A 144,179-nucleotide genomic window follows, 5' to 3' on the forward strand; every position below is an offset into this window, starting at 1 on the left:
ACTAAAGACGCCCGGAAGCCAGGTTAACAATATCATCTGAAAATTGTGCCGTAAAAGAAACGCCCAAAACAGTTTTTATCCCAAAATACATGTTTATCTACTTTATTCCTCCAATTTCTTTGTTTGTGTACAATAAACACAATAAAATAGTTATTCATTAACACTGCAGCAAATACACAACCGACTGAAAGCCTGTCTAGTGTCTAAATAAAGTTTAGCACGGTCCCCTTGATGGTTTTTAAATGCTTTGTCTTTTGAACACGAGGAGCTTGGGTTTCAGATCATCAGCTTGTCAACCTCGTATTCAGGGAGCGAGACGTGACTACATGTCCGTACAGTAGAATTTCCACGAAGATCATAAATTTCGTAAAAGGTTGCAGTTGGAACTCTACAAAAATTAATTTTGTGCGTACGTGATCTACTACAGCAGGCAATGTGATTGCGGTTTTGTCTTACAAATCACATTCAATAATTCAGTTTAATGTAACTTAATGTGAATAAATTACACTGCAGTATTTTTGAGGCGATTTCTGGGAGCCAACATACCTTTTTTCTTCTATGTAATAACGTTGTAAAGAACTAAAGACACCGATTTAATTTCCCCTACTAACTAACCAAAACCGACACAGACAACAGTCAACGAACTGGGTAAGTTCACAATCGCACTTGAATTGACTTTGCAGACTGTACGCGAAGGCCGGGTAGCCTACACAGTTAATTGTTTCGAAGTAGACTTTATAGTTTATCATGATGACATCATGACTGGTATGACATGAGAAGGTTCGTGGAGGATGGAGACGATATCCGATATTATCAGAACGTACCCGAGTGACGATACCTAGTCCTACTTGTTGTTTGTTTAGAAGAATTCCTTATTTTTAGGTAGTTATTGTTTGTTTTTGAGTGGGGCTTTTTTAGTATGTTTAAAACACGCCCATGGACGGATGCTTGACTATGTTTATTTTACTTTCATTGTTTGTCTTATTATAATACTATTAATACAAAGAAGTTTAAATCAAATAGTCACGTATATATTTATAAGTATTTTTATAATGAATCTTTATTTGTCTTACTATACTAATTTACTTTTAAAAGTTTTAAGTTTAAAACCAGGTAACTATTTCAAATTTTACTTTTGCCTTTTTAAGTTATGTTAAAATATTTTATTTTTTGGTGGGCAAATTGTTAGGCTAACAACATACAATTACAATGATTTACAATTCAACAATCCATCAATCGACCCTTCCAACACCAAAGGAGATAATTGCGATAATGTAAACCTCCTCCCGATGACTAACTCTGTCTTCGTCGTCAGGAGGAGGGTTACGTTATCGCAACTACAAAGGAGAATGAAACATGAATCTTGATACTTTATAATGAAAATTTAGTTTGGAATATTTTACAGTGGATTATATAACAAGTGTCGTGGCCGAGCGGTTAAGAGCACCGAATTCAAACTCTGGTGTTTCTGATCAGCAGAGTGTGGGTTCGAATCCCCAGCCGTGACACTTAACCATTGCTTCGTCCTTCGGATGGGACGTAAAGCCGTTGGTCCCATGTGTTGTGTAACGCATGTAAAAGAACCCAGTGCACTTATCGAAAAGAGAAGGGGTTCGCCCCGGTGTTCCTGGTAGCACCGTAGCACCTTGTAAACCCTTATAAGGTGCTAAATAATTGGGTCTCAGAATTCATCACTGCAATAACCTATCTTTCTGAAAGTTTGTATATACTCAGCGCCTTGAGTACCTTGTTTGGTAGATACGTGCGCTATATAAGACTTCGGTATTATTATTATTATTATTATTATTATTGTTAGTGAATATGAAATGTCAAAAAGTATTTTATAATTATAACTGAAAGAATAAAAAGAAAACTTGATGAGCAATTTTTAGTGGAGTGTAATCAAACTGCATACATTTTGTTTCAGGTCCTGGATCCCTTCCCAACCAGACACTGAGCCAGCGTTGCAGACATGAAGTACTACACCACCAAAGAGCTGTTTAAAAACACATGGGACCATGTAGCTTCTGCATTATGGCAGAGATACCCTAATCCATACAGGTACTTATATATAGGGCCTTCAGAAAGGGTGGAAGGACAAGACTTAGGGGCGGGAAGACTGTTGGGGGGAGGGGAAGACAAATGTTGGCCTGATTGTTGGTGGAGTACAGATCGGACATAAAAGTGCTATCATAAACAAAACTTGGAGAATTTAAAGTGCTAAAGACAAGCCCACTGGAACTCAATTGATGCGGGGGAACTAGACATATTGTGTACTCCATGTTACTTGGCATTCTTCGCTTACACAGCTGGCGCAGAACTTCGAGATTTGCACAGTAAGCGGAGAATGATTAGTGATCTTAAGCGCATTATTCGGCGGTAAGCAGAGCCATGACATTGAGCCCAGGTGTGCTCACTGCTTAGACCTCTCATCATTTTCTGCATTTGTTTTTGTATTACCTTTAATGTCATTCCGTTGAGTTGGTCTGTCAGAAACGATGAAACTGCAACGTCATCAGTATCATTAATATTCCCTGTTAATATTTCGACTTTTGGCAACCGCACGATGTACGTCATTGTCAACCCACTGTGACCATTAGACAGTGTCAATGATGTCTTAATAGATTTCTCCTAAACTATTCATCATTTAGTTCAAAAATAATGCTATCAGATTGCCCACACAGGCATCAACATACTGTAAACATCTAATGTTCCACCACCCACACAGCAATTTTACCATTTTTGCTGGGTTATGTGAATACTTCCGAATCTGATCAACATCTGGTAGAGAAGTCAATGAAGAAATTTCAGTTTTAGACGTGGGAGGAAAGCCCATATTAAAACCCACGCAGTCAAGTTGGGACTGAAAACAGAGAAGTCAATGAAGAAATTTAAGTTTTAGACGTGGGAAGAAAGCCCCTATTAAAACCCACACAGTCAGGTAGGGACTGAAAACCCAATTCACATGCAAGGCTCCAGTCTGGACTCGAATTAGGGTCCATAGCGGTTAAAGGCATGGAGAGTGTTCACTGAGCCAACCTGATTGTGACTTATGAATGAATGTGTTTAAGATATATTTCTTTTTTTTTAATTGGCTAAGTGAGCTATGCAGACTCAAGATTTAATAACAATAGAAATCTATCCACTATGGAAAAGTAGTAGTCTCGTCAGATTTGCTACCTTCAATCCAGGTAGTTTAATAAGCAGGACAGTTCTTTTCAGGACCACGTAATCTCCCAAAGTAAAGTAGGGTGTGACCATAAACTGAATAGACGCCAATATCTCGCCATTCAATGCCTCACAACCTACAATAGTTGTAATAAAGAATATTTTCAAACTTGTATTTTTATTTATTTCCTTTTGTTACAGTAAGCATGTGTTAACTGAAGATGTCATCAGCAGAGTCGTAAAGGGAACGGAGCTGGTGACGAAACGTCTTATGACGAAGACAAACCGTATGCCCAAGTGGGGGAATTTGATCTTCGGACACAACAACCATCATGTCTGCGTCGTTGAAGAATCACTGGTCGACCCAGTCAGAAAAACCTTCACAATATATACCAGAAATATAGGATACACAAAATTTATGGTACGTGGTATGAATTATGACATTATATTTTATACATTTTTTACTTATCAAATGCTATGAAGTGTGTTTTTATATTTACCCATGCTTGACGTCACACGCGGCGACTGTGCCACGCTCATCATTTTGGTGGTCAATAGGTGTCGTCAGGTGAATTGGGTCAATATCAGAATACATAGCATAATTTTTTGCTCATTTGAATGATTTTGAGAGCATTCTGTGAAGATTACCAGGACTCCTAATTTACACTGGAGCGAGATTTTAGCATCGAGCCAGTTAAAATCATGACCTGACGAATCAGGTGGCATTGTGTTATCCTTTGAACAATAACATGACTATTTTCAATTTCTCACTATGATTGACATGACTATTTTCAATTTCTCACTATGATTGACATGACTATTTTCAATTTCTCACTGTGATTGACATGACTATTTTTAATTTCTCACTATGATTGACATGACTATTTTCAAATGTTGATTTTGAATCTGATAGATGTATTTCTTTTTTGTTGAGTATTGAGGTTTGCACACCTGTACGACTTTGTGCTTGTGACGGTTTATAATGATAAATTGAGTTTTTTCTGATTTTGATTCTGATTTTGATTTCATGATCCAGGTGTCTGCTGCAGTCTTCTGGCATTCCCCCATATTCAAACTGTTCTTTATAAAATTGTTGTAACAAACCTTGATGCAATCATTTGACTTATGCTACTTGTATATTGCATTTGATATGATTAATCTTCTATTATATTTTGATGATTCACCATCTTTGTGAATTTGATCTTTATCATTTCTTTACTTTTGTGTAACTGATTGTTTTCAATTGATGTTAACTGTTAACTTTTTTTGGAAGCAGTGTACAAAACTGTGCATTTTATTGTCCTGTTTTTTTTGACAGATTTGTGATATCTTGTGTTGTTTGGATTTAAAGTACATGTACAGTGTACATGTACACACTGTCACACTGGGCAACTTTAGACCACTGGCCCCTGTCTATTAGACTCAAGATTCTAAATATTTACTGTCATGAAAAAAAGCATGACGTTTCTTTTTCTTTGCGTACAAGGGGAATAAATAAATACAAGTAAGGGCACAAAGAATAATGTACAAGAATGGAAATTAAAAAATGTATGCACTTAGTTAGCGCTTAGAGACTTTCTTGTTTCAGGTGGTAGGCCTATGTGTTTACTTGAATTACCATATTATTTTAACCAAGCTATTTAGCTTCTGTTTCTTTTTTTCATAACTTTCTTGTTATTTTCTATGCAAAGGTATAATTGGCTTTTAAATATTGTTTTGAATATTATAGTTTTACTGTGTCTAGACACTTAGAATTGTTTGAGTTGTTACAATGTTTGATCAGTTTACTTCTATTTGAAATAATCTATTGATGTAGTGCCATGAGTAATGTATTTTAGAATGTGCGCTTTATAAATCAATATTTTATTATTATAACAGGCTTGCACTTTATAAATCCAATATTATTATTATTATAACAAGCTTGCACTTTATAAATCCAATATTATTATTATTATATCAGGCTTACACTTTATAAATCCAATATTATTATTATTATAACAGGCTTGCACTTTATAAATCCAATATTATTATTATTATATCAGGCTTACGTTTTATAAATCCAATATTATTATTATTATATCAGGCTTACGTTTTATAAATCCATATATTATTGATATTATAATATCAACCAAAGCATGTTGTAATGAGTGTTAGTTTGATTGTATAATTGTTACAGGTTGTTTCAGAGAAGCTAATCTATCGTCCAGCCGAGGATAACGAGAGTTGGACTGAGGTAGAGAAACATTCCTGGGTAGATTCCAGCATCACAGGGTTCATCACCGCCATACAACACTTCGGTATCGAGAGGTATAAATCCAACCATGTCAAAGCTTCAAAGGGGCTGAGGCACATCTTAGCCCAGATGTATATACCAGAGAAGGTCTCTACTGAAGGCATTCCAGCTGGGATGGCTAGACTTCGAGATAACGCAAAGGCTAAGGCTAAGGGAATAGCTGATAAGACAAGACCCATAATCCAATAGTCAGCATTGCGGGTACAAGTAAGTGGTTGAAGGTGCAATCTCTATTTACAAACTTTGTGGTGGGGTGATCTGTAAGCCCGCTTCTTACTTCGTGCGAATGCAAATGCGATATGAATTTTCATGTCACAAATTTGCAGCAAAAACAGGGCTGGGACGATAAAATTCGCAGGAAGTATGAATTGGGCTTCATCCTAAGTCTGAATGAGGCTTTTACACCCATCTACCAGGCATAACTGTTGGCCAATCACGTGCCTTCTGTTGACCCTGGTGAGGGTGCTTTTTTACCCTGATTATGTGGAGAGGTTTACATTACACAAATCAAAGCTCACTGAAACATTGAGCGTACATCGCTTAAAGGAATGACTGCTTTTGGGCGGGATATATTTTGAATTTTGAACAGTAAAGACTTATGGGCCACTATTACCTCATATGAAATGAACTGTCTTTGAATACAGGTATTAGCTACATGTGTAGATATAATGTATTTAAGAACGTCTGCATCCATAAAACTCTTAATTTTATATATTTCAGATCCATGATATTCCAACCTATCATCAAAAGGAGGTCACTTGTCAGGCCTTGCGCTTAAGCTTTTTGTATAGTAGCCCACCAGGCAGGGTGAACTGTGCATTCTACTTGACCCAAGCAGTGTTAGTAGACCAGGTTTTTAAGAATGTATTAATTGTTGGAAAGGTTCAAAGGTCAAATGTAGTAACATTTATACTCTCAAAAATAATTTAACACATTTTTAAAATGTACTATTTACATCTGAAAAGGAAGATATTATTTGCAGCGTTCTAAACAATTAAGTTGCAGAGATTTGAGGAGACCCTAGATTATAGGGCAAGTTAAGAAGTGGTGTTTACTAGCCCATGGCAGGTTTTACCATATGCCTGGCGAGTGGTTAGCCCTGGATTTGTTGATACTAGGTGGCAGCAGACTAAAGCTTTGTTCAAATTGATGGCTTCAGCTGAGGTTATTGCTGGATTGCAGAAAAGTCCATGTTTTCAACACTGCTGCTGTTCACAGTCTTAGCTAAAGTCGCTTGATGATTTGGACATGGTCATTTTGAATGTAGAGTGTCATGGCTGAGTGGTTAAGAGCATCGATTTCAAGTTCTGGTGCTAATTCACCAGAGTGTGGGTTCAAACCTCGATCTTGACACCGTCCTTGAGCAAGATACTTTACTATAATTGCTTCTCTTCACCCAGGGGTATAAATGGGTACCTGCGAGGGTAGAGGTTGATATTGTGAATGAAAAAGCCTTTGGAGCGATATAAACTGTTGCCAGGTTGTATATTCCCAAGGGAGCTGAGAAGCACTTAAAAAGGGATGTTATTGGCCCTATGACCAGGGCACTAATGTAAAGCGCATTGATACGGTTATTGTGAAATGCGCTATATAAGAATTGTTATTAATTAATTCGATCAATAGGAAATGTGTCTGCTGCCACCTAGAGTTGTGAAGTTTTCTATTGAAAGGAGGAATAGGTGAGTTGTTATTTTGTAATGGATTCAGTCGTTATTGGAAAGAGAAACGGGAGGTTGCCTATAATGCTGAACTGGACCCAATTTCATCAAGCTATGTAGCAGAATGAGTACACTTGTAAAGGTTATCTAGCCAGTGGTGAGTGGTAACTCATTTGTGCTAAGCGGCACTGTGCTTAGCATGTGTTAAATTGATTAAGAGATGCTATAATAATAATAACAATAATATGAACACTTAAAGTGCGCCGGTATCCACCACAAGTGATGCTCATGGCGCAAGGAAGAAACACAAAATTAATGAAAAGCAGCTGTGAAAATGTGGGTTTTGCTGTTTCAAAGCACTGCTTCAGCACAAAAAGTAGCTAAGCACAAAACAAATATTCTAAACAGAATAAGGTGACCAGCCAGAGTACCATTATCCCATTTACCATTTGCTTTTAATTTTTGCCATGCAGAGTTATTTTGTTTAAATCATTGTTTTGATGCAGCTCTATGGGCTGTGTCCCCGCTAGCGTACATAGCCCCCCCCCCCCAAATTGTGTTTCTTGGCGCCATGTACATATGTGCAAAACCCTATATAAGTCTGTAGCAATCTAGCATTTATAGTCTCCAATAAAACTTTCCTTCCCTTTGATTATAATTCATAATTAGCATTTTTTCCGTCACAGAAGTGCTGCAAAAGAACTCAGAGATTTTGAGTATAAATTATTGTAAATATTAAATGATAATTACATATTATTGTATTATATCAAAAAGTGTCCGATAGCGTGGTTTAACAAGGAAATATGATTGTCATATAACAACGACTGGGTCCAACAAAAATGGTCATTCTTTATATGTTGGTTTTGTAAGATAAATCTAAGGAAGATCTGTAAGCTTTAGAACTATTCAGGAAACAATTTTCTACTAGTTGTTATTTTGTTGCTCATCCAGTGAAGGTTGGTTAAAGTTATGATAAATTGTTTTTTGGGGTGGAGCAGTCTTTCTCAAAGAAACTTGGCGTTGTATCCTTTTGAGATAGCTCAATCAAATTAGATGCTAATTTTTGTCTCAAGAAAACAAATACAGTGGTGTATACCGATGGATGAAAAGCACTTGGCATGCCTGTGAACTATGTCCTGGTTGGACTGGGAGTGGTCTGTTTCGAGGTTTGTTTTTAACAAATCATTTTTTTTTAATTCTTTATAAACCCCTGAAGAAGCATTATTTGTCACATTTATCGAGCCAAATGAAAGCTCTTGTATGCTGCAATTGGGCACAACTTTTTGAAATTAAACTTCGATTATTAAACGGAAATAAGTTTTTTCTTCTCATTTTGTATTGTCAGTGGCATCGTTTTATTTTGTTTACAACAGTTTGAAAATCTGTATTTGTTGCAGTTTTATTTAGTTGTTGGTTCTCAAATACGGAAGCAAGGAGCCAACTTCAAGGCAATGAAAGAACTGTGTTTGTCTACAACATGAAGAAATTATGCCCATAGTGGCTGTAATACCTATGTGGGAAATGTGTTAGTAAACATTTAAGGTCGTTGGTTGAACCCGGACCTATCGGAGCACCATGGTTTAGGGCATGGTTAACATGTTCTGAAGTTATAAAGCTTCTCTTAATCGTAGCTGCAGTCGGTTTGTAAATAACCTGATTTTTGTGTAATCAAGAAAATACAATTTGCTTTTATCAGCGATCTCTACCTGAATTTTCAGCTGCATTATCTTGAGATGAACTTTTCACATTAGGGGCCTATGCTTTTTTCTGGACCCCCCCCCCCAAAAAAAAAAAAAAAAAAAAACCCACAACAAAACAAAACAAAACAAAACAAAACGACCTCAACGAAGCGTAAACAAAGCCCTAGCAACAAAAAACAAACAAACAAATAAACAAACAAACAAACAAACAAACACCCCGGAAAACAACACCCTGACAAACAAACAAAGACCCCAACCCAAGAAACAAAGAAACGCCCGACAAAACTTGGAAACTTTGCTCTGACTATAACATGCAATGTTGACTACTGCTGACCCATTTTGGGGCGTGGTTGTCCGCCTAATAAGAGGAGGGGCTTTCTACGTCATTGTTTGACCCTTCCGACCGTGATTAACGACCAGCCATTGTCCAACATGTTTTCCCACAAATCTTTGCAAATTGTGTCTGCCTAGCTTAATACTTTACTTTGTAGTTTTGTTTTTATCGCATACTTGTTAAAAAAGTGAAACCAGTAAAACAGGTTTAGAATTCTTTCATTGGACATTGCAGCTTGTTGACTGTGTGTAAGTTCTAAAGGAATTTGAGTTTGCTAAAGTGCAAGGGATTAGTTCCAGTCAACGCACCAATGATATGAAGGACAATTTTAGAAAACTTTATTGAGGGCAAACTTTATGTTTGATCCCAAAAGACGCCTACTTAATACTGGGATTGATACCTTTTTGTCCGATGTTGTCCTCACTTTTATGTCGGAATTTATTGGAGCGAAAGTGCAACTTCCACACAATAAAAACGGGGCCAGGGCAAGCGTGAGGGCCTGTGAGGGTTGGGGGGGGGGGGGGCGGGCCGGGCTGAATTCAATAGAGACAGTAAGTTAAAAGTTTGCTTTGAATATAATTCCATTTCATTTATTCTTGCTTTGGAAGTCTTTGGCACCATTAAGTTTGTTATTATGGTACCTCCTGCAAATACGATTAGGTCATTGTTTTCATTAGTAAGACATTGCCTCATAAAAATTTCAACTATTTTTGTTCGTAATGAGAAGTGACTAATTAGTACATCATCGCGTGCAGAAGGGTGTACTTTTGAAAAACAAACAATCAAACAAACGTAACTGGATCTGGGGTATGAATTAATCCATCTTCCATTTTCAGAGAAATGTTTTCGTGAAACTGTGCCAATCATTATAAAAAACAGACTTCAAACCAATTCACTCTGGCTATTTGTTCCAGTACATTAAGTCGGTTGACGAGAACACTCACAAAGTAATTGCCAACTATTTTGAAGATATTTTCATTTATAACAGATTAATCGTTGGCATCTTTTTACGGGGGCGGACTAAGATGACGCACGTGACTAATGATGACTTGGGCATATGAATGCGCATAAGCAGGTATCGAGACATGTTTCGGCAAATGTTAACCAAATCATGACAGTCATTTATGTTTGTTTTAAAGACACTATACACCTTTGGAAATTGTCAATGAACTGTGTTCTCACTTGGTGTATCCAAACAAATTAACAAACCTGTTAAAATTTCAACTCAGTTGGTCGTCGAAATTGTGAGGAGAATAACGGTGAAAAAAACCCACCATTGTCATACAAGTTCGCTCGAATTTAATTCGAATATTTTAGTGAGAAACTACTTCTTTCTCGAAAGCTGCGTTACTTCAGAGGGAGCTGTTTCTCACAATGTTTGATACTAACTATCAACGGCTCTCCATTACTTGTTACCAAGAACCATCTTATACTAACCGTGGACCTCTCCCTGAAATATGGACCCCATTGTTCCCTATCTTTATAGGTCCACGGTTTAAATGTGTATACCTAATCCACAAGACCACACTTAAGTATCGAAATACTAATTTCTCAAACATTGTCTTACGATTCCCAAGAAAATTGTGAGAACATTCAATTGTGAATAGATTCTCTTCTTGGAGATTGCCTGGAACTGGTTGCATATAAATTGCCTCGTGTCACACGACTCTGATACTGAAATTACAATTGTGTAAATTGCATCCGTTTGCAATAACAGCTGCCGGCAAAATGGCTGAAAATCGTATCGTGTAAATTGTTTAATATTCACAAGAATAAAAAGTTGGTTTGTGGAAGAGCGAAGAAGAGTCAGGATCATGTTCGGTTTTGTTTCAAAAGAGGGCGGTATAACAGTCGTCAAGAAGGAGCGATTGTGTAACTACCTCCCAAGGGCATGTCATTGACACTGTTTATTTCAAAGAATGTATACCTGTCAATGTGATGTATAAATGTGTGATTTATTTTTGTTTAGAATCCTTGGTTTTCCGTCATGTGACAGGGTAGGAAACTGTGCGAACTTGAGCTATATTTAGACAAAAATGATGAATTGTGCATAGGTTGAATAATTCATTCATACTCTCTAGTTAATGATCGGTCCGGCTGAGCGGGGCTACCTAATGGACCCGTCGGCGCTCCCCACCGCTGCGCTTGGCCGGCCAAGCGATAAGCAGATAGGCTAGCATTTTTTCTTCTTTGGTAAATGGAAAAAATAAGCCTTTATGTTCGAACATTTTCACTTTACTGTCAACGTATGGTGCATAATAAAGCATTAAAGAATGAGTCTGGTGTAGCTATTCAAAGCTAGATTAGGCGCTGTATTCATTCGGTATGTGGCTAACAACTAGTAACAGTTTGACTACATTGATCTTCAATGGGATTCGAATGTGAAGACAAATGTACAATCTCACTAGACCACCGCATGGCGTAAAGCATTCACTGTGATCCTCTCACAAATAATGGCTGATTGTTGTTCATTTCTATCATTAAACAAATGGTCATTTCAAAAGTTCGTCACAGGAGTGATTATACACTTCATAACCCACCCCGAAATATCAATGTTTTGAAAAACCCAAAACAAACAAGAATCTTTTTATTGTCACAAATATCCGTCAAAAACCGTACCACTAGAAGCCAGGCAGGAAGCCAGACAGACAGACAGACAGACAGACAGAGAGACAGAAAGACAGACAGTGCTACTGTTAGGGAAAACAATTTGATCGACTGTATACTTTCGTTAATTGACGCACTTTTATTACATGCACTATACTTCCAATAAATAAGATCCCTTGCGACTATTAAACTGAATTTACAATCATTCATAATACTTTTATAAATTGTCCATTTAAAAGTAAGGAACTATAATAAGTAGGAAATTGACTACGTCGATTTCAAGGTTACGCTTCGAAATTAATTGAAACTGTTATTCCCTTCTTCTTGATAGTTATTGTATACACTCTTTGTGAAAGAAAAATTCAGTGATAGCTATAATATAGTAATATATACAAGTTTAAATATGATACAAAACTTATGGCATCATTTATAAAAACAAAAGATATACAATTACGCAATTATCACAACATTATAAGTAAGTAATGTCCCCCAGTCTATCAAAGTAACTATACGAACGAATTAAAAACAAGGGGAAACTTAAGATGACAATTTTTCAACTTCGATGACCACATAAGGTATGTCATTCAAACCATCGGAGACATTGATTATGTACTTACTATGCATAACAATGTTTTGCATGCTCGTTTGTGAACTAACAATAAAGAATACTGATTCTAGATAAACAAGGTGCCAGACTATTTTGCTCTTCCAGCCTCGATGGGGCTATGGTCCTTTCCAAACCACGGCTTCGGTTTTGGATTCGGCTTCAGGCTCCGTCACTCCGTCAAGCTAGCCTGAGCCGAATTTGGAGCCGAAGCCGAGGTTTCGGAATGGCCATAGTTGATTTTAAGGGAATGTATACGTTTAGTAATAAAACCTTCTCGGTTAGAACTAGGCCTACGGCAGCTTTCGATTCTGTAAAGCATTTTGATAATCATTTCTCTTCGAAGTATTGTGGTTCGAAAAAAGATATTCGTTGTTATCCCTAAAAATTTGAATTTGAGAACGTTACTGTCAGAAACGTGAATACAAATCAAGGATTCATTTTCATGCGTGGACTAAACCGCTCTAGATTTCCGGTGATGTATCAAAAGAACTTTGACATTTTGAAGTGAAATTTTCACAAGTTACTATTATTGTATGTCTTTATTTAGAATCGAACGGTTTCAACAACCAAATGTATTCATTCCCTTTAAATACAAGACGAACAAAATGGCACACCTGTAATAAATTATGTCCACCATACCGCTAAAACAAATACAATTTCTACATGTACCGATATCTCTTTAGACGCATAACTTACGTACGTATCAACTTTCGAGACACTAAAGATACAGTGATTAAAAACAAACAATTTTTTTTTTTACAAGTTAAATACAAATAAAAGTACAACAGAAGAGAAGAAAAAAGGAAAAAGAAAAGCAGCAAAATTTAAAACAGCAATGCATACAACTTAAGATTAATTGCAAACAAACAAACAAACAAACAAACAAACAAACAAACAAACAAACAAACAAACAAACAAACAAACAAACAAACAAACAAACAAACAAACAAACAAACAAACAAAACAATCAAACACTCCAAAACACCAACAAACAAACAAACATAGACAAAGATGTAAACAATGCTGTGCTTGCCCTAATTTAGGACAACAAAATGAGAGTTGATGATGTATGTACACTAAACACTCGAAATAATTACACTTTTTAAAAGTATGTACATCATACACCCGTAATACTAGTTAGGATTTGTGTTTACGTCTAAATTATGAGGAATTTAAAAAATCAATTCCCTCAGGTGTAATATCCAGAGGAAATCGTATTATTGGTTGTATAGTTAAGGTAAAAATATCACAGGAAACGATGACAGTAAAGTAAGTTTGGTATTGGCAGAGGTTTGTACATACAGAGAATGTATACGTGTTAGTTCGATATTGGACATTGGGCATTCACATATAGGTTTGCACATACAGAGAATGTATACGTGTTAGTTCGATATTGGACATTAAACATTCACATATAGGTTTGCACATACAGAGAATGTATACGTGTTAGTTCGATATTGGACATTAAACATTCACATATAGGTTTGTACATACAGAGAATGTATACGTGTTAGTTCGATATTGGACATTAAACATTCACATATAGGTTTGTACAACAGTGTCCAATCTCCAAATGGGATACATTCACCTCTATGCCAAACGTACGTGAATGTCCAATAACGAAATAGAAACATTGATATTGCTCTAAAAAGAGCGTTGCAAATATCTATTGAAATATTTACTGTACAAACCTATATACGTGAATGCCCAATGCCCAATGTCGGAATAGCAAAGTGGACATTCGCTGTACACACCTATATGAATGTTCAGTGTATAATATCAAACTAACTTTGTCACCAGGAATCGAGTTTATTTATACACACTTCGGAAGCGTACACAAGAATTGGCACAAGTCTAAATCTTGGCTATGTGTTTTAGTTTACGGTTTGGTGTTTTAGATGTAGAATGTTGACATGTTCGACGTCGAGGGGCAGAGAATGGTATGCAGTGAAATGCTTTCTAAAAACACCGTGTCCTAAAAAAAGGAAGACAGGTCGTCATCACCTGCACTGCGCCAGATACTGCCCCGGGCAAGGTTGCCCCAAAGTAACAATAACTGAACACCGTCCTCTCTCGCTCTACCAGCCTCTCCCCTACCCTCTAAACGCGCAAGATATTCCCACTAAGTGCTTTGTCATGATGTTACCTGACAGACATCGCCAATTGCAAAGCAATTTGTAGAAGATGCTTCGGGGGCAGGAGTGGATGTGTTTACCGTCAGCTGTGGGTTTGGTGAAAGCGGGTCCCGCTCAAATAAGAAGACTGAGCTTTGTTTAGGAACCGGTAAACGGCCTGCGTTAAAAGTACAATCAACTTTATCAAACACTTTTAGATGTAGTCTACTTTCAATACAGACTTTCTTCAAGTCTCTGTGAAGTTAAACCATAGTGGGTCCTTTTCTCGATGGTTTCTTGAATGGGCGAAACATCTTCTTCAGTTACTATTTTGTAGACCTTCGAACTGACAGTTGTTTTGTAACTGTCTTTGTCCCCAGCACTCAATCCTCTTTGATTTTAAACATCTCAGTTTTCCATAAATATTATTAATAGTCATGGTTGGTAGTGCCTTGTGCTCAGTTGTTCAAATGAACTTACAGTACTCAAAACCACAAATCCGTTAGGGTGGTGGGCGGGGCGGGGCTTGGCGGGAGGTGGGGTTAATGACCTGAAGCCTCGTTCCATCCAGTCTGGAACATGACATGTCTGTAAAGAGAATATTCCAGATGATACCTTTATATTTAGTAGAATAAGTGGTATGGTTATCCTCAAGGGTCTACCGAATGAGGCTTCCAATCGGGGTATACGTATATCCTATTACGGGTAGTTCGGTTGACCGTGACCCTTTAAGCTCCTGATGATTTAAGCATTTCTGGTTTAATTGTGTGCACGTAAATTCCTCTTGAGTCTTTAAATAATGTTCCCGCCTCTAGACGATCAATGACACCCGCAGCTTGTGGCGATCATTCCGTTGAATTCCTTGAGGACCACGTTGTTCAAATCGTCCAGATACAACACGTGGATGCTCTCCAGTGTAGCCGGAACGCAGCACGGATTGGGCAGCCGTCGATTGTTCCGGGATGACCCCGTCTGCATGTGAAGAATCGCCTGGACAGTGGCGTGGTTGGTGGCGTTGAAGTTGGGGTCCAGGGGGAAGGGACAGTTCCCCTCACAGAAATTGGCCCAATATCCTGAAATAAACAAAAGAAAATGAAACATGAGATATGTGTGCCACAACAGCACAGTGTTAAGAACATGAGTTTTTGTTTCTCCACAAAATAATACACCTTTACTCCCAAGCACCTCCTCTCACTCATTCACTGTATCTGGCGCAGTTTAGGACATCAATGAATATAACTCCCCAGGTCATTACACTTTATAGAAATGGCTTGATTAGTCATTCGAGGATTGATTAATTTGACCTAAATTGACCCATTGTCTCCGATGGCATGTAATATGGGAATCTCCCTCTCCCGACCCCTTTCTTTTCTTTCCTTTTCCATCGCTCTTCATTCTTTGGTAAAATGCGATTTATAAATGTCCCGTTGGTTATTTATTGGTGTAAGGCTTAAAATAACAAATTATACTGTTTATTATCGTTTTTAATAATACTTGGGTCTTGTGATAAAGTGATGCCTCAACTGATCGTTTTCCCCAAGTAAAGAGTGATGGGATATAACATATTTTGACAACTTCTTCATTTTTTTCTCTGCTCAACTGTTTTGGTCAAATTTGTCAACGCAATAGCTTCATAGTGTCGTGCAAAACAGATCACGGGCAAGACGGCTGCATATGCAATCGGTTTAGTCAAATTATTTGTAACTTTCAAAAAGAAAGCCTCACCCTATCAAGGAATACTTTGTGGAATAAACCTAAATACACCTCTTGCCCACAAAACACCGGCGTGGGTTTCTCTGTTTGTCCTTAAATACTTAAAGCATTCTGCTGACAGTGTTATGGCGTAACGCGAGCCGTAGCCAAGTTTAAGCAAATATCTGCAGGTTGTGTAAGGATAGTGTAACAATAAACTTGACAATGCCTGAAAAATAAACTACATTGTGCTTTTTTCCATCCCTATAAGCATGCCAAGTTTGTGTTACACATACAGCAATATTCAAACATCTTCGGGGGAAATAAAGAAACGAGGTGGTGTCATAATCGTTCCTGTGACTGTGTGGTCCACTGGCCGAGTTGTTTTGAGTTCCAGCACCCCGACCGAAAAAAGCTTCATGATTTTACTCCTGCGGTGCCTCCCCGACACCTGTCTCGCTAACTCCACATCCACATGATGTCGGATCGGTTAACGGTTTGTGTCTCAAGCCGGGCTTACATACCCCAAGATGTACCCTTGTGCGGGCGGGCGGCGTCCCCGACCCCTCGGGGGCTACTGCACCGAGTTAACGGCCCTCTGCGTGGTGCAGAGACCGGGATGGCACGCTCCGTTCTACACGACACGTTTTAAAATCCACAGAGCCATCAGTCACCCCCAGGCACCCAATTTCAAACACGGAAGTAAGTTTTTACAACATTAAAAAAAAGTTGTGGAAGTTTGATCAGGGTGGGTGCTCGCGGGACGCCATGTCAATGCACGGTGCTGTCATTTTTCTTTTTGGAAGTCTCTCGACCCCAGTTCGACTGGGGTACGTTTGGACGGTGTGGAGAAATCCGAGTCCGTGAGAGATGTTCAGCGGGGTCCTGGCCAGACGGGTAGTGGGTCCTGCTGAGGCTAGCGACGGTACACTAAGTGGGCCTCAGGTGCCGCACAGGTGGGCTTAAGTGTCAACATCATCCTCCGAGGCTGATGTGTTCCAGTTCTGAAGGTGTCGTTTTCCGGAATCGCAATTTTGAAAAGTGATCTAACCCCTAAAATAACGACATTAATATTTCTTGATGTTCTACCTGCCATGACATTCGATTGGAAAGTTCATGGTCGTTTTTTGAAGATTAAGGATTACCCTAGGTAACTCAATGACCGTGACCAAGTATGGAGCTCAACATGTTTGTAGTTTTTCTTACACAACAAGATCAATATTACTTTAACTTAAACTCTACTTCATTCAGATTTTAATATCGACTGGTGTTTGGCAACGCAGTGAACATTCTCGAATATCACAGTTAAATCTTGACCACACAGTCGGGTCATTTCAGATAAATCAAGATTGGTGTGTATCAAAATGCGATAATATCATATTTATTGGTCGTTTGTTTAGAAGGTGCGCGCTTTGGGGCGATATTCGCATTTCGGCCCCGTTTGCTACAAGTTTTTACAACGCCGTGACGTCATGCACGGAGTGCCTGGCTACAATAGCCCTTCTCCTCATCGAAACACACGTAATGACCCTTGCTTGTGGTAAATTTTACACAATAACTCCACATTTATTGACCCTAATTTGACTCACCAGCCCACCTAAATCGACGAGTTTTTTTTAAATTTAAAATGACTAGCAATGTTCAGGAAGTAACCTTACTTTAAACCTACCTTAGAAAAGAAAAAACAAGCAAGTGTTATGCTCGCCCTACCGATACCCAAACCGCAGCATTCTCTCAACAAATTCCAAAAATTTGGACAAATATTTTGGAAAGATTATTATTAATTTCATCCCAGATGGCTTCGCGACTTGGGGTTAATGCGGCCTAATAGGCAAATTCCCCAACAGGTGTTGCAAAAAGGAAGTGACACTGTAGTTATACTCCAATGAAAACAGAGAAACGAGGGTCTACCTGGTTGAAACTAAATCATGGGGAGCTCTAAACTTGGGTTGTGGGTCTGGATGTTATCTTTGGATTTATCCCCCAATAATACACGATGTAATGAATATGTAACAAGAACGGTGACTGACCTATACAGGTTACAAGATATGAGACTGTGCAAATCTTGTCAACGATTTGGTTTCAATCACACGTTAAAGTGATGTATGTTTTGTTTTGAAACGAAGTTGTGTGTTCAGATACGTGAGACACGGATGAGATTTACCAAAATGTGGAAATTCCTAAAGAAATGTGTCATTTCATAGAGCTGCTTACTCAGAAAATATTGCTTAAAAGTTTTCTTCTGAGCAGAAGTGAGCAGGATACCATTCACAAGATGTACTTGTGTCATGGTAGTTTGGGTGGTAACCTTATTCTGGTAAGCGCAATATTGTAATGCTTAGGTAGGCTACGTTTCGTGCAAAAGCGGCTCAATGAAATTGGGGTTTAGTTTCCTCCATATTGAAGTCTCGGAGCCTCCCAGATGTTATATTTCAAGAGGTTCACAGACCCTGTTGTGCATCACCAGAAACATAAACTATTTATAAGTCAACAATGAGGATTAGTCTCTTTCCCCTTTAAGTGGCTGCTTCATTTATTTCAAGACATTTTGAAGGCTCAAGGAGATTTGTCGGAAATCCTGAAATCATGAACAATCTTAAGAAATCGAGAGTCTGCTGAGAGGATTTACTTTGGTTTGCGAGGCATATGAGAGGCTTGCTTGATACATAATCGGAAAAAAAACATGTAATTCGATGATCCGAAATCGCATTTTTTAAGACCGTTATTTTGTTATTGTCAAATTTTAAATTGTGCAACGAATTCTGTGAATGGCAATGTCAAGTGTAGTGGACCAATGATCTTTTTTTCCATTCTCTTGCCATTTTGCTATCTGGGCTGGAACTTTCCAAATCTGTAAAGTTTAAGAAATATTCAAATGAAACGTTCACTTTCTTCTTCGGGTAAAAAAGGTTCATTGATGAGGGCACCAGACTGTAGTCACTATTCATCGTACAAGTAAAGCTAGGCCAATTAAGTCTTTTCATCTGCCGCGGCGATTCCAAATTTAATTAAAATAAAAAATATGTAACGCCAGGTTAAAAACAATTATGAAAAGCATGGATTAGCGAGTCAGTGGAAAAAGGCTGGCAGTAAAATTACGCCTGGCAATATCGCAAGAGTTCGCCCATTCTTTTAAAAACATGAAACGGGTTGACAAAAGGGAGGAGCGGTGAAATATTATATTATGACTTCCTGCATAAACAAAATGAATGTGAAATATAACAAGAAAGTGGAAATTAGTGCAAACATTAAATTTGTAAGTTTTCTAGTATTCCAGACTTGGTGGCTATGTTGCACCTAGCTTGGTAGGCAGTGACCTATACAACAAAGTGCATACCTATTACAAAGCAACGAAGGGGTTAACCGCAAGCGACCATAATTACGGGACTTTGTGTCGCTCCATATATTTTAAAGCACAAAATGAGGATACAAATTATGGCTGAACTTGGGTTACTAGACAATGGTGTCAAACACTGTACACTATACTTGCTCGACTGGTTCTTTGCCTAAAGTTTCTTTCTCTTGGCATATCAAGTTATCAGGCAACGTATTCTGCTATACGCACAACAGCTTTCTGATATTTGGACCGCCTTTTAAAAATCCATTAAAAGTATTTAGCTAAACACTATTGCTACGCGGGTCACTTTAATCTAATTTGGAAACAAGAATAATGTATGACCTATCTAATATTAAATGAAGTTTGATATACAATCCCATATAACCATTTTACTCTTTTATACAACTTGAATTCTCATTTATATAAAAAGAAATCAAAAATCTAAATAAATATATTCCTAAATAGAGATGATTGATACGGTAATCATGTAAACACGATGACTACAACTTTTCAGTCAAAGTTTGACAACAACAGTTTGTGTCAGTTAGCAAATTGTGTAACTTTATAATTGAAAGTGTTACAACGTTGTGCAAACAACCATACAAAGCGTACACAAATAACTTCCGGTGGTAAGTTCATCTAAGGGTCATCCTAAAGGTCAAAGGTCGCCACCATTTGAGTAGTACCTTTAAAGGTTCTGTGCCACCGGTTATGATTTGCAACCTTGATACAATTCAGCTTTTTAAAGCCTACTGTTGTTCTATTTTTGTCAACATAATATTCTTGACGAAACGAGGTTGTCACGTCGGATGAAGGACTGGTGCGGTTTTTTTTTGCTACTTGAAAAGGAGTGCACAATATTGGCAAGAGTTTAAATAAATTCTGACAGATTTGCACATAATTTACGTGATAGAAAGGTGGTCATAGTAGAAAACTTCCCTTGAAATATTTTTGCATGGAGCGCTATTCCTTTTGGAGAAATAATTAAAACGTTTTGATTTGAACTTGTGAGTAAAAACCCCAAGATATTTGAAAACAGCGGGAGCGGATATAACGTTTAAAAAAACTATTTCCACGTGACTCTGCTGATGACCGATTGAACTGAAGCTTTCACATATTGTTTATTTTATGAATATGTTTGGTCATAAGGTGTGGACACTGCTGGGTGACCTACTCGATAATTATATTGTCCGCAGCTTTAAGCGAGAAAACATTTAAGGCTAGCAAATTTAAATTTTACAAAAGCATGAACTTCAACAAAATAACTCAATGAAATACTTTCATATATCGGTTGCAAACAAAAGCGTATCTTGGCTGCAGTGTAAATGGAAAGCTATCATGTATTATTCTTAAGGCATCTGCTCAGCTCAAGTTTTTATAGTAATGGCTATTTTTTTATTGACGCATCTATGTCAGGATGATTTAAAATGGTTGCCACTGGCGTCAGTTTGCTTGAGATACTAATGGCATTTGGCAGAAATGCTTGGTTTGTTTTCCCACATGTATAACCCTAATCCAGAAGTCAGTACTAATAATAACTTATTTATTTAGAAGCTACTTCAATTCAAACTCTTATTTATACGACAAGCTCGCAATTAATATTGTTTTTATCCACTTCAACGTTGGCAATTTTACTTTTATTGCAGCAATTTTCAAGTTGACATCGACAGTAGTAATTAACTTTAATGAGCATGGTATTCCGATTGTTTGACGTTGAACTAAATTTTAAAAATTAATCTAAATAATGGCTTTTAGTTTTTTTATTTCAAGGTTTGTGGACTGTTCAGAAAAAGTATAAAAAAATTAGTTTCGGTAATTATGTCTGGCAATTGCAAAAGTAATTCATGGATGGAAATGTTTTCTAATCACAAACATTACTTTATGAATGTGACTCTGCTTTAACGGAACTAATTATTCGGAGAAACATATCCTCTGAAAAATTAATATTTTAGAATCACAAATGATAGCTTATCTGAAATAGTGAAGTCGCATGGGTTGATGAAACAGAGTTATTTACAGTTGGACTAAAATCTGCAAAACATACTGCTTAACAAATATCTTCTGCTAAGCACAAATTGAGTACAATATGTCACTAGTCACGAATATAAACAAGTAAATTATGAAACTGGGTCAGGGCGGCAGTTGGCGGATTCTTTAAAAACAGGGCCCATCATGGAGCTGTTTAAGCAGAAAAGTTTGCCTGAATATTACAGTTAATATGCCGAAAATAGACGCAGACGAAGGGGGTACGGTAGAATGGCTGGTAACCTTATTATGGACAGCACTATAGTTTTGTGCTTAGTTCATGTTTGTGCTTAATCAACTCTGAAATTGGTACCATGGGCAGGGTCCAGTTTAACGAAGCTATTATATTAAGCGATAGTTTTAGCACGGATAAAGCTTGTTTATATAGCAGAAACATGTCAGCAAAAATCCCATGAAATGTATAATCGTTTACCACGTGTTCCCTGCTACTTCTTGCTTTAGTAAGAAACTTTGCTAAGCACTGTTCGCTACTTTACAGCTTTGTGCAATTGGACACTGCACTCACCTTATTCTAATAATTTAGTTGTAGAGGTGAAGGCAACAATATTTATTTAACATTTATTTACTTAATTGATTTATTATTATATTATTTTGGAGGTACAGTCCTTGACTGTGGCCTTACAAACACGGACATGCATGTAGTGTTACCAGGTCACTCAAGTTCGAAGTCCCACAGGCGAGGGACATAAAGAAGTGAGACCCACATTAACCGTGCCCATACCCAAAGGCTTAGAGGTCCCAACACTTATATTTCGGCCTCCTTGGATTCTAAATAAAGTCGGCATACAAGATTATTAGACTGGAAAAACACCATAAGACAGAAATACCGTCCAAAGTGTTTGAGTATAATCGTACAATCATGACAACATTATGTCATAAAATGAACTCGTTTAAATTTCAGATTAGAAAAATGCCAGTTTGGATCGCGATGATGATGCATCTCTCCATAGGCCAACACAATATACAATGGGTCATATGGCGTCACAGATATCTAGACTTCACTCAGTCGACGGGCCATTTATAAATATCTCTTTACAATTACTGAAAAATAAAAACCCGTTTGAGTTTATAACACGTGAAAACTTCATTTCAGAAGGTTGTCGCGTTTTAGAGACATCGCCAAAAATCGAGCGAATAACGCCATGCGGGAAAATAATCCCATAGGAATACACAATCTGACAGACTTTTCACAGATTCAAATTTGGGTACACAAAAACTTGTATCTTTTTACATAACCCACATTATTTTGAATGTTAATGTTTCTCAAATTGTTTTATACTAAACCGAAAGCTGCTTATGGCTTCTAACCATAGGTTTTTGTTGCCAGTAATTGTTGCTGTATAAAGCGTTGTGGTACCTTTTCTGTCTAAGAACGCTTCATTATGTTTATATTTATAAGAGTGACTGAGTGACTACCAAACGAATACCTTCCCTTTAAACCCAAATCGCATCATCATGTAAAACCACACACAGAGTTATCCAATATCCATAGCGGTCGGTACTAAATAAACTGCGTGGAAGGGAGGCCGCCCCGACTAAATCATAGTCCCTGGGGTGTATACATTGTGTGTTTGTGGTGTTCACCAACACATCAATACGATTTGCATCAAAACTGACATTTTGCTCAAGTCAACGTCATTGCAACTGTTCGCTTTAAGTAGACCTAAAAGACCCCAAACAAATTCTACTCCAGGCAAAAAGTGCGTAAAAGGTTATTTCATTGGCTCTGTTTGTGTGGCTCTCACAGGTAATTACATTCGATTTACATTTCAACGGAAATTTGCTTGAAATTTGTAAATTGTTACTTATACTGGGTTATTAGTGATTTATCTTTTCAACCTCGTTTCTGTGATGGTAAAGTCGTACCCTGTAGAGGTTGGCACTGCTTACCGTGATAAACAAATTAAATCCTCTCGTATCATTGCCAGGGGTTCAGCAATAAATGTACCTGGCATACCTATAAGACTTGGTCACTCTCTAAAGCCATGTCACACTAGGCTATTTATAGGCAACCAACCCCAGGCCCGGTCTCCAAAAAAGAACATTCATTCACATCTCAGTTTATTTTGTTAGCATTTTAGGGCAGAATTCTGACCCAGTTTAAGCGAACAAAATGCAACATCGATGATCTTAAAGGCATTACACAGAATTGGTAAAAGATAACATTGTTTAATCTTAATCGTAAAGTTTCTGATTATGAAGTTCATGTGTGAATTATATCCATCTGAAATGAACTCATATTCGAGAAAACTGTATCTAAAACCATAAAGCGGCTGATTTTACTTCGTGTGTTGGCAAGCTGAAAATTGTGCATGATTATTCACTATTTACACAAGAAATTAAGCCAACATGTTCACAGGTTTGTTATTTCACGTGTATAGGTTGATCACACAAAACATAAACACTGCCTGCAACTATTTTGTCAGCTATACCAATACTTAATGTCAATGTATACCAATGTTGTATACATGAAATACCTATGACAACATTTAAGTCATATTCGTGTGTCTTGAAATCGCCGATTCTAATGGCTTGTCCGAGAGGTGCGTCTTCTACCGTACATCACACACACACACGCACACACACTGAAAAAGCCATAGTTACGCCACTGGCTTACCCTAACTAATGACTTTTGAGTGGGTAGCGTGTTCGATTACAAGGTTTTGTGAAAGAAAATAAAAATATTGTCAAATATGATTTTACCAAACTGTTCTGGTTTGCCTATGTATGGCTCACACGTCTGTGTGAGGCAGATTTGTGTATGTCTCCTTTTTTCAAAATCGCCTTTTGGTCATTTACATCGGTGCGCAGGAAAGATGAGTTCTAAAGGCAACAAAAGGCCGGCATTTTTCAGGGGCTGTTGATAAAGTTTCTATTATACCCTTAATAGTAATTTATGATCATATAAATGCCATTTACTGCACCCGTCACTATAAAGCGAGATGCGTTCATGCAGACAGCGAGGTGGCATTGCTTTCTAAACAATCGGGTATCGAGTCAGTGGCCTCCGTCGACGGCCCAACGATGCGTACCAACGACAAATCCTTCGGCGGCAAAAAGTTAAAAGCCAAGTTGTGTAAAACAGCGTTTTCACAACAGCTACTGTGGTTCTTTTTAGAACCAGTGTTGGCCTATCATGTCAATGGCATTGTGAACAATCACAGCAGAACGGTGCCAGTTTGCCGGAATCGAGTGGTCTCCCACAATTTCGGCTGGGCCACCATGGCTGCGAACGGGTACGGCCGTGCCTACAGTTCTGCCCTGTATGCTTCGTTTCTTAAATGGCAAGGGCACAAAGTCATGTTCTCATGGGTAAAGGGCATATTAACATGAGGAAATTGTTCTACTAGATTATTTCCATAAGGCATTGACCAGGGTCATAGCTGCAATTCTCATTCGTTTCCTTCGTGAAGTGTCAGGCCTGACAGTAACCCATTCCCCAAAAGGACAATGTCAGATAACGTCTCTACCAGGGAAAGTTTTAACCAGTATACACTCTAAAAACTCCCAGTTCAAAATAGGGTGTTGTGTCCCATGAGGCCTAAATATCGAATATTGACCTCCTTACAGTATCGAGTTGCCGTGGAACAGTGATACGCGATACCAGCGGTTCTCCCAGTATCGATACCAGTTTACGTACAGATACCGAAGACTGTTAATCGATGTTATGGTTGCACGCAGGAGGAGGAGGGGGTCAGGTCGGGTCATTGAGCCCCTTGGTGACGAGCTCATTTCTTATTCCACACAGTGACAGGTGTGTGCATTGTGACGATGATTGACACTCATAGCTAACTGCTTGATCAAGTGGTTGTCTTCAATCACAGTCAAGAAGAGACATTAGTAGAAATACCGCGTAGCAAACAGTTCAAGAAATTGAACTCTCAATATATAAATCAACGATCTAATATACCAGATCAGTTTGAATACATATTGAATAGCCAACAATTAACAGTTACATCAATGATGTGTTTGCGGTCTGCCATTATTACCAAATCTGGTTACCGTTTAACCATAACAACTATAATGGGTATTAAAGCTGTCTCGATTATAGATGAGGATCTAACCAAGTTATCCGACGGGTCAACAAACCAGAAACCACTTCGTATGATGGATACGCGGAGGTTATGGTCAAATGATATATCAGTTTCTCATACAACCCACATGCAATGAAACAGAAGAACTATCAGACAAAGTTAGTAAATACTTGGAAGCGGCAGCGTTGCGATTGTGACAAATGGCGCTTGTCAGTCACCATCAAAAGTTACGCCAGAAATCACACCAGCACCACACAGTGCTATATACAGTAATTCTGAGCAGTTGAAGTATTCGTTACCCAAGCTCTATATTTCTAACCTCACAACGGCACACAGCTTTACAAAAGTATAAACATCAGTACCAAACATACTATTGAAAGTTGTTGGTAACTTTTCACCCTTTTGTTCGAAACAAATATTATTCCCATTAGCTCAGCAGTTTTGAACTTATACAACAACCATGTATAACAATGTCCCATCAGATCATTGAATTGGTAAACTTGACTTGATTGGCATGACCTTTAAAGACAAGTTATTATCCTCTCTGGAAGACCAATGGCATTTGATTCTTTGTTATGCCCGCTCCGCCCATCATTTTTAGAATACCATCTTGCAGCAAAATCTACACCAATCCTTCACTGTCACAACTCTATCTATATTGCATGAGTACACCAGTTGGTTTTTCACAGTGCTTGAAGCTAAATGCTAATGACCCTAGTTTATACCTAAACTAGGGGCTGTATCCTTTAACACCTACAACTAGACTCATAAACACAATAGAAAGTACAAGCGAAGCTAATATCAACCAGTTTTACGGCCCAGGGGGGAAAAGGCCCACAAAATAATGATAAATTGAGTGTCGACACCACAGCATCTATCCTGGATTTTTGGCAACGGTTAATTACTCATGTTGTCAGGTTGAGTTTTTGAAGCAAAATACCTATCCAATAGGTGTATGATCTCGACATACCATGCCGCAGAAAAGATTCCACTTTTTTTACGGGAACTGTTCAGGTATCGGCATAGACACTTTTCCCCCTGAGGCTACGCGGCTTTCGCTTTGAATAAACCAACAGTAAATCTTGGCATTCGCTTTTGTCCTGGGTGGATGTCACACAATATCGGGAAGGCTATTCGGTGCGGACTACAACGCCTAATCCACCACTTTACTTTACTACTAAATTGTTATTTTTTCGGCATGCAAACCCCAAACCACATGGATAATGCTGAGCGCCCCAGGCGCTTGTACAAGCACCCGTTTTAAGTGTTTCCAGCTATTCTCTCATTTTCTACATTCAGACGTAACCATATTGAATTCTGGTGCGTTTGCCATGTATACATGATGGTAAACCAACTGCTAACTAGAGACCAGGGTGGATTTCACCAAGAGTAAAGACTAGTCGAATATCTCGAGTAAGGTGTTTAATAACTCCCAGGACTAGTCCTAAGTTAGGACTATCTTTATGAACAGACCCAAGGTTACACAAGCTGCTAAAAGTGACAATTTGCTTGATGAAAGTTTGTGACTAGACGTGTATTCCTTATATGAAGTATTGTTTGCACAACCATGCTAAAATTAAGCAAGGAAACTCTGCTAAATTACTGTCGGGTGAAAATGGCTAAAACGGGATTTAAAAAAGGGTTACTGCAGTATAACTCACGGTATCCGAGCGGCAATGGCGAGTTGAACAACTTACAATGTGATCTTATTGCTAAAATGTTGAGAACTCACAGCCTTAAATAAAATAATATTCACTTTTGGTTCTTTCAAGAAATCTTTGTCTGAGAGAATCAAGATGAAACTAAGATTCACAAGTTTTATAGACGTCACTGAACTTACCATTAGGCGCTATTACCCAATCGCTCCAGCCGATATTATGAAAATCTACATAATAATCGTAGAGTTGGCATTTAGTCCTTCCTCTGTTTGTCATCCGTGAGGAGGCCCTCCTCTTACGTCGCCGATTCGAGTGTTCTGCACCAGTCGCTTGAGGGCTCTTTCCAAGTGTAAGCCCGCCCTCCTTGCCGCCATTACTGGGCACTTTTTTATCCATCCCCGAGAGTAGTTGGCTACCCGCCGTTGGGACCGATGTTCCCGGTAGCGTTATATCACTCGCTAAAACGTTTTTGTCGTCTAGGAACAAGACGAGCAACGGCCTGTGGTCCTTGTGCTTGGGGCGTGGCCTCTTGGCAAACGCTATGGTTCCTTTAGGGAGTTCTGGCTCGCTCTTGATGCGAATCTCGAAGAGTTTATCTGAGAGGATATGCTGAGCCTCTACATCACCACTCTCAAAGGCACTAGTGACACTGAATTGTACCCATCCTGAGTAGGACGAGTTGACCATTTTACGGTCCACCAATGTCCTGGTCATCGTCGGGTGGCCGTGCTTGCTGAGTTTGTAGATCTCACACGTCACTTGTTGTGGGATATTGTCGGTGTGTCCGTCGGGGTATCTGGGTTTCTGTTTGTAGAGGTGTAGCTCGGCTGCTAGCACCGTCTCCCGGTCCAGAACACTCCTTGTGTCGAAGAGGTATTTGTTCCGAGATGAAATAGTTCCTGTTGCGAAGAGGACATAAAATATGGATTAGAGGAGTCACAGAAAGAACACAAATCTGATACAGAAATAGACCTTTATCATGAGCCACCCATCATGTGCTCCTCCCACCATTTAAATAAGTGTAACCGAAACGAGGCTTAGAGGGCAACTAGTCTGGTCCATGTTTGTGTAGAACCAGTATGCAATATGAATATTGATATGGCACAGATCCAGGGGACTTGACAAATGGCAGTGCCATCATGATAGTACCCCAACAGTTTAGTCTTTCGTAATTAACTTATTCGTTATATTTACTTATTTGATCTTGATGTACGTTTTACTGCTTCTTCGTCTGTCAGACCAGCCAATTGCTAGGTCGCTGTAAACAGATTTTTAAATAAATAATAATAAAGTGGCGATGGATTTACTCTTTTTCTCCACTGTCTTAGCTCTCGGGCTCAGAGTCCTCTAAACCCTGCAGCTTTTGTTAACAGTGGTTTCTCTTTACCACCACCCACCCCCGCCCCCGCACCCACCCACCTTGTTCCTGTCCACCCTAACACGCTTCCAACAGATAACACCTCCCTGAAACAGATAATTTATTTATCAAAAATACATTCAAGAGCCTTTCTGTTTGTTCAATTTCAAGTCTAGACACATTTTATGACGTTTGGTGAATTTTACCCGAGTACTATACCACATTTAAAAAAATGCTGTTTTTACGGGTGAACCAACGAGTCAGTCGACTTCATAGGCGGGGAGTGGAACACGATTGACGGTTGCCTGTGGCTGCTGAAGTAATACTCACAAGCCGCTCAGCCCGGAAACCATTTTCACAAAACTGCATTTAATCAAACTTTGTTCTATTTTATGAAACTAAATGTTGTATGTGATGCGCGTTTAAAGGTCTCGTCACACACGGACATTTTTACAGGCAACTTTACGCATTAATGTAGTGGTCTAGCCACAGCCGCTGCCACAGCCCTAGGCAAGCCATAGCCGCTTGTTTGGAAACTGCCAAAATGTTTCTTCCTACTTGTCATGAATACTGGCTTTACTAAACCTGCCCCAGGTAGAACTTTACCGTCAATTACTGTTGTCATTCTTACTTTGGTGAGGCAACCAATTTTGTCATATTCACGCCTCAGTTGCTCGAGACAACAAACACAGGTGGATTAAACCAACAAACTAGCAGCTGATTGGCAGCTTTCAAGTCATTGCGAGTCTGGATACACATTCACTGCCTACATATATACAGATTTCCATGGTAAGGGTTAGGATTAATGTGTGTTGTCAATGTTTCTGCAGGAGAGTAATAACATTGTAAAGATTATGTTCTGGAATGTCACTTTTTAGGAGGGAATGACATTTTTACTAAAAAACTAAGACATTGTACGACAGGGTTTATGAATGGAATAGGAGGACATCAAAACCAGGGCAAATTGTCTCAATAAAACTCTTCGGGCCATGTCACACGAGCCATAGATAACCAGTTCCAGGTAATCTACATGAAAGAAAGGCATTCACATTTGAATGTTCACGTAATTTTCTTGTTACTCGTAAGACATTGTTTGACAAATGTGAATGTGCTACCAAAGTGGGCCTGTAGCATGCACTGCTTGTTTACCTGTAAACATTGTCTCGTGTAAAAAAGCCCTTGCAGTGGATCCGCATAAGTAGGATGGCACACCACAGTGTAACCATATGGCTGGATAACAAGTTGTGTCGAGAAGAACTATGAAGAGTTATAAGTTCGATAGAGGAATCCCAAAATGTGGAAAAACACGTAGAACCCCCCCCCCCCCCCCCCCCCCCAAAAAAAAAAAAAAAAAAAACTCAAATGAGGGCGGGGAGGGGGGGTGGGGGTTGGCCGAAGAGGATTCAGAATCTACGTCCATAAAGACCATCATAAGTTCACAGATCATTATGAAACATTGGACGTGGTAACTCCACGTTCTAGGTCGGCTCTACGGACGCTATGCGTCCTTATTCGGCACTACACGTAACTTGCCTTCGGGGTGAAATAACCGCACAATACATGTTACTGTTTGTTGATGTATTTCAGACACATACAGGGAACGTTTTTAGAATGAAACTAAGAAACTCTTCACACCTTTTTATGGTTTATAACCCTTTCAATATTACTACTATTGCGCCGTGCATCGTTTCGTGCTGTGAGTTTTTTGGAGCAATGCAAGCGAAATTTAATCACAAAAAAACTTATATAAAAATGATTTTGGTAGAAAAATCAAGAGCCTTTCGCAAATAACTTTAAGTTAAAATTATTTTTTTAAAGGAAATTTTTGTATCAGAGTTATTACCAGTAATTATAATAATATATTTGTTTTGTATGTGTTGTTATACAAACAACTGGACAAAAGAAAGTGTCATGTTTTACTGCGATTTTTTCCCGCGATCGCACAGGCAGTATCGTAATACAACATGCACAGCCCTGCATATTGTAACCTTTACAGAGTTTTTTTGAAAAGGCTGACATATTTTGGGCTGAGTGATGATCTGGTGTGGTTTGGATGTAAGGGTAAATGAACTGGGTGTCCTTGCTACCCAGTACAGAGGAAAGAGGGCAGAACCAGCACCCAATGTTACCCCTCCGCCAATCAACCGGAGTATACTGCCCTGGGGCACTTGGCTCTTCCCCCGACCAAAACAAACACAGCATTTTCGAAGCCATGGATTCAGCTTTGAATTCCTGCCTAGGCTTCGCCAGCAAGTTTGAAATCATGCGTTTTTGAAAACACCACAATTTTGTGTGTGAGTAATACGGTCTGGACCCCCCCTCCAATTTCACCCTTTTCGTGGCAAGGGAAAATACAGTAACCTAGAAGAAATATATCAGAGTTAAATGTCAATCAATACACAAGAGCTATAATAAAGGAAGGTGGTGGGCTTTCGTAGCAACAACTACTTCAACAACAACAACAACAACAACAACAACAACAACAACAACAACAACAACAACAACAACAACAACAACAACAACAACAACAACAACTACTACTAGCTACGGGATAATCTCGGTGGTCAAGTTGGTAAGACACTGCTCTAGAAATGAGGTTGGTGTTCAAATCCCACCCAAGTACTTTGATATTTCTTTCACAGAACTCGAGAAGTACTGAGTATACAGTGCTAGCACACATCGGTGTATATGGGTTAAACCAAAATGAAAATGACATATTATGCAAACAACGATCTTCATCAATAACAAAATACTATAATATTTTTTATAACATCACTAAACACACACAGAACCCTACAGCGGAAACTCGTGTTTTAGGTGCAGATACATTATAATAAAAAAGAAACCGACTGTCCCACTACTCTAAAAGAACCCACATTGGATAAAATAGAGCACGTTCCCGTTAGCCACATGCTCCCAAATTCCATCCATCCATTCATAAACACACATGTTCCATTTGTTGTGCAACGCAGTGTGCTTGTTGGACTTGGAGGAAAGACAGCCGAGAGTACACCTGGGGCCAGTGAGGCCAAACCCTTCCTTGTGTAATGCACGGATCATCCCTCTACGCTCGTTGACAGAAGCTCAGGTGAACGACAACTGTTGTATATCGGTGCCTTCGGGTTACTGGGGTGGGGGGGGGGGTTTGGATGTGAACTTTGAAAGAAAACAATAACAAGTGTTCTATTTGGAGAACTAGAATGTAGGAATAATGCGGTTATCCTTCAAGATACAGATTTACTCTTTGCTGTTGGGGTGGATTCAAGATTGAAAGCTTCTATCATAGTTCTACCAGTCAGTGTGTAGTGTAGTCTGGTCTGTCGGGAATAGACTCCTTTTGCGACTGAGAAAGCAGGTCTACGAGTCCTTATCATAGCCTAAAGAGATGGTCCAATTCTGCATGTATTGCTCATTTTTTAACACTCGACGTTTTCAAGACAAAAACGATTGCGATTTTTAAATCAGAATTTGGCAAAATGGAGTTCTGAATTGTTTGATAACCGGCATTTTCATGGGAAGTAATACTTAGCCCAGTGAGAGATACATACAGTGTACTTAAGTATAACTAGTTGAAGCAATGGAGGCCTTGATGTGTCTGCGTTACATGTCTACGTTTGAGATTACTGTCACATAAGAATGAAGCCTCAGGGGAGACAAAAAGGAAATGAAAACAAGGAAAGAAAGCAAATAAAGGGAATTTGAAAAACAGTTAATTAAGATAAATGGTCCAGCTGTGACTGGACAGATACCTAACATGGCAACGTAACATAACAACGTGTTATACTATTCTTTCCATGACAGTTTCTTGAACAAATAGAAGAAGTAGAAGTTTCTTATCGTGAGTTCTGAACAAAGGTGAGAACGAACAGTGACGTGTACGACGACTCGAAGACGAGAAATGTCATTTATATCCGACAATGGCGTGGACATGTCATTTATCTCTGACAATGACATGTACATAATCCCCTACACAGCGTGAGATGTAATCACAGCAAGGTGTCACACTGTGTCATTAAATAGACACGATTAATGGGAACAGTCGTAGGACCATCACCCCCTGGAAAGACAATGTCAAATCAACAAGATATACCATTAGATATACCGTGGATATAGAATATTTCTCGATGAATATATAGTGGTTCCTCTCCAGGACGAGAACTGAAGTATATTATTATCTGTGACCAAACATTTTGTTCTTAAACCCTTCTTCTGATTTGAGATGTGCTTTTCAGAAAGGTTCGCGAAACCCCCCGTTACGTCACTACTTGTGTCATTTGTACAAGCTCCATTATAGAGTTTAGAAACCTCTCACAAATGACGTCAAATATTGGGGACTTTCTTTATGGAGAAGTGTAGAAAGTTTTCATAAACCGTGAGGTTTAGGCCTATGTTTTTAAAAATAAAAAAAATGAGACGCGTCAAGTTAACAAAATTACCATTAAAATGATAAACAATCTCATTATAAACAAGTGTCAATAACATTCACGTTAACAACAATTCGCTCAAGTAGTTGTTTAAGGATGTATTTTAAGACACAGCGAAGGGGATTCAGATATAGTAAGTATTCAAATGTTCATCATAAACTTGCTCTCCAACTAATCAGCCTCTTGATATATGTCAGTATAGGAAGTCCTCAACCTTGTTCAACAGGATGACGGAATTAAACAAATAATAAATTGTCTTAAATGAGTGTTCACAACATGTTAAAAAATAACAAACCAGCTAACCGCTACGCGCAGTTTATAAAAGAAGTATGTCAAACCACAATGACACACGTTGACTGGAAAGTTTGTTTAGCAGAAAGACTATTCAAATGAAGAATAATTGCATCAGCTTCTGAGAAAACAAAGCAACTTATTTGTATCTATCTATGTGTATATGATTTTTTATATGCTAAAGAAGTTCTTGCGTCTGCCTTTAGAACAACAATTTCTTCATATCACTGACATAGACCCTTTTCGCAAATACCCATTGCGCAAGCGCTATCTGTTGAATGAGGTGCATGCTGGTCTAGATAGAGATCAAACTTGATCGCGAGCAAGACCAGCATGCAACTCATGCAACTCATAAAGTGCGCGTACCGATTATTGCAATATAAAGGTCAATGCAATAATGATTGAAATTGATTTCGAAAAGGGAATGAAGTTCTTCAATTTGTAAACGGTTCATTTAAATTGAACCGTTTGAGTAACATGTGTTTATCTTTTCAATCATGTCCGTTTATACCACCAAAGATGAACATGTGATGTTGTTTCAATTTGGTGATATTCTGAAGGTCGTTGCAGGTAACAGCAGACAAAACCAGGAGTTAAAAATAGACAAGAGTGAGATAACTTTCCACGTGACGAGTTGCGTGCTATTGTAGGTAGACAGCAATTACCATCGTTGTATGAGAATAGGTCCCACTATAAACTCACACAGTTCATGAAAATACTTATGCAAAAAAACCATTTCGGTCATTACCCAGCTCGCAGCTGTGATGTTCATAAGGAGTAATGACAACAACAGCTTATGTTGATGTTTATGTGACTGATTGATCACCCTGTTTTCATTCCAAAATCAGTAATACTTCCATTTGTGTTATATATATAACAAATGGAAATATATATAAATATATGCATTGATCAGCAAACCAACAAAATTTACTGCTTGATATGATTAAAAAGACACCTTCAAATATCAACCCATGGAATAAATAGGGCCCTCAAAATGCACAAACTCTATCATGCTTTAAGGTGCACTGGTATTATTGGTGGCATCATTTAAAATTGAGCCAAATGTCGTCTGTACGACAACATACATAATCAAATTAAACTTCTTTTGTCTAATTAATTATGCACCACTGAATGTCAATCTCTTATAGCTTTGATAATGAAAGTGAAATGTGAACCCAAACTGGGAAGGTAGTTGGTTATAAACGCAGACCGCAGGAAGTTTGACACCCTAGGATTTATCCAACGTCTGGCTTGTATATTTATTTTGAAAACCAAATGTCCTTGACAAAATGACACGAACCCCAGTGGGCTTGTAAAGTCGCTAACCTAAACACAGGCAGCCACTTTTACAAGTAAGAATTTGAAGTTCATTGTCACAGGTTGGGTTTATTCAGCTAAGTCGAGGTTATACCCAGCCAACAAAACGCATTATGAAGTTAGCGAATACTCTATTGTTCATGTCACAGATGGGTTGAGAAAAAGTAAATACTTTGTATTTTGTACATTGTCAAGCCGTCAGGAATCGATGACTTGGGAGAACCCAAAGGCCCAACCTGGTTGCTATTGTCCCATCACGAAACAACCGGTCACCTGCTGCTGGTACATATCCCGACCAGTGTTCTTCCAACAGTCAACTTCTAACTCGAAATAAACAGTAGGCCATACCGCAATCATGTCATATTTATCTTCTCACTACCAAAGTTGACAGTAGGCTTTTTTGACGGGCAAATAATTTTGCTTTATTTTCTAATTCTATTCATTGAGATGTGTATACACAAATAAGTGGTGATGTTGATTCTGTGGGGGTGAACATGTTTTCAATGTTTCCTTTGAGTTGCTATGACGACGAATTGCAGCTGGCAAGCACGTGGTTAGTGATTTTTTCCCCCGCAATTTTTAAAGCAACTCAGGCCTCTTTGTGATGGCAATTTCCCAGAAATATATTTTTGGTATTGTTGATCTTAAAGGGTGTGCCAATCGACAATATAAATGTTCCAGATTTATACATAACTTTTACATGGTAGTGTTGGGAAAACTTCCCTTGAAAAATGTTGTGCTTGAAATGATAAAGCTTTCGAGAAATGAGTCGAATCATAACGTTCTTGAAGACAGTGAAAACATGCATTGGCGTTTATTACTATTTTCTCGTTACGACAATCACAGAGTGATCTCAAACTTCAAGTGTTTTAAAGGCAATGGACACCTTGGGTAATTATCAAAGACCAGTCTTCTCACTTAGTGTATCTCAACATATGCACAAAATAACAACCATGTGAACATTTGAGCTTAGTTGGTCGTCGAAGTTGCGAGAGAATCATGGAAGAAAAAACGCCCTTGTTGCATAAGTTGTGTGCTTTCAGATGCTTGATTTCGAGACCTGTTCTGTTGTACTCGACAGCAAACAAATGTAAATTTATTCTATTTCTTTTAATATGTTTTGTTTCTTGGTCCTACTCTATAGTCAACCGTCTGAAACGACTGATATAAATACATACATCTTTGGAAGTATCTAAAAATGAATTGAACAATACGATACGCAGTCCCTTTTTACATCAACTTGTCATAATATGTTATCTCATCGAATATTCAACATTTTGATATTTCTATATTTTACCGAGTACTGAAATACATAGAATACTTCTTGCGAAATTCTTGAGCAGTTCACGGGGGTTGTTGAATACCAAAAGCGTGTTTAAACGTTTAACATTATAAAGTATGGGTTTCAACTTGCCACTAAGAGTCGTAAGGGTTCAACACAGACAGACAAAATGTTCAATTGACAAGAAGTGATGGATGGTCAATTTAACATACGTCACGCAAATTTGTTTCGTTTTCAGCAATTTTAAGTAATTTAAAAACAAGTTTTGTCGCTGTCATGTTGATGTTTTTCTCTTGGAATCACTCTAAACAAAAAACCCAGACTATAGGGCCTTATTGAAGGAAATATATACAGCGTAATGTGATGTTTATCTTAATAGGATTGGGCATATTGCCTTGCTTGTTCCCTGTGTGACAATAACTAATTACAAACACTATCGATCACTCAGCAGAAAGGTTCCAGACTATTTGCTTTCCCCCATTCAGTGTCGACTTGGTCACCATATTGTTTTGAACGGATGTAAAGATCAAACTGGGGGCACCATTTTTCACGTCTGCGCAAAGCCCGCTTCGCTCTTCGCATCATTGCAATCATTTGTTGAAAACAAAAACCTTGAATGATGGTGAATATCACGTGACCGATCTGACAGATCATGGTTTCTAATCCCCAGGGGTCTTGTAAAATTCGGTCAAAAGTGACGTCATGATACGCTCAATAACAACTTGTTCAGCGACTCAGATGATCACATTAAACTTTTAAGCTTAATCTTATAAGGGATTTGGCGAAATGTATTTAAATCACCATCTCAATATTCATCTCGAAAACCCCAAATCTTCTTTTTGAAGAGAATTAACAACAGTCAAGGACCTTGAGAACAAATTCTAATAAATATTTAACTTATTAGAACTTCCACATTATACGTATGCTCCTTAAAAAGAAGAGAAAAGAACCTGTCTGGAATGTCATCTCTAATTAAAACATGATCTAATCAAACCGTAGAAAACATTACTTATTTCGGGGTCGGTTCAGATCCACTCCTCGACAGTTTGTTATTATTTTCAAACTAGTTTTCTTCCCCTGAACATATTTTCAGATCTTGAATTGACCATACTTCATGTTTTATTTCGATTATAAAGTATTTAAGATTGTCCAATATTGAAACAGTTAAAGGCTTAACCAGTATGTTTAGACTCAGAGTAAGTCTACAAAACATAACTCGAGAACCACTTCATGGGCTCAAGAGGTCTTGAGTCGTCTTCAGGCTTTCTTTAAAGCTTGTAAACTTTACTAGAAGTTGTGTGTTGTACACAAGTCGGCAACAAGAGAAAACAAACATGCTTGAATACACCGCTTTTACTTAACAAGCCCCAGAGTGGTTAGCTTGAACAGTGAGATGGAATTAAGGAACAGAACTTAAGCCCTCGTCCTGTGGGAAGATGAGTAAATAGTAGAGCGGATCTCGGCAAAGAAAAGAAGTTTTTGGGGGCTTGTGAGTTGAACATAATTGATGAGTATCCAGGAGAATGGACTATTTCACAATAATCCACCAAGGGATTCGTTACAGAATTAGGATTAAATTTACTTTTTTGAAATGAGATGTGAGAAAACAGTTTCCGAGTCACTCTTTAACACGTTGTTTCGAAATCTGGGCATAACAAATTAACCCCAAAATGTGTTTATTTTATATCAACAAAACACGCGGTACGAACTATTCACTCGTCGCCCATGTTCCTCTGTGGGCTGTTTATTGGTAGGAGAAAATTGCCCAAAAGAGAACCCGAAAATGGGGTTAGACTCACCTTTTTCGTTGAAGGATCTGACAGTATTGGCTCTAGGGGAGGCAGCTGGTTGCCGTAAAGATGAAGAACTACCGGTTGACTCGAGTTGATGGTAAAGATTTAGCATGAACGCTGGTGGGGCTGCAATTGCTGTGCGATTAGGTCTCGGTACAGTCTTCAACCCAAACGCGTCTAACAACCGCGCTATCTCCGCCGGTTCCTGACCGGGATACTGAGCCGCAACGAGGAGCCTCTTTCCAGATGTTTTCCTCTCCTTTGACTGGCGGTGTCTTCTCCCCACATCCGGGATGCGTCTATCAAGAGGAGATGCTCTAATAATGAAGGACAGAAGACAGAGAAGAAGAAGGAGGCAAGAGGAGCTAACCTTCCTCGCAGTTACAACCGCAGGTCTCATGACGCGTCTATGAGGGGCACACCTGTCCCTGTATTTTTAGCGTGCGGAGAACCCGACTGAATTTTTTGTTTAAAACACTGGGCGAGGGGTCACGGCGTCGTGGCCGCCCAAACAGTTGGATAAACGATGAACGACCTACTACAGATCGCTCTCCTAAACTTAATACCGACAAAGGGAAAAGTTGCACTGGTGTCGCTATGAAACAGTCGTGGTGAAGAACGAAAACGTGATATCTGCTGTTTAAAACTCATCTCCTTCATCTAAGGTAGGCGCACATAGCGACTGACGGTAGGATCACACGCGATGAACGAGTCCCTCTGGTATACCTGTTGTGAAGAGATTTGATGACTGTGTGGTTATCATCCACTGACGATACACTGTGTATTAAAAGGTTGGTCCTGGCACGGTTGACTCCGGAGTTTAAACTGTACGGTACATCGAGCAGGCGATGATTACTAGTCTCGCCCGTTCTTAAGTCGGAAAATGTGGTAGCGCGGCTGTGGCTGCTGAGTGTATACCAAGCATAGCAATGAATAATGTCATTAATCACGCGAGCAGTCAAAGCGTGTCATTTCTGTCTCCTTCTATACACACTCACGTACAATGTCGGGTAGTCTGAGCGTGGGGCTGTCCTCCCACGGATAGCACAGTGCCGCTGACTGAAAACATATAAACTATATGCCGTGTTCAACACGGTTCATCACGGGAGCATGCTGAGCTTGGGTCCAGGTTATAAAAAAAGAAAAAAGAGACGAACTCTGCAAACGCCGCGAGCGAAGTTTTTCACCGCATGCTTTGACGCCCAACCTCCACTGTCGTAACGCGTGACGTGCCGCCACAATAAATGCACACCGCTCTCAGATATATAACTAACTTCGTTGTTTCGTGACCAATAAAACAATTTAATTAATCATGAAAAATCTTGATCCCTTTTCCTCTCTCCCCGTACCTATCCAGCTTGCGCCATACCAGTGATGTGTGGCAACTTTGAATGACACTTAAAATGCCTTAACCAAGAGCAATTTAAGAATCACTCAAAGTGAAAAAAACCAGCGGCGGCGACAAGATGTTCCACAATAGGAAACTAAAGAGATCCTGAATAGAAACTGCTCAGCTAAACATGGGCATAAAGAACACCGCCAATCATTAGCTTGTTCTCCCAAATCGCATAAGAGACATTTCAATTTAGAAGCAACAGATTACAACCGAATAGGAGGATAGGATCCCCCTCTGTTGTTCAAAAGCCTCGCATAATACACCCTTTGAAAAGTCCAGCCTCTCCTGGCTCCAGTCATGTGGGGTCCTAGTGAGGTCAAAGGTTACGGGGAGAGGTGGGTGGGTGTGTACAGACAGTGAAGGATTTCTTGAATTGTGTGATTTGTGTTGCCGTGTGTCGCTAAAAACACCTCCTTCCATGGTAATGGCCTTTTTTCATGGTGACTGTATTATACACAAACATGTAACCCCCTAACAGGAATCTGGAAATATCTCCGTCAGTGGTCATACAGGATGACCACGAGATAAGTGACCATTTAGTCTTTTTTAATGATCTTCACTTTCAATAGGACGATTATCACCAGCGTAGTTGAATCAACTTATCAGGCCGTTGCTGGTGCCGATCGAGGCCGGCTGGCGACACGGACTGACCGCCTATGGTGACTCCCTGCCCGGCAGCCCCCTAAAAAAGAACAGCGCCAATCCCCCTTTTCTCTTAAAGAAAGCCCCGCCTAATCCAGTCGTGTAGTCAGACAATTGAAGGATTCAAACAAAACGACAATCAAGTGCCTTGTGGCAATTAAGAGATGACTGCTACTGAATTGAAGTTTGCTTTATAAAAATAGTGTTAGTCTAACAAACAATTAACAAGTACTCGCTCAAAGACTAGTGATCTCATGTGGTATTAAGCCTAATCGATGACAAGAGATACACCATCCAGAAATAATTATGTGCAAGAGAAACAGCAAGTCATCTTCAAATTATTGCCCAAGGAATTAGAAGATGAAACAATATCCAAGGTTTAACCATCTTGAGATGTGGTTTGATTATTATGAAAAGGACCATGGCATTGATAATCTCTCATATTTGCCTACAAACCAGGTTCACGGGAGAGATCGATCAACGAAATCTATTGATCAATTTAGTGACGTCACAAATATTTTGACAACATTTTGATAAGTGTTTTCTAGTGATGCAGAAGCATTGGCACACAACTTGGGTATCATGAGATACATTATAGCAAGTCACCTCCATGGAACATGCTGGAACTGTGGATGTTGGTTTTGAAAACATTTCCCTCAAATCTCTTAAATGTTGCTGCTTGGTATTGCTTCTTATCTTTCAAGGCTTGGTTATAATATACAACCAGCGAAACATACAACCTGCCATTTTGGCACTTAAGGTCAAACTTTGTTACACAAAATAGCGGACAGTGACCTGTCATGCAATGACATAAAATCATACAAGGGATGTTATATAAGGGATATTAATAATTATATTCTATTTTAAAAGTAGAAACTTTCAAACCATATTTATTTTTAAACGAACGCTTTTTGAAGGCCAAAGCACCAAAAAACCATTGACAACGTGCCCTTCAATGCCCAGTCTCGACAAACTATTCAGAGCCCGAGTTTATGTTTAGGAACAATCTTCACCCCCCTTCTTAAGCGTCGTCAGTCCACCCCCAAAGAGGGTAACCTGGTGAACTTTTCACCTGTGACTTACGGATGCAGGTCGTTTGAAGTCTAAAGGAAGTTACTAAAAACTTCAGTCTTGTCTTTCTCTTTTTTGCTTTGCATCTTTTGACTCCTACAAATTTTAATAAGAGCACCTTTTTCGTTTAAATATTTATTTAAAATAAACTGATTCAAAAATGAACAAAGAAAAGTGATATTTAGTGAGTTTGTTTTGTTCCTATTGTTGCAAGGATTGGAATGAAAGAAGTGGCTAGATTTTAGAAACTGCGACGGCTCAGGTAAAAACAAAATCTGGTGATAAATTTATGTTTACAGGGATCGTAAAAATGTGTTATGGTTCCCGATAAATTGCAGAAAAGGATCAGAAGACCCGAAAGGATTACTGAACGTTTTTACGAACCATTTGCAGTTTTGGCGGTGATAAAAGAGACGCATTTGATGTGGTTACAAGGATGAAAAGTTCATTTTGGGTTGTAAATAGTTTTCTTTTCAAGTACTGGCTACGACACTCTCATTGCTAAAACGGAGCACAAAACGTAAACAGTCTGTATTCTTACATAATGCGCGAAGCTTCGTGACTTTTTAGTGCTGGGTGGAAATTTAACTCGGTATAGCTCTCTCAATTCAAAAAATAAAAATGCCAATGGCTTATTTTTCAATCCTTGTTTATTTCAGTCTTTCAGTCCCATTCAATTTGACTTTTTATGGTCTGTCCTGCCTTTGTAGTCGTACTTTTAAACTCTTATATTAGAAAGAAAGAAAGAAACCAACAACAGAAACCTTCTTTTCATCTCAGATTTATTTTCTGAGATGTTTCCTGTTTCAGTTTTAGAATTTTAGTGTTATTTGTCAGTAGACATTTTAAAATTTAGTGCTTTCTCTTCACTGTTTTTCCTTCTGTGCAAACGGGATAAATAAATCATTCATTTCTCAAAATGTTTTTGAAAGAGCCCGTGCAGTAAGGAATGGCGTTAATAAGGATGGGTGGGGCACAAAGGTTGCCTTCTTATAAATGTTACGTGTCATCCGTTTTTGAGTTAAAACAACCACCGGCATAATTTCTTTTTCAAATCTTCTTGTTTGTTTATTTTTTTAAATTTCCATTCATACTATTATATATACAGATAAACAATACTTAATATGATCAATACAAAATGTTTAATAATATATGATTTCGTTTCATTAAAGTCTCCGAAAAAAAATTGTGCCCCTATTGTGCCCTAATCGAAACTGTTCCATACATCTTTTGTTTCTAATGTGAATAATTAGCGATTAAAAAACAAAAAAGTTTATTAAAACTTCCCGTTGTGTGATTTTTGGCCCATCTTCATTAGAAATGCTTCGAGCTCACAGTAAAGATCGACTCGAGTAGTGTGAGGTTTTTAAAATTCAACTCTGCTATTGAAGAAATGGCTTAATGAGTAGGTGAATTAAAACAATAAACCACTCCAATGCCAGAATTTTTAAATATTACGTCCATAAAAATTTACCCCCCAAAAAGAGAGAACATTTTGCATTCTTCGGTTTGGTTTTGAGGAATGATGTTTCCAGCACGAACTGTCACTTGCAATAAAACATACCAGTCCTGTTATTCCAATCTTCTCCATTGAATTGACTGATGTGTGACCTTAAATTGACTCAATGGCAGCATATCGAGATGGGAGTAGGCTCCTGAACTTTTGGGCGGCACTTTAGGGTGCCACTTGTCGTCTGCCTTCTCAAAGTTTGTTCAACCGGCTAAGAAGATCGCTTCTCTTGCCCTTTGTATTAAGCATTATTTGATCAAACCCATTACTTTCACAGTCACTCTGATTATTAAGTCAAGCATCTTCAATACAAAACATAAAACCCAATTCTTTGACGGAGGGTTTTGCAATTTTATTTACATCCCAACAACTTGTCACTATTATAGGAATTACAAGCAAGATAAATATAAGTATTCTTTGGACACAGCGCGACACCCTTTAGAGCATGTTTGATTGAACAACGAGTACCAAACCACTTGAAAAGATGTCAACAGGGGAGAAAATACCAACGACTGAGCGAGAAGCCAGAGTAATGATACCGGTGACTTCGCCCCAGTGAACGGCTTCAATGCCCGCAGCTTAAGGCCGATGAAATCACACTGTGCTGGAATTTCAATACAACATCCCGGGAGACTTTTGCCTCTCAACCATCCAGCGAGGGGCAGGTTGAGGAGACCATCACCCCTTCACAACTACCACCCACAACTTGTTCAATTGATGAAACCGGTGGTCGTATAGCCTACTTTACAATAACGGGTTAAGATTATCCCTATATTGTTAACCCGGAGTAGAATCTGTCTCAAGCACGACCGCCATTCATCTCGGGGGCGTCCGACCCGATTCCGGCCCCTCTTGTCTCAACGGCTAAGTTGTCTCACTGTTGGAGTTTACATAGTTAATAGTCCGGAGCCCCGGAGCAAAGGGGTTCCGTACCAAAGGAAAAGATTAGTGACTTTACGGCTAGGATGTTGTTTAACAAGCGCCGCTACAATACTGGGTTTGTGAAAGGTTAAACAATTTCAATGGGATCGGGAAGAAACATGCTGACTTAAGGTCTTTACGGATTGGGGAAGCTTTCCCTATACCGTTATTATTGGCTACCACATAGTTGCAACATTTGTTTAAGGCTTAAAGAAGAAGTCTTTAACATTAGCCCGATTCTGAAACAAGTATAGGGCCTACGCGTGTATGGATATCCTAGGATACTCTCTGTTGCGTCAGCGTGACATCTTACAATTTCAAAATCCATTAACAACTATTTGTTAAACATTACCAAACATCTAAATAAAGAGCCGTCGTGTGATGATGACGTCAGTATGAATACGTTTAGAGGTGTATTATTTAGGGAATCGATTAGTTTCCATATCAGTCGCTAGGAGGTTCGCGACCCATCGAGAGTCGATGGTTCTGTTCTTGAGTATTGTAGCTGGTTTTCAGTAGGTAGTTTCTGACCAGTCTGTTACTCTCATATCTGTATTGCACAGCGGCAATTTGGTGCTTAAAGAACGTTTCATACAACTCATACTCGGCAGTCTTCTTCCTTTTCTCTTCTTCTTCTTCCTCTGCAGTTGGTGGTGTTGTACTTCCAGTTGGTTGTACCTTTGCAAAGAGATTCCCCCAGTCCAATAACCCATCAAGTCCGGCCCAGAGGGCTGCACCCAGGGTGTCTTTGGGCGTCTCTGCCCTCCATGTTATCCCACGCTCTTCGGCACAACTCTTTGCATAGTTTATGACAAGCTTCTGTATGTGAGCTTTCCTGGCCTTGGTCATGCCAGTTTCTGTCCCAGAGGAATCTACCACTTTATCGGTATGCTGTTCTTTACCAGGAGGATGACGAACGGTGCTCCAGGCAGAAGCAAAGGCACCAAAGAAGCCTTTCTGGTTCGTAGGTCTTGATGAGATCATAGCTGGTGACGTTGCAGTGACGTCATCTCGCTGTGATGAGTTTTGGCTGGAGGTTGAGTGATGAGCTACTTTGACAAACTTTCTCTCTCTCATCCCAGCCCGGTCCACTGTCGAGTACAAGTCTACAACTTGCAGAACGAAAACTCCGAAGAATGGCAGGCAAGGTTGTGATCTCATGGACTTCTCGACGGCCATTTTGTATTGATCATTCTTCCCATCGTCCGTCATCAGGGTGACGAGCTCTTCCCATAGTTCAAACTCATAGGAAAACTCCTCCTCGAAAGCCTTCCAAGTATTTTTGAGACGATAAATGGGTAGCACCTTCATCCCGCACAAGACTGCCTTCAAACTGTGGAAGTTCTGCATCAAACGGCACCTCTCAGCAACCTCGACGAATCTAGCCATCGTGGCCGCCCGTTCCCCGACCGTCTTAAGGAGCAATATCTCGGTAGAGACGAGACCCACGACACGCTCGAAGAACTTGATAAACTTGGATGTGTGAGGGGCCCGAGAATGCTTGTCTCCTTTGAGCCATTGACAGTCAACTAACTCTGCTTCCCGTACACGAACGAACAAGCTTGAGTCGATCAGAGCGAGTTCAATAGCAAGTAGCTCTGGGGGAATGTCTTTGATACTGGTTATACCCCGACTTCTAATGCTGGATCCTGTGCTTCCACCCCTGTGTTCTCTAGATATATTCACTTTCTTTATTGTGTTTAGAATTCCCTTAGAGTGATTTTTGTTTTCCTTTTGACATCCAGCACCCTTGTCTTCTCTACTTTTCTGTACCCGTTTGCGAAGATGGAGTTTGTGTTTGAAACATTCAGCCAAGCTCTTCCTTCTCTTCCCATGAGAATGGTTCTTCGCAACACTGTTGCCCTCTACTTCCTTTCTCGCACCCATTGCTATCCCATCATGCCCGGCGACAACAAACTCCAAATCTTGTGCCGTCTCACGAGATCTCGTGATCTCCTCCTGAAGTCTCGTCTGCTCTGGAGACAGCAGCATCACGTGACCGTTGATCACGTGGGGCTTCTTGTTATCGTCTTCATTGAGAAGGTCCATGTAGACGAGAGAGGTTCGATGGGCATCAGCTGCCGCCTTGTGCAGGTCGTCCAAGAAGCTGGCCTCTCCTTCTAAGATGTCAGGTAGAGAGCATCGATGGTAGATGGTTTCTTTCTCCTGAACAGTAGGAAAGAAGATACTCTCCCTGTGAAGAAGACAGAGAAAAGTGTTGTTACAAATACATCACCTCAAAGAGGACACACAGTTGTGGTGAAGACTTTTCAATTTTATTGAAATGATTTGGGGTTGAACAAAGAAACCTTGTGGTTTATACTGATTTATTCATTTGTAGTGGAAATGCACAACCACTTCATGTTTGCAAACATTGCTTCATCAACTTCAGATGAAAAAGATTGTAAGATAATTCAATTTCGTATTAATCTATGATTACGTTAAGTTTGTTTCTGTATTGTTCTGTCTAGATCTAAAGTTAACTTCTAAATTGAACTGATGAACCCTTGTAATTGTATATGCCAAAATTAACTTAAATTCTTTACTTTACGCATACTTAAAAAAGAGAAGAAAAAAACGAAACACCGAAACTTGTTTTATTATGTATTTCTTCGAGTAATACTTATAATATTTTCTGGATTTATGTGACTTGCACGAAAGCGCCTTACGGTCGTGGGAATATATTTACCCATTCAGCAAACCATGCTGCTAAAGGGGACCGCCCAAAATATGATGACCAATTAAAACGTTTAAAAGTCAATAGCAAAAGTATAATGGCTGAAAAGACAAAGGAGTGCTCCTTTGGTCAAATCAGTTTTGAAAAACATCCATTCTTTGAAAAATGTAATAAGACTTTATGGAAATATGTAATAAAATATTTACGGGCATCTAAAAAGGAAAACATAAAAGTTCAAGCATGTAGCTTTATTGATGGAAAGCTTTCACGGGCTTTATTGGGAGATTTCTAAACTGGCCATGAGCCACATAGAGAGGGCGTTTCGATGAAACTTTGTGTGAACTTTTCCTCTTGCCAGATTTCCGCTGCTTTATAAAAGTTACATAAAACATATAAGTTTAGAACTACACAGTCAACTCCCGTAACAAGAGCACTGAGACTGAACAGGAGCAACGTTATAAGAGATAAACAAAACAAAGAAACGCAAAGCAAAAATAAGATTCGGGACTTCAAAATGTACTTTTTATAAGCGGAACGTCTTTATAACAGGAATGTTGTTTTAAGAGGACAGCAAAACAAAGAAACGCAAAGTAGAAAATGAGATTCATGACTAAGCTTTAAATAACCCTTTTCTCCTCAGAATTCGTGGAAATTCTTGTTTGTTCAGAGTGTTTGTTTTCTTCTTTGACATGGAGCTCTTATTTTTGTTGATTCATTGTGGGACCAAATCGTGTGACCCTGTTTGTTTTTTCCAGAAATAGATCAACAAAATACGACCAAACTAAAGCTAGAAGAGCAGAATAATTGTCTGACGTACGCACGGCTACTTTTTGGCTACAAAACCAAACCTAAACGATTAAATTACCTTTGAGATGGGCTTTTCTATGGTCTAAAACTTGTGAAAATCCAACAATTTTTAGGGGGATTTGACCGTTCTTGTTTCTATGTCTTTTTGACAGCTCCGTGAACAAAAAACCCGTTTGAGCAACCCTGAGTTTCCCGATTTTGCCGATCATTTCAAAAGCAACTTGGCGGGGAGGGGGGGGGGGGGGGGGGATCTCCTGCCACACCGTTAGTGCAAGGTATGACATGGCACTTCGGAATAAAACATAACGACTGCTTTTAAAGTGTCATTCATGGTTTAAGCATCCTAACGTCTTCTTTATCTTTAGAATAAGGTGTACTTGGATTTTACTCACCCATTTGTTTTGCAAATAGCAGGGGTCTTAAGCTGGTCAACAGCAGTCATTGACGCCACAGGGCGCCACCTTCCGACATGTCCGTGTCCATGAGCTTCCATGTTGAACTTCTGGAACAGGTCACCAACGCAAAGGAGCAGTTTCTGGTTGATTTCACGTGACACTGGATGCTTCCAATCCACACCTGAATCTCCAAGTAAACTACCAAGGCTCTCAATGTCTAGTAGGCTGGAATAGGCATCGGTGCTGCTGTTACTTGCTTGTTGGACAGCGGGAAGAGAGTGGGGTTCACCCCAGACGAGTGAAGAGGTGTGATCCATCTTTTGGGTGCCGGTTGAAAGTCCGTGTCCATCATCATGCTTCAAAGAAACGTGTGAATGGCCATTTCTTTCATCATTTTTGGGGTCGAGTACTGCACCAGGAAGGCCTATGTATGGTGTGTTAGGGTCTTTAGCCAACACTTCGTCTTCATGATCTCGAGAGAGCGCCCCCTGGAAGTGACCAACCCAATGGTAGGCTCTGGACTCGCGACGTTTCTTGTCGTGTCGCGTCGCTGCACCGCTGTCTGTGCTGTGGATTGCATCATCACTTCCAGTATTTGGAAAACTCTTTGATCTTTTTTGTTTCATTGGCACACCATCATCAGCTGGAATTCCATTTCCCATCTCCGAAGCCTCACCATTGGACCTCCCCTGATTCTGAGTATGTTCCGCAAGGATCGGTTTTATGCCTTTTTGATGATGGCGTCTCTCATTCCGCTTCTCATCCGTGTCATGTATCCAGGCCAACCATTCCCTCCACCTGTCCTCACGGTGTCTCCCTTCAGCCAGTTCGAGGTACCACGTCTTGCCAGTAGACAGACGGAGCCGTAGAACATGTTCCCCTCGGTGTTCCTGGTGTCTCCTCGTCGACAGCTTGGTGCCCTGCAACGGGAAGAGATGAGCTAGATGAAGGTACTCTACATTAGATGCTGAATCTTTCGAAACTACAGGCGTCTTCAGGCATTCCTTATCTGAATCCACCCACTCCTCAGCTATTAGCACAACGGTTTCGGTCAATCCTGCATGTACCATACACAAACATTCGCCGTGTTTTTTCTCCAGTACGAAACGCCCCTCCACCAGAACTACTTCATCGCGAAATTCACAATACTCTTGACACCATAACAGTTTCTGAAGAGTTGCCATTATAATCTAAAAAAAGGCATTTCCAGATTCGATTGTATTCATTGGAGTTTTGTGATTGAAAAGATACGTCCATCCACCACAAACAATATCAAAATAATAACGAATCTTGAATAGAAACTGTATGTAACGATCGATGTAATGAGGTCAAGAAAAGTAAACACACGTTTCCAACGTGCATTATATGACGAAGGTAAAGCGAACGCTCGCGTTCAACGCACGTAACAAAGCAACATGACCCTTGCATGACGTCACAATCTAAAAAAAAATACTCAGACCTATCTGAGGTTATAAAGACCTATCATTGGCTGAGAGTTGAGCTTGTGACGTGTACACGCGTGCTATTTTCCATTGTAGACCAAGCGAGGCCACACAATGGAAACGCGCACATGTGCACATGCGTCATGCACAAAACTACAAGCCAAAATATTTTCCTTTGATCGCAGCGAGGCGCTGTTTGAGCTCTGCGGTGTATGATCAGAGGTACAGTAGTGTCTCTGTGGGTCAATGATGAGCTTCATTCTTACTCTCTCACCGATGAGGACGCGCGCCTTAGAAGAAAGTCAAGATTTTTATATGAGGGTGTGAGGGGAGATTCTGCTGTCCCCCGGAGACCCTTTCGTCCCCATACCTGACACTTCTGACAACGCCCTCTTTTGAAACATTCTCCTTTAGCCGCCCACATTAAATTCCCATTGGGGAGGGGGGATGGGTAGCCTGTACATCTGGCAGCACATTTCGAGGCTTCATTTTGCCAGAGAGTGGTCTCACCTTTCACCTAAATTCGTTTGCAGGCGACCGAAAGTGCAGCTGCCATACGTCACCTCGGACCAACCAAAACACAGCTTTCGTCATACTATTGGACCAATCTGCCTGATTAATAATATTGTTTCATTAATGAATGAGTCACGGCAACTGGGTTGGAAGAACTAGCTTGCTGCAATTCTTCCTAGCAGAACAAAGAAAACGTATTTTTTTCTCTCAATATTGAGCTCTACAAAAGTTAACCAAAACTGTTGGGTGTCGGTTTTTATGGCAACTCTTTGTCCCTTTTCAGACTTGTTGGGGTTGTGAAGTTAAGACATGGTATTTGACCTTTACAAAACCAATTGTCATCTGATCAAGTAAAATGGCCAACTTATGAACTGTAGGTTTAGGCTTCATTTACGGTAGTCTTACTCATCTTCTGGGGACAATTAGCTGTAGCCAGAGTAAAAACAAAGAAGTTTAAAAACAACTGCTAGTTGTTTAGTTATTTTACCGTCTAATTTCATGATTTCCCTGATTTTGCTCTTATTTTTGCAGCATTCAGCTCTCTATTCCCACTTTTTATTACCCGTTTAATTTTGATTGAATACTTGCGTGTATTTTACAATAATTGAATAAGATTGATTTGTTAATGTTTGTTTTGTATTACTACTTATTCTAGGCGCAATGGGAACCAGGTCCATATGTAGTTGCAATTAACTGGGCAAACCGTGTGTAAAATGACCAACACCAACAAAATGAACAACAAAATCTTTTAAGTATATTGTGTATAGTAGTTTAATGACAAGTATTTTTCACTTTGTAATAATTTATACAAAATCACATACGTTTGATACATCCATATTACTATACAATATCAAGTTAATAACATATTATTATACCAATCTATAAACCAACATTAACAAATTGAGTTAAACACTTTCGGCAATGGGTTTACTCACAGAGGTTCAGATCAGGGTATAAATGTAACCCCAATGGGATACACTTATCCCAAATGGCATTCACTGATTGTTGGGTATCATCGATCTGATACCCTTATTGGGGAAAGACGGTACCCAATAGGGTATAAGTGTATCCCAAATGGGACATGATGACATTCTAGGAAGATTAGCAGGAACACTTTTCCCTGATTACAGTAAAGATATGCTAAATACACTCTATACATTTATGAGCCAATACAAGATTAACCAGTCAACAAAACAGTACAATTAATGAGATAAATGAGATAGACATATCCTAACATTAAGAAAACCAACACATGCAATTGATAATGTTTAATACCGCATCATTAAAAACTTAATGAGATACAAATCCTGTGTCATGTGACAGATTTCAAGTTTACTTACGCTTAGCGATGCTTGATAAGCAATATTTTTCAATGTTAAATTAGGCCCTTCTCCTTTGCATTTGAATAACTTGTACTTCAATAATTATACAGAATTGGAAAGGAATAGTTTGAAAGATTACTAATAATGACCTATTTTCTCCTGCCCCACAATACGGATTAAGCCCAAATTCTGACAGGTTTGTTATTTCATGTTTATGGTTGATCACACAAACATGAAGACTGTATGCGACTATTTTGTAATCTCTACTAATCCTGTATAATACATGTACCTTGACATGACACAAGTCTTGCATGAAGGAGACAGAGTAATAGAATGTAATATATAGATCCCTTGCATAATGTCAAACGCTACAGTGACACTGGGCTCCTAGAACAGCTATCGTCCAATCATTTGCCTCCTTTGATTTGCCTCCTTTGACCCAAGTGAGGGCGCTTTAGACCCCAGTGAGGGGGCTTCTTGAGCATGTGACATAACATACAAGGGGTCTATTCAATCACTAACGTATCATGAAGAACTGCTTTCTGACTCCTGTGGGGGAACAAACCCCCATGCACCGGCATAGTAATGGTCCTTTGCAAGTGAAGAGAAATAACCCGCATTTTGCAGACTGGGGGGGGGGAGGGGGGGTTGGGAAGAGATGACTGGCTGAAGTTAAGGTTTTTAATTCTCCGGATCTTCAGGAATTTCTGCATTCTGCATAAAGAAAACAAAAACTAATTAAAACAAAACCAGGATCATATTTTGGTTTCTTTGAAAAGTTTCAAAATGGATCAAGTAATAAAACATCTTGAAATGATGTCTAAGCTCTCTTTTGTTTTATATTGCATACCGGTCTATTGCATGGCAACATATTAATTCTAAACTCTGCGGTTGGGTGAAAAACAGATTTACATTTTGTGCACGGTCAGTGCCAAATTTTGAAGTAGAGCAAAGTTCCCTGTGTCTTCTAACACAAGAGGGCAGTCTACCCAACAGCTTTTCACCATGGTGTCGGCCATGGGGGGTGCACTGCATCTTTGGAATGGTTTGGGGTTTGGGTTGGCTCTGTGGTAGGCCTATATTGCCTTGCCTTTCACATAAGTAGACCCCAGTTTGAAGCCCCCATCTTTTATTTTTGATACATGTTATACTGATATACCTGATATTTTCCCAATCTGTCTTCTCTACACAATTATTTTCAGGCCTACTCACTTCTGAGGTTATCTTGGTATCATTACCAGAACGATTGAACAATCAACAATAATATTGGCACCCATTTTACTTATGTGTGAAATCTTAGGTGGCAAAACAGAAGGTGTTGCAAACTGCTCACAAACCCAAATTACCTTCATATATTGTAGGGTATAAATGATGTATGTATAGTCAACTCAATGGCCTGACATTTTAATGGCAGTAGAGGTTTTCTCAAAGGCCAAATGATAACACAGCACAAACTAAGGGTAATATAAATTGAAAGTCATCAATTTGAATTTCCCATTCTTTTTATAGAGTAAATTTAAAAACCCTTATCAAACTGCGGCTAAAGCCCTGTTTTTATGAACTATTTTGCATATCACCAGAATGCAGACTGCTACAACGTACTATACACTGTCAGAACATCATACATGTACGTTTGTATCTTTTAAAAATATGAAATGAACCGTAACTTACATCCCATTCATAAAAAAGTGCTTTAATGACTTTGGAGCTCAGTTGTGGTCCAAAAAGGGGGTTGAGTTGCATCAGGAATGCACATAACCAACTGCAAAACAAACAAATAAACACATCAATAAATATGGCAAGATTGATATGATATGGTAAAGGACACCTCTATGAGGAAAATCTCAATTTGTTTTGGAAGGCAAATGATGAGGGTGACCATGGTTTAATTCAAGGCCAGCATTTGCACACTCTGTTATGACTGTGAACCAGCTCCTTATTCTTGTTATATTCACGTACGCTTGGTTCACACACTCCCTTTCAAGGTCCAAAGTACTGCAAATTCACAACCAATCTTGAAAAGCCTTTTTCTTAAGTTCTGGCTACCACCCTGATCGGATGAACAATAAAACAATCCAGTTTCCTATGAGCCATCTGTCTATATACAACTATGATGATACAACAGGAAGCGCAGGAAGCTGACCTCCACTGATTCATTCACTCGTTGTAGTGTTTCCTCTGATTCAAAACAAAACCAAATCCCAAACCAAATATTTTATTATATTACAATTCCACACATTACTATTCGCCAAATTGCCATTGGCCTTATCATACTAAACCATCTTGTATCTTGGTCATTCTCCCAGGTTGCCTTTGCAACTAATTTAATAAAAAGAGAGAGGTCTGACTGTTATGTCCTTAAGCCTTAAGTTGGTAAGCCAATGTAAAAAATGTGTTGCTTAGCACCCTTCCATTTCAATTTACGCGGGTCAGGAGGTAAATTTTCCCCCATCCCCAAATTTGTAGTCAAGACAGTTAAATGTCTGACTATCAATCAATCCCTTTTGCATTGTAGCACCTAAAACACCAGTCAACCGATTTTACGAAACGCTAGGATTAATCCTATCTCGAGTTAGGACAAGTTACCTGTCCTAACTTAGGATGGGTTCAATGCGTCCTGACATCTAAATAAATATGGAACTTAATTCGGCCTAAGTCCCAAGATAAATCCCAAGTTAGGAAGAGTTTGGTGAAATTGACAGCTGGTTAGGGTAGGGTTAATGTTGGTCCATGTACTTACAATAAATAGCAGCATACTGCAGTTAGAGTTAACATGAGTTGAATAATTCTGCAAATAAAATGAAACATATATGGATAGAGATAATTAAAGATTAAAACAAAAAAATGCCAAGACATGAACATGTTGATGATCATTGTATTGATATGAATGCTAAATATTTAGTTGTGCTCATCATAACCCTCCATCCTCCGGTAAACCAAAAGTTATGATTGCCACACCTTTCGGGGGAGCCTTATAGTTTCTAGAAGTACTGCTTCAGTATGAGGTTCGTTACGCTATTGACTCGTAAGCAGTGTGTATACCATTGAACTGTTTATCATCATGATCATGACAAGAAAATAAGAAGTAGAACCAGCGTTGCATGCATCAGACTACCAGCATACGGCTTACAATGTCAGACTCAGAGAGACCAAACTATATAATCTAGTTTATTGCAACCCTAGTCCGATTACTTAAATTGAAACATTTAATGAACAAACAATAATTAATAAACAACAGAGCCTAATTCGGTGAAAATGTGTCATCCCATTGCAAAATGGATTCGGGAATGGAGGATCGGAAAATCGAATGGATTGGATCGTTGTCAAAAACTTACCCTCTATCTGCTCGTTTCCTCGGTACAACAAATGGAAGAACAATACCAACAAATGCCCATACTCCCGTCACAATAGCCGCAGTAACCCAGGCGGCCACCATCCTTACAATTTTAGATATTCACGACAAATAACAAGCCGAAATGTTAAGGAAAATATCCACCTTCAACAGCGTACGATCGCTGATGATTTCTGACTGAGCTAAAGCTAGCTCACACCTCGATCCTGACCTCCCTTATCGCGGAAATGACGATATTCAATGGTGAAAAAAGTACATGGGATCGAGCAAAATTGGAAACACTCGAATATAGTGGGTACAAGGAAAGCAAGTCATGTGATTTTAGTCTGCCTCTCAAACAAAACAGCGATGACCGCACAGAATCGCTATGTACACGTCTGGGAAATGTACATAATTAAACTTGTATAATTTTTACTAATAAATTACAGGTTAGAAAATTACTTTCTCTCCAATGCACAGCATATTTGGAAGGAAACTTTCTTGAAACTGGGTTGGAATATTTTTTCCCATTTCATAAAAACACATTCTAATCTCAATCACCGTCATTCCAAATGTATCACTTACAAAAGACATATTGAAATAATGAAGAGACTTAATTTTAAGTTTATTAAAACTCAAAACAAGCCTAGTTTTCGAGAATCATTGTGAATTATTGCAAATACACCATAATTATTTTGTTTTATACCAACTTTGTTTTATTAAATATTAAAAGTGGTTAATATTTATTTAATATAAATCAAATGAAGAAAAGTTTATAAAGGCTACCAAATGGGTTGTATAACTATTCGAAGTGTTGAAAGAGGTGAATGACAAATATCCAAAATGGCTGGCGCGTAAACACAATACTAAAAACATCGAGAAAGCCAAAGGAATGTCACTTAAAAAACACCTTTACAATTATCAACCGGTGTTTTTACAATAGTGGTTTGGTCGTGTGTGTAGAAGAAGGACCTGTGTATATCTGATAGAGCTAAACCAAGATGCAGTCATCGACTTCACCTTGGAAGAGCAGTCTGCAGAAAGCGGACGGTTTCTCCGCAAGGAATGACACCGGCTTGCGGGCGAGAGCCAAGCAGGCTGTGTTGCAGGAACTTCATGTTACGTTACAAATCAAGGCAGACAAGATGAAACTCGTTGCACAAAGAGACGTTACAAGTAGTAGAAGGGAAGTGCCAAGTGAAGGAGTGGTTGGGGGCGGCATGCCCGAGAGGAACTACGAAAAAATCAAAATGCAAGTGAAGACTGAAGTAGGGGTTGTTCTAAAACCCCCTCGACCACCACGACCCACGACCCCTCGACGTCCGCCCCATGTTCGAAGAATGTCCCAATTCCAAATTCATAAAATGTCGCTTTACGGCCGAGTAAGCATTAAGTCCCCGATTTAGAATTCACAGTGTGTGATCCGGGACGCAACTTCCTTCCACGACTAGACAAGTCTGAGACTGCAGTTATATTTATCTGCATCATTCACACAGAAGTGGGAGTATTTACTCTCCGCTTCCGCACGACGTGCACACCGATTGGGGACCCCAAACACGTCCGTATGGCCATTTGGTCGATCGGGTCTACAACCTTGAGGCTAGTACGTAGTACCATGGAGGAAAAGTGCACAGGGCTCAATTTCATAGAGCTGCTTAAGCACAAAGTTTTGCTTAAGCAAAAAAATCCTCGCTTAGTAAAATCAGATTACCTTAAGCAGCTCTATGAAATTGGCCCCAGGACGGGAGCGATCGGCCGGAAATGGGTCGGCCTGATCATCACGTAATGAGTTGGCCGTAATCGTACTCGGACGGTACACGCAGGTTTCCAGTTGGATAATAATCTCGGATCGGCAAAGAGATACACGTGGAAATACCGCGTTTTTTTATTTGTACATCACAATTGCCACAGGCCCGATATCAGCAGCCAATCACGCGAAGTTTGCTTCGTGCATACTATGTGTGTATGGTATGTCTCGTACGCTGTGTTGTTGTGATGTGCGAGGCATGGTAGTCGACCGTGCATACAAAATTGTGTGCGTGATTGGCTGAGGTTGTGAACTGTGGCAATTTCGGTGTCCAGAAAAAAAAGATCGCACAAAAGTCGATGGTCGAGGGGGTCGAGGGGGTTTTAGAACAACCCGTGAAGTAGTCCTATTTTTCATTATAGGCCCTATTTAAGTTTATATAAGGTATATAACTTCATGATTTATAAGTATTTGGAAAAGTTTCCGTATGGCACCACCACTTTTTCATTCGATATGAAATAATATAGTATCTAATTTACCTCAATGAGATATCCCTTTTTGTAAAAATGCGTGAAATGGTGGCGCCATACGGAAAGTTATCCCGTCGGTGCAGTGGCACTGACTGACGTCCTACCAGGGCTATCTTCCTCCATGCTCCATACTCCATGGGTCAACTAACTAACTTAAGCCCCACCACTGAACCCGCCCCACCACTGCACCCGCCCCACCACTGCACCCGCCCCACCACTAAACCCGCCCCACCACTGGACCCGCCCCACCACTGAACTCGCCCCACCACTGGACCCGCCCCACCACTGGACCCGCCCCACCACTGGACCCGCCCCAGTCAGTGTGGCCAAGTTGTAAACTCATGGCTTGGCCACACCAGCTGGACATGGTGAACAACGCAACGGGGTGAACGCCACGGTCATTATGGCCAAGTTTCATGTAAATTCATGGTTATTGTTTTGAGACTAGTTTGTAATGCTAACATGGGATGAGGGTCATTTAGCTTGTCTTTAAAAGAAAGTGTCTCTCTTTGTTGAATTCCAAGTGCTTTGAGTTTGAGCACCATTTTTAATGTAAAGTACACTGCAGCTGGTAGGGTCTCCACCTATAAATTATCAGTATTTTATATAGTAAACTGGTTTTAAAAGACAAACTTTTTATCAAAGCTTAATTAAAATTTGAAATGTTGATTGTTTCATATAAATCAAGTTCTTTCCAATCACAGTATTATTATTTGGCATATTATTTTCCTGAACAGGTTGAAGCCTTTAGGCATGTCAAATGCATCTCGAATTCCAGTCCCGTCGTCTCAAGTCAAAGTAAAAGCATCTCCCCAAAGACACCTTCATCCGCCGACCAACCCCCAGAGAAGGACCCAGTCTGCGTCACCTCTGGTTACATCCAAACGAAAAAATGTACATTGTGTAAGCAAACCAAGAGCAAGACCAGGCTACACATGGAATATGGGAGGTCGTCTGAAGGAATTAAGAATTAGGTAAGAGTGTAACTCAGGAACATTTAGTGGCTTTGCTGGAAAGATGGATTGGGGAGGGTACACACCTATGTTTTGCTGCCCCTTTGTTCTGACACCCCTGATGTATTTTCCTAATCTTTACTTTCACCTAGTAATTAAAACCAAACTGTAAACGCTTTCCCCAGCGTGAAACTCACAAAGGATTTTGTTGATTAATACTCTCTGCTTAATTAGCTCTAGAAAGTTGGGTCCTGGTCTCGGCACAGTTGCTCCATCAGAAATTTCCAATGAACTTGAAGATTTTTCAGTGGAAAGAGTGTTCTTTGCAAAATGAAAATCGCCTCTGAATACATGAAAAAGTTCCTGCCCTTATTGCGGTACTATAATTCATATTGCACAAATAATAATGGTCTATGTAGAATTAACAGTGACATCCTTTTTCCATTTGCAGACATCTTGCAAGAAAATACCTGCATCTATGGATTGCTACTGCATTTGGCCGCATTCGTCTATCGGTTGTAAGGTACTAAATTCAATTGTTATTATTGTGTCACAGGATTGCTCCAGTCCCCGTTTTTTGGCACTTCGGACTGCAAGGTTCCTGACAAAAAACTGATCTCTGATTAAATTTTTGGGGAAATACACTGATGTCTTTTTCCGAAAAAAGAAATGATTCTCAAAATGCTTTATTGTATCGAAAGCTGACTGTACGTTTAACCAAGTAAGTTTTGATTGCCATTAAGTTTAGGAGTGATTACCAAATGTATACATTAACCTTCCCTCTAAGGACACTACAGTGTTGTAGTACCCGTACTTAGTACTCTGTACTCGGTACTCGGTACTCGTACTTAAGTACTAAGGGAGTACTGTTTTGTGGTACTTATACTTGTTTTGTACTCGGGTAACAAAATACTTGCACTTGAGGTTCGTACCCAATACTCGTCTGAACAATAAGGTGTACTCAAAGTCACAATACAGAATTAATAACAAATTCTCTACTTCACCATCTTCTACCATCAGTGTTCTCTTTTGACCAGATATTTATCCAGTCTTCAAACACTGTTTCATCCTATTTTATGCTCAGACAACATTACAGGAAGAGGTTACTTACTTCAGCTTTCAAGGAGTGGGCAGATTTGTGGTGGACGGGTCGAAAGGAGTGGAAGCTAACTATCAGAGCTGACTACCACAGACGGTAAAGTTTGGTTTTTATTTATCAATATTAAAGCCTTGAACCTTACCTAGATTCTCTATCGCAACTACTCGCAGGAATTTTAGAAGTACCTTATTTATACCACACAATGAAGCACTGGAAGAGTGCACTGAGTCCTAAATGCAATGAGATCTACCAGCTGAGAAAGTTTGGTCTGTACAAGGACCAATTTCATGGCTCTGCTAACCGTAAGCAAAGAATCAGCGCTTACGCAAGGAGGGATTCTGCACTGACTTCAAGTGTATTTACTGGGTTAGCAGGGAGTTTATGCATTGAAAAGGAAATGAGGGGTTGATTGATCCTTACTCGTTATGTCGATTAAAAATAATAATGATTATATATTAATTCTGTACAGATATTGTATCTGCCAAAAAGTTTGGAGTGCATGGAAGGAATATGTGATCTTGGAAAAAATCAAAGCAGCTAAGGAGTCTGTAGCTATAGTACATGGTAAGTATTTGATTTAAACTGGGGTCACTCATTGAGGCGCCTTGTCAAAACCTCCAAGCCATTCAAGGCTGTGGTCTTTCCGCAGAATTCCGCGGACTGATTTGGCAACCAGTAGCCAACTTTCTTGTATTAAGTTTGGCATGTTATCATGAAATAAAAACAGGTATTGATAAAGCTGATAAAGTTGTCCAGATTGTATTATGACCTACCGTCTTTATCTTTTTTAAACAGCCAATGGGATACTTCAATCTAAAGTATTAGAATCTTGGAGAATCTACGTCTACGGTCGCAGAATGAAAGCTTCTCTCAGACGGAAAGCAGACGATCACATGACAAGGAGGTACCTGGTGAAGTCTTGGAGACTATGGAAAGCACAGAGACGAGAAACACATGACAGACAGGAAGTAGAAGGCTATGCTATTCAGTATTGGGCTCATAATCTCACTTTAAAGGTAGGATACAATGCTATAGATTTGTTTGAAGACTTTTCTATGATATTCCATGGCTGCCATGAATGCTTTCAAACGCGTGAACAACAATAATAATAATAGTATACAGCTCTTAAAGTCGTTTATCGCACCAATGGGTTGTCTTAAAGCACCCAGTGTTTTTTCCCGTAGAGTATGTGGAGCTAAGTTTTGAGTGTGAAACCCTTTTCCTTTAGAAACATGTAGCACTATTTAATTGTGCTGTGGTGCAGTATAGGAACCCTGCTCTTGTTGATACATGCACCAGGTTAATTTGTTTTAGTGTAAGCCCCAGCTACATTGGAGTATTATTATATAGCGCACGCATCCACCAATTAGCAGTAACTTGGGGAAAGTTCATTATTCCATGTCTAGCCACATGCTTGCCTGGATCAGGATGACACAGCTCTTAAGTTTTTATTTGAAGTCCTCCATTTTCAGAATGGACAAAATCATTTAAGACCTTCTCACTATAATAATTTCCAGATGTGGCATAGATGGAAGGATGCAATGCGTGAACATAGTGAGGAGCATTACAAGGAGCAGCTGAGTGTACAAGTATATGAGAAGACACTGATGTCAAGATGCTTCTATCAGGGTCTTATACCTTACGTCTTGCACTGTAGGGACCGGAGACAGGATAAAGGTTAGTCAGAGACTTAAAGGATTATGTAACCTTTAGGTTGGGCATGAAGGCTGTAATTAAAAGTGTTTGTTATGAAATGAATATGGTTGGAAAGATGTATAAGCAGAAAGAAATGATCCACACCATTATACCTCAAATGTTGTTTTATACATGGTACCAAGTAAGTGAGACCCTCTCAGTGTGCGAGATTATTTGTTTTGTTTATTTTTGGATATGAACTATTTGACAGACCAAGCCTCACAGCATTACATAGACAGTCTGATGCATCATAGCTGGTACCATTGGCATACTCGTTGGTTTACACACAAGCTGATGACAGAACAACGAGATAGAATCAACGCTATGGCTGATCGTAGTAGACTAAGACGAATCTACATCAGGTGGAGATTATGTATCCTTTATACCCTCTGCGGACTGACCCACCTCCTTGCCCAAGCTGACCTGATTGTGCCAGTTTTCACTCATTCACTAGATGTTAGTTTGTGGGTTTGAATCTCACCCGAGTGATTTTGCCTGTTGATATTTTTCCACAGAACTCGGGAAGGAACTGAGTATACATTGCTTAATAGTTAGTATAGGGAACAATTCTTGTGTCTTATCTACCCATCTACCATCTAGAAACACCATACCAAGATTGAATTGCCAGGCTTGGTTCTCTCCCTCCTCTGTGAGTAATTATAGATGCCGACGATGAAGGGTAACGTTTTGGTAGTACATGTTTTGAATACATTATTTTAGGCATTTTGACTTGCAAGAGAAAATGGCTTTGGTATATGAGTTTTTAGTTGCCGTTCCAGTATGTCAGTTCTTTGCTGTTCTTTAAGAATGAATATCCTTAATTCTAACAAATACTGAAGACATTGAAATGAAGTCTGAGATGAAGCTGAAGATGCATCTTGCTGAGCAGCATCATAGACGTCAACTTATGGTAATCATCAAAACCACACGCTCGCTTTTCATTTTCAATAAGTCTTTCAGTGGCAAAGTTGTACATGTACAATCTGTTTTATGTATTTAGAAAGTGCCGAAATGTACAATTTTGTTCATGTACTAAAAGGTGATCAATTGAACATGTACGGGGTACAATATGCAAGTTATCAGAAGAAGACATTATCACTCAAGAAATGCTCTTGACTATGGGATGAACCAAGGCAACACAAATCAGCAAAATACTATTTTTGGGAGAAATTCTTCTTGACTATGGGATGAACCAAGGCAACACAAATCAGCAAAATACTATTTTTGGGAGAAATTCTTCTCGGATAGAGTGAGTGTTACCAGAGAGGGAGCAATTTTATACAGCTGTTAAGCACAGAGATCTACTGAACTCTTTCCTTTACACATTTAGTGACTTATAGCTGACAAAAAGAAGAAGATAATATAATTTTGTTGATGAACTTGTTTTCTCATTGACTAGATACTTGGTGTTGGTGCTCTACAGTTGGCTGTGGTTCAGCAGAGGCTACAGGGCAGGAGAAAGGTCAAAGCTGACAACTTCAGGATCCACTCTGTAAGTCAAGCCGCCATTTTACCATAATTAGGATTTCTTGTAATGAACAGTAAGGACTTTCTCTAGATATTGACTAGCATGCTTACAGTTTGCTTTATGTCGTTACTACTGCTGTTCAACAAGGCATGTTCTGTCTGTTGAACATGGTGTGTTACTGGGTTCAATAAGTTTGTCCAACCAATTAAGTTGACTAACAAATGCAAAAGTCTCCTTCAGACAGTTTGCCGAAAATGCAAACATTTCAAATGCCTTTTGTGCCCAACACCTTCTAATTTAAGAAAGATTCAACAAAGGTTTGCATTGTTCCCTAGACATGAAAGCTTCCCACGGTTTATAGATATTATATTTGATTCTTGTGAGTCATGAATCTGTTTCCGTTGTTACTTTAGTTGCAGTGCCATGCCCTTCAGAGATGGATCCAAAGATGTGAAGAGAAGGAAGAGCTCAGTCTCTTCTCTTTGTCTCGTCACGCTAGAAACATCTTCAGGTAGGTAACATTTAAAGCTAGCATTTATGACTACTGAGAGTCAAGCCAAGTCTGTCTGGAGCCAATATGGCTTACCAGGCGGGTGTTTATACCCGGTTTCCTTGGCATTAAATGACTGAGAATATTTCTATTTCCCTTGGACAGGATGCAAGTCCATTGCAGCTTACTCCCCAACTCTCGCCAGTACCCATTTGTACTACTGTTTGGAGAGAAGCAATTGTGCCTTGATGTAGGACACAAATGGCGTGAATTAACAGGCCCAAGATTTGAGCCAACATAGTGTAAATTACAATCGGATAACAATCTTGAAACATATGTTTGTTGTGACACTATAATGATGAAACGCATTCCAATGAAGACCATCAGAGCATACTGATCGAAACGTTAAGTTATTCAACAAGTACCTTTTAAATCCTCTCCAGCTTTAGAGAGGTTATCACATTTATTTCAACACTATTATCAATTACTTACTTTCATTGAATGATGACCATCGTGTATGCAGTGCTTTCCAAGTCCTGTGGCAAAAACATCTGCAGTCACCTCGGATGGGATTCGAACCCCCAACCTTCCTCATTATATTGGGAAGAAACCAAATGATATTGTTCTTCCTCACTGATGCAAAGATTACATCAGCTAAACACAAAGGTTGTTGTTGAGACAGTAAATCTTATTTGTGCAAACAGAACCCGAGTTCTGAAGAAAGCTGTGCAAGACTGGAAGAACTACACTCTATGGCGTCGAAGAAGACAGGTAGCAGTTATTATTTGTCATATTGAGTATATGTACATGTGTTAGAATTTGTTTGATGATTATGCACAGCAAATATCCCCCAACAGTGCTAACAGAGGGGAAAGAAACCACTCAACCAACCTGATCCCTAAGTCATTTCGGGACAGCTCCATAAAAGAACTTACGAGTTTGGTCACCAAAACTCTGAAACTATGCATCCTTTTGAGTGAGCAAGTGTGTTTACATTGTCATTACTTGGGTCATTGAACATAATGGATAAGCAGGGGCAGTTAGCAGCACTACTATACTAGTTCAGGATGGAATTAATAGATTCTGCTTATTGGAAAACTAGAGGCTACGGATGAGGATTCTTCTTATACCAATAATAAACCACGCCCTCAAAGACTATTTGAATCACAATAATTAAAACTCCATTCTTTGACAAAGTGTCTGAATTGAATTGTTTCTCTAGGCACAGTATGCAATTGCAGAGGCCCACTATCAATCCCGTCTTCTGCCGAGGTGTCTTCATAGCTTGAAAGTCTACACCCAAAGACAACAAGGTCAAAGGTCAAATATCATCATGGCCGTCAGCTTCCAAAGGTACTGACACAAATCTTCTTTGATTGTTTATAGAAAATACACTTTTGCTTATGCACATTTTTCTATTGATGTAAGCACAGAAATGCAGTCACTCTGGTATCTAAGCTGTCTACAATCCCAGCCCCCGTGGCCCCTTAAAGCTTTGCTTCTCATTGTTGCATGGTCTTCTGCGTTCCAATCGACATTAAGCGGTGGACGGGGACTAGAGAGAGAATGTTTATTGTCAGAGAAGTGGACAGACGTTGATTTCACCAAACTCTTCCTCAGTTAGGATTAATCTTAGGACTTAGGACGAGTTAAATTCCGTATCCAAAGGCCCATGACGCATTGAACCCATCCTAAGTTAAGATGGACTCGTCCTTACTCGAGATAGGATTAATCCTAGCCAAAGTATTGGTGGCCCAAGTATCTTAAAGGGGCCACGGGGCTGGGATTTGTAGAGTGTCATGGCCGAGTGGTTAAGAGCATCAAATTCAAGTTCTGGTGCGTTTTCACCGGAGTGTGGGTTCGAATCCCGGTCGTGACACTTGTGTCCTTGAGCAAGATACTTTACTATAATTGCTTCTCTTCACCCAGGGGAATAAATGGGTACCTGCGAGGGTAGAGGTTGATATTGTGAATGAAAAAGCCTTTTGAGCGATATAAACTGTTGCCCAGGTTGTATACTCCCAAGGGAGCTGAGAAACATTAAAAAGGGATGTTATTGGCCCTATGACCAGGGCACTAATGTAAAGCGCTTAGAGAATTAAGTGTTAGTTATTAGGCGCTATATAAATCGAAAAATTATTGTTATTATTATTATTGTAGCCCAAATGTTGGTGGTCTCCTTATTTTGTCAATTATGCTTGTTCAGGGGAGCTGATCAGAAGCACCCAAGCCTTGTACCAACACTGGTCAGCATTATGGTTGGATAGCTCAGAGGTGGAACACTGGCACATTTATCCGGAGGTCGCACCTACTAATCTTGCTCTAGCCAATGTCTCCTTGTTTAAACCAAAAATGCATAAACTTGGTTCATCCTTGTTTTTATGGGTTTTTTTTAACAGGGAGTGTGTGCTTGGTTACTTTTTTGTGAGATGGTGTCACGTCTTCCAGATGCATCAAGATGAAACTATGATGCAGAGAATGGTAAGTGAGTAGAGAGGAGAAGTTCTTGTGTGCTTTGTCTTGTTAAATGATTCTACATTTTGAGTTTCTGTTGTGATTCACTGGAATTGGGCCGGGACAAAGGCATGTAACTAAAAGAGTGCATACTTCTGTTCGTCTATGAAACATTACTAACGGAACAGTATGTATGTATGCAAAGCCCTGATCATGGGTTAACATTTTTGTTGGTAAATCTTATGAGCAACAGTTTGAAAACCACTAATGGAGGAGCTTTCTAAATGTTATTTATAAACTGCTCACAAGAAGTTGGGAAACCTTTTTCAATCAAGTATATTTGTATTATTTATTACTCTCTTTGTATTAAGAGATTGACATGTTGCTGGACTTAGCCACATGAGTGAGAAAGAGACAGAAGTCACAGAACAAATGTACAAAAATTAGCAATTTTGTGTTAAAGGCAAATGACTGATCTTAATCCACTTTATATTGAGACAAGAAGTTCAGAAACAAGTCTTGCAAATACCCAAACAAGGTGTTTTTCATGAGATGGGGGGTAATTGTGTGTAGTGTTCTCACTAGTGCAAATCTTTGTGTAAACCATTCATGGTTCTGAAGCTTGACCGGTTTGATTATTGATCATTACCTATTGACTGTTTAGTAAAGATAACAGTAATTTTGGCACATTTGATTTGTAACTTTGCCTCATTGTCATTCATGTAGCCAATTTCAGCAACATGTCTTTGTTGCAAATGTGGTATCATTTTAAAGAGGAACATGTTATTCTTAATGTTAACAATGATGTTAATAAACGTTTCTTATATATTTGAACAGGCTGTCTTGCACTATGAGAACACCATGGGAACAAGGATGCTTCAAACATGGCGTCAACGGACAAGAATCAAACAGCTGATGGAGGAAAAAGAGGTGATTTGTTTTGCTGATTAATGGAAAAGGAATTGGTCTGGTGCCATTATAAGTAATGAAAACCATTATTCATGTTTGTCATTTGTACACATGGAGTGTGATATGATATAGACCTGGGCCTAATTTCATTGCTCTGCTTACCACAAATTTGTGCAAATACGATCACCATTCTCCGTTTACTGTGCTTACTGAGCAAGCGAAGAAATTGTGCTGAATGCTAAAATTCCCTGCTAGCCTGTGCAATATGCATGATGTAAGCGCAGAATTCCCTGCTAGCCTGTGCAATATGCATGATGTAAGCGCAGAATTCCCTGCTAGCCTGTGCAATATGCATGATGTAAGCGCAGAATTCCCTGCTAGCCTGTGCAATATGCATGATGTAAGCGCAGAATTCCCTGCTAGCCTGTGCAATATGCATGATGTAAGCGCAGAATTCCCTGCTTCCGCAAGCGCCGATTCTTTGCTTAAGCATGTTAAGCACAGTCATGAAATTGGTCCCTGTAAGTTTCTTTGGATTTGTTTAATAAAGACAACAATGCAGAATGTAAAATGGGTTCTCGGAATCTTAGATTGGACTGACAAATTCTTGATTTGATTTTGATTTTGAAGGCGATGGCTATGGAGCATTATGATGGACAACTGTGTATGTTAGCATTGTCACACTGGAAGGAGTTTACTACGGGGTGCCACACTAGGTGAGTTTATGCTATCATCTGGGAGAACTTTTGTAAGCTTCAAGAATTCATAAAACAAATGTTTGTACACAACCTGTTTTGTCATATCTTGCTTTTTACAATGATCCAATGGGAAACAGGTGGCAGCATATATATATTAGAACAATTTTCATTGTTAAGGTAGCTCTAAGAATGCGCAGAAGTGTCAAAATACTTTAATTTTGACACTCCAAAGTTGGCAACAAGCATGACAAGAGTGGTTGCAGAGCAGTACTTATTGGTAGCCAAGCAGTGTTGTGTTTGAGTGCTTCTCTTCCAGTGGTTAATGATAATAGGTATGGATACACTGCATGGTAGCCAGGCTGTGCTAAAGATTACTTGTTGTCCTTTCTTTCCATTGTCTCATTGATATAGGCGTATTCAGAATCAGCGAGCATTGAGTCACAACTACAATACACGCATTCACAAGATATGGACAGCATGGACAAAGGTATTTATTTAACTCTATTGTTTGTTGGATTATGGTTATTTTTGTCTTTCGAATTTTGACCTAACGACTTTGAGTCAGTCTTTAGACGCCCTATTTGGATTATGCAGTTGGACAACAAGAACTTATTAGTTTACAAGAACTTATTAGTTTACAATCATTTCTGATGTTCAACCATTACTTTTTGTAAGGTTTCAGTTGTGGCCAAGCATTCTAGCGAAACTAACTGTCAGGCTTGTTTCAAATGTTGTGCTCAAGCGATGGGGTCTTGCGAGGCTAGCGACTGTTGCACCCATTGGTTGCCGATGCTGCATACTCATAGTGAGTTGAGATGGTTTTAGAAATGCTTAGGGTCTATTGAAAAGGGCTCATAATATTCTATCGCACTTTAAGAGGCCTAATTCGGCTAAAACTAGTTTAAACTGTCTTTGATTGCAGTATGTTTCCCAGTGTCGCAGGAAGGCAGAGAAGACAAAGAAGGCACTCAATCACAGACATAAACACTTGCTTGAGAAAGGTCTTAGAGCCTTCAAGGTTAGTATATGGATCCTTAGCTGCTTAGCTCATACAGTATTATTTGCTTCAGAAAGGTCTTAGAGCCTTCAAGGTTAGTATATGGATCCTTAGCTGCTGAGCTCAAAGACATAAACACTTGCTTCAGAAAGGTCTTAGAGCCTTCAAGGTTAGTATATGGATCCTTAGCTGCTTAGCTCATACAGTTTTATTTGGTCACCCTGCTTCTATCATTTACATGTAAACAGTGTTAGACCAATGTAGTGTAGGATAATGCCTGAGGTGCGTGTCATTGGTGGCTAGGAATGGCACGAAGCCATTCGGATTCCAAGAATGGTGAGTACACCAAGGTCATTATGTGACTTAATCTCCATCTGTACTGCCACAAGCACTCCTTTATGTCGCACAAATGGCATAATATTGTTTAATATGTGGTTTGGTGGTGTTTCTTTTCAATTTCAGATGTATCATCAACATATGCAGAAGATTGAGAGAGAAGTGGCGCTGAGAAAGCATTGTAAAGACCAAGAAAGACTCAGGTATGTCTTCATTCTGGACGATTTTATTTATTGCTCCATTTTCATGAAGAAGTATGTAAAAAAAGTCTTGACTGTTTAACTTGTTCCGTTCAACTCGACATAGCTGATACTTGTCCAGACCCCCACCCCCCAAAAAATAATAGTAAACGTGCGGACACAACCTTGCATTAAATCTCTTATGTAGGAGTGGTTTTGACAATTCGAAATGTATACTCTGCTCGTCTTTTTTTTGCCCTAAAAACGAGCAGAGTAAACTGTTAACACCTCAAGACCACACCAGCTCTTTTCAGAGCCAACGCTCCAAAAAAAGAGATTCAGTACTTGGTTGTACCCACAAGTTGACTATTTATAAAATTATACTTAAATCTTACTTTTCACACCATGCAAAGCTTCAAACACAACTTATGGCAACTATTGTTTCAGATTGGCCTTGACCGAGTGGCAGTGGAATGCATTAGACCAGGCAAGACTGAGACATCTTGAAGAGGAAGCTGACTCTTACTTGATGAGGTCTTTAAAGACTAAGGTAAGATTAGGTTTCACTTGATAGATAATAATCCGATATAGCAACTATTCTCAGAGTAAACTTAAATGGAGTGTCGTTGCTGAGTGACCATGGTACTTTTGGCTTAATTTGACGCATTACAAAATGCATCATTGTTCTTATTAGATATCAACCACAGGAAACTGAGTGGGTAAATTAAACAATTTGTTCCTAGTCAGTTTTTTTTGTGGTTTACTATTTGATATCTGAAATAAGTCGGTTGGATCGTAAAATTAGTTGTGATCCCTGGCTACACAGCAGTTAATGGGTGTATGGCTTCTGACTATCAACCAGAACAAAGATACAGAGACAAATCGAGAGATTTGGGCTTATATAGGGCTAAATAGCTGAGTTGGTAGAGCGTCGGCACAATATCCCGAGGTTATTGGTTCAAATCTCACTCTAGTAAAATTTTTGTTTTTTCAATCTAAAATTTTGATTATTAATACATTTTTTTTGTAAAGCCTGTGACTGTTTTATGGGTTTTCTGTAGATAGATATCTCTTATGTTGTTGTCACCACTAATCTGGGCCAATAGTAATGCTCTGCTTACTGCCTAATTCTGCACATGAGATCACCTTTCTTAGCTGGGCAAGTGCCAAATTTCTGTGTTAGCTGTGCAGGCGACGAATGCCTTGTAACATGGCCGCGACTTACATGCTTGCCCACAAGCAAAACATCCTTGCTAAGCTGTAAAATACGCTTGATGTAAGCGTGGCTGGTATTCCCTGTTTAAGCACAGCTATGTAATTGAGTCCCAATGATTTCAATGACTATTAATCTCATTTTGTTAAACTGCTAAACTGTGAAATACGCTTGATGTAAGTAGCTGGTATTCCCTGTTTAAGCACAGCTATGTAATTGAGTCCCAATGATTTCAATGACTATTAATCTCATTTTGTTAAACTGCTAAACTGTGAAATACGCTTGATGTAAGCATGGCTGGTATTCCCTGTTTAAGCACAGCTATGTAATTGATCCCCAATGATTTCAATGACTATTAATCTCATTTTGTTTTTGTGTTGTAGGTCTTACTATCATGGCGTCAGTACAGTGTCATTCATTCATATTCAAGGAGGAATAAAACTCAAGAGCTATGTAGGATACAAGACAAACTAAACGCAGGTATGATCAAGGATCCATACAATCGACTTTAACTGTCTTCCCATCCATTTGTTACTTCATTGTCCATTTACTCCGAAATTACTCACAAAATGTACTACCATAAAAAAGAGCACTGGGGCTGACGATTATATAAAACATTGTTAGAAATGACACCCTTTGAAGTAATGTAGTTTTAGAGAGAAAGTTTGAACATTGAAAAGGGCTTCAGGCAAGATGTTTTCCGCAGGTTGCTGAAAACACAATTTTGTGCAACAAGGTTTTTTTTTCTCTTTCATTATTTTCTTGCAGCTTCGATGACCGATTCCGCTCTAAATAATTGTCTTTAACATTTACCAAAAGTTTACTCTGCCTTTAACATGAACAATCTTATGTCAAACATTCTTGACTAGGTTAGCTGTGATATTGGTTGAGCTTTGTTCAAATCACTACAGCGCTACACCTTTCAAACTCTCTCGTTTCCTGATCTTGTTACCTTCCCAGGTAAATTGAGACGCCTGCTCACCGTCTGGCAATCATCTTATGCTAACTCAGTGACAGAGAGTGTGAAACTAGACCGTGCCATCAAGCATCATCAGAGGACTCTACTGAAGAAATCTATCCTGAGCTGGTGTTCCTTTAAAAAACAGCAGATTCATCAACAGGTAAAGTAATAGTCTTTCAAATAGGTTTGATTTCACAGGTTCAGGGATCCATTCTATAAAGCACTTTGGCCCTTTTCGCATCCACGGCTTTGGTTTTGGATTCGGCTTCATGCTCCGTTCTGACGTCTGAAGCCCTGAGCGTATACGCAAAGCACATGCGATTTTCAAAACAACCGAGGGGCCAATCGAGCCTGAGCCAAATCTGGAGCCGAAGCCGTGGTTTCAAAAAAAGGGCCTAAGATTCATCTTGAGATGGGTTGTAAATGTTGCCATAATGATTTATATTGTGACATCACACTTTGCTTAGCAATTCAGATTGATTCACAGTTAAGATTAATCTTATTTTAGCTCTTTGTGAAATCAGGACCAGTTTTTCCTAGTTGTGTATTTTCATTTTATGTCAAGCCTTATGATATTTTTTTTAATTTTATGATTACAGTTGATGAAGAGACAAAGCATGTGGCTTCATAACACCAGATTGTCAGCCAAGTTTTTCCTTCTATGGAGGGCACAGGTAACTTAGTTTATGCTATAGTTTGTTTTCCTCTTTAAATTTAGTTTGTATTTCCAATAGCTTTAAGTTGGGAAGGTAGTGCATTCTGCACTCCTAGTGGATGATACCCAAGCCTACATCCTTAGGGACTATGAAGGGGGTAACCCTGTTTCAGCCCAAGGAGTAGCGGGCTCCTAGTGGATGATACCCAAGCCTACATCCTTACAGACTATGAAGGGGGTAACCCTGTTTCAGCCCTAGGAGTAGGTGGCTCCTAGTGGATGATACCCAAACCTACATCCTTACAGACTATGAAGGGGGTAACCCTGTTTCAGCCCAGGAGTAGGTGGCTTCTAGTGGATGATACCCAAGCCTATATCCTTATAGATGTGAAGGGGGTAACCCTGTTTCAGCCCCAGGAGTAGGTGGTTCCTAGTGATTGCTACCCAAACCTACATCCTTACAGACTATGAAGGGGGTAACCCTGTTTCAGCCCAAGGAGTAGGTGCATGGTGCCCCTAGTGGCAGTTGATTTTGGTCGATAGCTCAAATCACTTTTAGTGTAGACCTCACCTTGAAGTGGCCGTCCATCTTGTGATGGTAGGAGATCTCTCATAGTTGTTTTTGTTTTAAGCACAACAAACACATTATCTTCACTTGTAAGCTTTAAATTCACCGCGTTTGTGTATTCTTACCTAGTTCCATAAATCCAAGGAGGACCAGACTAAGACCATCATGGCACTGTGGCAATGGAGTGTGGTCCTACAGAGAAGGGTACTAGACGCATGGGTGTTGTACGCAGCAGATAGACAGCGCAAGAAGCGACGCATCGCTGCTGCGCTGGAGCAGCGAAGGCAGTACATGCTGCAGGAAGGTGTGAGCCAATGGACTAGAGTTGGGAGCTACTTGGCTGAACAGAGGTCAAGAGTTGCTGCTGAACACCAGGCGCAGGTAGATAGAGTTATCAAAAAGATCTAAATTAAAATGAAGAAACTGAGAGAGAGAAACAGTGATTAGGTGTCTCCTACTTTGGATGAACTGGTTTATAAGTTAGGATGAGGTAGCGCCATGTGTAAATCTCTTTTAAGTACCGTTGGTTTTAAAGAGAGTCAGTGGTTGACAGCTCAACGTATCGATCAGTATGCGCTGACCAGCCTTCTGAAGATGATCAGAGCATACTGATTGAAACATCTCGTTGTCAACCACGGCTCTCTCTCTCAGAGCAAACACTACTCAAATTAGATTAGCACATGGTGCCACTGCAAACCTTAACTGATTATACTCCCACCATGCAAACATTACATTCTTACTTGTTAAAAGTTGTTCCAGATCACACGCAGTTCTTTACAAAACTCTGGACTTAACCTCATTATTGAATAGAAGTACATTGATTGTGTCAGATTATTTGATGAAGTTAACTTTGCTTGTGGCTGACATGTAATCTTTTCTCTGATTTTCTTAAGAACCTTTGAGGGAGACCTTGTGCAGAAGCTTTATGAAAAGGAGCCCACAGGGCTAGTAAACTGTTTTACTTGCCTCCAGGAAGTTTTAGTAGCCCAAATGTTAAACGTGTAGTGTCATAAATGTATCTGCTTGGAAACAATTACAAACACTATAATTGTTAGAAGAAGTTACATTCACATTTTAAAATAAATTAAAACAGTTTAACATTTATTGTCCACTTCTGAAAAGAAAGAAATATTGGCATGTAAAACAAGTAAGTTGTGCTGTTTTAAATAGCCAAAAGAGCAAGTTGAGAAGTGGTGTTTTCTAGCCCGTTGTGTTTTTTACAAGATAATGTATGCCAGGCTATGGTTAAGAGTGAGCCCAACTTTAGAAGCATTACAGATGAAGATCTAACCATTTGACATTGTGCTTTCTCTTACAGAGTGCATACAAGGTCTTCCATGTTGTTAGACGTTGTGCAACTCACTGGCGTGACTTGACGCAAAGGCATCGACTCCAAGGCAAAAAACCACCACGCTCACCACAAGGTCCTGAACCCTACCCGTCTCAAACGCTACTCTCAACACACATGTCTGGAGCAGGGGACTCACACGCCCAAGACTCTATGACAAAGAAGGCTAGCCTGAAGGACAGAGGTATTAACAAGGTGCCGTTATCTTCAAGCACATTACCCATCATTGCCTTAAGGTCAAACCCACAGCTCAGGGATGGATTCCAGGCTATTGACAGGTGAGTTTTGTTAATATCAAACAAAGGCCAAGAGAATTATCACTTTTAGCTTGGGTAACTGCTGATGGCTTTCAATGCGAAAACCCAAATAGTTTTGGAAATCCTGCAAAGGTTGGCCTAGTTGGTAATATCAGAATTTGTTATTGACTCAGCCACAAAGGGCCAAGGTGTATCTGTCTGATTACTTTGCTGCTTGCTTTTATAGCGACTCTTCGTTAATGACGTTTTGGTCACAATAAAGGGAAGGTCCATTACAGTATTTCCCAAAAAACTTTGAAAGCATACATCCTTTTCTCTGAGTGGGTGTGTTTATTGAATTAATTGCTTTAGATGTACGGCGCTACAGAAGTTCTATTTATTATTAGGCTTGAAGAAGCTTCAACTAAGGTCAGGTTGGTGTAGTGGTGTCTTGCCTCGCCTTCCACCTCTGGGACCCTGGTTCCAATCCCACCAGGGCACTACATGGACCTCTGGGACCCTGATTCCAATCCCACCAGGGCACTACATGGACCTCTAGGACCCTGGTTCCAATCCCACCAGGGCACTACATGGACCTCTGGGCCCCTGGTTCCAATCCCACCAGGGCACTACATGGACCTCTGGGACCCTGGTTCCAATCCCACCAGGGCACTACATGGACCTCTGGGACCCTGGTTCCAATCCCACCAGGGCACTACATGGACCTCTAGGACCCTGGTTCCAATCCCACCAGGGCACTACATGGACCTCTGGGACCCTAGTTCCAATCCCACCAGGGCACTACATGGACCTCTGGGACCCTGGTTCCAATCCCACCAGGGCACTACATGGACCTCTGGGACCCTGGTTCCAATCCCACCAGGGCACTACATGGACCTCTGGGACCCTGGTTCCAATCCCACCAGGGCACTACATGGATTGGGTTTTCAGTCCCTGCCTGTATGCATGGGTTTTACGTGGAATAATTCTCTGAGGATTTCCTCCCACATCTAAAACTGAAATTTCATCATTATCTTCTTTCTTCTAGTTTGGCTCTTATTAGAGCGTTGAGAATATTTATCCAGAACTTCATCAAGTGAGTGATAGGAGTTATGCAAAATGAAACACTTATTGATAGAATTATTGTTGATCATTCCAGGGCCAGACTTGAAGGTGAACCCACAGCAAGAATGCGTCCCCAACCAAGACGTCCTGATTTCCTCATGGAGTCCCTACAGAAAGAAGGACTCTGGTCTCCAGATGCTCATCAACATGGCCCAAGGTACTGTAAACAAAATCTTTAAGATATCATCATTAAAGGGAAAGTATACTATTGGTGTTTGGAAACTGTTTGATTGTTTTAATCCTGTATAAATATATATTTAATAAAACTAACCTAAAATTTTACTTAAAATGTTGGTTGCAATTTGAGATATTTTTGAAACTTTTGAGCAGTTGTGTCTTTAGACCCACGGAGGGGTCTTGTAAACGGAGGATGAATAATCCAAGTTGGATTACAAAATCTTAAATACATTACTGTCAGTAATGCTTCTCAGATTGATTATTTGGGGATAAAAACTTAAAATATATTTTTCCATCAAAATGTTCAATACTATCAAAAGATAGTGTAGGGTTCTTACAAAGTAATCTTTACTTGCTAAGTTTTAAGAGTGATTACAAATAAATACCTACCCTTAAAGAAGAAACACTTGTGTACACCCACATCTTGCCTCTAAAGTGTCGTGTAAATTCTACCAAAACTCAAAGTTAACACTATTTTGATCTGATGTTTCAGTGGCGGTCCTTATGAACCAGAGCAAGAGCTTTTCTTGAAGCAACAGCAAGATATTCCAGGAGTAACCAGGAGTAATAAGAAATATAACAGAGACCTACCTACTCCCGCTGGTCTTCCAGTTGCACCCAAACCTCAAGTAGCACATCTTCCTGTGTCAACACAACCAAACGGACAAGTCCAGAAAATAACGCCTAAGGAAAGCTTGATCCCTGACCCAGATGCCTTGCCTAGACTCACAGTACCTCCTCCCCAGCCCTTTGTTCCTAAACACCTTGATGGGTTTGAAAGCCCAGGACTTAGGGTAGCTGGTGATGTGCAGCTGCAAGTCACAGCAGACTTTGGGGGACAGTCTTCACAGGCGATGGATACAATACATGGCTCTGCAAGTCACAATGATTCATCTGTGGAAGGTCCTGGAGAAGGCTCATCAACTGACTTGAAGCATCCGTCAAGAGAAGATCTGGGTTTGATGCAGGGAGACGGAGAAACCAAAGGCCTTGAGATGTCTCCCCCACCAACACCCCAGAAACATGTTCTCCTCCCACCCTCTGCTTTCATGATACCCAAACCCAACTCAACAATCATTCAAACTTCTCAACTTCATGGAGGAAGCTTAGCCATTTCCCCACCATACAATGTCTCACAAACCAAACTGTTACCAGGCAAAGCTAGAGAACAAGACCACAGGTCCCCTCTGTTGCCTAAGAAACAGCAGTCACCTTCAACAAACAGGAAGAGGTGGGACCAAGACAGTGAAGTCAAAACTTGTAAGGATGAAAAAGCAGACATTTATAAAGAGGTTCAGGAGATTCATGAGGAGTTAAAGGGCTACCAAACATCCAAAGAGAAACTCAGGTGAGGCAATGTAAAAAACTACTGCTTCAATAGCCCTCAAAATAACCCGATAAACATCTGAAGATACTCGGCAATAAAAAGTGTTGACTGTTGTTCAGTAACCGCACTAATACAAAAACGTCTATTTCATTGCAAGAAAATTCATCGTGGTGTAAACTTATTTTGTTTGTACATCTTGGCAGTTTAGAAAAGACACAATGTTTTAACAATTTGTAATTTGCATGTTATGTACTTGCTGCTTAGGAGTTGTCTACAAGCCACGGCTTAACTAACAGCCTCATGCTCTCGCTCCTTTATTGCACATAGTTAATTCCTAGTTATTAATTTATTATTTGCTTTTAGTTTATATTGTTTTTCTGTATAATTTAATATACTTTAGATTTGTTAAATTTCTATGTACTGTTTAATTCTCACAATTGTTTTTTTTTCAACAAGAGTATGGAATAAACGTTTAGTGAATTGAATTGAATTGAGTAGTTACACATTGTGGCTCTGACATGGTGGAATAGGAATTTACAAAATCAAAGTTTACAGCACTGAGACAATGGATTGTGATTTGGAAAGAGGGGTAAATAGCTATTGATCAATATTTTGATAGTCATCATGTATATTCTGATTACTTGTGTGAATTATTTAATAGCAATCTTTTGGTAATTCTTCTGCACAGGACACTGAAGGATCAGAAGTCCCAGCTGGTAACCTGGTTGACAGAGTACCAACCAGTTCAGAATCAGAACGTAGAGATGAAAGATCCAGTTGTCTTAGAAGTACAGAAAGAATTAGAACAGGTGAGTTTGTTTTCAAGCTATTCATCTTAAAGCATGTCATGTAAAAAGTGAAATTTTCTTTTCCCATGTTATATTCAGTACTTGATATTTTCTCCATCTTTACTTCCCTGAGACATTCATCATTCTTGCCAGGCCATGTGATCCTATGCTATACATCTCTCCAACAATCCAGGGGCCAGTTCAACAATGTTGCGACCTTCTGGTCACTGGTTCTGGCAAGAATGTATTACAGTGTTGTTCTTTATATCTTGTTTTGGGAGCAGGAGTGGGATCAGTTCAAAGAGCAACTGTCTGGTCTTGCAGTGCTACAATCCTTGCCAAAATGCTTGGGCCATCCATTGCATTGTTACAACAAACATTCCCTGTCCACTTCCCCCATGACAATAAACACTCTTTCCCTCTTCCCCTGTCCCCCTGCTCAATGTTGATGGGAGCACTGAAGACAGCGCAAGGAGAGCCAACATTGAAAGGGGGGCACGGGGGCCCAACAAGATATGACCCGAATTGTAGCTCATATATAATTTTATTATGATGTCCAAGTCCACATTGTATTTTACCTTTGCTTATATTTTGTATTGGTGTTTGATGATGTTTCTTTGTAAACTTACATATGCTTTGAGACGTATTATTATATTTTCTTTATTGGTGGTTTTACATTTTGAAACGTGTGTATTGCGTTGAGACCTATGTTGGTGTTTTTTTCATAGATGGCTTGATATTTTGAGACATATTTAATGTGACCTATTATTGGATTTTATTGATTGGTGTTTTTTATGTTGAAATGGTATGTGCATTGAAACCACTGTATTTTTATTCATTGATGGCTCAACATTTTGAAACATATAAATATATATATTTATGCATTGAGACCTATTTTTGTATTTTGTTAAGATGGCTTGATATGTTGAAACATTATTATTATTATGAGATGTCAGTTATCTTGTAGGTTATTTAGAATATAATATACCCCTCGCATATGAGGTAATTAACTTAATCCCCTTTTCTGTCCTCTGCCTTTAATTACACCCAACTTTTCCTAACTTAGGATTAATCTTAGGCCTAGTTAAGTTCCATAACCATATACATAAGGATGCATTGAACCCATCCTAAATTTACAACGAGTTATCCGTAATAACTCAATATAGGATTTATCCTAGCATTTGATTGGTCATGTTTGTGTTATTCTGAAATAATAATCAATGAATATTTTTGCTTTATATAGATTCAAGATGAGATACATGAGCTGTCCATTAAGTTGAAGGAGAGCAAGCCTGTGATTGGTCATCTAGTTTCTAGAGTTGCAACACTTATGGTTGAGATTGAAGTTTAGGCATCGGGATGTGGGTTCGAACCCCTGTCATGATATTTGTGTCATGAGCAGGACACTCAACCATAAGCTTCTTGTGTGTAGAGTTGTGACACTTATGATTGAGATTGAAGTTTAGGCATCGGGATGTGGGTTTGAATCCCTGTCGTGACATTTTGTCTTATTGAGCAGGACACAAGCTTCTCTCCACCCGTTGGTAGAATGGGTACCCATGAGGGCAGAGATGGTTAATGTGAATGCTTGGAGCACGGTAACTGGCAGCACCGGCTGTATACTCTCTAGGGAGCTGAGATGGATTGGGGGTTATTAGCTGGCTGTTGTTAATGTACTGAGCCAATAAATACAGTTAACTATAACAAGGACAAAAAGCATCAGAATTTACAACTTGCTCTGCTGAAATATTTTTTAGAATTGAGCTATAAAATTAACTGCATAACTTACTGTGCTGAAATTGTACACAAAAATGCTTTGCAAAGGGGCCATTATTCGCGAGTTCTCATAACATGTTAATAAACACACCCACGTGACTTCTTTGAGGTAAATACTCGTGCAATTAACTTCTGATTCTGTGTCATTTCTAAACAATATTTCATAGTCTGATGCAAAATAAGTTTGTTAACCGACTTATAAAGTGCTATATGTTTTCATCTGGTTTAATAAAACAAATCAAAAATGATGGAATTCTTACCAACAAAAATACGTGACTCTGTTCTGTTGATGCTCTTTGCTGGCGTGGGTTGGCTTAAAACGTCAACATTAGATTAGATTGGTTTCATAGCCAATGAATGAAGCAATCACAGGAATTTGAAGAAATTGTCTCACATCATAAAAAAAACAAAAACAATTATTGGTTCAAACATAATCGCATCCGTCATGCCTTGCCCATTTTTTCGTGATGGGATTTTGTTGACAAGATGGAAATAAGCTGAGCTTGGCTTTCATTATTTCTTTTACCAGTCCCAATATATCATTTCCATCAAAAGTTTTGATACAATGAGGAACTTTCTTAAATTCATTGACCATTAATTGAATTCGTAATTGAGCGTTTTACTCATTTTTTTTTTATATAATCGGTGTGATGCAAAATGTATTCTAAATCGGATTTTCACTATTTTCTTTCTCGTGAGCCAGATGGCCGATTGATCTCAAACTTCTACATGTTTGTCAAGTGATGTATATGGTGGATTACATAAAGTGCTTACACTGCCAGCAACTGTTTTGTTAGCAAAAACAAATTCTATAAGGTCCCTTAAAAGAGTGATTGTTGTACAATACTGGGGACCAATGGTTAAAAACATACCATGCACGCGGCAGTCACATCACACAACCTGCATGCGCGTGTGACGCACTCAAGAAGATTACATCCCCGCGTCACAAAGACGACCGCGCGTTTCAATGACGGAACAATGCTTGCATAAGCGAGCGTTTCCATAGCTTTGTAAAATAGGGGGGATATGACAGTGTCATGATCCAAAAACAAATCAGCTGAAATTATTAAGTTATAAGTCGTCTGCAGATAGACGGGTGGCTCGGCGTGGTGTTTTTTGTGTGGTGAATAACTTTTGGAGGCGTTAGTATATTCTTGCCTTTTGGCTCCTTAAGAGAAACGTTAGTAATGGAGAGTCCGTTTACTCTCTTTGTCATTATCATCATATTATAAATGATAGAAACGAATTCATTTCTAGGCTTGCATATGCCTAACAAATACTTAAACAAAACGTGAATTTTCATTTTTTTTTACTAAACAAATTAATCTGCTATTTAGCACATAACTTTAAATGCTACCAAAATGATAACAAAGCCAATACCAAACAATGTTGAATTCCTTCATGGTATTACAGTTGAATCGACCCAGTTAACGTAGACCATGGCGTTAAGGGGTCCGAAGAGAAGGGGTTCGCCATCCTCCAAGCGTCCCGGCGTAGTTGCCTCCAAATTACGTGGGGGCAGATCGAGGTACATAAGGCAAGCTACGATTGGAAAACGAAGAAGCAGTAGGTAAGCCCTACTGATACTTCAAGGAATAAATGATGTGGAGGGGTCATTAATTAATATTGGTGTTTCCTTGTAATTGTCAAAGACCTGTCTTCCCATTTGGTGTATCCCAACATAAAATAACAAACCTGTGAAAATTTGAACTCAATTGGTTTTCGAAGTTACGAGAGAATAATTGACGAAAAAAACACTCTTGTCGCACAAGTTGTGTGCTTTCAGATGTTTGAATTCGAGACCTCGGGTGAGGTCTCGAATTAGATTAAAATATTTTACTGAGAAATTATCTCTTTCCCCAAAACTTCGTTACTTCAGAGGGAGCCGTTTCTCACAATGTTTTGTATTATCAACAGCTCCCCATTACTCGTTCCCAAGTAAGGTTTTATGCTAACAATTCATTTGAGTATAATTCATAAATGCAAAATAGAAGCAAATAAACAAATGAAGGGAAAATCAAAATTTGCCTTTTCTATGTTCTTGCAAATCGATACCAAATATTGACTTTCGTAATCGATAGTGATATTTTACTATCGCTTGACCAGGAACCTTCGTCATCGTGAGGTCAAGACTTCCGGATCCGGGGTCAACACTTCTGGGATGTCATTAAGGGTAAAGGGTCAGAAGAAGGTACGTGAGATTCTAATTTAATATCAAATCATGATGAAGTGTTAGTAAAGCTGTAAGCAGGTATTTGATTTCTGCTTATTATAAAGACGGCCATTGACACATTGTCCAACCCTGTTGTTTTGCCAAAAGGCCGGTCGTGGCACTTGTGTGTTCTTTAGCCAGCTATGACTGAATGGAGTATGATGGTACCTCGCCGTTCACATAAACGAACCCGGAACACTTGTCTTTGAGTAGGATTGTTTCTGGTTCACACGCAAATACAAGCCCTTGTAAGCAGGTTTCCTCTAGCTTGTGATACCAGAGAGTAATAACTATGAGTAATAATTACTAATTGAGTAAAGACTAGGCCAAGACGTCATATTTATAGTGTTAACGTCGTTTCTCTGATTTACAGATCGACATCTCCGAGAGAGCTGCTCATCGAAATTCCATCCGTCGAATAAAAGCCACGACTAGGCTTCCCTGGCGTTCTACCATCACCGCCTCAACCACGCCACGCTCCAAATCACTCCACGCCTCAACCACGCCACGCTCCAAATCACTCCACGCCTCCACCACACCAAGTTCAAAGTCACTTCATTGGTACAACCTTCGAAGCTACACTTCACTTCACAAAAGTTCAAATGCCAGTAGGGTCAGTGTGGGTAATCCTGCCCGGTCTTCACCAAGTTTGAAAACCAAATCAATAAGTAAGAAGCGTACCCGGGTAGGCAAAGGGCGATTTGGACCTAGGAATGTTCAACGAAGAGGGCTTCGTGCCGATATTATGAAGGTACGAACTAATCTGCATTGTTTCAATCATTAGTTCTTCAATCATTTTAGGAAGTTACTCAAGAGGTACATAGACCCTAAAGAAGACTTGCCGTGTATAAAATTTGATAAATGGACTGCGACATTTTCCATGGACTCCACATACAAACAAAAAATGACGAACACAGATTATTTCAAGAGATCACACTTTCATTTGGCTAAGTTTGGACCCCTAGTATGCAAGAGCAAACCTATGTTGGTCTGATTCATGTGAATTTGCTTAAGGGCAGTTTCCTGGCAGTAATTTTGCTTCTTTCTGTGTCCTTTTTTTATATATTCAGGATCTGATGTCTCGTCTTATACTAGTCCATTCTGCTGCTACGTCATCACACCTCCTACAGAAAGATAAACCAATTACCGCAAAGCTTCGTCCCCGTGGAGTATTCAACAACCAATCACAATCGATCATGACTGTGGTTAGAAAACTCAAAAGGTGCTTAGCAGCGACGGCTCGAATCTGCTGCTTTATGTGTCTACGCAACGGTAAAATGAAATGTGCTGAGTTCACAAATTCATGGCCAGGAGAGCGAGTGCACTGTTTTAGAAGTTGAAATATTTAATGAGAAAAAAACCCCGATATTTTTTAATCCATTTGACTTCATGAGAAGGACTTTAACTAACGGAATATTTCAGTAAAAGTTTTCTACTGCCAAATATTATTATTTTATCCAAAATAAGAAACGTTACTTGACATTTTGGCTTCATCGTTTGGGGAAACCTCCCCAACTAACTATAGTTATTTTGCCATAATTTAATCTTTGCAAAGTAAGCTCTAAAGACCATTAACTTGGTTTGTTCAAAACAATGATGAAAGCTTTTATAAGGAATGAAAATCAAGTTTGAACGTAAAGTTGTAAGATCGTAATAAGTTCTCGTATTTGGAATGTGATCACTTTGTTACAGTTAAGAAAGTATGGATGAATAAACACTCGTCAATAAAACAATAAAATTACCATAACGTGTGTATTTGTCTGCATCAGCTAACTAAGGAGTGTCATTGGTAATCCCGTGCCTTGCATAGCAGTAACTGGTCCGGCCGGATAGAAGGAAAGATTACTGGATTTGTTTTTGTTTACCCGTCAAGTTTTGTCCGAGAGATTTCTTCTTGCACGGCGATAATAACTATATAGCGCCCTCTGCTGACCTCTCTTTTCATGGCCAAACCTTTAGGTTTATTTCCGATTCAGCCTTAGGTAATTCATTAAGGCGGTCTTCTTTGATCTTACACGACAGGTGATACCCATGACCAGGAACAGAACAAAATAACACTTTCCATAGACTAGTGAGATCTTCACATATCCAGATCTATAATAACTGGTTGGTCTTTTGTTCTCCGTGTTGCAGCGGGCTTTGAACTGCCGCGTATTGTTTCACAGCGTAGTGATGAGTTTTGTGCTGTAACACTGCCAGTTTATATCATGAGGTGTTATTACATTGCAACGTCACTGGTTGGTCATGATAGCTGCTCACCAAAATGGCGCTCTGTATCGCAATGGTGATGGACACATTCATCCTGTGGCGTTAATTAATAATGATCGGGCTTTCATTCCCCCCCCCTTTGAAGTAATCCTCTGATGGGAAGGTGTGCATAACGGCGATAAATACATTGAATTATTGTCCTTTTTGAAATAATGCTGAAATAGGGAAAGGGAAGCGTGCATAACGGCGTTGTTAACAACGAAGTCTCCTTCATAGGCGCTTTACATAAAACTGAAATTAACCAATAAACAAAAATAAAAAAATGCAAGAAATTCAAATACAGGAGCAGCAAAATATAAAATACTAAAAACAACCAAAATTCTGGACCAACCAATAGAGGAGACATTGGAAAAGAATTTAACAAGAAAGTGAAAACAGGTCTACATTAATAATAATATTAAACAATCAGTAAACAAATCAATTATTAACAAACTAATTAATAATTCATCAATCAATGCATCAGCCAAACTAATCAATCATCTAATGAAGCAAAAAAAAAAAAAAAACACACACAAAAACAAACATTCAATCAACAATTTAATTAGTGATGAAATGTCATCCAGTACAATAATTAAATCAATCAAAAACCATTTTAAAAAAGGAAGTGATGACAGGACTTCGTAAAGAAATCCTGCACGAATTAACTTGCGGACAGTTCAAAACAAATATGCAAACCACAAACCAACTACTGTACAATTATGAATAATCAGGACAATGTTATCTATTCTGATTGGTGGAACACGTAGAGCCATGTTTTATGCGATATGAACGAGATGAGAAGTGTATAAAGGCACTGGACACTAGTGGTAACTTCTCAAGACATATATTAGCATAGAAACTTACTTGGTAACGAGCAATGGAGAGTCGTTGTAAGAAACGATGTTTTTTCAGAAAGAGGTAATTTCTAACTAAAATTTTTGAACCTGAGAAAGACTTCAGGGCTGTAGCCTTTCTCAATCATCTGAGAGCACAAACATTTTGTGCAATTTATTTCTTGCGACTTCGATGACCACTAGCACTAAGCCCAAATTTTCACAGATTTTTTAATGCAAATGTTGGGATACACCAAGTGAGAATACTGGTCTTGGAAATTACCAAAGGTATACCCCTGCCTTTAAAGTTAGTTTTATTCTCCCATTACCAAACGTGGTCAGTGTCTTTAAACATTAACCGTTGCACACCAAGCTATATACGTATAGGCTCTAATTTACGAGTAACGCAATTAATACATACTGGTAAAATCTATTTAGTATGCACGCGTAGCACAATCATTGAGCGTAACGGAGCCAAGGACGTGACAGGAATTAAGAACTTATAGAAAAGCACTTTACAGTTTTTTCCAATAATTACTTCGCTTTGGAACAAAAAAGGGAATTATTTATGAGTATAGTGAGGAAAGTGGAGTATAGTGACTAGCCTAATAGTGATTCAGGGTTAAACGTTTGTTTTAAACCTTGCAGGGTCTTAGCCAAGTGATAAAGGACCTCTCATTATTTGGCTCATTCCTTTATCGCACGACCACGACCCTGTTTAAGACCTTGCCCCCCAAAAAAACTCAATCCAATAGAACCTTACATTGTGTTCACAGCTTAAATTCCATTAACCCTAAAACCCAGATTTTACTAAATGAAGTCAAGGTGGCTTATTGCACGTCAAAGTCAAGAGATTAATTAAACACAAAACGTTTTACCAAAGAGCTAAAATGAGGGAGGCCAACGAAGAGGAAGCCATTTATTGTTCGCGGAGCAAATGGTCAGTATGTCTTTTTTTTGCGCGCTATTTTTCCTAATTAGGGGCGACTTTCTCATTTGTTGCTACGCTGTGGGCCCAATTTCATAGCTACTGATGCCAAAAATAGAGCCCGGCAAAAATGAACAGGATGCCAGTCACAAATAATCCATGTGACCGTAGTTTGGCTGGTATAAAACTTGCTCTGTCAAGCATTCTTTTGTGCGTTGGGCAGCTCTACAAAATTGGGTCAATTAAGGCTTGTGCAGGAATAAGATCTATTTGTGACAGAAGTAAATTCACGTCCATTTTGCATGCAATAAATGTTATAAACCGAACTTAATTCACATCATTGTAGATTTTGTTTTGGTTTTTAATTGACAACGTTTTGATTTTTGTTCTAGTTTCACTAAAAATTTTGTTCTCCCTAATGGATTGTGACAGCAATTATGATGGAAGCCATTGTCAGATTGTTTGATATACATGTTTGCTTAAACGTTTATATAAACTGACAATCGTAATGATTGAATGAACGTAGATCGAACCGCCCACACTGTATTGTCACTGGTGGCATCCTGGTGACACATAATAATAACCACTGTTTACAGAGCCCCCTCCGGTAATGACAATTATGCCGTGCTGAAAGTCTTCAAATAACAATTCCAACAACCCAGCAGCAGCGAAAAAAAAAAAAAAAAAACGCACTCGATAATAATTTTTATTTCCACTGCTCTCAAAACATCAATTTTATAACTCGCGAGATATTTGATTGGAACGTTTCCAACCATGATCATCTTTATACCATAAAGTTCATGTTAAAATTTGTGAACATTAAACCAAAGTTGTGCACACTCTAATGAGATGGTTTCCATGTACAATGTTTCTCGCGAATGGAAAACAAAACCACTCCCTTTTTGTATACCGAGACTCAACTTTCCAATAAAAAATTATGCGCGAGACTTCCTTGAAACGCAGCAGTTTGGATACAATATTATCAAGGCAACGATAGATGTCTCGCGTGTATTCAGATTGGTGAGCTTCTTTAAGCTTCTTTGAGACAAATGGCCTGAACACAATTACCTTGATCATTTCTAGCTCCAGACCAGGGAAAACGTTTGGGATTGAATTATTATAATGTATTGTCCAAACCACACCTGCCTATCCATGTCCTTTCCCCCCAGGAAGTTATGCATCCCCTCTAAAAACAAAGTGGTGTCCCATATCGTCGTTGCAAATTAGATCCCTACTTAAATCACTGGTTCCCCGAGTCTTACTCCAGGATATTCGGTCGTCAGTTACTTCGATTATCCAACTATAGATAATGCTCCCTTTAGGTCTTTTATTTCCCAGGCCTGTAGTTGCCTACGCATTTAATTAGTGTAACTGTGTGTTCCTCGTGGTCAAACTTCTAATTTGGCTTGAGGGCGTGCTTTGTATCCCGAAAACGGAAACCACGAAAACGCAACTTTTACTTTGAAGAGACTGTTCATTAATATAAAGTTGTTAATGGATGCCAAAGGCTTTGTTTGTGGTTGCCTAAAGACATCAATGATTTACTGTAGTGTTAATAGTAATAATAATGTAATGTCAATGCTAGAGTGAAGTGGTCATCATTTCACGTCATCCCGCACGCAGGATTCTGAGCATTTCGGGTAGTAAGTACAATCTTTCTTTTAAGTCATTAATAATGCTTCAAGTAAACGGCTCCCACTGAAGTTACACAGTTTTAGAGAAAGAGGTAACATATCACTCAAATTTCAAAAGACTTTAGGTCTAAGCCTTTTTTTTAAGGCAACTGAATGCACACAAATTTTGCGTCCTTTTTCGTTCATTATTCTCTTGCAACTCTGATGACCAATTGAGTCCATATTTTCACAGATGTTTTAATACATATGTTGAGATTCACCAAGTGAGAATACTGGTCATTGACAATTACCAAAGGTGTCCAGTGAACTTTTTATACACGCGAAGAAACACTCCTAGTGCTATCTCCCAACACTCTCAACAACCAATCTTGTGGAGTGTGGAGAGTTCTCATTTATATGTGAGACTTTTCACGTGTATTTGCAACACATTCTAACTCGTACAATATGTACACGATGATACCATCCACACCTTTCGTTATAGGTGACTCTCATATCAAAACTGCACGGCAAATATTTGACAGCCCCCGGTCAGTGGGCACTTCACCGATAATAAGCTTCATGAATTGATTAGAATGAAAATTACTGGCAATGACCGCCTATCGTGTCTTCCTTTGAACAAACATGAATACTGGTCAATTATATTAAGGTAAATTAGCGACTGGGGAAGAGGTTTCATTTTCAATGAACCCATTTCCTAGAGGGGTTATCGATTCAAGCACACCAGCCAAGTTATAGACTCTAAATAACACATTCCCAGTAACTGGGTAAGACTTTCTTAGCGAATCTCAAATTAAGCCTGAAGATTCTTACAACATTAAAAGAAAGTTACATCGATTGGCTTTTGGAAGAGTTTAATAACTATTTTGTTCGTACCCTATCTAGTTTTAAATACAAATCTTCCACAACCTGACACATAAATGAATCGGGTCTCCTAGGACCTAGCGAGCTTTCAAATTGAAACTTTGTCACCCATACACTTACCCGGATCCTTGACCCGACCCATTCCTGTGTCAATTTGACCCGGAATCTGTGTTATAAAAAATGGCCCCGAAATTGGGTCGGCCTTACCCCAAAATGGGTCCGCTTGACCAATAAATGAATCGAGTCTCCTAGGACCTAGAATCAGGGTCAATTCTAACCGGTGACTGAGTTTTTAAAGAGACATTGTCAATCATTAAACCAATCATTGTTTAAACTGTTAATTTACGCCTATGCCCTTTGAATACCCATGTGAATGTTTTGAATGACTGCAGGGCTCAGGCCTTTGGAAATCAATATCGCAACTTATAAATAATCCATTGACAGAAATGAATACGATATAACCAAAGAAGCGATCTTTGTTGGATGGGAATAGAGACCCCTAACCCTTGTTGTCTGTCAGGCAGGCACTTTGTAAATCGTTCTCGTCCAAGAAGTTTACCGCTTTATTCACAATGTTGTGGACGCGGTGTCCGTCATGCAAACAATTCCGAGTTGTCTTGTATTATTGTAAAATGGGCCCAGTTGTCCCTAAACATGGTATCATTTTTTTGACAACAAAGTTCACCTCTATTTAAAAAAAAACCGGTCGCAAATAGGTAAAAAAGGAACAAAGACGCCACCAAAACAGTAAAACAAAACACAGCATCAACAGTTACGACGACGGTGATCAAAAAACCTAAGACAAACAAGCAGAACCAAGAAGAGGTTCATTTAATCTTATACTTGTGTTTTTAGTTAAATAAGTTTGTAGTCTACGTTTAGTATTGCCAGAAGTTTGATATACACTTTTAAGTGTTAAAACAGAACACAATCATACGTAAACTTTTGAAATTTAGTTTAATTCCTGCCGTTGGCAGCGCCCTTCCAAAGCCTCCCTTTTTACGACGCGATGTTGTGTGTGACGTCATCAAAAGAAATTGCTTAATATTCCAGATGTCTTTAAGGTTGTATGGTGACTGTTATTATCATCGGTGACCAAGGAAGGAAATTATTACACATCCTTCGTTTTTATCTTTCTGTGATGGCAACATAGTTTTTAATGAATAATTTGTCCCCCAAGTTTCAGAATTTGCATAATTACTGCCAATTTATTGCCGAAAGATTAATATCAAGAAAGACAACAAAACTAAACAACAACAACAATAACAACAACAACTGAAATACGGCCAAGGCAATCATGTACTTCGTATGCTTTGTGATGGAAACATAATTGATATTATGAACAAGGTGTCTCCAAAGTCAAAAGACTTTTTGTAGTTATTCACAAAGAAATAAAAAGAAAGACACAAACCCAAACAACAACTAAAATACAACCTCCTCATCTAGAAGTCAACCACGTACTTCCTCTACTATGGTATTCAGTCCGTCAGCAGAGCAAGGTCATCATAATGTTAAACTTGCAATCATTTCGGTCTGGTTGCTGGGATACCTCGAGTCGCTGATGGCCGGGACCGCAAAAAAGAATACCATCTTCCCAATCCGATGAAATGCCATTGAATTGCCGGAGGGCTTGTCATTGTCCACTCAGCATCCATCGCTGGTACCTCTACCGATTGAGTTCCGTTATGTCAGTCTCCCTCCGTTGTCTCTATGTATATTATAACAAAAAGGTAAAAAACAAGCCTCTGGCGATCGCCATGCAGTGCTTAAAACGAATCAACTCCATAAGAGTATGCCGACTTACGAAGTCTTTATAGCGGCTCTAGCCCGTTGAGACTAAGGGGAGAAAAATGAAGAAAGTTCGGCGATGAATCTAACGAGATGAGACGAGATCGTGTGTGTTCAATTTGACCATTTAGATCTGTATCTTTGGATTTAGGGGAGCCTAAACGGATTGGAGGGGACAGACGCTCGTCAAGAGCTCTTGTTCTTATAAATTGTGCGTTGATAAATCATGGAATAGAAATAAATTGATTTGGTATACTAGAGGGGCTGTCTTTTGAATTTGAAATTGAGGGGAGATAAATAGAGAAACAAAGAAAACAGTTTGAATTCCTGAGAGATTATGATGCACTCGGAATATTTGGACATTCATAAAGTCAAGTTGTGGTCTGTGCAGGGCAACTAAGGGTAACTTTCTTATTGAAGTTTAATTTGAAAGGAAATGATCGAGTCTTATAACTTGCGGGAAATGCCATCATACCGGCTAGATTAAAATATCAAGTTCACTTCAACAGCAAAAACATTTTCAAAAGTAAACCTAAACTGAACCATGGTTACCCTTACACGTGTATATGTGACTTTGATGTCACCTTATGCATTCAAGAGGTATACTGACGTTTTGTGAACTCTCAAACAACTTAATTTGGGCAAATTTGCGTCCTTTGTTCAAACTCCTTTTCCCCCAGCTCCAACAGTTTCAAAAATCGTGCACATGTAATTTAAAGGCGATTTTAGGATTCGCCATATGTTGCAGGCCTGTCGAGTAGCGTGCTGAAAATGCATCCAGTCCTGGACTGAAATTTGTCTTCTTGGTCATGCCTTTTTCATGTAATCTGAATGATGTACTAATTGTAATGGTAAACTTGTCGATACTTTCTAATATTCGCCATCTTGAAACCAAGCCTAGCCGAACCAACCACTCGGTCCCCTTCCTACATGGTTAAAGTTAGAGTGATCGGAAGCTATATCATTGTAGCACAACCGAAGACTTCCCAATGATCGTGGATGCTCCAACATGTTTTATGGTCAGGTCGCCAAAAACGCCCCAACCTCCGCCGACACTTTGGGTCTGTTTGGCCCGGAGTCCAATATCCACTGACCTAGATGTCCGTACACATCTCTGTCTAAACTATAAAAAAATTAAACAAGAACAACCAGGCACTACACATGGCACTATTTCATAGAGCTGCTCGAGCACTAAAGGTAGCTAAGCACATCAAAGGTATACGATTACCTGAATAAGGTTTCCAGCCAAACTCCCATGTCACATGAACAATTTGTGACTGTCATCCTCCTTATTTCTGCATGGCAGATAATATTGTTTTTCACTAAAGAAGCTCCATCAAATTGGGCCCAGGTCTTTTGATCCTCTTCCCAACTTCACTAAACCTCACAGAATAATCTTTAGATGTGTAACAATCATTGCTAAGCAAAGTGTGACGTCACAAAAAAAATCACGATGGAAATTTTATTGACAACTCGTCTTAAGATGAATTTGCGTGTTTGTGAAAGCGAGCACTGGTTCCCAATAAATTACCTTTAACCCAGATGTTTCGTTTTGTAAATTGCACTAAAATGATGTTATTTACTCGAAATCAACCCATTTTAGAGTTCCATGAGACGTCATCGAGGGCTTATGACGGGGATACTTAAGCATTATAATGCTGACCCAACTTAGATCGTGTAAACGTTAACTGAAATTTATTGATGTGGAAGTTAATTTTAGCGGATTGCGGGTAAGGATAATAGGCCTAAGTAGTGATTTATGGTCATGGACAATAGTGATATTAAATCATTATATAGTAGTGCTTCATGCGCGTATATAGGGTGCTCCAGTTTTCAAGACGGCTTGCATATATACTTTTTATAATACGTGATGTACAATGCCAGCCGTTAGCATTAAATCAAATTTCCGTTAAAACATTGCGTGCATTAGTACAGATTGAAACATAGTGATTGTAAAAAACAAAACTCAAAATATTATTATGTTTTGTTGCTTTGGGTGAGGGTAAATGGTTCACTCATAAGTATCCCGCTTGTATAAGATGCACATTGAAGTAGGTCGTATAATAATGTAATTAGTTATTTAAAATCTAAAAGGAACCGCTTTCGGCCGAATAGTGCATTGCTAAGCGTATCATATCTGTATAATACGTTAATAAATAGGTCACGGTATGGTCACAGTCTAACTGTGCTATCTAGCCCTGCCCCAGACCGGCTTGTGCTGGAATCAAACAGACCCTGGTATATTAGCAGACCCGATGTGTATAAATCTTCTTCATTTTTTAGGTTAAATGGTTGGTTAGTAGAGAAAGGAGAAGGTTAATATTTAGACTAGATTACCGGACGTACATAATGCCTTGTCTGTAGTTGTTTTCTAAATGATGAATGGGGAATGGGACTGAGTTGTAATCAATTTAGGAGGGACAAACTGAGAAGTGAACCGAAGTGCTTGACCAACATAAGACGTAACTGATTTGAAGATCACTGGACATTATGTCTTTAAAGGAGACTTTACCTTGGATCGGTAGAGTTGGTCTTTGAAAATCGTTGAAACTGTTTGTTATGAAAAAAAGCATATGGTTAGATAGATAATTTGAAAGTGGAATATGATGATCCACACAAACGTGCCTCGAAATAGCACGGTTTTCCTTCAACGTCGCGAAGAAACACGGTCGGCCATCGACGAGAAACATCACGTCGAGATGTTGTCTCACAGCATGCACAAATTGTGTGTACCAATAAAGAAATATTTAAAATTAGGCAATTATTCCCTTGATTTGCGTCGTTCCTAGAACTGGTTTCTTTGTAACTAAGTTACCATGTCAACGTGTTTGTTTTGCTACAGGATGTAAAATATTGACATTGAGCATGTCTCCTGGCCTAGGATGCTTTGTCAATACGTTTAAGAGAACCAAATGACTGATTGCACTTTACTATCAATGGTCTGTCATCAGTGATTACAAGTCAATAGAATGGTATAATGCAACTACAGTAACATTGGGTCAATATCTCTGATGAGGCAGCTAAGCCGTGTCTGACACAGCGACTTTGGCTACAGCTATGGCTTAGATAATGCGCGTCTGCTCCTTCTTCAACACTGGTACACGCACTGAGCCATAGCTGTATGTAGCCGAAGTCGTCGTTTCGGAGACGGCCTCATGTTATTGTTTTAAGTATTTAGTTGTGTATGTATTCTCACTGCACTTTCTCGAGTTGTGTGAACATTTGGTACTACTGTTCGGGTGGGATTCGAACCCATGACCCTTGCAATTTTACAGCAGTGTCTTACTAACTAGACTACCGAAATTGCCCGGTAGCTAGAGGCAGTTCGAACAAAATATAGTCCACGACAATGCCCCGGGCAAACTGATTGCGATGCAACTGAAATTTCTTGCTGCCATTTTAAGAACAGTTGTACACTGGAGAGGCAAGCGGAATGGATGTGTTCAAGTGATGAGTGTTGAGCCTTCTGCCCGGCAATGTGAATATTTTGCTGTTCATGGTCAGAGCTAAGTTAAATTGATGGAACTTGTATTTTGGTGTAAGTGCTTGTCGGTACTACCCCTGCCATAGTACAATACGACCCTCTCAATATGTCAAGAGAAGATGCACAAGAATTGGACTTCTTAGGAGATCGTATTGTGCCTGCAGTGCTGTGCCCGTAAAACCCAGGGCCCAATTTTATAGAGCTGCTTAAGCACGAAAAGTAGCTAAGTTGTGCTTATACCAGAATAAGGCCACCGACCAAAGTAACATATCACATGTTCAGTTTGTGACTGGTAACCTGCTTATTTTTGCTTAGCAGAAATGTTTTAAGCATACTATTCTCTACTTCAGCAGCTCTGAAATTGGTCCCAGAGCTCTTGTCCAGCACGTGACGTTGGTAATCTTTCGTGACCACTGTATATGCACCGATGAGCACAAGATCCGAACATAATTGCTTCTCTCCAACCGGCAATACAACAAGAGAGTTTGTGCAAGATGAAATCAGTATCCTGAATACGGACCTCTTCTTCAGTACGATTTATTTTCTTCAAAATTTATCTAAAATTTATCTTGGATCCTTCTGTAAGAATGACTCAAGCGAAGAAATCACAATAAAAATGATCGTAGATATAACGAACCAAGCTTTCTAATTATGAACTCAAGCAACAAGACTGCATTTAAATCGATTTCTAAAATAAAACCCACCTTCAAGAAGGCTTTCATGTTTGAGGAAGATTTTTGGAGTTCACGTCAAAATGGGAAAAATAATTGCTATCCTATAATAATCGCACGTTTCACGCTACATTCCATAAAGCAAATGACTGGAAAAGTGTCGATGAGCAAACACTAACATATAGACATCAATCTTTGTCTACTTTAAATAAAATAGTCGACGAAAAAAAGTGCAATGGGCCTGGTTTTCTGACAGCTCTGTGCAGTTCTTGTATGCGTTCATGATTCATTACAAGGCATCGTGTAGTGCGTAATAAGCTCACATCAGGCAATTTCAGGGCCTCTGTTAATCGCTCCTAAGCCAATTTAACCGTCAATGTAATTTATACATCGTATGTAGCGCAAGCAAAATACAAATGCTTAGAGGAAACGTGTAATGGGTCGCGTGTTAAGAGATGATTTAAAGGCTGGTTGTAGAACAGGTATCCACGTTCATTATATGAGATAATAGAGTGGTGATCTCGACAGAGGAAACATTAGCCAACTTCTCTCGATCAGTGGAAATATATCTTAAAGGTGTAACTTTTGGAAGCGATTACTCAACATCCCCAAAACAAAACTGATAGGAATTCAATATCATATTGGGAATCAATGTTCTTATATAATACCCTCATCACATCGAACTCGTTTCAACCAAGTTCTTAGTCTTAGACTTGTTACAAGACGTTATTCACACTATCACTCAACTATCGCGATCCCCTGCTCGCTCCCTCCTCGCCGCGCACACTAACTATCGCCTTGCAACAAGACTACATTTTCAGAAGTAGTTGGAACGAGTTCGGTGTGATGAGGGTATCATTAATTTAGAACAGTAATTCCAAATATGACATGGGATCCCTACCAGTTTTGTGATTTCTCGTAATGTTTTTTTGCCAGTACTCGACTTAAATTCAGAAGATGACACTCTACGGTATTAAGTATCATGGATTGTCACCGTGTTGTACTTTTCTAGAGGAATGAGAAACGTATGTCTAATGTGGCAAATGACTATCTCCATTAATGCTTCGGGGTTTTGATTTCCTTAAAGTTATATCTCATGTACTTACTTCCTTGCACATAACGACGGATGACTTTCGGTTCATCTTATTTCGAAGTTTGCCGACATTCGTAAAGTATTAATGCATCTCACTGCCATGTGTTGGACATTGGCCTATTTATTACTGATATACTTCTTATGGTGTTTAATGGTTGTTCATAATGTCGGACAGCCAAACTAAATATTAGGGTATTGCAGACTCTTCTAGTATCGGTAACTGTTAACAATCAGTATTCTCACTTGGTGTATGCACAATCAAAAATCTTTGAAAACTCAGTGGTCATTAAAATGCAAGTGAATAGTAATAAGAAAAACCCCACCATTGTTGCACATATTGTGTGCTTTAAAATGCCGTTAAAAAGGCTGCAGGTCTTGAGTCTATTATTATTTGAGTGAAAGATCACCCCTTTCTCAAAACTAGGATCTACATTTACTTCAGAGGGAGCCATTTCTCACAAGGTGTTATATCGTTACCAAGTAAGCGTTTATGTAACACTTATTTTGAGTAATTACCAATAGTGTCCAGTGCCTTTAATAGATGTAAACCTGTGGTACGCTGCACCAAGTGTGGAAGAACTCTTTGAAAGCTGACGCCTTACTAGATTGACTCAGAACTGCCCGTCTGTTAAGTAAGTTATACTATTAAAAGGTAAGCGGTTGTGGCATCCGTTCTCGATATGCCAATAAAATCCGACCTTGGTTCGGGATATGCTCCGATTAAAATAATCATGCAGGATTTGCAAAGGGCTTTAGGGCCAGCTCAAAACGAAAACTTGGTTACCGTCTGCATTGTTTCCTCCCTAACCCCTATCCTCCCCTCCACCTAAGTGTGGAATTGGAACAAAAACAGAATGTTATACAAACTAATTAAGATTTTCACTTGGCCTGGGTTATGATTGGTTTGTCATCTTGCGAGCTTACAGGAGCGAATCATTGATGATGCCACTTAAGCCACGTAATGCCTCTACATCTTGCAAGGTCAAGGCGATATGGACTAACATTGAGTTGAAGTTACTATCTGGCACTAGTTTGCAAGCCAGCTCCCAAAGAAGCCACTCACCTACGTGTTAAGCTTATTTTATTTATTTGCATCCCCATAAGACAATAAATAAACACAGCGTGATTTAGACCTGATTTTCACCGAGTCATTTGTGAACTTTTGTTGGTCTGGTAACTTGTTTTCAAAAACACTGATTGGACGATCACTTCATTTCTAGATTTACATCTGGATAATAAATAAACAACCCCTTTAAATTCATGCATGACTTCATCAATATTTTTAGTATCAGTTAAAGGCACTGGACACCTTTGGTAATTGTCAAGACCAGTTTTCTTACTTGGTGTATCCCAATATTATTGGTCAACGAAGTTGCAAGGCAATAATGAAAGTAAAACACCCTTAAAGGCAGTGGACACTATTGGTTATTGTCAAAGACTAGCCTTCACAGTTTGTGTATCTCAAAATATGCATAAAATAAAAAAGCTGTGAAATTTGAGCTCAATCGGTCATCGAAGTTGCGAGATAGTAATGAAAGAAAAATAACCCTTGTCACACGAAGTTGTGTGTGTTTAGATGGTTGATTTCGAGACCTCAAGTTCTAAACTCGAGGTCTCGAAATCAAATTCGTGGAAAATTACTTCTTTCTCGAAAACTAGGTCACTTCAGAGGGAGCCGTTTCTCACAATGTTTTATACCATCAACCTCTCCCCATTACTTGTAATCAAGAAAGGTTTTATGATAATAATTATTTTCAGAAATTACCAATAGTGTCCACTGCCTTTAAGAGGGGGCCGTTTCTCACAATGTTTTATACTGTCAACAGCTCACCATTGCCAAGTCAGTTGTTATGCTCACAATTATTGTTATTAATAAATAACCAATAGTGTTAGTGCCTTTGACAATTAACAACAACATGAAATGACCTTTGATGAGAATGTACTTCTGGCTTGTTGCGGATTGTCTCGTTCATTCAATGCCTGTTTCTCTGAGGGGGGTTTAGCCTATATTGATGCTGACATCACTTCGGTGTTCTTTTCCCTACTAGTCCGTAAGGCAAGGCAGCTCACTAACGTTGATTACATCGCTTGACTGTTACACCTTCAGATGGACGTCCCTAACCATTAATGATCCCTTCTTCAAGTATCTAAAATATTACATGGGAATGCTACAAAAACAGTCGCCATGGCAACCGACGTGTTTCTGTCACATAATCTGTAATCGTAAAAGATTTCTTCTGCGATTCGGAATGACTAGCCAGATTAGGTGTAGCTTTGTTTCGGGGTATGAATGAGTGTGTTTATCAGAAGTTGTTTACAAATTGGAATGAATCCCCATCTTTCTCACGTCTCGCCCTTGGTGATGATTAAACTTCTGTTTGCTTACATTGTCTAGGTTGAAGTGAACACAGTGTCTTATTATTAGTATGTGGTATACAATGAGTGTTACAAGGTCTGACAACCCCTACAAGCCAAGCAAACGAACGAGGGAGATTTACAAATGCCCTTTCTACCCACGTTTTGTGGTATTTTGCTGCTGTATTCTAAGTCATAACAAATAAATCCTCGCACGGATACTATTCAATTTAAATGCTTGTGATTAAATAACAGATAATATGAAATGACACGCAGAATTTTAATAAATTCAAAACTTGCTGGTATACTCCAACATGTAATGCAGAGGATACTTCAATGGGATATAGCCTGATCAATTATTCCCCGCGACTGCAATGCGAATCGTGACGTCATCGTGTGGATTTGCGCGAGAGACACTTTGCGGAAAACTGGAGCACAGGGCAACTCGCGGCGTCCTTTTGCTGCGAGCTTATGACGTCAAATTCGTTTCGAATTTGCATTTGCTTTGAATAATAAGAACTCCTTTTCTTGGTATGGAAATGATGCTTGTCATGCACTTCCGTAAGTCATTTGATTAAGCAGTTCCAATTACCTTAAAACTATATTGATCACAGCTATAGACTGCAGTAATAGGGAAGCTGTATGCATCTAGAAGAAGGGAGAAAATAACAGCCGGAAATAACAGCCGAAAATAACAGCCGGAAAACCAAGTGCCTTGTTTGATACATAAGCTATGAGCAGACAATTCAATCTGACAACACTTTCTAAATTATTTTAAAGGCAACTTAGTCACAAATGGCGTTATTTCTTCCCATTTTAGCTGGTTTTGCTAAACATGATTGCTCCATAAAAATAAAAATAAATCGGTGAAATTGTGCCCATCCGCAAGATATTGCGGTAAGCACACCTGTAATGTTCTGGACATCGAAATGAGCGAACTTGTGCACGTGACAGTAAGGGGCTATCACTTTCATGAGTAATTTATTATAAATTATGCAGTACGCATGCTCAAAGCTCCGCTTACTTTAATCATTACCATAATGTAGGAATACTTTACAATGCCCAACTCTGAGCAGGCTTGAAGGGTGAGTTTAGATTTAATATTGATCGCTGAGAGGGTCCTGGGTTCGACTTCCTCCGTAGGTAGCTCCTATCTATTGTGTGCAACAGCCGGAGAGCAAACGAAATTGTATAAAAAGCATCAATCATTCTCCACTTGATCGGTTGTTTGTATATTGTCTCCTCCGTAGTTCGCCTCTCATGGTTCGATTTTTTATGTACAGTTCTGTAAACATTAACGAAAAATGATGCGACTTATATTTTGTCATTATGTAAAGATGACTAAGGGGATAACAGAACATGTGTCATCAATATACGATTCACGACTTTGATCTTTTATCTGGACAGAGGGACAGCTTCGTTGCGAACCATGATCTATTAATGTGATTTAGTTGATTGAGTCCAAATTAAAGGTGATCTGAGTTGGCATTTCAGCTAAGGTAGCCAATTACATTAAAAGGGATTTGGTCATGCTACATATCCGTATTTGAAAACTGCGAACATCGTGTGCTCTCTTAATCTAAAACGTTGAAAACTTCAATCTGTTGTCCAAGTGGTGGCATTTTCGCTCTTTTGAGAGGAAATTCAATCTGTACAACTATTTCTGATTGAAATTGGAGCGAACTTCACTCTAAATCGAGTTGAAAGTACTCGTCTTTCACTGTTAAAAGAATCTTCCACCATATGGCTCTTTGCAAGAGTGGTATGGTGGACAAAACGAGTGGTTTTTCACTCTAAAGCTGGCTACCCACTTCCTTCAACGGCAATATTAATTTTGACGTCACAAGAGTTGTGTGAAACATTTGCTGCTAAAACAGCAATAAGACGTCAATATTCGCTTCACATTCGCATTCACCGAATGAACCTGTCTTAATCAGAATCCAGACACTCAGAAGCCGTCATCACATGATCAATATGCAAATTAGGTCCCTGCCCACCTTTTCTCACCGCATTGCTGTCATCTTTGATGGAAATTATTTAAATATTAAGGCTCTCCTAAACACAGGGCATAGCTTCAACCCTCAACGGTCAAGGTTTTATACACGAGTGCCATTCAAAGCTAGTCAATATCAAGTGGTGAATTCAATTTATTGTTGACCTCCAAAATAAAATAGCCACCGTGTCAAACTGGAATCAACCATTATTTATTACAAATAGAAATCAACGCCAGTATATTCTTAATGACTCTTTAATAATATTATATAGAAAATGTACACTGTTGGAAGGTATCTCGCATACAACTTCCACACAAAATGAGGAGAGCAAGTTATACTACATTTTTATAATAGCGGCAGCACAAGTTACACACCGTTTGTGTTGTTTTAAGTTCAGTTATCCTACTTTAGGCCTGCTTCCATAAGTTCTATACGCACAAGTTTATCCAACAGAGTTACGTTTTTAACAGTATATACACAGACTCGAATACACTGATTTACTTAGTTTATACAAAAAATCTTTTCCAGATAAAATTATTCTATATTTTGTGCTGCCGGCGTATAGAGAAGAATAGCACATCGTAGACATGGTTGATTAGCAACTTGAGAGTCACTGCATGTTTATTTATGTTCCGAACTATAAATATTTGGACACGAGCAAAGAGTCAATTCATTTACTTCACAAGACGTGTCCATGTCTTGCCTGCACATAAATTGGATCCAGAAAGAGCAGATTTTTCTTAATAAAATAACCTGGGAACTTCGAGAAGTCCATTGCAGGTCGAGACAGCTCATTTCTCACCCCCTCATCAGTTCACATCAACGAATCAATTTATTCAATAATTGAGTCGAGCCTACTTTTAGCCCCCTTTTTCTCATCCTGCAACGGACGGGTATATCATTATTACCAGGGGTCCAGATTCATGTACCTTAAAGGGTTTCGATACCTTTTGTAAATCAAGTTTTTGGTCATGACATGAATCCCAACTCACTGTATCTTTCAACTTCATTAGTCGTCAAGTTGTTGAGAACAAAGTAAAGACCACAGAGTACTGTTCTCAATAGAGTCGCATCAATCAATAATTTCGTCTCACTGACTCACAAATTATTGTTGCTTTACTATTTCTGAAAAACTACAGCACCCCAGAAAGTAATATGATAAGGGAAGCTTGCTACAATCATCATCTTTAAACCGTGTAAGTTTAAAATAAATCTGTGGTCGTTTGAGTTTTGTGTCGTACAAAAAGTACCTAAACCATGAAAAGAGATTATAGGCTACACTAAACAAAGTTTTGTTTGGAAACAGTTGTAATAAACAATTTCCAATCAATCATTGAAGTTGGCACAAATATTAGTTTACATTGTTACTGCTACATTTGTCTATACTGAAATTTAATATTATTTACATTTTTACAGATTATCTTAACTTTATCTAGAAGTGTGGAGCTTTTAGTATTTTACATAGTGCTAATAACAACGCTGTGGGTGATCTCTAAATACTCCTATTAATATTACACATAACTTAAACAATATATGAATATACATTTCATTGCCTTTATAGCGTAACCAGACACAAACACATGAGTTTACCAAGCTCGAATAAGATGCCATTCTACTTTGGTAATATTATACAAAGTGAAGCAAATGTACAATTTTGTTGAAAGGAAATATCAATTATATTAATTATTGTTTTCATATTTACAACCATTATGAATTATACAAGCACACATAACCCCTAATTTACGATAATGCAAACCTTCATTAGTTTTGACTTTAATATGACATGAAGTAAAAGCGAAATTGCTGAAAATGCACCTCGCAATTTTGAGTTAGACTCGATGTGAACAGTGGAAATAATTGCCGTTATGTTCAAGGCTATAAGATTAGATGTCCATGAAGAAACATACGTATGATTTGTCACAGATTTCAAATTTCATACCAAACTGCTTACAAACATATTGTTGCTTTTCGTAAAATGTCACAATAACTCATTTCTTGTTTACGAGTTGTTCGTGCGGGTGACTCGGTTGTGCAAGTTAAGTGAATAATGTTCAACCTTCATCTATGCGGTTGCTTTTGGTGCTAAACATAACTGTTGTGACAAACTGTATATCTTTTCTCTGATCCTTAATAAGTTTGATTAGTAGTTTGTTTTGATCACCAAATGTCATGGTCATCTTGAAAGGACAAGTATACCAAGGCAAGTGTGCTGTGTAGCTGTTGGGTATCACAAAACAAAATGGCGAACGAAATACGGTCACTTGGTACTACTATTGGGGCTACAACAAAACCGACGTAGAGCTTTAAACCAGAGAGTCCACGCATGAAATCACACAACATTTGACGTCACTTGAATAAAATGTAATGCGTATACAATTTGATAGTGAAATATCAACAAACTATGACATTTAGGCTAGAATTGTCACTTTAAAACGAACATTACTCGTGGCGAGTAGCAGGTCCTAGAAAACAGTATATACAATTTACATAATGTTGAATTTATTTGATTGGGAATCCGTAAAAATGGGCAACCTGAGTGAGTCCCTACGTCATGCACCACGTGACTGGATTATAGCCGCAAACTATTACGTCTATGAACAGCATTGCGCAGGTCTGTTGACGTCACGATGGTCCCATTTCGGTATTGGATGAACGACCATGGTAGAACGTACACCTAGTCTGCATGCATGGGAGAAAGGAAAAAACCAATGGTGTTCCGATGGTAAAACAAAATGGCAGGCAAATGGAGTGACAAAACTAAATAAATAAAACAAAAGTGAGAGGGTTGAGAAAGGGAGGTTGTGATCTAAAGCTAGGTGGGTTGGTTTTGGGGGAAATAAAATTATTCGTGGAAATAATGTTTGGTAGCATTGGATGTCATGGATGTGTCCATAACTCATCACACATCATACCGTACTAAAAAGCATTCATCCAACACCCACACACATAATGTTGAATATAATGAAATCTTATCACCACTATAGGATCATACATACAATCCAACTATGATTAGGGCCTTCGCCCACACACACATCATAAACAAAAATGCAAACAAACTCAACAAGTCTGGTTCAGTAATTCTTTTAAGTGCATTTTGTGAAGGCGATATTTTTGTGATGGTTTGCCGAAAGTAAATTTGGTGAATTCTCGTATACATACTTCTTCGCTCTATATCTCTTATAACATACATAATATAATATTCACACATCGTAACCCACGCATTGATCTTCTCTACACACAGCAACGACGTTTGGATTGCTACACCGTGGCTCATTGCAACCTCATGCAATGCGAATGCACGCACCTCTCCAATAAAGCCTATTTCCAGAGCTCGTTACCCCTCATAATGGTGCTCGATATGTAGGCAGAGTGCTCTACACTTTTTAAAGGCACTGGATACCTTTGGTTATTGTCAAAGACCAGTATTCTCACTTGATGTAACTTCACATAATATGCATAAATTAACAAACTTGTGAAAATTGGGACTCAATTTGTCATCGAAGTTGCAAGAGAATATTGGTCCCGGAGTCATTTAATATTTGAGTGAGAAATTATTTCTTTTTCAAAGACTACGTTACTTTCGAGGGAGCCATTTCTCACAATGTTTTACCTCTATTGCTCGTTCAAAGTAAGTTTGTATGCTAAAAATTGGGGGATGGGGGTTTCCTTCTGTTCTGTATAAGAGGGGAGGAGATGAACGGGGTGGCTCTCAATCTAACACATATCGGCCACGATTCTCTATACGCATTGGGGATAGTCAGATGTATGCCAAACTCATCGTACCATAATCTTTTGTACGACTCTACTTATCAAGCAACACCGGCAATGAAAAAAATGTCATAGATAAAGGAAAACAATGCAAATTAATGGGGGAACAAATGAATAAAGCACAACAATGATGCGATGGACACAGACATGAGGTGGTGTACTGTGTGTGTGCTTGTGATAAAAGGGTATGGGCGAGAACGGCAACTTAATAAAAGACGTATTTGACTGTGAAGTTGTCAATGAAAATGATAATCAAAGCTTGTAAAGAAAGTAATATTTTATTTTTCAAACTGGACACGAGTCATTTAGTGAGCATGACGTTTGCACTGTCAGTTTAAACCCATTCCCATTCTACATAAAGCGAGATTTTTTACATTATGATACTTGCAAAGGTTTTTTGCACTAAATCTAAATATAAAAAAAAAAAAAAAAAATTCTAACTTTTTATTTATTTAGATGATTTAGGATTAAGCTAAACATGTGTACGTTATCATCTCTAGCAATGACAGAGTGATACATGAACTATTATTTATTATAGACAGTTTTAAATATTTTTTCTTTACTAATTCCTATAACTCACTGCTGACTTCGTGGGGAAATTTAGCAAAATAATTGATATTGATTGCGAAATTACTTCTTGTTGATAAAAGATTTTTAATAAAACAGAAAGTTCTTAGGAAGTGTAGTATTTTGAGCGAGGAACAAGTAACGATGTTACGGACTGTTTCATGTGTTTCCCAAGTTAGACGTCAGATAATCAGGCTATTGCTAAGTGATATCCAGAGTATGCCAGTCTTTCCATGAACAGTGACTTGATCGAGGCCTATCTGTGAAGTGTTCCAAGCCTAGGCATAAACCTTATATGGCCGAATTTTTGAAAGAAGTTCAGGGCCGACGGCTGACATGTTGCGTCCTACCCATTTTATTGACTCGACTAGAAATTTGAGTGGTCTGCGTACGTAGATCTTATTTTATGCACGTGACACAGATCTGGGTTTAGGAATCATAGTCACGGAACAACCAATAATCTGTACAGGAAAACATGCCCCGATAGCTAATCCGGGTAATCCTGGTTCGGATTTGACACCGGCCCATCTGACCATGAAATAATCATCTTGGTCAATCATGAGACAGGATTCAAGACTAAGCATTTTTAAAGAGGTCATACTCTTTGTTGTTAAGAAGGGAAATAACCCCCATTCCCGAGTTCTTTGTACTTTCCCCAGTTTGACGCGATAATTTGATTGATGACTCTACGATCCCTGTTAATGACAACTGATTAAAGATCAACTGAAGAGCCCACGTTATGCCTAGGGTACTAATAAACGCAATACTTAAGACTTCCTCATATCAATATTTGAAGACGTGCGACTCGCCAGCCGAACCGCACGGGGGATTGTACTGACTTTCATCTCTTAATTATACAAACAATAATTGCAGTTAAAACCCATACAGAGGATTCGGCTTTGGGCGTGTTCAAACAATGTTTGTGCAACCAAACCAACTGTCTCTAATAGCTTTTGGTTGAATATATTTTGAGGTATCGATAAGTGTGACCCTCTCTAAACCCATGAAGATATAATTTGGCTATTCACGTTTGGTAATGACCCCCAAATAGATGGTAAAACAAACTGTGTAAGAAGTACAGCATCTTTGGATAGTATAATGCACTTTGATATTCGAAGCACTGAAGTTAAGTTAAAAGATATCACTTTCAATCCCAACCAACATATTTGAATCTGAGAAACGTTACTGACATTAACGTTTCTCAGATTGTATAATCCAAATGTAATTATTCTTTCTGCGTGGACATCCGCTCCAGATTTTTTGCAATAAAAATGCGACTACCTTTTAAAATGAACATTTCACAGGTTAGTTTTATGGTGTGTATGGTTAGTTTTTAGGGTGTGTATATCTACAACCAAAGAGCACTAGAACAAACAGTCGGTTCTAAATATCAAACGTATCCATTCCATTTAAACAGACCCAATTCTGTCATAATGGAACTATTGAAAGTAACTTCTTACTAGTGTTATTGCCAAGTGTCTTTAAAACAAACCCAGATGACTTAGTCAATGAACATGCTGAATCGAAGTACGCGACTAATGATGTGGCTTTATCATTAATGAGTTTCTGCCGCTCAAGGTGGGACTTAGTCGCTGAATAATACATCCATCAGGTATAAAGTTTCACTCAAACGAGTTTCATTGCTAGCCCCTTGGAAAATATTGTCTGTAAACGACCATTCAGTGGCGATTACAGAGTATCAAATGATTCAAGCTGGTATGACTAACGAATAAACTTTCCCGGCGGTAAATAAGTTTTGGGAAAAGCGATATACTGATATAGAGCTGATTACCAGAGATAGTTAATAATTGTCTCTGGCCATAAGACGATTTTACGGTAACTTAAGTCAACAATTGAACCACTCCCTGGCTGAATATCTAGATATCTTTTTGAGATCAGTTGTTTTGTGAATGCTTTGTAGATATTTCTGTTCTTTATTTTGCTTAGAGAATTTGATTGAGGAATTCGGTGGTTTTGTTTTATGATAAATCCATATGCATGTTTTTCACTGAACATTTTTTGAGACCAAACTGTTTTCTGGGCATAAACAAGTTTCTGACAATAGTATGGCGGAGTTGTTACCCATGATAATCTGTGGTACGACTATGAATTCTCAAACTAGACGTAGAAGTGAAGGAACGAGTAGAAATGGACCTTTTGCTCCTGGCGCGTCTTGCGTTCTCACACCGTATGACTGACCGGAACGCAACCCGGAACTTGCTTGAGATCAGGTTGTACAAGATTGGATTGATGGCTGAGTTGATGTACACCAGGATCCGGAATATGGCGATCATGACCTGGAACGTATGCATGTTCGCCCCCAGCCAGGCTCGGATCGACTCCTTGGGCGCAAAGATCTGCCATAGGATAACGGTACGCATTGGGAACCAACACAGAAAGAACACAGCGACCACGCTGGCCATCATGAGAACAACACGGCGGTGTGCCTGTCTGGTGGCTGCATTGGCTAGATTCTGACATGTGTTGTTTGAAGAGGACTGATTGGAGGGCCTCATAGCAGCCTCGTGATTGGCCTCGTTTTCAATGAACGCAACCGTTGGCTCGTGCTCCTCATTGGTTGAGTTACTGGTCACGTGATTCTTCAACGGGACGTAGTTATTTTCCACCATGGAATCGCCGCTGTTCTTTCTCGGCATGGTGGCTAGTTCGACAAGTCGACCTTCCCGGTATACCGGTGTTCCCGAAGCCGGTCCTAAAGACTCTTTGTTCCGGATTGAAGCCATGTAGTTATCGTGTTTACGGAGCGTGTTGGCGATGACGCAGTATATGATAGCCATGAACGCGCATGGGAGGAGGAAAAATCCGACGGCTATGCCCCCAACGTAGGCTTCTTTCAAGGTGGTATTGGCGAAGCTGCCACAGACACAGCCCGCTTCTGTGTTGCTATATACAACAGTAAGGGCTAGTGGAACACTACTTATAAAAGCAATGAGCCAGACCAGGCAGCAAATAATGAGTGTCCGTTTGGACGTGCACGTATAGTTAGCTTTGAACGGCATACAGATGACGTAATAACGCTCCACTGCTATGGCGAGTAGCGTCAATATAGAGGCATGGGCTGTAGCACTATCCAGGATTGTGACCAAATAACCTGAAAAGAGAAATGGTAGAAACACAGTTTAGTTTATGTCAATCTTAATTGCAATCTTCTTCCATGGCAGACACTCTTAAGGAGGCCCACACCAAACTGCCAAAGAGAAGATTTAAGAAATGCCTGAAAGTATAAGAACGTGAATTGTGCTGGATGTGTAAAGTATAAGAACGTGAATTGTGCTGGATGTGTAAGCTATCATAGGGCAGTTTCCTTTTGTACTCAGAAGTCAAACGGTTGCCCCAAAAGCAATCCAACTCACTTCTAAGAATATTTAAACAAACCTTGCCATTCTTAACTAGATCTTGATTCACGTAGACAAACTAAGTGCACCTATCGGAAGGAGAAATATTGAAGCGTCTCGAGCGTCGGATATGAGCGCCTTATAAAAAAAACACTCATTTAAAAAACAAACAAACAAACAAACAAACAAACAAACAAACAAACAAACAAACAAACAAACAAACAAACAATTGAACTACTCGTAAGCTCCTCACTTTGCATGAAATTTGTGTAACATTTCCGTGTCCGCTCGAAACTCCGTCCGAAGTGCAGGTGGATTTATTTATCACACATTTGAACTCATTGGAGTTTTTACGTATCGGTATTAGGACGAATCTTGATCAGACGTCAGGGTTCATTTACAAATCATTCTTACTTATTTTTTAAGTAAGAGTTAGTGTTGGTCTCAAAGTGAAGTTCCAACTTCATATATACTGATTTCATAATGTTACAAAGCAGCAGAGAGACAACGGTGTAACCTCCTTCCCATAGACCATCCTCCTTCCCGTAGACCATGCTCACCTGATCCCAGACTCATTGTAACACTCGAGAAACTCTATCAAATCAAAATACCGCAAGACTTTCTCTTTTTCAATATTTACAGCCAGCCTACATATCTGTAGTCGGTATATTTACTCGCGTCAAAGAATCTACACGTGGCCCACTTTATTATCCACTGAATTCCCGCCAAAAACTAATCTGTGAAGGGATTTTCCCGCGTGCGGGAACAGTCTACTCAAGGTATAGCCGTGTTTCTGTTGAGAGATTTCCCATGGGAATCACAGCGGCCAATCTGTCAACAAGACACCTTCCCAAAGGTTTTATCCCTCCACGTATCCATTTCAGTATGGAGTCATTTTATTTGTGATGAAGATGCAACACATTGCTTTCAGTGGCCGGCTAAGCTTGATGGCATGCTGTTGGTTAGAACTGGATCCATCCAATATTAAAGTGTACAGTAGACCTTGACTGGTAAGGCCTACCTGTAATATTTATTACTAAATGCTAAGAATGGCGTTTAAAACCTTTACTGTATTGACTACAATTTATGCAGTACCTTTGTTGAGGTAATTGAAACTACATCTCGTGTTTCAAGCGTCATGTTTAAACAATGCGTTATGCCACGTGCACAAACGGTCGTGGGTTCGAATCACGTCTAGTGTTTCAGTGAATGTTTACCCTGCGGGCAGGACTTCGTTAAGACTAGACTCGAGTCAATCTCGTCAGATCCCTTTTACTTTTAAAGATCCCTTTTACTTTTAGTCCCATCGCCTAACATCAGAAAACTCCACCAACCTGTCCGTTTCTCGGAACCACAATAGGAACATTTTGATGGCGGATAAGCTCAGGGACCTCTCGCACTCGAGAGTTGGACTTGAATCAAGTCTAGACTTCGTTAGACTCCGAGATTGAGTCGCTTCATCATTGTTCCGGAGGTCAGTTTGCGAGGATTCCGGGTTTACAAACTGTCTGGGTTTCGAATGAGCAGCCATGGAAAACCAGAGCCATGTTTTGGACCGGTTATAACAATATTCCACATAATTAGAAACCGATCCAATTCACAAAGGTGACATTGAAGTGTTGTTAGGATATGGGTGCCATTTTCACCACTTGTGTTCGAACCTTCAAGACCGCTCGACCGGTATATGACCTTTACAAACTTGACCTTTTATAATTATTTGAGATTGAAAAGTGAGGAAATTATCTTGGCAATATTGATCCTGGAAAGCCTGTGTCTCATTCGAACGTTATTAGTCAGCCCACCGCAACACATACATGCATGACCAAATGCAATCTGAGTCTCGTCTTCATAGAAACAAGGCAGGAAAGTATCGGATTTTTCTCACACTTTTCAATCTAACGAGAAAAAAACCAAGTGATGTTAGCTCAAGCATGGCCAGCTCCGAAGGCCATGCCTGAGGGTTGGGAGTACCCTTAACTACCCGTCTGCTTTCCTTCCTTCTCCTCGATCTGAAGATACCGTTTCAAAGGGGGCTATAGTCAGCAGTTTATACGAAAGGGACTCTACTATTACCGTAATCAATAACCAATGGAACTTGTAGACCTAATAAATGCAGAAACGTAAGCCGAGTATGGGAGATCCAGCTAATGCCGAACGGAGTTGCGCTTGCTGGGGTCACCAAGGCTTGGGTTGGCCCACTGGCTTTACCTCCACAAGTAGTCCGATCAATTAGACGGTGTAGTGAGACGGTACTGAAGTGGTTTACCGTAGATCGTGTCAAATTGACCCAAGCTATCGACATGCGCAGCTGCTGAAAGAGGTTTCCGCATGTTAATGGATAAATTAACTCATTTGTGTAACGATTGACATATCAGTATCAGTGTATGTTTTTACTTGGAGACGCGATATTGAGTGTTTTCGCTCTACATTGAGTTCAGGTAAATCCACGACCACTCGTTTGTCCTCACTGTTTAAAGTACACTTAGAGGGCGCGCTATACTCTGCGAATGTCAAAGGTTACCAAATTCTCATCAGTGACGTAAGCATTTTCATCTTTGGTTAGTTCCCAACTTTGAAACGTGACGTCATCGTAGGCAACATGAAACCGTTACGTCATCAGACCACAATTCCTCACACATCAATGAGATGGTGAAATAAATATCAACCCTTTTTGCTGAATGAAAACCCTGACGCCGATGCAAAATGTTCTTTTATAAAAAAAAACATTACTCCTTTTAACAAGAGATTTATCTATTGGCATTTCGCAACAGCCTTTGAAGATTTTCTCAAGTTGTCACGTTGGTGCGTTTATTACGTGACTCGTCTTTACACACACACGCTGTTGACCGTACATCTGAAAGAGTTTTCCTATGTTTCCATCATTGTTTTAATTTTTTTGCATACTAAAAGTGCCTTGAGCTATTCCTTCATCGTCTTAAAACCAACCTCGAAAGATTACTGTTACCGAAAGTAGTCTATACATTGTGGCACCCAAGACAGCTGTAACCCGTAGAACCCATTGGCTAGAGGAATCAAGTTGCTATGCAATAACTATACGGAAACCGCTCAGAGCATCTGACAAACACACTCACACACTGGGCAGCGTTACAAACTTACGTGTGGAGATATATCTTTACTCATCATAGCTTCGTGTTTGTTATAGCTCGATATACGTATTTACTGCACACACTAAACTCAATGTCAGATTTAAAGACACATGCATGGGAATGCGACTAAACCAAGTATTTGTATTTTGTTCGGAAAAACAACGAATCGGTGTATAAGTGTTTTGGTTTAAAATCTGGCTGATTCCAATATCAATTTCTTATACCAGACAAACTAAGTGCCGCGAGCGACAAGACAAAGTACCACTCATTAACCAATCATCTCTTGTTTAAAGTAATACACAGATCTGAAAGTGTTGATGTCCCTTTTCCGGGTTTACCTAGAGAACATGGCAGTATTATTGATAGCCTTAATTGGGTTCTATTCCTAAGGCTGGAAGATGAAGGTACTCATAGTTATCTCAGCTGATGTGACTAACTTTAAACGATTCTTACCAAATAGCGTTTTAATTATAAAGTTGAATGTCGTGGCCGAGCGTTCAAGAGCACACGACTCAAGGCAAGGGCCCAATTTCATAGAGCTGCTTAAACACACAAACTAGCTAAGCACAACAAAATGACGCTTACCAGGGTTAGGTTAACAGCCAAACTATCATGTCGCATTCACAATTTGTGACTGGCGTCCTGCTCATTGTTGAGAAAATTGTTAAGGAAATTGTTAAGCAATATTTCTGCTTTTAAGCAGAAAATTTTCAAATAGAAAAATTGCAAATTTGCTTAAAGCAACTCTTTGAAATGGATACATCCAAAAATAAAGTACGTCCGTAATATCTCGACAAATAACTGGCTATTCTGTCCTTATTGCACGATTCACAACTCATTCTCCGTCTCCTTATACAGCGCCTAATCAAACCCACAGGCGTCTCATTTTTCAAAACACTCAACCATGTTTGAATGATGAGACTCATTAATTTTAATACGAATTTGAAGAAGAGTTTACAAGGTGGTATGTTGCAATCTATAGCCTCCCATCAGATTCATCCACGAGTTTTCCCGGATGGCCTGTTGAATATAATTTTTTCCATTTCAAGCCCCGGGTGCCGCCTGGCTTGGCCCAATCTTCAAACTAACAATTGCTAGACAAAAAAACATAGAATTTGAAAAGATTTTCGGGATATTGTGTTTATTGTATCTGGTTCATTTCCGTGATATGTCTCTATGATGAGGAGATAGTGAAACTATGTTTATTCATCTGTTTGGATTTCCTGGACTCAATGGAATGAATTTGTTTATAAGAATGCTGTCTAAATATTGCGAGGCGCGGATGTCATGCTTTAAGGGTACTTACAGTACTGATATAAAATAGGAGTGCCATAATATTGCTACTTAAGGTACATTGATTGAGATTACGTGTTTTACCACCAGCAAAGGCTGGATAGTAAGTCTATGGATGAAGTATGCCTCCATGGTAGGTCAGAGTTAAAGACAAGTAACATTCCTGCAAGGCAAGAAGTAATGGCTTTATTTCCCCCACAAATCATACCAAAATGTCAGTAAAGCAACATTGTATTGTGGATATAGGCCAATGTGTGTTTGTCGATAGGAACCCCAGGCCCCCCAGAACACCTGTTGAGGGGTCCATACGTTAAGTGGATGAGCTTTATTCTAAAACCAGCTTGCCAATAAAACAGTACGGCACTTGAAAAAGCAAGATTTGCTTCTGTCAACACGATAAAAGCTAACCTGAAAATCGCTCCCCGGATAATAGAAAAAAGAGAGCAGAGAATTCGTGAAGTATGACAAGTGTATTGATTATCGTGCATCTTGGTGCCCAGTTCACTTAGAATGTTGTGACGAACTTCCTTTGGGAGCAAAGAGTATAATGTGCAAATGGATTGGAGTCGATACCCGGCGAAGGCGACGTAGTGCCGAACTAATCGATACTGCTATTTATCATGGTATTCATGGAGGTGAATCAGGTAGTGTTTTAGAGATATGCCGCTGGTGGACAGCCTCGAACTTGAAATATGAAGCGAGGTGGCCTTTACCAATCCAGACTACGCGCCACAATCTGGTTTCAAGGGAGATCAAGGGATGGTTTAACAATTCTGTTGGAAGAGGACATTCATGGAGCAGCCAAACATCTTTCTAGACTCTTCATTACTTTTTGTTTCTTTAGAACTACCCGGCAAAGGTGTTTCTTTACTTTTTATGTGCGTTTATTATTCTATACACATTGAAATAAATTGAATCACAACGTCTTGCACCGAGACTACATTTTCAAAACGTATAGTTAGAGCGAGTTCGGTGTGATAGGGGTAGGATTTTATACTTTGCATGGTGGCAATTGGTCAATCTTTCCCAGGGAAGAGGTTTGTTTCCAAGTTTCATGTAACTGTTGATTTCTTGAATGTAGAGAGGCCATTCATCCTGAGGCAGGTTATAAATCCATTGAAATTAAATTTACATCAGGATGTGGTTGACTTGTTTCAGGGTGTTATTTTGTTTATTACTCCTTTGAATGGTGAATAACTCGATAATTTTCTTCGCAGTTCTGCTTCGCCCCCTTTATTGGCCATGACCTTTTCGTCATGCTACATGTTATGACCCACACACACAAGTCACGAATGGTAACAGCCGCTCACTGCTTTAAGTTCTGCAACTTCACAGAAATACTTCTTCACCCTGACCTCATCTAAACAAAATCAATTAGGACCCGAGAAAAGAGATAGTCGGCAAATGTGACATTTGACGTTCGAGTCTCCGATAAACAATTACTCCTGTGTGAATCTGGATGCCGGTTTTGACGCCATTTGGTTGTCCGGGGGTTGTGTCTAGGTGTGGAAACGAACTGTCCTAGTTTCCCAGCGCGAGATGATCGCAAGGTTGGTCGGCGTCCAAACTCTCACCTTGGCAATTTTGTCTTATATACCATAGAGTCGTTATTAATATCGTAAGAAGAAATGAAATAAAAGGAAATCATCGACTTGCGATTGTAAATTTCCAGTAATAGAGGAAGACACCGTTTTTGGATGTTTTCAATGGAGGTGTCGAAGGTCGGGTGATCTAGTAATGCGTCCCTTATATCATTTCATTAATTTCTAGTCGACGGGCATTATAGTCGTATACTTCACGCAGGTGAAAAAAAGAAGGGAAAAACAGGAAAAAAATTCGAAGAAAAAAAAATACATGAAGTGTATCAGAATTGTTGGCCAAATACGTGTCGTAAAATCTCCAACCGCGGGATCAATATTTGGACTGAGTGATTAAAGAGAATGGTTCAAATCTCTGCACATTGCAATTATTGAAAACACATTATTAAAATATTAAAATGTGAACATAAATGTAAATTTATGAGATACTGCCCCACTAAAAAGGTTAGACGTCGACTTCATTATAAGGGCTCCACTAATTAACTGGTTTGGGGTATCGACCCAAATTAACTGTCACCAGGTTCACATCGCATCAGAATTCAATATATAAAAGTTCATTCTTGTCAAAGTCATGAGTTAAGATCTAAATGAATGAAATTTAAGATCTTAGATACTCGGATATAACATTTTCCGGAAGAGCATAAACCAAGCTGGGTGTCTTGGCCTAATTCTGAATCGTTTGAACCGGGATGGGCAACTCGTTTGCCTCTAAGACGAGCGTATTAGTTTAGTTGTTTCCCATCTTACTTACCATCCTGTGTGTTTACAAGCTCAATTTGCGGAGGCTCACTTCCCCCTGAACCCGCCCTGGCAACCGCTCTTGCTTTTTGCTGGGCTACGCCGACAAACCCGGGGAAAATATTTCAATAAAACCCTTGGAACGCCAACATCTTCGTTGATTTATAGGTGATATGCGTGCGAGATGTTAGATACACTTTGCCATTGACTTTAATCTTTTCAAGCCAGGAGATAAAGTATACTGACCTCTAAGTATTTGGAATATTAAATGATTGTCAAGGAAGGGGGTATTTGTTACAAATGAAGAAATCAAATTAATGCAAATGGAAGCAGACATGTACAACCGATTGAGCTGAATCTAGAAATAATTTATAAATCAGGTTTGCGAAGGAAAGAGGATCTTTTGTTTGAAAAGCATGCTTCAATTTAAAGGCACTGGACATTATTGGTAATCATTCAGAATTATTACAACGTGGTAACAAGCAATTGAGAGCTGTAAAACATTGGGTGAAACGGCTCCCTCTGGAGCAACTTAGTTTTGAATTTCTCACTTAAATATTACAAGACTTTAGGCCTGAAGTCTTTTAGTAGGCATCTCAAAGGTTTATCTTCGATGACCAACTGAGTCGATTTTTGTTCTCACTTTGGTGCAAATTTATCTAAGTTTTTTTTTTCTTTTTTCTGCGTTTCACTTTTCTAATGGGATCCTGGATAAATAACTGATTCGACTTGTCCCGTAAGTGGACCAAGAAAATAAATCAGAGTGTCGAGTTATGTTGTGAATGTATCGAGTAACATGTGTGCTTCCCCACATGTGTTTAAACAACTGTTCGTACTTTCTGAATATTGGAAAGTATAGTGCAGGCTCAAAGATAAAGGTTAGCATTGATAACTTTGGAAACGCAAACCATAATTATAAACTCTCTGATAACTAGACAAAACTCTTAATCTTAATCGTTTATAAAAGGGCAGACACTAAACCAAAGGGTTGGTGTCATAGAGTTATATATAAGAACTAGAGCGCGCACTGGCCTATATACGCGCCCCGGTATGCGAGCAGGCGGCCATTTTCTAAGTTGACAAAACAGCTATCTCACAGCGTGTGTTTGTGCGGCCATTTTGTAAGTTGAACAAACAGCATCGCGTGAGCGTTCAATAAAAAAACCCTCAAACGTGTATTTCATATTCAACGCGCGTGCAGAATGACGCGCTTGTCATCTTGAGGTCCCGTGGCGTTTGTGCACGAAGCATTACTCGTGCGCCCTCTAGTTCTTATATAGAACTCTATGGTTGGTGTTGATACATTTAGAAATAACCTAACCTAAACCTATACTGTGAGACAAAACTTACATTTTAAACGTTTAACAAGCGGTTGATACCAACGCTTGTTAACAAGTCTAAAATTGATGACCGGCAGCATTTTTTTTTTTTGCAGTATACAACTGCCATTCTCAGAACTTTTCCTCATTTTTTCTTGAAAGGATTCCTCTTTTTTTTAGTTCAGTTTAGTATACGCAAAATGCCCCTATTGAAAAGCACAGCGACAGTGCCAAACTTGATGTACAGAACAACAAAATAAAAACCCATTGCAGACCGGCAAGCCGCTGGAAAACATTGCCCATTGCCCAGCAGGTGACACAACCCTCTCCAAAGGAAGTGGCCATACAACAACCACAGGCACCTTCAAGATGCTCACAATCGCAACCACAGGCACCTTCAAGATGCTCACAATCGCCACTGATATTAATTTTGAATCCAAGAGACCCTACTCCTATGTGTGATATAAAAAAAAACCAGACGTCGTTAAGCTACAAAGATGGGGCATTCCTTATGACGGTGCAAAAGAAATCCATCCCTATCGACCAACATCCACACTTGAACATCTTCCTCAAAGAGACAGAGTTACCTTCTTCCAGTCTTTAATAAGAAACCCTTTGTCTGCGTCTTGGATGCACTTTTGATCTCGAGGCATCGCCTACAAATCCGTAGCTGGGACATAGATTAATCATTTCTAGGTAACTAGAGCGGCGACTGATACGATAAGTCTTTCCAATAAGAACTCAATTTGATGAGTGAAGAACATCCGCCTGCGTTCACGTGTTACTTCGCCATCTTGTTGTTGTGGTTTTCTTGGAAATAATACTCATGGAATGGAGTTGATTTGATTGACATGTTTGTAATTGATGACTGGTCATCTTTCAATCCCGGAGGACATGGCAAGGAATTGTTGGTGGGTTTGTAACTCTTTGGATGTTACGAATACCTAAGTTGGCCTATAGGCAGTTATGCGTTTAATATATTAAGAAACACACGTTATGTTGAGTGCGTATTGGTTGCAGCCAGCAGGAACGATACCACGTTCTATCACTATATCTATGATTGATAAATCTCTTTATTCTCTGGAGTGTTCCACCATGCAACCTAACCCTAGACTTGATCAGCCCCCAAACGCATTATTTCAATTCTGACATTCAATGCGGTGAGAGTTCAATTGGTGTGCGTGATCAGGGCTTGGTTTTGTTTCAAATAAAACAAATGTCATGATTGAAACAATGATTGCTTTCGTTATGCCACTTTAATTATTGACTTGCTCGAAGTACACATCTTGTATTGTAATATTTAAATTTAAAACTTTATATAGCACATAATCCCCTGGGCTGTATTACATTGTTTTAATACACCAGAAATAACAGATGTACAAAGACTCGTGACGTGTCATTCTCCCTCATCTACGTGAAACAACGAAGAATTGTATAGCATATGTCATCAAGATAGAACTCTATAATTGGTGAATTGCTTGGCAGGACCAGCTGGTCCACCACGCTATAAATGACCTAATCTTGACGCAGGCTTATACTGCTGAAACTACACATTGGTTCTGTATGCAATCAAATGGATCTAGAACGCAGGTATCAACTCACTAGTGATATACGACATGGGATTATGAATCGACAGAACCTGCATAGAGATTAATGTCTTACGGGGGTTGATCTGCATGGACTAAATTGGATCAGAGGGATCATCTTATGAAACCTGTTCAGTATCAGCAAAAGAGGATGAAATGTCAAGGATGCGGCTTTGAAGTTATTGGAGGGAAACATATTATATGAAGGGACATAAAGCCTCACTGCACTCTTAATTCTCCAGGGGTCAGAATTGACCCGATTTCCGGATCCCCGGGGATCTGACCCATATCAGGATCAGGCTGATCATGAATGGGATTTTAACTCGGATTATGTGCGCCAATTTGATCCGTTGGGTCAATTAAAAATCTGGGCGCACTGATCCTGAATTAGTCAAGCTCAATTGGACCGAAAGCCGGAACTTGGATCATTTTTGACCCAGAGGTTTTCAAAGTGTCTTTGCTAACCCGTGTGTTTCCATACCGAACTACATACAACTAATATTCTCTTTCCGCACACCAAAGAACTCTAACATGTTTTTTCACTGACACAAACCTCTCGTTGTCGCCCCCACACATTTACAACTTTTCCTCGAGCATGTACATTCTAAGCATTGAACATTCTATAACTCAAGAACGAACAGTCTATAACTTGAGAATGAACGTTGTTCACACCGAGCGTGTTGAATAAAGAGATTGTGTCCAACCAATCATTTTACTTTAATAGACAGGGAGGGGCGGCGCTGAAAGCTAACAATGGATCGCGCATACCCTACATTGTTTAAGGGAGGAAGGTACTTTCCTCTGTATCAAATGAGAAGGTGGATTGTGTCCTTAAGAGAATACTCATCGCAATCATCCAGAACAACTCTTTCCTTTTTACATCCTTCCCGAACTCCTCCATCCTCCTCCACTCAATGTTTTGAACATCCATCTAATGTTCGTTAATCAACGCAGTAGCATGCCTTTTCATCATTGACAAACATGGGTAGTCGCAAAGCCAGCGACAAGGCTCGTTGATGTCAAGAAACAGAGCTTTAAATAAGACTGTTTTGGCTTGAAAGGGGATCCCATTTGTCACCGCGGCAAGTCATTTATGTTACAATTGACAGAGTGGTTTGCGTCATATCTCTTATTTGCTATGTTTGCTTGAAATGTTTCTTTTGTTTAAATTGATGGTTGAGATGCTCGCTGGAGTTTGATCCCCAATACCAGACATGCTTCAATAAGACACTTGATTAACGTCTGTTTGTGTATTTACTTGTTAAGTGTAAGTAGTATTAGATTACATTGTGTGCATTACGTGTGTCATAATATATTACTTACTTGGATCATTTGTATGTATGAGTTCGGTCTATCAGATCTAATCATCGATAACTAGTGCATTTCTACTTGTTTTCGAAAAGGTCTATTACAGTTTGGGTGGACTAACATGAAATGTTTCCTGCAACTGTATTGCCACCTTATGAATAAAACAAATCTCTCTCATCGTGTACGTACACGATCAATTTGGACTTAAGTTATTTTGTATGCAGAGTCAGAGAGACAGAGATAGATAAAAGAGGAGGGGACTGTGGAGAGAGGGTTTTTATTTATTTATGTGGCAGCAATATACTTCCGTATGAAGATGATGCCCTTGACAACCTCGAACCCAAACTCCGTCGTGAAATGTAATTTACCTCGGCTCAATGATCTCTTTCGCAAAACATCATAAATAGGCTGTTTGCGTTTTTATGAACATGTAGTTAGGCGTCATTGTTTATAGACCTGACAAATAGTATGACGGAAAATTAAGTGAATTTGTTCACTGCATGCATCAATTACTAACTATCTCAAGATGAGACCATGTTGAAAACCTTGGTGCACCTGAGTGGTTTTCAATGTCACAGAATGAGCCGCCATACATCATCATCATCATGACCTGAATGCCAAGGTTTTTTGCGCTCCCAAAGGATCTTTCGTTTCCCTCGTTGTGCAACCTGGCTTCATGTGAACCTAAACGCCTCTATAAATGTAATATATTTATATGATTCCATCTTGCTATTTCTATCAACAAATTTCTTAGCCTCGTCTCAAGTCTGTACCAAGTTTATTTTTGGCCTACCCCTTGCTTTTTTCTCCATGCTTTCAACTCCATTCATGTTTTTCCACTTCACTGCTTATGTTACGCTTAGTTACCTGTGTGGGTTCGAATCCCGGTCGTGACAACTGTGACCTTGAGCAAGACACTTAACCATAATTGCTTCTCTTCACCAAGGGTGTATATTATTGTGTGTAGTTATTGCTGTTTATTTTAGTTGTATCTACAGTATGACCATTTCGTATTTTAGTATGGCCTATCCATAATTTACGAACTTCATATTTCCCAGGTACTGTGAAACCTTCATAACCCACCGCCTAACACTGTTGTAAAGCTGCTGCTGATATAAGTGGTTCGCACATTTTGCATTTTTGTTGTTTCCCATTTTGCACACCTAGCCAATTTTGACTTGAGTTTCAATTGGCTAGCGGTCAGTGCCTCACTTGATCACTTGACATTCTTTTATGCAGCATTTATTGCTTGCAGCGATTTGATTTCAACACTAGCTGTACATCTATCCATTTCTAGAGCTCATGTCGATATATTTATGTTCGGAGTTGTAACTGTTCCTCAAGCTACGGACAAATCCAGACATTTGACTGTTTTTGTTTTGCTTCTCTGGTTCGGCAGCTGCACTCAACAAAAAAAGTCAACAGCTATATCATCCGGTAAAAAAAACATCATCTGTAGACGAATTTTGACGTGTGAAAACAAGAGAACTTTGCGACAAGACGGCACCCGATTCCTGACGTTTTGATCATGAGTGTGTAAAAACTGAACTGATCAAACTGGAGAGGCGTTGGCTTGCAGTAGGAAGTACTTGACCCTTACGTACGGGGTTAGAGTCTGGTAATCATATCGTTAACTCCAGCATGATAACACGGCATTAATAAGGTCTATTAACGTAAGCCAAGAGCGCACGTGGCCTTAGGCGGTATTCAAGTTAACGCGTGAAACACCAGACGGTTGCAGCACATCACACAGGACACGCGTGTTGTGACTGTTTTTTTTTTCTTGTTTTTTTTTCGAGCTTTGCGCCGTCGGGAATCGTCAGGTAGGGCAGTGAACGCTGTTGACGCTAGTTGAAGCCGAAGATATGTAAAAACGTACACTGTTACACTTAATCGTGTGGGTCATGTTATTTGGGTCTTTTGTCTACTAAAGTGCATAAACCCTCGTCAGTGCGACAACCTAACTACATCTTATTCTTGTGGCGGTTAAAAAATTGTATACCCTTTGGCAATATAATAGATAAACAAAATAAAATTGCACTTACAACAACTGAGGAGAAACAAGAAATAAAAAGACGTCATCGTAGGGTATCAATCTCAAAGGACCATCACACTCTTAAACCTCCCTGGGGAAAATGAAATTCAGAGTCTGAAATTCTGGGTCGGGTGACGCAGAATTATTTTTTAAAAGAGTGATCTTTGACTTGGACGATATTTAGCCATAGTTTCGGGTCAGTTTGAACCAGAAATAAGTCAGACTCAACGGGATTAAATTTTGACGCAGGAGTTTTTCTTTAGAGTTACAGGTCAGTAAAAACAAACGCAGGACATAGAGAGAGCGAGAAATTGAATATCATGGGGTTTTAAAGAAAAAGTAACACCAACAACAAGCACGATATTACAAAATGATTTCTGTCATGCAGAAATAGGAGGCTGGAGCAACCATCATCTTTTGCCAACTTTTCTTGTCCAACCTCTTGTGTCAATCTAGTGTAATTTGTCAAGGTTATATTTATTAGCTTACCGTGTCGCTGACTATAATGGGAGCATCATGAATCCTAAATACCAAACATGCCACTGGTGTACACTCTCACCCTAAACCGCCTCCACATGGTACTTCTAAACACTCCTCTCATACTACACATACTCACATTTTTAGTTCATCCACAACAAGTTGGCAACACATGGCGTATTCTTTACCTCTGCTCAATTACTACCTCACTGTAATCTCCGCAAGGATGTTGTATATATATATACAGCAGTGTTAATAAAGACATCGTGATATGTGGTAATGTGATAATGTTATTAAATTATTGGACATCAGGAGTAACTTCAGCTTAAGAAGGCACGTTGATCTTCATACCATACCTTTACGTGAGATCTGTACATTGATGACAGTTTTGTAACTGACTGGTAAAATTATCTTCTAAATAATGCTGGAACAGTCATTGCAGAAAACTGTATTTAATTTGATGTCAAGTGCTCGTGTAAATCGTTCTACTGTCAGTTTGCATCTGATAGTTGTTCACTGACCATTATCTGATTAAAGGCCTATTCGCCGATCGGACAGTATTTGGGGCAGCATTATTAATCGACCTACCAGATGGACCAATTATTAAAAAAAAATATTGCACTACATGAACTGAAAACCTCCCAAATTAACAATGCTGGAATATTTAAAACGTGCCTTTCCAACCAGTTGCAAAACATTGAATCGGTTTTATAGCTTTAAAATACCATCGTACTCAAACGAAAACTGAACGGATAAAAGAAATGCACCTTTTTATTTCGTTGTTATTCTTCGTAAGGTTGCCCAAACGAAATTAATTGATGAAATTGTGTCAGCTTTTTCGAAAGATGATCAAGGTAAAGCAAGAAAGATGCCTATCTGATGCAACAACTGTGATACAGGCCCGGTTTGAAACATCTGCTGAAGTTTACACAATCTGTATCTGTTTAATAAACGTGCACACAATCAGCTGCCAATATTTGGATTGTTCAACTCAAAACGTGACAACTTTACTCAATAAAAGTTTCACACATTAGACGAAGGTGGTGTACGATTAATCTAAGTTTGGTCGTGCATTAAAACAATTGAGCAAACCTTTGATACTGGATATTGAAAATCAATATGTGCTACAAGGTCAGAATGATACGACGCCATTCAAAGACACATAGTTCAATATTGCAATATTACAACTAAAACAGCCGTTCAAATTCGCAGTGTTGAGCCATCAACCCGTGTTGATTGATTTTGCCACCGACAAGAAACGATTGATAGATTACTCGCGAAAGACACGCTTGGATGTTCCCATATAGGTTATGGGTATATGAACGACAGTCGATCTGATGAATTGAAAGCAATAAAATAAAAACTGTCAACTGTCGTTGAGCAGTCCCCCTCAATACAGAGTCAGTCAACTAGGATGAAGAAATTGAATTTCAGAGTTTTTGGTTACTTTTAACGCCATGAGTTGTATCTAATGTTGATCCATTTATCAGACACTCTTGTCTCTGTTTGCTTTAATGGAACTGCACCACCCACTTCCAAAATGTCACATCATTTTGACGTTCACGGACCACGAGCTTCTCTCTGTTCTCTCCCTCGATGTTAAGCGCTTAGAACGTAATGAGGGAATCTGAAGGTTATTTTTGTTTTTGTTGTATAAGGCTGTCAAGATGTTAACTGCTAAGTGCCTAAATAGTTCTGCAATTCATTTACCAATAAAAAATGTGTGTTAATGCCGTCCTTAAATCCAAACCTTCGCTAAAATTGGAATCGATTTTGTCCCTTCATATTTTGCCCTTGTCCAAATATCCCAAGAGCAACCTTATTGTTTGATGTTCACCGCTAACACATTTTCCTCTTGGGTGAGGCTGAGAGTAAAGATGGTTGGATCACTCCATGTACCGATAGTCAAGCCTGTTATGCCCAAGGTTGAGTTAGCTTCTTGAAGGAGAAGCACGACTTACCTGACAGATGTCTTCAAAGGGGGAAACAACAATCCAGTAGTAACGACGATAGTTATACCGGACAACCGGGGGCAATTTTCATAGCGTTGCTACAGTAAGTAAATTAAAGTTTAATAGTAGAAAATTGTACTTAAAGACACTGTAAACTACTGGTAATTGCTCAAAATAATGTTTAGCATAATAACTTACTGGTACGAGCAATGGTGAGCTGTTGTTGATAGTATAAAACATGGTGAGTAACGGCTCCCTCTGAAATAACGTACTTTTCGAGAAAAACTATTTCAATCGAATTTGAGACCTCAGCTGAGGTCTGGAATTCAAGCATCTGAAAGCACACAACTTGTTTAACACGAGTGATTTTTCGTACTGATAATTAAACAACAACAATAAAAATACAGTATTATGTGAGCACACGACATTTGAGGATAACCCTGCTCAGCTATTCTAACTATCGTCACCGGTTAAACAAATGCATGGATTTTCTATGAAATTAAGATAATTTAACGAGCAGATGTTTGGTCAGAGAATCGACAATTTGTACTTCCCGCCCTTCAACGACACACCAAAGAGCAATAACTACCCGCAGTGCCTAATCGAGTTGTCACATTTTCCAAGTGAGCAGTCGTATGAATTGTTTACAAGCTATTAGAGATGCAACGTTGCTGAGGCGACTTGTTCTAATGGTTTGAGTAATAACACTTTGTCGAGTGGAAGTAACGTCACAAAGGAAGAGCTGCAAGGCAGCTGTTATAGGCAGAAATTACTCTGCGCCTAAACGAATACTTCGTTATTAAAATCCTTTATAACTTTTCAATATTCGAACTGTTCAGAGTTTGTTGGCAGTTGAGTTTTAAAAGTGTTCATGTGGTAGTTACATAGCTTGTTATTAATCGAACCTGTGCGTCAGGCCTGATGTTCTTTAGGCCCAAATATGCACCAGCGTCCGTGTATAGTGATACACATTGCAGAATGAACTTCAACCGCTAGCAGACAGGGTCTACGTTCACTTCAAATAACCATCGTCCAGGAAAACAGCATAAAAATAATTATCAGTAAAAACAATTACAGCATCAACATTGAGCTTCATAGCTCTGCTTAGCACACAAAAAGGCAAGCTATAACCATCCGGTACTTACTGCACTAAAAACAAAGACGTAACAACACAAATCCATCGTAAACGCGCAAGTTGGCCGCCTTACTTTTTTGTGCTAACCTGTAAAATACGCTTGCACCTTGCACCTTAGCATTTTTTTCTGCTACAGTTTTGCTTACCGTTAAGCAGCGCTTTGAAATTGGGCCCTGATGTACGCACACATTTTGGGTGGAGGACCATACATTAGTTTAGATCGCCCGTTTCTGTATAATGGCATATTACACACAGCCGGAATAAATTATCTTGATGGTCCAATTCGTACAAATCACTCGAAGTTAGTGTTATAAATAGTAATTAATGTTTTTATAAACATGTTTTTATGTTAATTTAATTTTAAAATTTTAAGGTGTATGTAGTTGCTGGGCACCTCTGAAAAACAGAGGTTTCTCCAGGGTAAAGAAAAAATAGATAAGTAAAAACAATGACTGAAACTTATCATGGACGTCAATCTGTCTTGAAAGGTTGGGGGCACTGTTTGTCATAGCATTTACGGCGTAGGGTCCGGGGCCCGCTTTAGGGCCCCGGATTTATGTTTAGGTCGTATGCTCTCTGGTGCAATAAAGGCCTTTTCAGATAAATATGTTGTTTCAGATAATGTGAAATTATTTACACGTAATACAATTAATGTAGTGCAAGTTAGTCCACGAGTATATGGTTATGTGCTGAATCTGAGGAGGTATTTACCTCCCTCAGAAGTTGGAATTTCGGCGATTTATTAAGGGCCTATTGTTAGCCATTTGGTGCACCATTTTACCATGATGCTGGTTATTTATCTGAAAAAACAACTCAATTACAGCTTTGTATCCAAATTAGTTTTGCATATTTAATGCTCAGACGGCGTTTCGTCCCAATCATCTCCAAGGGCGGATCAAGGGCGAATTATTATGAATAAAAACTCCAAAAACAAACAAAGAAACTCTTCTGTGTTGGTCCATTGAATACATCTTCAAAGACGGACATTGCCAAACGACAGTTATATGGAAATGTCTTTGTAATGCAAACTGATGTGTTTGCGGTTCTTATTCGTACTGCAACGCACGATTTTCAACAATGGAGAAAGTGGGGGTTTTACACAGACACAAGCCATATGATATAAGGTTCAGTGCAAGACACATTAAACGATGGACACGGCTCTACACTCTGCTAAAACAACACCCAATCTCTTTGCAAAAACGGCAAAAACAGTAAAAAAAAACAGTGCTTGTCGAATGAAAGAGGCCTAGCTTTCTGTTGAAGATCGTTCCACTGCAAGAGCAGACGGACTCATGCAGCCCACACGGGACCAGAGCAGATGACCCAGCCCGGGGGCCCAGAGCAGACCCACCCAGCCCGAGGGCCCAGAGCAGACCCACCTAGCCCCGGGGACCAGAGCAGACCCACCCAGCCCGAGGGCCCAGAGCAGACCCACCCAGCCCCGGGGACCAGAACAGACGACCCAGCCCGAGGGCCCAGAGCAGACCCACCCAGCCCCGGGGACCAGAGCAGACGACCCAGCCCGTGGGCCCAGAGCAGACCCACCCAGCCCCGGGGACCTGAAAGGTATGGCCAATATGGACCCCGGCACCGTGTTATCAAAAGTTCTTAGGCAATTTTTTATGAAACTTAATACCACAAAATGTTCACTTCACTAAGTTGTAGTGGGTTATATAGACAAAAATCAGAAAGATTCCAAACAGATTCCAAACGTTGATATTAAAAGGATTTTGTTAAATAATTTTGTTAAAAATAATGCGACCATCCAATTGTTTCCTTCTTGTACATAGTTAATTCCCAGCTATTAATTTATGATTTGCTTTTAGATTGAATTGTTTTTGTATAATTTAATGCACTTTAGATTTGTTAAATTTCTATGTACTGTTTAATTCTCTTAATTGTTTCCAACAAGAGTATGGAATAAACGCTTTATTGAAATGAATTGGCAAAACGCACACAACCGTGCTCTTGCTTTCTTTGAAAACAAATCTTAAATACAGTACCAACAATCTTCAAAGTAAGACTTTGCCAAATGATATGCAAAACTATTTGTTACGCAAATGAGACGATCGTGACTCAAATTATTTATTTCTCCTGTCTTAATTAAACGCTGTTTCTCTTTACTCCTTACAGTTTTCTTCATGGACCCTTTTTAATATTGCATTTCGTTGGTTTTTCCTCAGGTCAGAGACAGAGAATGAGATGAAAGGAACATCTTTGTGCTGAAGACTCTCGAGAGTCTGTGACCAGTAGATGGCAATTTTATCTATGGATGTGTGGTTTGGGTGTGTTTTATCGTTGGATGTGGAGTCCTCACCGGAGTCCTCGCTTGAGTCATCGTCGGAGTCATCGCCGGATTCAGGTAAGGAAAACTTGGCAAAATCCGACCTCCACTTTAAAGTTTTCTGGTTCGAATCATCTGTTTAGTAGGCGGGAATCTTAAATTCTCATGAGCAACTAGAATGATACAATCTAATAAGGTTTTCAGGACACAATGTATTTTCGGTTCTGCTATGTCGTACAAGGAGCAAAAAAACAATTCAAAGAATTTCTCCTGAAGACGAGAAGAGCATACTGTTGGAAACGTCGAGACCCAACCGACTCTTTCCATTTCCAACACTCACCCTAAGAGATTTACACAAGGTTGTACCCGCAAGTTATTTAAAGTTTCTTCTTATTTCTCCACACCATGCAAAGCTTCAAATAATACTTAACAATTCATATATTTCCACATGATTTTTAATTGTATTAAGTGTTAACATAATTCATTACCCATACTGCTTAAATTATTGGAATTTCTATTTAGTAACAAACACAAAGTTACAACATTAAAGATCTCTATAGGGTGTACTTTCAAACAATTGTTTTGAAATTGAATTGAATGTTATCATTCATTAGTTATAAACTGCTGAAATTGTTGAACTTTCTAAAAAGTAACAAAAAACAAAGTTACGCTATTAAAGAGTGGAGGTCGGAAAACGCAAGTTAACCTTAAGGTGTCAAAGACAGGAGGGTGAAGTCTGCGAATGGTAAGAGGAGATCTAACCCGTTCTCTTGCAGAGTCCCTCCCCCTTTTGTTATGTCCCCGCCCCACTCAGCGATCTTGTTGATGTTGTCCTTGCTAGTAGAGATTTCAAGCTGACTTCCTCAGATTTATCGGCTTTTCTTGATTTGCATATTGGTCGAAGCCGATGATGCTTTTTAATTAGGAGACTGGTCTTAATGGAAATTTCTGTTGGGTTGATACTTCAAGTCATCAGTTGTCATATTTAGCTATTATTTTAATGTAATTATTTTATATTTCAAATAGCACATTGCTAAATACAATCTTTATCCATAATAGTTGTCGATTCTTCTAAAAAGATTTATTTGTCTTTGAGGCAATAAAGTAACCTTCCATAAACCCTATGCTTAAGAAGTAACTATGAAGTCAAAACAGTCCAGTCCAAATTAATGATTGATTATTGTTTGATTTCGGAGTAGTAAATAGAAAATGTATTTACCAGAGCTAAATTAATATTTACCATCTTATAACAAATTATTAGCATTTCTTCAATTCTGACATAAAGTAAAGAAAAAAGCTGTAACCTTTTTCTGACTGTTGATTTTTGTTTTATTGTTACACCATAATATTTGAGTTAAATTAGTTTAATTTCAATTTACAATATTTTCAAATTTAGGGGAGTGGCTAAACTATTCCACCTAGTTTTGCCTCCTATTTAATTTCAATTTTTAAATTAATGTAAAATTGTGGTATTTGAGCTGCGATTACATTTCTTTTAAATAACAAATCTATATCTATCTATCTATCTGTTTGTTTGGATGATCACCATTTGATGGTACGTCTCTATGTCTATCTATCTATCTATCTGTTTGTTTGGATGATCACCATTTGATGGTACGTCTCTATATCTATCTATCTATCTGTTTGTTTGGATGATCACCATTTGATGGTACGTCTCTATGTCTATCTATCTATCTGTTTGTTTGGATGATCACCATTTGATGGTACGTCTCTATGTCTATCTATCTATCTGTTTGTTTGGATGATCACCATTTGATGGTACGTCTCTATGTCTATCTATCTATCTGTTTGTTTGGATGATCACCATTTGATGGTACGTCTCTTGTGGAGTGGTGACTTTAACCCAGACCTGGGCCCAATTCAATGGCTCTGCTTACCGTAAGCAAAGAATCGGCGCTTACGGAAGTAGGCATTACTGTGCTTACGTCAAGCGTATTTTACAGGTTAGCAAGGAATTTTGGCTTCTGCGCGTGCGTACTCCACGTTACAAGGCACTCTACGCTTACAAGGCTATCGCAGACAATTGGGCGCTTGCACGTAACCGGGGAATTGTGATTGTAAGCACATAATTCGGCAGTAAGCAGAGCCATGAAATTGGGTTCTGTTGTGGTACGGATCTCTACAGGTTGTGTAGGTACAAAGAGTCAGCGACAGACCGCTTAGTTATCTTCGATTGAGAAGGTTCAGCCAACAAATTTTAAAAAGAAATAAACGTTTCAGAATTATCTCGTTTTAAGCTCGTCGACTTGAAAGAATACGTTTATTTCATCTGTTAGTTTGCAATAAAGTCATCACGTAACAACTGGGGGACGCTTTAATGCAATAGCAGGTTAAAGGTTTCAGGAAAAAAATCAATTCTTTCTAGTTTGTGTCAATTAGTTGAAGACGTTGGTCTGCCTTCATAGAGTAGCTAAGGAAAATAGTATTGTGATATAAGAATAAATTAGTCAACTACCATGTCACATGTACAATTTGTGAATTGTATCCTTATCAGTGCTGCTCAGCAGAAGAAGTTTAACCAATATTTTATGCTTAAGCAGCAATGTGATAATAGGTTGAACTGACGCACAATTTGAGCTAAAGTCACATCGTCTTAACAGTTTCAGGGTCAAACTGGGTCAACCTTGGTCGACCTGGCCCAGATCCAGATCAATAATGACCCCTTGTTTCATACCGTATGATGTAGCGACACTACAAATAGAAAATAAAATAAGGTATATTAACATTAAAGGCAGTCGATATTATTGGTAACTACTCAAACTTGGTAACGAGTAATGGAGAGCTGTTGATAATATAACACATTGTGAGGAGCGGCTCCCTCTGAAGTAACGTAGTTTTCGAGAAAACAATTTATCACTAAATTATTTGAATTGTATTTCGAGATCTCGAATAACATTTTGAACTAGAAATCAAGCATCTGAAAGCACACAACTTGTGCAACAATGGCGTTTTTTCCCTTCATTATTATCTCGCAACTTCGAAGACCAATATTGAGCTCGACCTTACACAGGTTTGTTATTTTATGCATAATTTTGAGATACACCAAGTGAGAAGACTGGTCTTTGACAATCAATGTCCAGAGTCTTCAATCAAAACCATTAAAAACACAGCATTTGATGTGGTACATTATCTTAATTGAAAGCTCTCTCTTCTTTGCTTTTATCATTTTCTCTATAACTGAATCAAATGAGTGAATGTGCCAATCTGACCAGCAATATATCCAATTACTGGCACATCGATGCAGCCTAGGTATATGGTGACACTTTGTTGCAAATCGATCACGCCAGTTTTCACCAACTGGTTTTCCGGGTACATGCTTTCCTCTCGTTTAGAACTTCCAGGATACAGAAGCAAATCAAAGGTCACGGTTGTTTCTTATTGGTTATTCACGAAGACGCTCTATTACACGCAACAACAAAACCAGTTTTCAGTGAACGTAATTGCCTTGTGCCGGGTATAGATACTCAAAGTTCACTTTGAATATTACTCCAAATTGCAATATTGCGAAAGTACTGCTAGACAAGTTCCTTGACCTATCTAGGCCAATACTTAAAGGAACATAACAGAATTGGTTTTGTGGACAAAACAGTTGTTGGTAGTGCAAGCACTCTATGTAATCCACCAGACAAATATGACATTTAAGACAATAATGTGTCATGGGATGTCTTCAACTATCACCATCATAGACCGTGTAAGTTTGATATTAATCTGTGATCTTCACGATTTTTGTTTCTTACCAACTCTGTAACGTTCTTTTAAGGAAAATTACAGAAGAACAAAAAACGTCTAAAGATCACAGATTTACATAAAACTTACACGGTCTATTATGATGATAGTAGAAAACATGTTTATTCCCATGCATCAATACCCTTTCGGTCAAAAAACATTAATACTTTTGGTCCACAAGTAAAAAAAATGCAAAAATTACAACTGTTCGATGAGTTGTACAACAAAACACCCCTCCAGCTATGAAATGGTAAGGCCCTTTTGTAAACACTCCTTATAAGGGAATGTTGTGCGCGTCGCGCGTATCGCGTGATGTGGCCCATGTGTTTCAGCCGTTGCTCTCGACCAATAGGAATGAATTGATCCTTTAACATTGTGCAGGTCAAAGTGAAAGTACGTCGTGTGTTTTATTTAGAGTTGAGAAACATCATACTATTCGACTTTGCACCCAGGATAACTCTCTAAAGGTAGGCCTAATTGTGATTCCAACACCAAGCCCCCATAATGTGAACTGAATAATATGGCACTCTCTACTATGTAGGGTAAGCATCATTGCTAGACATTATGATTGGGGGGGGGGGAAGTTGTCTGACTTTAGGCCAAAGTACACTTTTATAAAATAAATATTTTACTCAACAAATCTTCGCTGAAGAAAAACTAACGGAAAGCCAGCTACCCAAACAGTGTTAATTGCTGGTACAGCCATTGCATGTTTAAAAGGGATGTGTTACGACCAACGCTTTGAGATGGGGATACAAAATAGATCTCTTTGGAGTCATGTATGCTTACGGATAGATTTATTTAAATTGGTTCTAGAACTTCCTTTCAACTCAACCCAATCAATTACACATTACAAACAATATCACACCTGCTCTAAAGCATCTTTAAGATGTGTTTTCTAACAATGTACACGCGGTATATTCTCAGACAAATTATTGTCTTTCGAATGAGTCATTTATGATTTTAGACTTAAAGGGAAAGTTTACCTTTGTTTTTTTGGAACCATTCGATTGTTAAATGTATAGATGTATATTACTAGCAGAAAATCCACAGCGGTTTAGTATACGGATGCAGTAAAAATAGTTCGTAATATAAAAACACAATCCGATAAACGTTTCTGATAGAAACGTTTTTTTTTAGTTTAAGTTAAGGGATAAGAGCTGATATAATGTTAGTTTGTCCATAACCACATTACGCCGAAATACAATAATTCTCAACATGCTTTATACTATCCAAACTACTGTACTTTCTAAACAAGTAAGTTTGTATTGCTATTCATTTGTAGGAGTGATAACCAAATGTATACCTTCACTTTAAGTAAACAAATGAGAGATAGGTACCTTTATTTTCTCGATACTCTTTTATGTTTTACCTTGTTTGAAAACAATGCCCTTTGTGTGACCGTCAGTATAATCTAATTGTATACTGTGTGTTAACATCTGTTCGGCCGGCCCAGATGGACCTAGATTAACCTCGATCTCAATCCTGATGTATGTCAGTGGGCCAAACCTATGCCAGGATTCACAACACGAGTCAACTAAAAACTGCATGTGAACTGACTGTTATTGTACGTTAGGATACCAATTGAATTAGATGGAGACATACATTGTGACGTTATACATTAATGGTTGACCAAGCAAAACAAATTTAATGAGCGTATACCTGGGGTTTTGGAACCGTGCTATTGTTTTAAATGTAGACATCTGTGCTAACAATTATTTCCAAGGTAGATATCGCCGAAAATCTGTAGCTTAATAATGCTGTGCCCATAGTTTCTTCATTCCTATTGGTCGAGAGCAACGGCTGGAGCACCTGTGCCGCATCACGCGATACGCGTGACGCGCACTCTAATCTCCTTATAAGGAGTTTTTACCTGAGGGTCTTACCATTTCATAGCTGGAGGGGTGTTTTGTGGAAAGAAATAATTGAACAATTATAATATTTTGCCCCAAAAGTAGGAATCGCATTTGTATTACACGTAAACAGGCTTGATTTCCTTCTATCCCAATGATTCTATTAGGACACACCTTATTGTTATTGTTTACTTCCTTTGCGAGTTACGGAGCATGTGAAAACAAATATATTTTTTTTTTGGTCTCCAGTTATGTTGACCCGTGCAAGCGCAATTTACGTGTAGAACCACTTCGAAGAAAAGCATTCACGGGTATTTGACAATGCTCGTTGTCCCGTGTGTATAAGTGTTGGCGGTATTTGCTTTATAATTAGAGGTCCATTACGGACGATTTGAAGTTCAAGTGATAGCATTTTTACTAGTTGGATGTTAGGTGTAACACAAATACTTAACAACATTGCTGGATGTGTTGTCACAGGTATCGCTTGTTGATTACGTGGGCTGATTAGCTGAATCTAGTTGTTTCGAAGTTGTTTTGTTTTTGCTTTTGAATTATGGGAAATGGCTGCATATAGTTTTGAACAAAAGAGGAAAGAAGAATAAAAACAAAAATAAAAAAGAAGAAAAAGAAAGAAAGATGAAGGAAAACAAAGAATGACCTTGCATATTATTGAATAAAGCAAACAAAGGTTTTGGGGTACTTAACGTTCAAATGCGCACTTAAAACTTTATAGATTGTACACTGCGCCCAAATTACAAGTATCAGTAATGTTCTGTATGCAATGACATCTTTTTGAATAAAGAGATATTCAGATTGATACCAACCTGGAAGTTAAAACATACAAAGGTATCGAATAATCGAACACCGCAAATACAAATATTTTGTAGGTTGTTTCTCTCAGACGTTTAAGTTATCCATTGTCAAACTAATTACTTTTCAGTTTGCAGTATTTCAGCGAATAAGGCAGGAAACAATAAAGCCAGGAACAAAATATCCGACAGCTTTTCCCGAATTGCTCAAAACACACGGAACACATTTTTTGTAAGAGAAAGTAGAAGGAAAACCCAAACAGTGGAACGCTATGCCTTCCGCTTGGGATTGCGCTATACGTGTAGAGAAAGGTTCGTCGAAAAATGAAAACAACTCAATTCTACTGCAGGGTGTGGGGGTAAAGAGATCCGTCGCGTTTGTTTACCGAATACTGTTATCTAACCTCTGGACATTAGAGTTACAATACCCTCATGGTTACAACACGTAGTAACAAAGCACTCAAAGTGGCATTTAAACATCCAGGCGGGGGTTCACTTCCTGGTGACGGCCCATGGGGCTTGGCAATCGAAACCCTACGTATTATGCGAATCGTCTTTAGTCTCTAAAAACACATTTTGCTATAAGCTCTGACATTTAAGTGTGGATAGGAGCATCCAGTCCGTATAGATTTGGTGAGATCGGTCCTAAAAGCTTTTGAAACAAAACTGAATCCACATGAGAGTGCTTACAATTTGTGGGGGGGGGCATAAATACACTTGCATTAACTTAGTTTAAAAACTTACATGATGCTAAGTACATGCTGATCATTTTGTTTTTCGGTTGCAGCCATTGCTGATATGTGTTCCGTTATTTGACAGAATGCACGCACTAGCACTGTTCATCTTTATAAATGTATTGATCCACATTTTGTGAACTACAGTTTAGTTAAAGGACGTCATCTTACATGTGAGCAATCATTTTTAAATAAGTTCAAAATGGTCATGATATTTTAGAGACAGTCAAGAATCTGCGATTGAATAATTAATAATTAATTTCATATACCGAGTGCACGCTGAATATAACACTCATACAAAGTAGGGGCATGTGTCTTCTAAAAATACTGCCAGTGGCGAGGAAATAGCAAAAAATAAATTTTGTTTATTTCAAATACAGCAATCAATTATTTTAAACATGAACAAGTTGACTGACAAGGCATATATTTGTTTTCTTCAGTTTGTTCACTTGTTGTTGATGGAATTTGAACAGGTGGGGAATTGATTTACTCGTCAAAACGTAAAAGAGAATAATTAGTATACCATAAAACGTCTGCTCAGAATTGAAAGGTCATTAGGGCCCTGTTGCAATTTGTATGGATTTTTATAAAATTGCTATTCCACATAATTTGTTGACCTCCTGTGTTTTATTGGTCTGCAAAGCTATTGTTTTGCAAAAGAAACATTCGTATTAATTGAGTAACACAAAAGTTTGTTATTCCTTTTTTCAAATTTATGTATTATGCATTTTTCATTTTATGTTTACCTTTTTATGATTACAATATGAACATTCTTGATGATCTTATAGCTTTGAGCAGACGATATGTTGCAAGAAGTGAATGTCACTAGAAAAAAATCTGGTTAGTTATGAAACCTGAACAAAGTAACACAAAAATGATGTCACCATAAACCGAGAGTTGTTTCAATGCGGAAGTCTGTGTACAAATATTGAATTCTAATCTTTAAGGCCATGTAAACCTATACCATGCAGTGATATAGGGCTAATTAGTAGCCATCTGAAAAATCAATTTTGATCAACAGCGAAATGGCAACCTGTTCTATCATTTTTCCAGACGAATAATAACCAACTCACTTTCAATGTAGTCATAATTTGTATGTTATGCTAATCTTCAATCAAAAAAACAAATTAACTGTAAGCCTTTTGTCTTTACTTTTTTGTGCAACAATATGCGGGCGGATACACAACAATTTAAATGGCGTCAATAGAAAAGGAAAGAGAATGCCAACAAGGGTTCAAACTAAGCACTGGTACCATATGGCAGGTCCCTGGAGTTACCCTGGGCGGCAATGCCGCAGTTTGTTCTGTGTGTAACCCGGGCCTACCATCATATTGTTTTACACATTTCAGCTGAACCACATAAGCAGGGAGCTAGACCATACATTGTATTGAACATGGTTTTCTTTGGCTTGTAAAACTATTTCCTGGTAAGCAAAATTTCTTTTGGTTTAGCTTAATTGAAGTAAGCCTACTCATTTGTGTTCACTCTTACAAATAATGATAACTACAATTTATTGGCTAGAATGCCACCAACAGCTGTCGGTAGTATATAAAAAAAAATTTTTTTTTGAGAAACGTTTCTTGGTTATGGTTATTTACCCATACACCGATGTATAGAAACATTTCTTGGTTATGCTTATTTACCCATACACCGATGTATAGAAACATTTCTTGGTTATGGTTATTTACCCATACACCGATGTATAGAAACATTTCTTGGTTATGGTTATTTACCCATACACCGATGTATAGAAACATTTCTTGGTTATGCTTATTTACCCATACACCGATGTATAGAAACATTTCTTGGTTATGCTTATTTACCCATACACCGATGTATAGAAACATTTCTTGGTTATGGTTATTTACCCATACACCGGTGTATGTTAGAACTGTAGAAACATTTCTTGATCATGGTTAATTAAACAATTATATCAAAACTTGAAACTGAGAAACGTATTTTATTTACGGATTATTTTTCCTTTGTGGATCAAACCGCGTCGGAACTTTTAAACTGGAGTGTTCACAGGTTGTGTTTTATCAAATACATTTATAAAGGATTAAAACAATCAAACGGCTCAAAAACCATATACTTTGCCTTTGTACAGTTTCACAACCAAGTTTACTTTTAATTTTCAAACCACCTTTTTTCTCTTCCTTCGTGTTGTAACTGTTTTTCCTGAAGGCAACACAACCTATCCAGTGTCTTTTTGAGGGCATGTTCGTTAGTCATGCTGACCTTATACCCCCAAGCATTGAGATGACACCGGCATTAGAAACCCGAGAACCACACAATACAGAGAAACATGACCTCCGGTCTTCGGAGTTTGTTTCTTTTAGTATACAGTTGCAAACAAAATTAATTAACGAAATGAAAAACAAATCATTCTGCGAAGTGAACTATTGTTTTAAAGTAAACAACAACAACAACAACAACAACAACAACAACAACAACAACAACAACAACAACAACAACAACAACAACAACAACAACAACAACAACAACAACAACAACAACAACAACAACAACAACAACAACAACAACAACAACAACAACAACAACAACAACAACAACAACAACAACAACAACAACAACAACAACAACAACAACAACAACAACAACAACAACAACAACAACAACAACAACAACAACAACAACAACAACAACAACAACAACAACAACAACATCGATTTTGTTAAAGATACACTGATACTTCTAAACACACTTTATGTACCTTCCCCATTTGTCACCGTCCCCAAGCCCAAACGCAAACAAATGTTACCAAAGGCAACATAATTTAAACCAATCGCGTCTCAGAATTCGCAAAACATCATCCACTATTTTTTTCCCTCATCTACTACATGTTCCCCGGTAAACGACACATCAGAAAACAACGACAAAAACCTTAAAGTTAAGGCTAATTCCACACATCCCCATCCAAAATCAAGAACACCGTTGTGTCAATTTGATTGAAAACAAGCCGTTATTATCCTTACATTCTATCAAAAGCCCAAAGACAAATATGCTGGGGAAGTGATGTATTAAATATCATCCCCCAGAGTACGAGGTTGTGTGGTGTGCTGTAATCGGATACCGCTGGACTTTGGCGCCAAAGTTAAAGGAAGGGAGGGTCACATGGGCAATTAACCCGCCTTGTTATCTGAAAACCTTCGACAAATGATCGATTTGTCTTTTTGCAGAAACAAAGCTGTTCAAAACATACACCCTTTTCTACATCTTATAAAAGCATCCGAATATGTGGTCTAGAGGAGTTATTCTTGATCTTGAAAGAATGAAACGAAGGAACAAAAATCACACACGAGTTGCAACATGAAGTAAGCGGATAAAGAGATCAAAACGCAAACTTAAGCAAGAAAAGGCTTCACGCCGTGGTAGCAAAACATGTCTGCAAAACGCAAGATTTCAGTATATCATCTTGAAATATATAGTTACACAACTAATTTCTAGACTTTGAAACTCTGATTGTATTTAAAAGAAACTAGTTGTTTTGACCCAGGAAAGAGGGTAAGCGTCTCAAAATGAAGTAGAAATTGCCAGAGTAAAACCTAGGTTTCACAAAACAAGTGGGAACGGTTTAAACAGGTCTTCATTTCTAACCTAAACAATACTAGAACCATTGCAATGTCGGTCTAGCGAACATCTAACAGAGTGTAAACATGGATTTTGATCAGTTGGATATCGAAGAGTAAACAATAAAATATACTGATACAGGATGGAGTAGAGATATCAAGACAGAATACTGCTCGGAATCAAGCGACTTTGGCTACGGCTTCGTTTGTTGGCTGCAACCTTCAATACTGAATAATAGGTATTTTCACTAATCCGGCCGAAGCCACTGAAGAAACCATTAATTTGAGACCTATGAACGCTAGGTGGCAGCCAGTTTCTGAACTGGCCAAGCTTCCTAAAACTCGCACACTCGGTTTGGACATACATCTGTGAAAACTGCACCAAGTTTGGAAATAGATTAGCTTAAACCCTACTGTGGCGACATGTTGGACCATTTCAAAACATGACCGCATGAATCATTATCGAATGTTGAAGTAGGTCTACACGTTTAGTGTGTGTTTACAAGCTTTCTGTGTGCTGGGACCACCAAAAATATCAGCATGGAAGTTACCGGTTACATGACAGTAAATGTAATGTTAAAAACAGTACTTCGTCTGAGTCGGGCACCGAATGGTCTGTGTACGTTTGGTGACGACTCTGCAAATTATAATGACAATAACAACTTTTGGCTAAGAATTACAGAAACTTTGGATATAGTATATTGCAGTTTGGGAACATTTCCATTCGAAGCTATAAAAAAGATATCACTTTTTACCCCCAAACTGTAGCTGCAGTAACACTTCTCACATTGTATCCCTTTCGTAGATTGCTCTTCCTACAGGGACAAATCGCTCCCGATTTTCGGCAATATCTCAAAAACGCACTGCACTCATATTGAAATAAAACATCCACAGGCTAGTTATCAACAGCTCTTCGTTGCTCGTTACCGAGTATGTTTTTTATGCTAACAAATATTTTTGAGAAAAAAAAACCCAAAAGTGTCCAGCAGTGGCGTCAAGGGAATAAACGAAAGAGGTACCTAAATAGTTCAATTTAAAGAGGAGGGTAAATATCGTAATTACAAAGACAGTAATTGGGTAAGACACTTCAAAAGGGCAAGACACTTCACTCAAATTCGCCTCAACAACTACTGAAGATACCCCCATCATCCAAATCAACAAATCATCTCTTTGAGGTTATTTGCTTTTACTGAAGGGATGTTTTATTGATGTTTGCGAACACAGAGGCAACAGCTTGTACAAACCCTGAGTATTCCCAACGGACGATGCCCTTCAAACGTTATCACTCTATTGATATTGATGCTGCTTCTGAAAGTGATCGGATCCACTGATGACGGGGGAACCACTCTGTAACGAAACGGCTAGAACCAGTTACTCTGTAAACAAAGCCCTTAATTGTAGTCGATACGTTTGCCTCTATAGATGATAACATATTTATCAATATCGAAAATTATGTTTTGAGAGATAATTAAGGATGTTCTGATGTGATCCCCGTTGTTTTGGTTAAAATAGTCATTTCGATGCTTATTTATAAATCAAAAATCAATGCTGTTGAGTTTCGCTGCGCAAACAACGTTTTTAACCCTAACTGAGACCAAACTATAAAACATTAACAGTAAAACTTTACTTCATCCAAAAAAATCTAGAAAAAAGAATGTCCAACTGAAGTTTAAAATTCATTTTAGCCATTGGCCACAAATATGACACGCAACAAACCGTGAAATCTTATGAATTTAAAGTATGAAAGATGGTTTGAACTTGAAAGAGCCCTCTGGCCAACATAAATTGTGTGTGTTATAAAATTGACGATACAACATTTAATTAAACAGCCAACGATTGAATTGCTTTGGTTATAGCTGTAGTGTAGCTGTAGTTTTAAGCGGAATGAAATCACATGCAAGGCGTTCTGACGCGTCGGTTCAACAGGGCAAAACCTTGGCCCAGAATGAGAGATGTGATTTTGTATTAAATATCGAAGAACAAAAATATGAGCAAATAGGAGAGAGGCAGAGGTGTGAAATCTAGGGGCTGGAAACAAACCAGGTGTCGATTCCAGAATATTGATCATTGGTTTGAGCTATACGGCTGGGAAATAGTCTATGTGTGGTGGAAAAGTCCTTGGTTCAAAACATTCAGAGAGCTAGAGACAACCTTCCGTCTGCGATTTTTGTGGAGTTGAATAAAAATTCAATTCAATTAATCGCAAAATGATTATACATGTGATTCATGTAATTATAAAGATGGTCTATTAAACAACTGCTAGAATAATAATTAATGGAGACGCAAACAAAAGAAGCAGTTATGGAGGCATAACAAAATAGACAAAGTCTTGAACAGAAATATCTGATAAGTAACATAGACTTCGGAAGTGAACTTAAATTAAAACAGAACGAAACAAAGTGACGAAACTTGACAAACAAACAAAGTAATCGCTACTTAACGAACTAGGACAGAACAAGAAGACAAACCATAACTAGAAACTCAAAAAGGTTGACGGATGAAAGAAGCCAGTTCAGTTTTTGTAATTTAAAGGGTTTGGGTATAACTTATCATAATGATTGACATTTGAATAGTGTTTATAATTGTTTTAGCTGTTCCGGTGATCCGGTTTACTGATCTTCATGGGTCACATTTCTTTTCGGAATGCAGCTAGATTTCCCGAAAATTATTGGGTGAGAAACTGATCATATTTCTCTTGCCTGGCTCGACAACCGAAATAATGGTATCTTACAAACGGGCGTATTATTTTCCAGCTTCGTGTATGTGACCTATTAATAGTCGAAGCCGACGCTTAATCTTTTACCAAAGAGGAAACGGAATAGTCAACGGCGTTTTTCAATGATATCAAATCGCTGATCAACAAACTACTGTGGTAAACTCTCCACATTTTGTGCAATATTTTACAAGAGTTGTGATTTTGTTTATGGTTTGCGTATAAAGATGCAATTTATTTCCAACCACTTGAACGTTGTGGCGTTCAAAACACGCTGATTTTGATCTCATCAGATGATTTTGGGTTTTCATGATGGCAACAAACCTATGCGGTTATTACATTATTATTTTGGACAGTAGAAATCAAAATGGGCGAAATGAGACCGCGGTACAACAGGTTATTTCAAAACACTAAGAGTCTTTATTTGCCATTGCTAAATAAGACTGAGTTATCTACTACTGTATTGACATATCAGATAGCTTACACTTTCCACTGAAGCTTTGTTTATTTCGACGCAATACGAGTATTTTGATATCTTCAATATGAAATCTTCGACTGACGAACAGATGTTTGATAACTTATAATGACTATCTCTTTTTGTATGTTAATTTCAATGTTTTCTCCAGTAGTGTGCAAAGATTTGGGGTAAAGGTTTTAATTAGGGAAATTCAATTTATTCCATATATTTTCGAGGAAAGTGAAAGTTACGCAATCATTTTTGGTAGAACAGACAATCAGAAAATGAAAATGAAAACCTTGGCGTGTAATCTGCTTAGCGCAAGTTGTCAATGCTAAGCAGTTTTGCTAAGCTCATTAGGTCAGTAAACCAATATGAGAGAATTGTCTATCTTTCTAACAGGTTTTGGATTAAGGTTGCAATTAAGGGAATTAAATTCCTACACAGTCTGGAATGCGTGGCCGAATTAAGCACATCTGTTAACTATATAACAGGAAGTGAAAGCTAAGATTGCTGTCATCTCAAAGTGATTTCATCACAGTCTGACCATGGTCCAACGATGAACTAGGTGTTATTATTAATAAGCAATTAACCATCACTACCTTGGATTTACCAGTGCAGCTTATTTACCGGTCAAGGTTAATGTGATTAATCCTGGACTATGGTCAAGTGCTCCATACACAAATATTAATATTGTGTCATTACTGGCCATAGTGATCCCATGGCTGCCGAGTCCCATGTTTCGTAAACAGTGGTGTCAGTCGATTGTAAAGCTTCGGACGTGCACCCCGAACAAAGATACTAACGAAAATAAGGGAGACCACCAATACAGGGCTTGAACGCCACGGCACATTATTGGTTCAACTTTTATTTAGAAATGTGCCGGCAAATTGTCAGAATTGTTTTCAGCTCTGTGCGACCTTTACTGATTAAACAAATCCACTTGGGAAGTTGGGGGGGGGGAGGGATATAACGCATTGTCTTCAATAGTTACTTACTTTAAAACAATGTACATCAGCAACCCGCAAGAACAACAAACATCGTTTCTTAGACACTTTGAGAAAGACAACAAGACAACATGTTGTGTACGGACTCTTTAAAATGAAGTTTAGCAATGCTCTCATATAAAGGTTTCCGCTAGATTTAACAGTGTCTCTTGTGAGCAAAGTTCACAGTAACACAAGATTTATAAGATCGATGGCAATATCTAAGTTTCTTTCTGTCCCGTAGAAACCAGGCTAGACAAACAGAGAAAAGAACAGCTCAGACGACAGTAATACATCAAACAGGTCTGGTGTTTGCACAGCTATAAATAACACAATTAGAACGCACGAATTTTGTAAAAAAACCATTGTCATAATGCTACACTTTCAACAAACTTACATACTTGGGAATTGCGTTTATGAGAACGTGAATAATGTTTGATGGGGACACCGTACACAAGTCCATGGTTTAAGGGCTAAGCTGGGGTCGATAGTGCCGACAGGTACGGTTAGCGAATCCCGATAACGCTAGATCAAAGTTGGCGATCTTATTATTCGTCTTGACGCTGAGGAAACAGAAAAGGCCACCGATATATCTTGGGGAGACAGTTGGCTTTTCCTCCGGCCTAGAATCCCCTACCCTCGATTCATGCGTCTTATAGTTTCCAATGATTTACTTTTGTTTGTCGTGTCCCCGAAGCTTGAAATAATTTGTCACAATCAGCTCGTGAGCGATTGTCATGAATGTTGACATTGCCCATGGTTTCAGAGGTCCTGTATCGGGCACGGTAATGTTAGTAGTTAACCTGTACCAAAGAGCGTTATGCTGGGGAAGGAAACGAACATTGTATCGTGCTATTTTGAATGACGCACATCCTGTCCGTGCTTTTAATTTCGTGTCAGGCTTTGTGAGAATTTATCATTTCCAGGAGGCTATGTAGCCGGGAACCAATGAATTCGGGGCAGTCAAATCAAGTTCAGATATTGATTCAATTTTAGTCTTCACATCTCTTGGAAATCAAAACCTTATCCTAAAGCCCCCGAGCAGTTGAAACGCAAAACTTGTAATTTACATCAGGACGATTGAAGCAAACCCTTTTCAGTCTGTACACAAATAAAGTTCTTTATGACCAAAAGACCAGGTGTTGAGAATATCTCAGAGAGACTCTTCCACTACATTGCCAAGACCTAAATGAATATAACTTTATGATTGAAAACGGTCCCCGTGACAAATAGTTTTAGCGTGGGGACGACCAGTTCCCACATGAAAAGTGATCTGTTTTTACTAGTGGTGAGACTATGTGACTCATTAACAGCTCGCGTGCAAGCTGTTGGTTCACATCAACCCAAGTAATAAGATTCTGGACTACAATAATGTCCTTCGTTAGGGGAATCAAATCTGCCAATACATTTCAACTGTTTGAATATTATCTGAAAACTTACCTTTTAAAGAATAACTCATAACATAATTGATAATGTATATTTGGTTTGCGGTAACACCATGTGTGTATCTACTTGCCAGGAAGAGTTGTTCTTAGGGAACTGTCTTGCTTTATTCTACTGCCGTGGAGTAGATAATCGGAGGTTCGGGAGACTTCTCAGTTCTGAAAAGAACTGTCCTGCTTTTAACTATCAGCTGACGATGACTAGAGCAAGCTAGTCGAAACGTTGAGACCAATTTCAGAACTGACTCCTCGGCAGTACAGTTAATTACGATCGTAGTACTAGTCCAGGCTAATTTCTATACCATCCGCCCTGGTAATAGTTAAAAGCAGGACAGTTCTTTTCAGAACTGAGAAGTCTCCCGAACCTCCGATTATCTACTCCACGGCAGTAGCATAAAGCAAGACAGTTCCCTAAGAACAACTCTACCTGGCAAGTAGATACACACATGGTGTTACCGCAAACCAAATATACATTGATACCTCACCATGCAATGCCTCAAATCCAATATAATTGATAATGTTTAATGTTTAAATATTGCTGTTAACTGGTCAAGTTTGCTTCCTCTGTCCATTTTTCCTTTCTTGTTGTGCCCATATCACTGTTTTGCCCGAATGGGGCCGGCAGTTCCCCCCCCCCGGGGTCGCGTTTGAAAATCATGAGAAGTAAATGATACCGATTTCATTGAGGCAAGGAGAGAGAAGAAAACAAACAGTTTTAGTCGACAGTCGACATCGCAAGCTGAGTTAGAGGTCACTCGGCACACATTTATTGTTCTGTTCTTCAAAGTGATCAAAATGTCCAACCTTAGTCCGGTGAATGATTAATCATGTTTTTGATTTCTTTATACTTTGCTCTCCATGAATGCGAATACAATAGCTATGAAGACAGCCAGATGATAAGTGCAAATCTGGGGCGTGATGAAGACTGAACAGCAATTTTATTCCATTCTACCCCTCTCGTCAAGCAGTTAAATACCTCCTTCTTATATCAACACACACTTCATAAATAATACTTGAGCGGCAACTTAATACACTCGATGATCAGTTAAACTACGTGGTCTCAGAAAACCACCTAAACTCAAAACAAATACCCGTCTGGTGTGTATTACACCATAAATTAGACTCACATTAAAGTCCGTAGTCATACAGCTTTAAATACACCGTAATGATGACGTACATTGTTTAGATTAGCAGGCTTGATTTATGTATTGCTGTTTGTTGTGAAAAACAAGAAACAAGTTGAATAAATTCCAGTCCCATCTCAATATTTCATACTTTGTAGGTGCGAGTTTTTACTAATGAATAACAAATCAAAGTCAGGGTCCGGTAGGCATGTGCATACTTCAGAGACAAAACATATCTTAGATGAGCTTTGTCGACCTGGTTTCTATTTTGATCAAACTTGTGTACGGAATGTGCAGACTGACTTACCATGGTTTTTAATCAGAGGCTTCCAATCGACCCAGTAAATTGCTTCTATAACAGCTAGTGCTATTACAAACGTGTTTGTCCAAGATCTCAGATTTGCACTTGAAACGGATTCCGTGCCCAAATGGGAGAACTAGAAACATCCAGGTCAGAGTTGACCCCGATTATCCGGATCTCATATTATTCATTTCTGGTTTAGTTTGATTCGGACATACCTAACATTGGGTCAAACTGACGGAGAATCCTATTTAAAAACCCCATTATTAAACAGGTTCCAGGTCAGCCTAATCCACACGTGGGTCAGGTCTCCTGTGACCCGAAATCCTGAATGTAGATCAATTTTGACCCGGAATTTCATCTACGGTGCCGAAGGGAATGCAGTGTGAGATAAAAACAAACTGCGCCGAACAAGTTATAATTTCATCAGGTCCATAATCGTATCTTGTAGTGATGATGTTTTGCACTTCAATACACCAAATTATTAATTTATTTTTTCACCTTGTTTTGGGCGACCACACTATAATCAAACCTATAAATGCCACTGTAATTTTGTTATGTAACTGGTAGAGCAGAAAGGGAATTAGGGCCTGTCATAAAAATAAAATCACAATTTTGTCGAGGGAGGCTCCTCTACACCCCCTTTTTTCTGTTTTTTTTAAGCACTGGTATCTTTAAAATGGCGCCTGTCAAATATATACCCACATAAACTAGAAGCAAGCCTTAATGATCACGAAAGAGCGCATAATATGAACAAATTGTCACCTTTCTTAAAATTACTGGACACTCTTGGTAATTACTCAAAATAATTGTAAGCACAACAACTTACTTGGCAACGAGTAATGGGGAGAGGTTGATGATATAGAACATTGTGGGAAACAGCTCCCTCTGAAGTGACGTAGTTTTAGAGAAAGAAGTAATTTCTCACTAAAATATTTGAATTGAGTTCGAGACCTCAGCTGATGTCTCTATCGAACTCAAGCATCTGAAAGCACACAACTTCGTGTGACAAGGATGTTTTTCCCCCGTTATTCTCTCTCAACTTAGACAACCAATGGAGTTAAATGTTCACAGGTTTGTTATTTTATGCACACCAGGTGAGAAGACTGGTCTTTATTTAACAACTAACAAAGGTGTCCAGTGCCTTTAAGTTTCTTTAACATTACAATATATGAAACTACCGTGTTTGTTCCTTTCAAATAGTATGACTGTTTCGTTATTAATAAGGCGATTAAAGACATAAATTGTACTTACACATAAATTTGCCCAGCATCCAATCGGGGAAATAAAGCTCCAGCATTGATGGGGGCAAACATACAAGTATGACCATCAAATCCGCAATGCTTAAATTCACCAAAAAGTAATTGGTGGAACTTCTCATGTCCGCATTCTGCCAAATGACGATAGCCACCAAGGCGTTGCCGGTCACGCCAAAAAAGAAGATGATCCCGTAGGCGATAGTGGTCACTGCCAAGACGCCAGGGGTGAGGACGGGTTGGATCGAGGTTCCATTCACGTCTGCATCACTGCCGTCCATAATGTAGTCAGAGTTAGGGAACACCGACGCCGTGTAATTGGGATACAATACGGACGTGAGAGTAGTTGTCTCCATGGTTAAAAATGTTATAAACTTCTCATCCAGTTCATCAGACTCTATGCAATGATCAGAATTAAACAAACGACCTTTGTTGCCCTTTCAGTTACCCAATTACCACTTTGATTAATTAATTGAGATACACAATTCCATAGGACTTTACCCCATACTGACGCATCAACAGACTTCTTGATTGTGTGATAGTAGTGTGGGCATAGTGAATATAACGTTACTCAGTATGGAACAACGCGCAGCATCTTTTCATCTGTCGAGTGAACGTTTTTTGCTGATAGTTTACCGTGTGTGTCATTTTATACTGGGTGTCCCACCATATCGCTCTCTCTGGGCAGCGCAGTACTGTCACTGGCTGGATTGTGCAAGCAGGCCTCCAACGTCAATATCATCAACACGGTTTGTGCCCATGCGCACAATCGTCACATGGTCACAATATTAGTTTTTATTTATTGTATTGTTGTCTCTTAAAACATTTGATTTTATTTATCAATTCTATGTGCATATTAATGCAATGCCAATTGTACCGTTTTCCTCTTCTTTGCATGATAAAATGTTCGATGTTTTGAATTATAGGTCGATTACGAAAAGATTCGCTTTGTTACTAGGCCTACAATACAATACAATTTAACAACAAACTAGCATTTATATAGTACTCTTACAAACACAGCGCTTAGAAAGCAGATTAGTAGAGCAAAAAATTAGGGAAACAAATTGAGGATATAG

At 39.0% G+C, this 144,179-nt stretch overlaps 7 protein-coding genes across 7 annotated transcripts; 3 read left to right on the top strand and 4 right to left on the bottom strand.

The window, feature by feature from the left end:
- The first annotated feature begins 422 nt into the window (after positions 1-422).
- On the top strand, positions 423-6,799 carry LOC117295149 (PRELI domain-containing protein 1, mitochondrial-like). The gene is made up of 4 exons (XM_033777713.1): positions 423-648; positions 1,928-2,061; positions 3,370-3,589; positions 5,345-6,799. The coding sequence occupies exons 2-4, from the start codon at positions 1,973-1,975 to the stop codon at positions 5,648-5,650; spliced, it is 615 nt and encodes a 204-aa protein (XP_033633604.1). The 5' UTR covers positions 423-648; positions 1,928-1,972; the 3' UTR covers positions 5,651-6,799.
- Positions 6,800-15,275: 8,476 nt separating this feature from the next.
- LOC117294797 (bone morphogenetic protein 2-A-like) lies at positions 15,276-38,118 on the bottom strand. Its single transcript, XM_033777325.1, has 3 exons — positions 37,719-38,118; positions 27,431-28,147; positions 15,276-15,554 (listed from the first exon to the last, which is right to left on the bottom strand). Exons 1-3 carry the CDS (start codon positions 38,110-38,112, stop codon positions 15,301-15,303), a joined length of 1,365 nt encoding a protein of 454 aa, XP_033633216.1. The 5' UTR covers positions 38,113-38,118; the 3' UTR covers positions 15,276-15,300.
- Positions 38,119-43,696: 5,578 nt separating this feature from the next.
- LOC117294324 lies at positions 43,697-48,315 on the bottom strand. Its single transcript, XM_033776683.1, has 3 exons — positions 47,816-48,315; positions 47,129-47,743; positions 43,697-45,446 (listed from the first exon to the last, which is right to left on the bottom strand). Exons 1-3 carry the CDS (start codon positions 48,313-48,315, stop codon positions 43,697-43,699), a joined length of 2,865 nt encoding a protein of 954 aa, XP_033632574.1.
- A 1,524-nt stretch (positions 48,316-49,839) lies between these two features.
- Positions 49,840-53,956, bottom strand: LOC117295153 (V-type proton ATPase subunit e 1-like). Its single transcript, XM_033777720.1, has 4 exons — positions 53,744-53,956; positions 53,149-53,196; positions 52,080-52,170; positions 49,840-51,122 (listed from the first exon to the last, which is right to left on the bottom strand). The coding sequence occupies exons 1-4, from the start codon at positions 53,842-53,844 to the stop codon at positions 51,090-51,092; spliced, it is 273 nt and encodes a 90-aa protein (XP_033633611.1). The 5' UTR covers positions 53,845-53,956; the 3' UTR covers positions 49,840-51,089.
- Positions 53,957-54,576: 620 nt separating this feature from the next.
- LOC117294600 (protein SFI1 homolog) lies at positions 54,577-78,217 on the top strand. Its single transcript, XM_033777086.1, has 29 exons — positions 54,577-54,991; positions 56,754-56,990; positions 57,421-57,492; positions 58,054-58,164; positions 58,538-58,632; positions 58,864-59,084; positions 59,586-59,745; positions 59,975-60,136; positions 60,603-60,673; positions 61,163-61,255; positions 61,645-61,742; positions 62,426-62,492; positions 62,944-63,074; positions 64,121-64,202; positions 65,013-65,105; positions 65,715-65,800; positions 66,194-66,269; positions 66,705-66,800; positions 67,242-67,318; positions 67,742-67,844; positions 68,891-68,987; positions 69,468-69,628; positions 70,068-70,142; positions 70,821-71,072; positions 72,010-72,317; positions 73,435-73,557; positions 74,071-74,925; positions 75,593-75,713; positions 76,936-78,217. Exons 1-29 carry the CDS (start codon positions 54,741-54,743, stop codon positions 77,041-77,043), a joined length of 4,482 nt encoding a protein of 1,493 aa, XP_033632977.1. The 5' UTR covers positions 54,577-54,740; the 3' UTR covers positions 77,044-78,217.
- Positions 78,214-81,398, top strand: LOC117294601. The gene is made up of 4 exons (XM_033777087.1): positions 78,214-79,038; positions 79,575-79,659; positions 80,054-80,431; positions 80,751-81,398. The coding sequence occupies exons 1-4, from the start codon at positions 78,908-78,910 to the stop codon at positions 81,018-81,020; spliced, it is 864 nt and encodes a 287-aa protein (XP_033632978.1). The 5' UTR covers positions 78,214-78,907; the 3' UTR covers positions 81,021-81,398.
- A 16,408-nt stretch (positions 81,399-97,806) lies between these two features.
- Positions 97,807-105,813, bottom strand: LOC117294325 (neurotensin receptor type 1-like). The gene is made up of 3 exons (XM_033776684.1): positions 105,750-105,813; positions 104,058-105,015; positions 97,807-100,247 (listed from the first exon to the last, which is right to left on the bottom strand). Exons 1-3 carry the CDS (start codon positions 105,811-105,813, stop codon positions 100,160-100,162), a joined length of 1,110 nt encoding a protein of 369 aa, XP_033632575.1. The 3' UTR covers positions 97,807-100,159.
- Positions 105,814-144,179: the final 38,366 nt, after the last annotated feature.

This window comes from Asterias rubens, chromosome 9 (assembly GCF_902459465.1).
Source record: "Asterias rubens chromosome 9, eAstRub1.3, whole genome shotgun sequence".
Classification (NCBI taxonomy): domain Eukaryota; kingdom Metazoa; phylum Echinodermata; class Asteroidea; order Forcipulatida; family Asteriidae; genus Asterias; species Asterias rubens.

Bases quoted from the DNA above. Each gene is read 5' to 3' on its own strand.
- LOC117295149 (XM_033777713.1), top strand. From the start codon at position 1,973: ATGAAGTACTACACCACCAAAGAGCTGTTTAAAAACACATGGGACCAT. The intron at 2,062-3,369 runs GTACTTATATAT...CTTTTGTTACAG, and splicing joins AGATACCCTAATCCATACAG to TAAGCATGTGTTAACTGAAG. The intron at 3,590-5,344 runs GTACGTGGTATG...TAATTGTTACAG, and splicing joins TAGGATACACAAAATTTATG to GTTGTTTCAGAGAAGCTAAT.
- LOC117294797 (XM_033777325.1), bottom strand. From the start codon at position 38,112: ATGAGACCTGCGGTTGTAACTGCGAGGAAGGTTAGCTCCTCTTGCCTC. The intron at 28,148-37,718 runs GTGAGTCTAACC...TCTTCGCAACAG, and splicing joins CAGATCCTTCAACGAAAAAG to GAACTATTTCATCTCGGAAC. The intron at 15,555-27,430 runs GTAAGTTCAGTG...TGTTTATTTCAG, and splicing joins TTGGGTAATAGCGCCTAATG to GATATTGGGCCAATTTCTGT.
- LOC117294324 (XM_033776683.1), bottom strand. From the start codon at position 48,315: ATGGCAACTCTTCAGAAACTGTTATGGTGTCAAGAGTATTGTGAATTT. The intron at 47,744-47,815 runs GTCCAATGGTGA...GAAACAAAAAAG, and splicing joins CATACTCAGAATCAGGGGAG to ATCAAAGAGTTTTCCAAATA. The intron at 45,447-47,128 runs GTGAGTAAAATC...TCTTCTTCACAG, and splicing joins GCTATTTGCAAAACAAATGG to GGAGAGTATCTTCTTTCCTA.
- LOC117295153 (XM_033777720.1), bottom strand. From the start codon at position 53,844: ATGGTGGCCGCCTGGGTTACTGCGGCTATTGTGACGGGAGTATGGGCA. The intron at 52,171-53,148 runs GTAAGTACATGG...TTTGTTTTGCAG, and splicing joins GCAGTATGCTGCTATTTATT to TTGGTTATGTGCATTCCTGA. The intron at 51,123-52,079 runs GTAAGTTACGGT...TTCTTTATGCAG, and splicing joins CACTTTTTTATGAATGGGAT to AATGCAGAAATTCCTGAAGA.
- LOC117294600 (XM_033777086.1), top strand. From the start codon at position 54,741: ATGCAGTCATCGACTTCACCTTGGAAGAGCAGTCTGCAGAAAGCGGAC. The intron at 59,746-59,974 runs GTTAGTCAGAGA...ACTATTTGACAG, and splicing joins GGACCGGAGACAGGATAAAG to ACCAAGCCTCACAGCATTAC. The intron at 73,558-74,070 runs GTACTGTAAACA...CTGATGTTTCAG, and splicing joins GCTCATCAACATGGCCCAAG to TGGCGGTCCTTATGAACCAG.
- LOC117294601 (XM_033777087.1), top strand. From the start codon at position 78,908: ATGGCGTTAAGGGGTCCGAAGAGAAGGGGTTCGCCATCCTCCAAGCGT. The intron at 79,660-80,053 runs GTACGTGAGATT...TCTGATTTACAG, and splicing joins GGGTAAAGGGTCAGAAGAAG to ATCGACATCTCCGAGAGAGC. The intron at 80,432-80,750 runs GTACGAACTAAT...TTATATATTCAG, and splicing joins TTCGTGCCGATATTATGAAG to GATCTGATGTCTCGTCTTAT.
- LOC117294325 (XM_033776684.1), bottom strand. From the start codon at position 105,813: ATGGTCTACGGGAAGGAGGATGGTCTATGGGAAGGAGGTTACACCGTT. The intron at 105,016-105,749 runs GTAACATTATGA...TTCTCTTTTCAG, and splicing joins CGTTGTCTCTCTGCTGCTTT to GTTATTTGGTCACAATCCTG. The intron at 100,248-104,057 runs GTCCATTTCTAC...CCATGCATGCAG, and splicing joins AGACGCGCCAGGAGCAAAAG to ACTAGGTGTACGTTCTACCA.